The sequence below is a fragment of the Aulonocara sp. 'chitande type north' Nkhata Bay genome, linkage group LG3, assembly GCF_057382095.1.
Source record: "Aulonocara sp. 'chitande type north' Nkhata Bay isolate Kocher_YH1m ecotype deep benthic linkage group LG3, A_spYH_male_GT1.1, whole genome shotgun sequence".
Classification (NCBI taxonomy): Eukaryota; Metazoa; Chordata; class Actinopteri; order Cichliformes; family Cichlidae; genus Aulonocara; species Aulonocara sp. 'chitande type north' Nkhata Bay.
In genome coordinates this window covers 8,910,121-9,054,299 of record NC_141346.1, presented here as the reverse complement: position 1 = coordinate 9,054,299, position 144,179 = coordinate 8,910,121, and the positions used below count along the sequence as shown (strand labels likewise).

Below are 144,179 nucleotides of genomic sequence, written 5' to 3'. Positions count from 1 at the left end.
GAACCACCTGTCCTCAGACATCCTGGTGAACTTCTATCGCTGCACCATCGAGAGCATCCTGACCAACTGTATAACAGTCTGGTACGGGAACTGCTCTGCCTCGGACCGGAAGGCGTTGCAGAGGGTCGTGAAAACTGCCCAGCGCATTGCCGGAGCACCACTTCCTGCCATAAAAGACATCTACAGGAAGCGGTGTCTGAAAAGGGCTGGGAAAATCATCAAAGACCCCAGTCACCCATCACATGGACTCTTCACCCTCCTGCCCTCTGGGAGGTGCTACAGGAGCCTCCGGACTAAGACCACCAGGTACCGGAACAGCTTCTTCCCCACAGCTGTCAGACTCCTGAACTCTGCCTCCTGACATCTGACCCACGTTAAACTCATGGACTGAACATACACACACCCACAATGGACAACTGTACCCTCAAACACGCAATAATAACATGGACTGAACCACCACTCACAACCACTAGCACTTTATATAGCCTCTGTAGGAATTATCCACACCCCCACTTATCTTAACTGCACTACTGTATAGCTCTGTGTAAATAATCATTCTGTACATTCAATAATCTTTAATCCTACAACTGTTTACAACTTGCATAGTTCACATTTCTGTATAGCTGTATATCTCAGATTCTGTAAAGTTATTTATTTCATATTCTGTATAGTTTTTCATATTTATATCCTGTTCATAGCTTGTACTCACTACAGTCTGTACATACTTATAGTTATAGAATATTCACAACATACTTCATACCGTCTACATTATAACATAATAGACCCATTTCTGTAATATACTTACATATCTATATCATTGCTAATATATATTGTAATATATCTATATCACTAAAGCACTTCTGGATGGATGCAAACTGCATTTCGTTGCCCTGTACCTGTGCATGTGCAATGACAATAAAGTTGAATTCTATTCTATACTGCAGTACCAGTGGATCAACGCAAAGTGAACCCGGACAAAACTATTACCATCATCTTGCTTTACATTCCCACTGTGTATAGCCATGAGACCAGTTTTCCTACGCTTCAATCAATTCAATCTTCATGCGAAGAGGGGGAAAAAAAAAACTTCCACAGGACTCTGATGTGAAAAGATATAAACAAAAATTTATTCCACAGCTTGTAAATCTTCTTATAGGAATAATCAGGACTAAGTTATCCTCAAGAACAACAACAACAACAACAAAAAAAACTATGGTAGGAGAACTGTGGCTCTGTCCTCCTCTCTTGCAGCATCTTGCCTCTGCTATACTTTTTTCTCTCCCACTCCCCCCTTTAGCAACGCATGTTATCATTTGCATAAATCCACAATGCTGGGTTTTTAACTATAAACCAAGCCTTTAAGGCACACGTATTCATGGTTTTACTTAACCAATCCAACAATAATAGAGTAAAAATAAATTTAGTTCAATCATATCCATGAATTTACTTATTAAATTACTAAATACACACAATAAGTTTAACAAAAAAATATAAATACTAAAATATATTAACTATATTAACTTTGCTCATAAAAACGGCATATTCCATACAGCAACACATTCAAAACAACAATGAAGACATGTCATGAAATACAAAGAATAGTTGTGTATGAACTGTTTCAAACTTTGTGTCATGGAAAAAGAAATCCAGCTCACATTCGAGCAAGTTGGCTATTAGCTTGTTCCTAACAAGAACAAAGCTGACATTAAAATTCATAAGTCTAACTTTCCTTTAAGCTGTAGCAACCCTGGTTTTATCCTCGAACACAAAGTCTTAAAAACTAGAAAACAAGAATCTAGGCAAAACAGGGAAAAGGCAATGATCAGTTGAAGTCTGTATTCAATGAGGAGATTATTTACATAACATGACCTATAGCGAGTACTGGCTTGAATAAAGTGAATGAAAGCCAAATATGGATTGTGGTTTCAACAATATGTTTAAGGAGGACAGCTGCAGTTTAACAGCTTCAATTCACTGACAGGAAACAACATTAGAAACATCATCATCCTCAACTCATCTGCTGCACTGACACTGACACCTTCAACGGACACACCTTCACTTCATCAGCCCAAATGTATGGAAACATCCTGTGAGTGAAAGTGTGTGTGAAGGTGTGTATGTGTGTGTTAGTATCAGGATCAGAGAACGACAGCTTTCCTCTGTTCCAGTCCAGATTCACTCTGATCCTCTGGAGCTTCTTCGCAATTGGGAGAGCAGTGGATCCAGTTGATGGTGAACATGATGAGTATGTACCTTTATATAACAATATAGTCCATAATTCAGACTGTATGATTCCCTTCCTCTGCACAGACTCTGCCAACACACCCAGTCTCCACCATTTACTGTCTCCAACATCGACATCCCAGCTGTGAGTCCCTGAGTTAAAGCCCTCAGAGCCCAGGACAGAGTAGTAAAAATCAATCCTCTCTGGATTATCAGGAAGCTGCTGTTCATCTCCTTCTACCACACTGGTCAGATCTTCAGACAGGATGAGGCTTGGATGAGCAGTGTTTGGGTCCAGAATGAGAGGAGTGTAGGAGACCATGTCCTTCATGTTGTTCCAGATGTTGAAGGTCAGGTTGCCCAGGTGTTTGGCCTGGTCTATCAGAGCTCCTGAGGGCAGCTGTGGATCATCCAGCAGGGGGCAGCGCTGGACTCTTTCCACTGCAGCCTTGTAGTTGTGCAGGAATGAGACGTCTTCAGCTCTCAGCTCCTCCTCTGTGGCTCTGACTGTGTCTGAAAGAGCTGCTATCTCTCTGCTCAGAGCCTCCATCTTCTCCTCCATCATCCCACTCTTCTGCTCCTCTTCCTCCCTCAGTACAGCCAGCCTGGCCTCCTCTTCCTCTGCTAGAAACTGGTGAAGCTTCTTAAACTGCTCCTTAATCTGCCTCTCTGTGTGTCGGGCCTGGACCTTAATGTGTTCTGCTGTTTGATCAAACTTCACTTGAACTCGTTTGCAAACCTTTAACTTCTTCTTTAAGGGCTCCAGAGTTTCCTGAAGTTCCTTCTTGTGTTGTTGTGCAGCTTCATCAATGGGTCTGAATCTGTGATTGGTGTGATTTTCTGAGTCTCTGCAGACGACACACACTGGCTGCTGATGGTCCAGACAGAAGAGTTTGAGTTTCTCAGAGTGCAGACTGCAGAGAGCCTCTGAAGCTCTCTGATCTCTCTCCTGTAAGAACGACTCACACAGGTTCTTTAAAGCTCGGTTTAAAGGTGGATCATCCTTTGAAGATATGTTCTTACAAACTGGACACTCACGTATCTGTTTTTTGATCCACCATCTATTCAGACAGTCTTTACAGAAGCTGTGGCTACATGACAGAATAACAGGATCTCTGAAGACCTCCTGACAGACCGGACAGCAGAGATCCTCCTCTGATCTGGAAGCCATTGAGTCTGTGAGTGAAGCTGAAAACAGCAGACAGGAAGTACAGTCAGTCCTGGCTCCCCTCCCTCCTCTACCACCTTCACTGAAACTTCTTTTGAGTCGTGTTTTTGCTCAAACTCACATTCAGTGTGTGGAGCGTCAGCAGCTTGAAGCAGCAGTGTTGGAGTTTTCCACGTTTCTCTCCTGTAGCTGGACTCACTCAGAGGAAGCTGCTAGTTTGGTCTGAACTCAGTCTGATCGTCTGTGCGTCTCTCTGCACTGAAAAACGAAAAATAATCTGTTTCCTTGTTTGTCGCTTGTGAATGACGTTAGGGGCGGAGCTTCATTCAACTTCCCAAACCCCGTCGGCGCAGCGGGGGAAGGGGGCGGGCGTATTGGTCTTAAGTCCGGGTCATTTTTTCAGAAGCCCGGGGTCTTTTGGAGTGTAATTTGTTTCACAGTTAGATGCCTGACTCACAAGTGTATAAAACAAAAACTACTCACAGTAGTTGAAGCACATTGCGCACAGTCGTAAATTCCCCCTAATTTTGGTACGATCCGAGCTCAGGCACGACTGAGCACAGCACTTACGTGAGCGAGGGGGGAGAAGCTGCTGCGAGTTTGCTGTAGTGCAGCCGGGCAGACGGAGGAGAGTTTAAGTTTGACCAGGTACCAAAGAAAATCATTCGTACTGTACAAATAATGTAAATATGACGGTGTATCACAAAAGACTGATGTCAAACTGATCACTTGACCCATATTACGTTACTTGCTCTTCGAGTGAACCAACAAATGGCGAAATGAAAAGCTGAACAACAACAATGCTGTTTCTTTAGAGTCTTAGCTTACATGTGTGTTTCTTATTTTCAGTTGTTACCCTCCACGGCTAAATAACTCAGTTGAAACCAGATATTTTCATACACTTTAGGGAAAAACAAGAGCATTTTTTTACTGTTAAACATCAGTTTAGAGTAAACATTTTTTGTTTTAGATAAATAAATATTGAAATATCTTTTGAATTAGTTAAATGTTGGAATAAAGAGAGAGAGAGCTGTCTATTTTAATCACTTTCATATAATTTAGGAGTACATATACACTAAGTTTATTGTTAATTAATAAGAAAACTGCAGACGATTCCATTCTGAGCTGAAGAAGCTTCTGATAGGTTAGTAGAGTCCATGTGAGTAAGTTGGTGGCACAGCTGTGGATGCATATAAGGCAAAACACAGAGCCTGTTTCTTTGAAATGGGAAAATCAAGAGATGTCAACCAAAACACCTGGAAAAGAATTGTGGAGCTCCATAAGTGTGGCTCAATTTTGAATACAATTTGGTGTCATTTGCAATTAAGAAATACAGATAGTTTCTCTCTTTACTCTTAAAGTTAACAAATATGTTTTGACAACTGCAACCACCTTCTCAGTTATGCCCCATTCTTCTGTGATTTGCTTAAGTGCTGAGCTGATATTATCTGCTGTATGCTGCCCATGGAAAGAGTGTGTTTCCAGGACAAATTCTCTCATTTGCCAGTTTTCAATGAGATGGCATGTTACAGTCAAATATGCCACTGGAAGCATTTTGCAAAGATGGTCTTACTTTGCCTTTACATTCATCAAACAAATTTACAAGATGAGTCTCAGTCAGTGATTTTCTTCCTGGGAGTTGATATTTTGAGTCAAGAGCTCTCACAAATCCCTGGAAACCCTGGTCCTCCACTATGGACAGAGGCTGGAGGTCCTTCACAATCATCTCTACAAGGCATCTTGTGGCATCTCTGTTGCTTGTGGGGCTCGCACACAAGAATTTCACTCGCATGTGCTGTGCCAGTGTGCCTGCACATGTGATGTGACAATAAAAAGTGATTTGATTTGATTTGAGTGTTGCTGCTCTTGGGGAATCATCTACAAAGAAAATAAAATACAAAGGGCAAAACAAAAGATGGGGTATACTGCACTGAATGTTTAATATTTTTAGAGTCATGTATGCAGTCTGTTAAAATAGCCTAACAGGGAAAGGAATTGATAGTTTACATATACTTGCTGTTTTACATAGAATGCTGTGTGAATGAAATTGTCAGTATAATACATAATTAAAGGAATAAATAAGTTTGTCAATACCTGCATTTTAAAATATTCAAATAACTCAGTCAAAAAAATTAAACTGAGTGAAAATAATAATAAAGCTAATAGATAATAATAGTATCTATAAAATGTTTCTCTTATCTATGAAATAATCTTCAACTGAATTTTTATGTTTTAAAGACTACAATGCCTGTTTTACTGCAAGTACTCTGTATATTTTAATGCGACCTAGCCTATGTACCCAGCATTTTCCTCCTCTGTACCTGCATAGTGCCTGCCTGCAGCACTAAATGACTCCGTGAGAGACGCCTGTCTCGCCCTAGCAGCACCTGTCCCTGTCCTCTCCTCCTCTTCGGTTCGCCTCGACATGACCTCATCATATTCTGTGTTATGATTAATTCTGAGGTGTTTTACGAGGTTAGTGGTGTTGCCACAACACCTCACTGTCTTGCCACATACATCACAAACCGCGTCTTGGCTGTTTGTGGAGGTAAAATGTGTCCACACGTGACTTCGCTTGCGTTCGGCCATTGTTTTGAGTGCGCACGCCAAGGGGCTGCGAGACATTTATACAGCCGTATTTCGCACATGACTATGAAAGGCGGAAGAGGAAGTAGTTCCTTCAAATGTAGATAATCCGAATGTTATAGTTTCTTTCCACTGTGTTCCTGTTGATGATAAACTAGAAATTTACCCTAAATGACTAAAATATCGATATTTTAATGTGAGAATCGATTCTAGAACATAAATGACGGGTATCGGAGGAATCGATATTTCAGGATCGATCTGCACATCACTAGCCTTTATGGAAGAGTTGCAAGAAGAAAGCCATTGTTAACAGCAAACCATAAGAAGTCCTGTTTGCAGTTTGCCACAAGCCATGTGGGGGACACAGCAAACATGTAGAAGAAGGTGCTCTGGTCAGATGAGACCAAACTTTTTGGTCAAAATGCAAAACGCTATGTGTGGCGGAAAACTAACACTGCACATCACTCTGAACACACCACCCCCACTGTCAAATATGGGAAATGCGTTCCTGCGTGCATCATCGACTGTGGAAACCTTGCAAGTGGATCGTGAAGGTTGGGACAGAGTCTTTCATGTATAAATTTGCAGTTAATAATTATATAATTCTAGGAATCATCTAGTTTGCTTACACTTATTATGTAGGCACTTTGTTACAACAACGGTCATACCCCCGAGGTATCTAAACTTTAGTAAGGAATGTGTGCACTTTTGACACCTCTGGTTAGCATTTAGTGGTCAGTTTCAAACGTATTTGAGTTTTGCTTGTTATTGAACTACTTTTCACTATCTGTAACACCAATGCACATTGTTCCATTTACTGCATATTGCACTTTATTCATGTCATTCCACCTGCAAAAACACTGTAAAGTTCATCACAAAGACGTTTATATATTTATAAATACTATTATTGTCTATTACATTCTGTTCTGCTTTTTATTGCCCAGATTTTAGTTAGCCTTAAATTGTCTGTTATGTCAATAGATAAGTATGTCACAAATAAGTGTCTTGTAAATTATGTTTGTGTAAAGAATTTTCTCCCAAATCTCTTACATAACTAACATATTATTTCTGCTAAAACCTGAACTTAAAAGTATTTATGGTGTTTATCTGTTTTTCTCTCTGTTTTAGATGCAAATATCAATTTGGAGTTGTGCCTCCAAGTCAGAATTGCAGGAATGCACCACGTGTTGGCTGTTTCACTGCCCTCTGTGCCCCACTCTCAGCCCTACTGTCAGGGCAAAGATTGAGGAGCATATAAATGGACACATTAAAAATGCTTTGCCTTTCAAAGGTATGTTGGTATTAAATATACCTCACAGTTTAAGTTGTAAATATGCACTTCTTTTTAGCTTCTTTCTCTTTGTTGACTTAAAAGTTGCTTTTCACATTGTACTGTTCAGTTCAGTTCATTCATCAGCGAGAGAAAAAAGTGTTTTCATTAAAAAAATCTTTCCTGTTCACCACATTTCTTGACAGCTCTTGTGATCCACACTATTTTGCTTTCATTATTGAGCATGGCTTGGATATTTTTGTTAATATGTACAATCTGATTGTTAGATAAACTCACTGCATCCTATAAAACTGCATTTAAATTACATGTTGTTGTTTTTTCTATTTTTTTTTCTCTCTTACAGACAAAATGATATGCCGGTGTACTTTCACTGCCCTGTCTGTAACATGACAGTCATACAGCGTGGGGATATGGCAAGGCAATTATTGTCATGTCAGCATTCAGGACTGCTCCCCACTGAACTCTCCGTGGAGCCCCATCCAGTGTTGCCAACTTAGCGACTTTGTCACTATATTTAGCGAGTTTTCAGACCCCTTAGCGACTTCTTCTCTAAAAAAAGTCGCTAAAAAGACGTGAAAGCGCGTATCGCTTTTACACTCAACAAGCAGCGGGTGCTGTAACGCAGTCAGTTCTTGTTTTACTCTCTTACTCTTATGCTGTTTTGTGGATCACAAGGTTTAAAAGTAGGGGTGGGTTTTTATAATCGATTCATCGATTAAAATCGATTCTGGCTTGGATAACGTAAAATCGATTCATTAAAATCCTGAATCGATTTTTTTAATATAAATTTATTTTGCCCGAAATGCCAGAATCTCTGGTGAAAGATCACAAAATTTCAACAACCACCAAACAGTTAAGACAGTAAATGAGAGCAGGTACAGGGATTCTACACAAAGACTTAGACACACAACGCAACCGGCGGATCAGAATCAGTTAGATGTCGCCTTTCTCACGGTCCGGGCTGAAAGCCGACAGCTCGCTGATTCTGATCTGTGGGCGGGTCCGCGCTTTGTGTTCACGCCCTTTATGCGCCGATTCTAAAGCTGTTAGTTTGATGTCTCTCCAAACAATATTGACCGAACCAGCAGCAAAAGAAGATCCAAACGCTTCACATAAACATCGTCATGAATTCACTCTGACTTTTACTGTTTTGCTTCCACCACGTTGCGCAGCTCTCTCTCTCTCTCTCTCTCTCTCTCTCTCTCTCTCTCTCTCTGTACTTCAAGAACAGTTTCCCGTCTAAAAATCTGTTTTCTTCATTATTCGCTTGCTTATTACGCACAAGTCTACCACAGCGCTGTCGGCCGACGTTTTTTTTTTTCCGTTTTATATACTTCTGAAAAGAAAACCTAATTTCTGCCGTTCAATAGGCTTCTGAACAAATTTAAACTTTTTAAAATTATGCAAAATGCAAAACGGTTAGCCGTGTCTCTAATAAAACCGCTGTAACTTCAGAGGTAATGTTCATATGTTGATTAACGGTTTTCTTCCGTGTTTGATGTACTGCAGAATATTTTTATAAAATCCCAGGCCAGGAAAATCACCTTCATGTTTTTCTGTTTTATCCTCAGCTACTTTGACACAAAGGCATCTGCTGTGATGCTTACACCTTTGATAAAGTCTTGCGTGTGTCAGCTTCCTTTTTATAGATACAAAAATATGTAAATGTACTGATCTGAATTATAATATTTCTGACTGTCAAAATTTCCCAGATTCAAATCGAATCGAATTAAATCGAATCGTGGATCGAATCGATTCGGGACCTTTTGAATCGGAATTGAATCGATTCTAGAAATCAGTGACGATACCCAGCCCTATTTAAAAGTACTTATGAACACACACATACAAAGTAACTCAACCAGAGTGCCTATTTCGGGTCACTTTTGCCGGTCCAAGCCCGGGTAAAGGAGCAGGGTTGGAATTGTGACATTAAAAAAAACAATAATTGCTAAAAGAAATTTAATTTGTAGTTCTAAATAAACTCTAAATGCATTTAGGACGTTTTTTACTCACTTTATGTCTCTTCCACGATGTTATTTCTCTCTCCAACAACATAGTTTACAGTTACATTAGCATGACCAATTATGCAAATTAGGCGATGACGTCATTTAGCGACTTTTAGGACAACCAATAGCGATTTTCCTTACTGAGGAGTTGGCAACACTGGCCCCATCTCCCTCTCGATGTCTTGTCTCCAGCATCTAAACAATTTTCTGAATCTTGGGTAGAACATTCATGTGCTCTACCCTCTGTGCTAAATGAAACTGTGGCTTGTGGAAAGTCCATGAAAATTAAACGCCCTCACTGTGGTCTTAGTCTTTTTACAAAAAAACTTCAAGGCTCACATGATGAGGAGGCATTCAAACAGGTCAATAGATGTTTGCCTGGCCTGTCATCTGCAGTGTTTTTTGTGTAGAGGGACTTCTTCCTCTGTGTTTTTCAGTTTGTTTTTCACTTTTACTCTTATTTCATAACAAGACACCATAGCCAAAATATTAACGCTCAAAAAAAAATTCAAAGCTGCAGCACACACAGGAACAAACACTGTTAGTAAATGTGTCCTGGAGTTTCTGCAGGTGCAAAAAGTGCTGCTGCTGTAAGTAAGCCTAACAGCTTCCAGATCACTTATATTTCTGGAAAGATGGCAAGAAGGGAATTACTGCTCATCTCTACAATCTCCCAGATCTTGGAATACAAGCCCCTGTCCCATGAAAACCACTTCACAATAGTAGGAGTCCACTAAAACCTACAAATGAAGAGTGATCCTGGAAGAAATAGGGCGCACACTAGTGACCTCAACAATTGCAAGACAGCCTTGTCCCTGATGCTTATATGAAAAAAACTATGAAGATTTATGAAACCATTAGGACTTGATTACTGTTTTATCTGAAAAGCTACTGGTAATATATAACCTTACTGGGATTTAAAGTGTAAAAAACAGAATGTAGATAAAATTTTGTTTTTTATGAAAAGGACTGGTGCTAATTTAAAGTGTCGGTTTAAAGTCTGTAAAAGTAGATAAATGTTTTAATAAATATACATTTTAGAATAGAGAATAGAATAGAATAGAATAATCCTTTAATTGTCCCACAAGGGGAAATTTGGTTGTAACAGCAGCCAAAAAGACAAATATACAAACAAACAGTACACTGGACAGGGAACAGAAACATACACTTTACAGCATTTTGTGAACATAACATTTTTTTGCTTTCCTTGAACAAAAATAATAGTGCACAATAATCAATGTTGATGTTAATCAATTAGATGACTCTACTGATAATAGAAAAAGTGGTCCCTCGTTTATCGCTGGTGTTACGTTCTCAAAATAACCCACGGTAGGTGAAATCTGCGAAGTAGTGAACTTTATTTTTTACAATTATTGTAGCTGTTTTAAAATTGTAAAACCCCCACTACATGCTTTATACACTTTCCTCAGACAGGCACGAACATTTTCACACTTTTTTTCTTTTGTTTAAACACTCTTAAAGTTCAAACCTTCGTAGAAACATAAGTCCATTATAAAATGAAACCGTGCAAAATGTTTCATCGGCATTGTTGTGTTTGTTGGGGAGAAAACGCACAAACATACAGTACTTCAGGGTTACACTGCTAGCAATCGAAGATTTATATAAATTTGACAAACTAAACTCATTATGTACTGTACAGCAGCGGTCTCCAACCTTTTTTGCACCACGGACCAGTTTAATGTCAGAAAATATTTTCACGGACTGGCCTTGAAGGTGTTGCGGATAAATACAACAAAATAAAATGACAAAGACAAAACGGTGGTATTTTGTAAATATAATAATAAACGTGAATTCACTGTGTGATTGTGTAACTTTATGAGCAGCGTCCTCCTGAAATGCACCAACAACATTGAGAGTAACATCCTCCTCTCTGCTTCTTGATACTCTCTGGTCGCTATGGTAACGTGTAAATAGTTCTTTCAAAATAAGACACACGACTACAACGTGGGAAAAGACCCAGGAAAACAGAATTAACGATTAAAAACCCTGAAAATCATACACTTCACACCCGAGCCTCAACTTTCATGGCCCGGTACCAAACGGGCCCGGGTGTTGGGGACCGCTGCCGTGCAGAAGACACGGCACTAGATTGATTGACAATAGTCTACAGCAATCAGAACACACAAAACAATTTGCTATTAAAAAATAAATAAATCAGTGAAACAGCGAGTCTGCGAAAGGTGAACCGCGTTATAGCGAGGGACCTCTGTACAAAAATTTCCAGTAGCAGTGCTGATATATGAAATGGTGAGTTTTGAGGTTGTCTTCAAACAAGTGCATTGTACTAGAAAAGGGTGTTTGAAGGATTAAAAATGTAAAAAGTAATGACTATTTTATATTTCTGAAAAAACTTTATGCAGAAAAAGTAGCAAAGAAACACAAACATAACACATGGACACTTTTGGCAACGAACAAGCTGAAGGGATGGTGATTTTTTTAATAAACCTAGATTGCTAAGAAAACACTTAGAATCAAATTTATTTATCAGCAGCATCAATAGTAACAAAAATACAATTTAGTTTTCGCTGTCAAAGTGGATTTAACTGAAGTCACGTGTTTCCGATTACTGTGGAGGTCACGTGTTCCCAGTTAGTGTGGAGGTCGTAATATGGCGCTCCCCAGTGGCTGTAGCCAGATGCTCTTGCTTTTTGCAGCGATCTTGTATACAAAACTACTTCTATATATCACTATTATGTTTTCTTTTTGTCTGTTAATAACCATGTGGAACTGCACATGATTATGTACAGCGAGCAGATTATTCATGCTATACATCAAGTCTAAAAACAGCATGGTAATAAGTGGAGATAATATGAGCAAACAGTTAAATTAACTGGGAATGGCAGCAAAAACTCGGGAGCTGTGATGTAGTCACGCGTTGCGCTCTTGGGAAGTCTGGACCCCTGTGTGAACTAGTGAGAACGCGGGTACAGACTCGCATACTTAAGTATTTAATTTGCTCATTATACAGGATGACTCAGATAAAACAGGACAGTTGCCAACCCTACATAGAAGTAACAGCAGATCAGAGTGGACTGAGACAACCCTTAAATGTTATACACACGGAGTCTTATTTTACTGTGATGGTATTTTTGTCTTTCCGCTCATGTAATAACAATATTTTCCTCAGAGGATCCACCTGTGCTTCCTCTCCTCTCTCCTCCACCTGTTACAGTGAGGGAACGTCCTCCATGATGGAGGAGCTGCTGGAAAGTGCTGAGAGTTTCCTCCAGAGTGAGACCTCTGTCACAGTTCAGAGGATCTACGGCAGCAGAGACCTTCATGGACACTAAAAGTCTCAAACACACAACAACAACATCACACTGACTCCACTCTGACATCACTGATCAATAATCAAAGAACACACAGATCAAACTGATTGATCAGCCATCAGAGGAGTCGGATCAATGGAGCTGCTTCTGTTCCTGATGTCCCCTGTTTGATGCTGGACCTGAACTCTCCCTGCAGAGGAGACACAAGACAGTCAGACACACACACACACACACACACACACACACACACACACACACACACACACACACACACACACACACACAAACCTTTGACTCTGAGCAGCACTCTTTTGTATCTCTTGATCTCCCCGTAGACTCTACAGCTGTACCTCCCACTGTCTCTCTCTGTGGGCTGTTTCAGGGTCAGACTGAGGTCTCCAGGCTTCAGCAGAGATCTTCTCTTCATCTTTGTTCGGTCTCTGTAAAGCTGGTGCTGTTCTCCAGGCTGATCAGAGCCGTTCTTATACACGTGGACCTTCCTGTCATCATTGTTCCACCACACCACCTTAGCATCTGCAGGCAGCTCTTTTGTGGTTTTGAAAGGTAGCTCTACAGACTCCGCCCCCTCCTCCACCTCCACCTGACAGACTGAGAGGACAACAAATTTCATAAACAGTCTAAAGCACAAAATAAGATTTGTGTTCATGAAGATCTCATCATCTCTTCTTCTTCTGCAGCTCACACCCAGCAGCAGCACTGACCTCTGACTTTCAGCTCCACTTGTTTCATCAGGATTTTTTTCCCCTCCCTGTTGCAGACGGTGCAGGTGTAGATGTCTGCGTCCCAGTCTGTGGGGTATTTCAGGGTCAGACTGAGGTCTCTAGTTTTCAGCAGGTCTTTATTCATCTGTGTTCGGTCTCTGTAATGGTTGTCCTGATCTTCAAGCTGGTCAGTGGACCTTCCTGTTGAATCTGGTCATCCACTTCACTTTAGCATCTTTAGGCAGGTTTATAGTAGTTTTGCACGGCAGCAGGACAGATGCCTCCCCTGAATCCACCTCCACCTGGGGGACTGAGAGGACAACAAACACAACATGAGCTGTAAAGCAAAAGCAGCTCTGAACATGTTTTGTCTGAATGGAGAAAATGGCATCTTTTCAATGAAATCAAGTTCGACTGGTTTAGTCTTAAAGAACTCTGAGTCAAAGACTTATTTGCCATCTTGTTACCTGAGAGCTGTCCTATCAAGCAAGTTTGATTTATTCAGACTAAAAAATATTGAAATAAAATAAAAATGTTTCAAAATAAAAAGCAAAACTGAATTTTAAATGTCAGCAAAATCTAAATGAACATGATTCTCTGCATGCCAGATACATTATGTCATAAAGACGTCTGCTCTCTGACATGAACGAGTTCGTCTTTCAGAAACAGAGCTCAGCTGAGAGAAATAGAGACTAATCAGTACAATTCATTAATAAAGACATCTGTTTCAGCAAATTCATTATTCATTTTCAGGTGATCTGTTGTATTAGTGATTCCATTAATGTAAGAACATCTGCTTCACCTCTTGTTGGAGACAGAGTCAAAGCAAAGAAAGGCAATTTGATGGCAGCACTGTCATCGGACATGAGTATCAGGCCCACTCCAATATAATCTTAGTCATTATTATCCTGCTGCATGGGCTGGGCTGTAGTTACATCGTAAGGTTTTAAAAACCGAGCTTTAAAATGAACAGTGGTAATAAAAACCGAGAGAGGCCGACTGTGATCACTGACTTTTTAAGAGGCTTGTTCAAATTAAATGGAACAAGGTACAAAGTATTAAAACATGTTGAAAGGACAACTGTCATGGGTCTGTAGCTCTGTCCACGGTTTTAGGGAACATATTTAGTTTTAAAGTAAGTTACAGGGCTTTTCCTGCCTTTCTGAGGGACTTGCATATGCAATATGATGATATGCATATCAGCATAATTATGTATTATTATGATATTAAAAAAGACACACTGTATGTTAAAGAAAATACATTAAGAAACAGATTATATTAGTGTTTGTTTTATGTGTATAAAGTTCTAAAATTATTATTCATGATATAACACGGTCTATAAATGCTTCTTAAGAATAGTTCTATAACATTGTCTATCATTACTTTGTTATGGATTAGGTGCAAGATTTGTAACTAGGGATGGGTACCGGTATCATGTCACCGGTTCTGACATAAACGGTAGTAACCAGACCGAAAAGCAGCGCACATTTCGGTGCTTTATTTTGGTGCTTTTTTTTTCCTGAGCTTTGACACACTTTGGATTCCAGCCAATCATTTACCTTTGCGAGCGTAGTAGGCGGGCCCAGGTACGTGCGTTCTTTTAGAGCAGAGCTACAGATTAAAAATGCCCAAGGCGAAGCGGTCAAAGTCTGGCTGTACTTCACAGCAAAAGATGCAAACTCAGCAGCAACAAGTGCTTTAAGCTGATACTGTGATACTGTCAAAGGAGGTAACACCTCAAATCCGATGAAACACCTGGCGACGCATAGCGTTTTGTTAAAAGCCGAGAAATGCACCGTATTTGATAGCTTGCTGCGAGACCTCACATCGAGCACATCTACTGCGGGTGGGTTGCCAGTTATCGGACCCGGAGTTAGCAACATCCCCCAAAAACCCGAAGAGGAGAGTCCTGGCCCCGCCCTGCCAGTGTAGCAGAAATGATGACGGATGATGATGCAGCAGCAGCCGTTCTTCTCTGCGTGAGTAGCTTAATGTTCGTGTGTAATTTACGTTGAGTAGGCTAACCACGTTATTAAATTAATGCATGTAAGGTGAACTAGCAAACATCATCATAGCTACATGCGGCTGTCTTCTTGTTTGATGGCAGATACTAACTTCACCCTGGCCAAAAAAGCTAAAATGATCAAAGAAAAAGTGGGAAACTGCTAAACATGAGAGGTTTTTGGACAAAGTTGGTGTTTTTTTCCCCCCCATTGATTAAGCACTGCTTACAGCCAAGAGTGATACTGTAAATCCCCTATAGCTGCAGAAAAGGCTAACATTGTTATCTTTTTACAAAAAAAACAGCTCAACATGAGAGGTTTTTGTACAAAGTTTGTGTTCTTCATTCTTTAAGCACCGGTTCAAAAGTACCGGTTTGGTACTGGTATTGGATAAAACCTAAACGATACCCATCCCTATTTGTGAAGTGTGGATAATTAAATAATAGATTAATGCAATAGCAAACTGTGCCTTGTTGTCAGATGGACATCAAGTGGAGAGTGATAGATGAGATGAGGAGATGAAAGAGTAAGAGAGGCAAACTGAGTCACAGGGAGAGCCGAGTTTATTTTGTTTCCTTATGCTTCCAAGCACCTTCACCAATCTTTGCATTTAATGTCTACAGTCTCGGATCAGCACAGCCCTGCCCTCCAGCACTATCACAGCAGGAGCAGCAGAAACCCCACAAGAGCAACATTGTACCCATCAGGTAAACATGGAATATGTTTGCTTTGCCTTGTCCCCACCTGATGACAGTGATATAGTATGATGTGATTCCATATTAGATTGTTGATGAATGCGGGTTGTTGTTATTCGGCCTTTTCTCTGTGCCCCTTTTGAACTTTGAGCACCCGCCCATCTAAAAATCTCTGCACAGCCTTGTCCCTGTTTATGTGTATAGGTGTTTGGACATGAGTGTGTGTATCCGGAAGAAAGAATTACAAGAATCATCAGGCTGAGGAGAGTTCCTGCTCTGAAGCCAGCTGATTGCCTTCATCAGTTGCCTCTCTACTTAAGCGAGTGGCTGAGCTTCAGTCGGTGCTGGATCATTGAGTTCACGATGGGTTTGTTAGTGAGAACTTTGTGTGTGTGTTGCTTGGCAGTTTAATTCATGTGTTTTCTCACTAGGTATTGGGAACTGAGAGAAGCCACTGTACAGATTTGGAGTTGGGGTTGTCACAATTCACGCCACAGACGTGAGCACTGTGTGGGATTCGGGGAGAAACAAGGTAAAAACTATGTTTTGTGCTTTCTTTGTGCCTTTCTGTCCTGTTTTTTAGGACTCTATTTTCTGTCTCCTCAGTTTTCATGTCTAGAGTTCAGTTGGTGTGTTTCCTGTTTTACTTTGGTCTTTGTCTCATGTCAGTGTGTCTAGTCTAGTGTGTCAAAACCTTTGACCTGTATAAGCAGCACTGACCTCTGACATGGAGGTGCACATTTTTCCTTGTCAGTATGTTTCCTTTCCTGCTGTAGATGGTACAGGTGTAGGTGAAGTTGTCGTCATCCGTGGGATATGTCAGGGTCAGACTGAGGTCTCCAGGTTTCAGCAGAGATGTGCTCTTCATCTCTGTTCGGTTTCTGTAAAACCGGTGCTGTTTTTCAGGCTGGTCAGAGCCGTTCTGATACACATGGACCTTCCTGTTGTTTCTGTCCCTCCACTCCACTTTAGTGTGTTTTAGGAATTTAAATATAGTTTTGCAGGGCAGCTTGACAGACGCCACCCCTGAATCCACCTCCACTTGGTAATCTGAGAGGACAACAAAGCACAACACGATGACATCAGCACCAGCTGTGATGGTCACATGACCTCCCTGCGCCCTTCTTGCCTTCTAGTCTCAATCAGATTGTGTCTCAGTTTGTTCCTGACTCGTTCTTTGATCTCACGATCTCATGTGTCTGGTCTGAACACAGTCAAGAGGCCACCTGTTAACCACTGGTATTATGGGTAGTGTAGTAGGAAAGACACTTACCTGACATGTAATAGTGACGTAAATAATATAAAAGACCTCCAAAAATCACAAAGACAAACAGGAGAACCATAAGATCTTTGACCCAGGATGGAAATGGTTCTGTGGGGAAACATAAAACAAAATGACTTCTAATCTCTGACCTGTGTCTACAGTATTGACCTTTGACCTTTATCTCCAGCACCTACTTTTGACCTGCAGCACTACTTTCTGTGTCAGGATGTCTTTGTCCCTGTAGATGGTGCAGATGTATCGTCCTGTGTCTCTCTCTGTGGGATGTTTCAGGGTCAGACTGAGGTCTCCAGTTCTCAGCAGGTCTTCATTCATCTTCGTTCGGTCTCTGTAAACTTCGTCCTGAGTCATGACGTCATCATTTCTGTTAGAATACTCATGGACTGTGATGAGTCCGAGGTCAGAGCGAGTCCACTCCACTGTGGTGTCCTCAGGCAGGTCAGGTGTTGTGTTGCAGGGCAGGATGACAGACTCTGACCCTTCCCTCACCTTCACCTCCACCTGCTGGTCTGAGAGGACAAGAAACCAAAGTGTCAACTGTAAAAGTGGCAGCAAAAGGCCTCTAAAAGTTTTGTGTTGGGCCGTGCATAAAGTTTTAATGTATTTAATGTATGTACAGATGTGTGTGTGCTGAACCTCCCGGAGGTAAACATAAACACATCTGCACATGCACAGAACGAATTTCTTCTGCTTTGCTTCTCTTGTTTTGCTGTTTTCACTGAGGTCAAGTCTACAAACGTTCCTGCTGGGCTCATCAAGACCTTCAGAAACCGTTTAAGAAATACTTTGCTTTCATTTAACCTCTGACCTTTCTCTGTAGTACTGAATACGACATGTAATCACAGCAGGTTTTAGAATTTGATGCTGACCTTTGACCTGCAGCTGGATGTCTCTGAGTCTCCGTTCTTTCCCTCCAGCACTGATGGAGCAGGTGTAGTTGCCGCTGTCAGTTTTTGTGGGTTTCCTTAGAGTGAGACTGAAGTCTTTAATGATGAAAGCGTAACGATTCATTGATGTGCGTCTGCTGTAACGCTGGTTTTGTCCTGTAAGATCGTCTCCTTCTTCTCGTCGTTGGTGTACAGATTTGGGATCAAGGTCACTGCGAGTCCACATCACTGTTCGATTGTCCTCAGGTATAGAACCTGAGTACAGACATGATAGTAGGACAGACCTTTCCCCCTCATTCACCTCCACCACCACCACAGCCAGAGCATGCTGGGAAACTGGAAGGACAGAGACACGAACAAACATTAAATGAATGTTGTGGGTTTGACCCAGAGTTAAAAGATGGAATACAACCAACATTATCTTCAATTTCCCCTTGTAGGACTAATAAAGGTATATCATATCATATCCAACCTATTCCACTTATCCTAGTCAGGGTCACGGGGGGGAGGGGTTACACCCTGGACAGATCACCAGCTTGTCCCAGGACTAACCATTCACATGTTCACACCAATTTTGAATTACAAATTAACCTAATACCATAAACTGCATTTCTTTGGACATTGGAGGAAGCCAGAGTACCTATAGGGAACCCAAGTAAACATGAGGAGAACATGCAAACTCCACACAAAAAGACCCCAGAGAAGCAGTGGAGTTGGACTCAGGACCTTTGTGCTCAGAGGCAACAGTGCTAACCACCAGAACACCATGTAGCCCAAGAACGCATAACAGCTTCAGTTACACAGCATTCTTTTCCCAATTCAAAAAAACTATTGATACAATGTCAGTAACACAGAAACTGGAGAATTATACCAAACCTCACAGGCCATAATTTCCATCTTGTGTGACAAGACAGATGACCAGTCACACTCCTTCAGTACAGTCACAGTTTTTCACTCCAACAGTCCACAAATGCTCCAAAACATGTTACAAAGGCAACATGACATATTTACTTATTAATTCACAAGGAGGAATCTTTTTGTTATTAGGAATCTATATTCCATACAGAAATATTTTTATCTTCTATCTTTTAGTGTAGAGCATATCTAAAAACCATAGAGGCTCTCACTGTTTGGAGGTGATGGAGCTTCACTGTTTTCTGGAGAACTTTGCACATTCAACCAACCAAAGGACTTGACATGGACTATGAAGTAGTATAATGGGAATGACTATCGGACCATGTGTTTTCCAGCTGCCTGTGACAAACAGCCAGATGAACTAATCCAGTGTTTGACAGAAACTGTCATGCTTTCCCGTGTCTCCCTGGCGTTCACCTCTGAGATCGCACTGTTGTTGTTGTTTCTCTCTTCTTTCTCTCTCCCTCACTCTTCTCTGCAGGGGTTGAACTTGTTGTGGGTTCCACCCTCAGGCCTGTGCCCTGAAAATAATTACTCACCTGCTGCTCATTATCTTGTCACTCGAGCCTCTGCTCAAGGTGACAGCTCAGTGTTTCCGACTGCTGGATCGTTGAACGACAGTAGTCAGTGTAGCCCCGGCTATTTCCTGTAAATTCTCGTCTCTAGTTGCTTCAGCCTCAGCCCAACACGCACAAAGCTCCACCTTCAGTCCAGGGGCCCGTTCTTCGTACCTCGCTAAGTAAGTTAGCTGGATTTGATTGTTGACGATTTCGCGTGATCTTGGATCGTTCGGTTCCCCGAAGCTCATCCGGGACTTGCTGTCATAGCAACAGAGCCGTAAGCGTAAACCTGCTCGGGAGCAGGTTTACTTTATGTAAACAGGATTAGATCGCGGCCACGCAGGTATGTCCGCTTCATTTATGCGAAAGCAACAGCGATATTCCACCACTGTTTCACCATAAATAAATATTATCAATGTAACTAAAGATAATGCAGCACTTGATCCTTTTATTGATTTCACACAGATACATACAGGTCATTTCCTAAAAAAGGGAAATGTACTATTAACATTCTATTACATGTATGTGATTATTACAGATGTAATTCATATTTCAGAGTAGTAATTGCAAATTACTTCGTGTAATCAAGATGAGAGACCACGGCTATAAAAGCGAAGGTGGATTTGGGAAGTCTGTCGCAGCCATGTCCTGTCCTTTTACGCGAGCCACCCATTGCGGAAGGTGCAAGATTGATAAGGAGAGTCCTCAGAATCCAGCGTATATTGCGGGATAGACAGGATCCTTTAGCTCAGCGCGACAGTGTGCTCATTGAGAGATATCGATATTCCCGTGAGGGTATTATTCACTTAACCAACTTGTTGACGAGGGGGTGCAGGACCACCACCTGTCTTTTTTTTTGCTCTGCCCTTTTCTTGGTTGCTGTTATAAACAAACAAACAGATTATTTCAGGGTCTCTTTCCAAGAGACGAAAAGCAATATAAGTGATAAATATTACCATTCTGTAGAATATTCTTATATTTCACTTTTACTTGTTCCCATGTTCTAGTGGGTCCTGTTGTGGCTCTAATGTGAAAGGGGATATAATATAACATATTATAATATAATATAATGTAATATAATATTGGATAATATAGTGTGATATGAAATTACTTACGAATGTAATTTGTCAGCAACTTTCTGCCAGCCCTCTCTCCTTGCTTTTGCAGCCCTTGCAGTGTTCCCTTGCGTTCTGATTAAACTCTGAAACTCCTGAAATCCCTCACTCAGGAGTTCTTGCTCTGCTGCCGAAAAATACCGAACGCGCTCCTTCGACATTTTCGCCGACCAATCAAAGGGTTGCCGATCAATGTTTCTACTATCGATGCGTAGCCCCTTTTACGACACCCAGTGATCTCACATTACTTCATCCAGCTGTACTAATCGTCAACAGCAGGTGTGTTCGGAGAACCGGATTAGTGAGCTCAAGGATAGCGCGATGATTTGGTCTTGGATGTGTCATTTGATCTTGGATGTAGTAAGCGACGTACGAAGAACGGGCCCCTCACCCTGAAACATCGACCGTAGCTACAATGATGCAGATGTGTTTCCATTCAGATCATGGACATAAAGCAGCTCCAGGATGAACAGTGTGAAAGAACTTTTCCAGGCATGAAGCTCAGCCAATCACAGGAGAGGGCATGATCAGCTGACAGATCTGCAGGGATTTGAAGGTTCTTTGTGCGGCTGACAGAAAGTGGATCAACAGGTGTAAAACTATGAGGAAACACAACAGTCTCCCCTTTTCTTAGGAGTCAGTTTTTGCAGCCTGACATGATGTCTGGCTGCACACATATTTGAAATGTAAAACAAAAACAGCTGAAAACTGAACAATAAAACCATCATGCATGTAGCATGATGTGTTGACCCGACATCGTGCTACATTGTATAGGCACCAAACAGTTTTCTCATGCCCATTTGCAGAGAGTAAGGGTGCCCTCCATTCACAAGGTGCGGCATCAAATAACCATCTTGCAAAATAAAACAAAGGACTTGTCAAGGGGTCCGTTCTTCGTATCTTGCTTACTACATCCAAGATCAAATCATCGCGCTAACTTTGAGATCGCTATTCCGGTTCTCTGAACACACCTGTTGTTGACGATTAGTATAGCTGGATGAAGTAATGTGAGATCACTGGGTAGTGATAGTGGGTAAGATGCACGAAGTGGACATACCTGAGTGGCCGCGATCTAATCTTGTTTACATAAAGTAAGCCTGCTCCCGAGCAGGTTTACACTTACGGATCTGTTGGTATGACAGCAAGTCCCGGATGAGCTTCAGAGAACCGAACGATCCAAGATCACGCGAAATCGTCAACAATCAAATCCAGCTAACCTACTTAGCGAGGTACGAAGAACGGGCCCCTGGACTGTGTGCAGGGAGGCAGGAAAGAACAAAAAAAAAAAAAAAAAAAATTGCAGACTCAAACACTGAGGCAAAATTGAAATGCAAAAAAAGGAGCTTTATTTATGGACACTAGGAGAACTTAACTAAACTTGAGGATGCAAAAATAAACTGAGCAGGCAGAACACACAGACATGTATGACAGAGATTACAACACTGACAAAGAGAAACACGGGGCTTAAATACACTGAGGGATAACGAGGGAAATGAGAGTCATCAGGGAGACACAGCTGGGAGAAATCAGACTTAACGAGCCAGGGGAAGCAAAACTAGAAACACTGACATGAGACACAGACCTTCAAAGTAAAACAGGAAACACACCAACTGAACTCTAGACATGAAAACTTAGAGACTGAGGAGACAGAAAATAGAGGCCTGAAAAGCAGGACAGATAGGCACAAAGAAAGCACAAATGAGCAAAACCTAAGAACTAAAACCATAGTAGCCATAACTGAACCTGGGTAATAATAATAACTATAATGATCGAAACAGCACAACAAAGGATTCAGAACATAAGGCATAATATAAAATACAAAAACATGGCTGGATAAAAGAGGAGCAGCTGTTCTTTATTTTTGTCGGTCCCCATAATAGAGCAAAAAAAAACAAAACAAAAAAAACCACAACAACTCTTCAGCGGAAACTGGCAGGAAACGAAGCATACTAAGGACGGTGCTGGCAGCCACTTAAAAGAAGTGGATCTTTCATCAGTTTTGTGAGGAAAGATGATTCATATAAAACTGGCTGGAACTTGGACTATACATACAAATCTAATTATACCATAGCTAACTTCTGACATAGCTTTAGAAACCTTTTTAAAACTCGAGAACAAATACTAATAAGTAAAAGTTATTAAGGTGTTTTGCAGTCAACTGTTCTCATAATCAATTAACTAAACAGTTTACTCTCATTTGGTTTTAAGCTTTCATAAACGTGTGTAGGTTCTAATTTGACATTTAATTTGTGTCTTCTTTTTTTGTCAAAAGTGGGTCAATGATGTTGTTGTCAGATGATTGGCAAAAAGTTTACAGTGGTTTTCTCTGATAAGACTGAAAATAAGTCAAGAGAAACAACAACTGAAAAATAATGTATACATAAAAGATGTCTTTATGGATGAATTATAGGCAAGGATTTGCCTAAAAGTTTAATACCCCTGGTTGTTTCCTTGGAAATTTGTTTTATCCCTCATCCAAGTGATTTCTTCAGTCTGACAGTGATGAAATGTTTGCAAACTGTTGCGTCCAGCTGAATTCAATCGACTTTTTAAGGAGTGTAATTATATGCTGAAATGCTCACCAAAGCTGAGGGGAAGTGAAGGTCCTTGCAATATAGGTGAAACTGACCCCCAGATCAGCCTGATAACATACAAACTGCTGTTTGCATTTTTATTTCTCCTTATAGTTGGACCTAGTATATACAAACTACAAATCACCTTTGAACAGAAAGTGTTCTCAGTTGAATTCCTGCACAGAGGATGTAACACCCATGATAAGCGTGAGGTGTGTGTCCTTGTCACGAATCAGCCATCCTCAGCTTCCAGGTTAGGAAAAGTGGAAGCATTAGATATTCAAGTACATCTCTCCACAGCTGCTGATGTAATCTACAAAAAACAAAGTTTGTTAAAAACACTTGCAGGTAAATCACCACTGATTTATCAGTGACATCTAATTTCAACAATATCCTGTACAAAATGGAACTATATATGTCAGATGTGGTGTGATGCCCATGGGGTTTTTAACAGGAACCTACAAACCTTTAGAGTACTCATGCTACTTTACCAAACTTTTGATGGCTCAGTGTGCACTTCCTGCTTTAAATACAGTTACTTTTAAGATTCAGGAATCTAAGTGATAAGAGGCCAAAAATGTTTGCTTATGAAACTAAATCAGTGTCACTGCCCTCTGCTAAGACTGGAGATAACACAAAGAATGAGAGAACTGACAGCTGTTATTTTAATCAGCCTGTCCCAGTTCTTTTAACTCTAAGTTTCACAACATCAAAGCATGTCAGCATTTTAATCATGATTTTAAGGCTGCAGGTTGCAGCCATTGTGTGAAAGTAACGGGGTTCTAATTAAGACTTGTTATTGTCACTGATTTCTGTAACTGATCTGATTCCGATACACAAGGGACCAATTCAATTTGATCCCCGATTCGATTTAATTTTGACTCAGACAGTCAGAAATATTAAAATTCTGGTCATTTATTAGTACATACTATATTTTTTTTATATCCATCTAATTTTATATTTTTTATATCTATCAGAGGTGTACGCATCAGAGCAGATGCCTTTGTGTCAAGTAACTGAGGATAAAACCGCAAAACATGAAGGAGATTTTCCTGGCCTGACTTTAGCAGATAACCATAAAAAGATAGAACGAAAACTAAAAACCATGAATCAACACATGAACATTACCTGATACTGCAGAAGTGAAGCACATAAATGTTATAGCGGTTTGATTAGAGACACAGCTAAGAGTTTTGCAATCTTTTCTGTTTACCTGCTCTTTAATCCTGTTGGCGTTTTAGCTGTTTGGCGGTTGTTGAAATAGTTTCAGCTTTAACCTAAGACTCTGGTGTTTCTGGCAAAATACATTTATATTTAAAAGTCAATTCAGAATTTAATCAATCGATATCACTATATTCAAACTAAAATCGATTTGAATAGGGGAAATCAGTTTTTTAAACCCAGCTCTAGTTCTAATACTACTTCTTCTTTCTTACAGTTGTATTGGCAGTTGGCAAACAATTGAAAGGTGCATTACCGCCACCAACTGGTATGGAGTATGGTCTGGAACGACGCTCAAAAAAAAAAAAGTTATAATATTCTGAGCTGCTTCAAACTTTATTAGCTCACTAAAAACAGTAAAAAGCTTGTACTGCTGGGGCGTAATACATTCATAAGCTCATTAGGTCAGATTTCTCCCAGCTGTGTTTCCCTCCTGTCTCCCATTCCATGATTACTCTCACATGTATTTAAGCCCTGTGTTTTCTTTGCTCTGTGTCGTGTCGTACCCTCATATTACACTGTGTGTTTTGTTCCTAGTTTAGTTTTCTCTTTGATTGTGTCAGCAATACAGGTGAGATTTTTGAGTTTACGTTTTGTATCCTGGAGTTTACATTTGGGTCCTCCTCTACTGTCCACACACAGCATTCATCCGTGACAGCAATTTTAAAAATAGATAGCAAATCAAATAGTTAATCCCAAAGCTAATCTGTGAGCTAACAGGAGGGGAAATGGATTTGAAATGAGTGGAATCAGCATTCTAAATGTCAGAAATAAATCTTAGATTTTTCTATTGATTTCTTTCTCTTTTTTAAATTGTGTTTTAAAAACAATTTTGAAAATTAGTTTTTTTTTTTAATTTAGAATTCAAAAATAGTTTTTGAAATGAGGTTTTATTGAAAGTTTAATTCTTCTTTTCTGAAACTCATGAATATTGATTTTAAAAATGTGCTTTTATTTAAAATTAAATCCTTAAATAATAAATGATATACATCTAGGATCCCATCTCATTTGACCTGACTTACATCCCTGCACCCCACTGACTATCCCTCTTTTGTCCTGTCTGTTTAAACTTGTCTTGTGTGTCATGTCCTGTATGGGTTTTGCCCTGTTAAAAATAAATTTAAAAAAAGAAGTCAGATAATACAAACAAACTGGTTAAACTCCAGTAATACTGTATTAGAGACTTAAAAACTTGGAAGTCCTCTAATTTTCTTCTTTGAAATTCAGATAAATTGAGTAAATTCTTGTACTTGTCTCTGCAAATATAATAAATGTGGTATCCAACCTGGCTCCAGTAACACTGTAAGGATTCTTGGGCTCATTCTTGACCAGGTAATTGTTTCTAATCTTAGTACTGCTGGTATATATACTGCATGACTGTACTGTCAGTCACAAGAAAACATACAAGATACAGTGCTCTAAGCTCTCCTACTCACAGTGACATTATAAAAATCAGATATCACTTGACCTGTCTGAACTGCCTGTCTCCATGGTGATGACCCCACCTACTGAGATTTGATGTAAAGACTGCTGATTTTACAACAAGGTATAATACTGTATTGAACCAATCAGACAGGAAATGTCTATTTTAGCATTTAATGTGCCTCAACTTTGCTGATGAGGTGATTTAATACCTTTTTAATTAATGTATCAAATTAAATAACTAATCTGTCTTTATTTCTTTATACATTATATTTGCAAGATGTTTCACTGGTGGATTTTAATTGCTAATCCAGTAAATTAACAATTAAACTCATCCTGTTTAGATGAGTGACTGATTGTTTCAGCTGTGCTGGTGTCTGATACTCTGAGAGTAAAGAAAAATATAAAAACCACATGACAGTTTATATGAAGTCAGTAAGTACAAACAGATTCCCTGTTTTATGATAAGGTTAATACATTTTGTCTATGAAGGTTCTCAGTTAATACATTTTATTTGAAAAGATAAACTGTATTTCTTACTGAAGCTCATCAGATAAAGACTTTACAAAGCACTTGTTAAAGGCAAAAGATTAAATTTCACAACCACAACCATATACATCATTTCCCCCGTTTATGGACAATAGCGCTTGGACATCATGGACACTCAGACAAAACTCATGGACATTTCCTCTTCGGTGTGGACCAGTGTTTTTGATATTGTGGTGTGTGATTTATGGGATGTTTTATTATTTGATTGAACCACTGCAGCAGGAGTGATTGTTTAAGAGAGGGAAGAGAGGTGTGTGACGGAAGTGATGGACAAAGTAAGCGACTCATGTTGTAACTAACGTCAGAGATTTTGGCAGAAAATTAAAGCGAATGGTAGCTCAGAATTGAACAAATTTCTTTAAGCTTCAGTTTTACCAAATACACTTATCAATTGTCTTATAACTAACAACATTTGTGTAAATCATCTCCAACACCCTGGAGAACAACGGGGAGAGTTTAGAGGATCTCCAAGATTACACCGATCAGTGCTTCCAGGATCTCGTAATGAAGAAGGCCCAGTGTGCATCTTCCCCGGCCAAATCTGAGACGCTGTCATCGAAAAGATGTCGCCCGGCAGATTCCCCCAGCACAACATCACCAGCCGGCAAAGATAGCGAGCAATTAAGAGGACAACCAAAGCTGTACAAAACACCCACAAACTTATCTCACTACAACGTAGCACTGAAAATATGACTCACAGCTCGAGCTCGACACAGCTGCTGTAACATAAGACTGACATCCAGCCAACCACAGCTAAAAAGATATTAGAGAAAACTTACAGTTTCCTCAGGTTTCACGAGTTGAGTTGTTTCACGCTGAAAAGTTGTTGTTTTGGCTCTCACTGAAGACACCGACACTGAAGACATAGCTGTTCTTTTGTGCTGGTTTTAAGCGAAACATTCTTTGTATGTGAGGAAAATGCTGTTCATCCTCTTCAGCTCTAGCGTAGACAATTGGCTCTGCCATGTTTTCATGTTTCTTCTTTTCGTGTGTCCGCTACTTTGAAACGCTTGGGCCGCTCTTCCCGCCACAGTTTCAAACTGGTCATGTGACTGCATGGCCACATCTGATTGGTAAAAAAGTTACCGGAAACTCCACTAGCGACATGTTATTTAATGTGTTAGACTAATTTTTTTTTTTTTAAACTAACGAGTCGAATTTTGCAAATGTACACAGCAAATTCAAAAGTGTTAAATGTTTTGGTGTTAATAGTCTTCTTGCAAAAGTAGAGTTAATTTTACTCTAAGTAGAGTCACATTCTTTTAATGTAACTCTGAGGTGTAAAATGATAGTAGTTAAAATCGAGTGTTAAAAATGAGTGTTTCTATGTCAAATCTGGAGGTGTTACAATGGAAACATTAACTCTTGACCTCTTGACTCTGAACTCCTACAGGAGTTATGACACCAATAGAGTAAATTCACAGACTCCGCCCCCAGCACCGTAGGCTACAATCGAAGCTGAAGTGAAGCCGTTTCAGAACATTTCTACATATTTGAGTTGCTTGCCATGCATGGTAAGTCATTTTTTTCAAAGATTGTTTCAGTTATTATTATTAGCTTTTACTTCTGTGGCTCTTTGGAGTTGAGACAAAGCTGTGTGAAAGGCATTAGCCCTGTTGCTCGGTGATAGCATAATATTCTGTTTTAGCTAGCTGAAAGGTATTGTTTGCGGGCAAAATACCACAGCCTTGAAAAAAAGCTTGCATGTGAATTTTCAGTCAAACTTTTGGTCAAATACACCTAAAACAATGTGTAGAATATGAAACGTTGGTATAATGGTGCTACTTGAAGCCTGAAACCGATCGCCCATAAAAAAAAAAAACCGAGCAAACAGCAGTAGCAGACGTCCTGACTGGGTTCTACGTTAGCATAGATCCCTCCAGAGTTTTGTGCACACGGTTTAGGTAAAAATGGAAAAGGTTGAGGTTTTACATTTAGTTCAGTATTACCTGTTGCCTGTGTCCTTGTCTTTTGGGAAAATACTTTACACAAGTAATGGCTCAAAGAGGATTCCTTTTTTTTTTTTACTGTGCTCCAATTGTTTACTGGATTATTTGTGCCATTAATTAGTGTCAGCTAATTTTTATTCAATCTCCACACAGGATATGCTTGTGAAGATGGAATATGGGGGAGAGCAGAAGTGCGCTGAAGTTCCACAAAGGGATGAATGAAGGACATGCATATTGTATTGAAGAAATAAGTGATGAGAATGCTGTTATTTGCATTTACCAGCTCACCTATGTCAGACCTTTTGATAAACAAAATTCTAATGAAAGTGAGAACATGTACACTGTTACATCTTTCAGAAAATGTTTTGAAATTGTGGTGCACAGTTCAGAATAAATGTTTTTCAAAAACCATTGCGTCTTTTTAGTAAATGTTTATTTCCAAAAGAAATTTCTAGAAGGTCAGAACAGTAAAATTCCCGCTTTTTAGAATTAATTAGAAGATAACTCTTACGTAGTTAAACTAAAATACTCTTTGAGAGTTAATATATAAACTCTTAACACCAAGTGTTAAATTATCAACTCCAGACAGATTTGGTGTTTAACACTAAATCAGAGTTAACGTACCAACTCTCCAAAAAGAGTTAAATTAACACTCTCTGGTGTGGACCCATATAGACACTTTAATAGTGTTGAAATCAAATCCGACAGTGTTAATTTGGACATGCTGGATTTGCTGTGTAGCGGAGTAAAAGTACCGTTTCTTCTTCACAAATGTACTCAAGAAAAAGTAAAAAGTATCGTGCAAAAAAGGTACTTTAAAAGTACATTTTTTTCAAAAACATACTCAAGTAAATGTAACGGAGTAAAAGTAACTTGTTACTACCCACCTCTGGTGTGATATCAGAGCAGAATTAACACCATTAATGAAACCGTCAATGGTTTAATTGGAATCTTTCCGGGTTTTTTTTTTCTCTTTCCCCCCTCTTTTTTTATGCTGCTCACCCTTGTCCTTGGTTTCTTTCTTTCTTTTTTCTTTCTTTCACTGCTTCGATCACCTTCTTCCACACTCATCCACAAACAACATCCTTCATTTCAACACATACGCACAGCATGATCACGCACAGTCATGCGCTCAACGGCAGCACATTTACATCAGTCAGACAGCGCACACAGACCTACAGGATACACACGCTTAAGCCAAGCGTACCCATATTAGTAAATATGCACACACATAGTCAGACTCAGGGAGCATCTCGCCACACATTTCTTTTCTGTCCTTCTCTCTATTTACGAACAAGTGATGTATTCTCTCCACCTGTCTAAGCGACACACACAGCATACATCCCTAGTTATACACACACATCTTTGGGCGCACTAAGATTCGTTACATGTGTTAGAGTTTGTATTTTTGATTGTCATTTATGCTTAGAAATATTTAACCATAGATGCTTAGAGGTGTATAATCAATTGTGTAGTGATAAGTTGTGTGATCTTTAACAGGCTACAGAGGCTTGGTGTGTATTCCACACTAGAATGCACACCTACATCCTGGGAGCATGGGAAAGTTCGTACCTTGTTTAATTGTTTTATGATAGGATTAACGTAGTTACGTCTGTTCTAGTCTAAGTGCTTTTTGTGTATAAATGAACTGCTGGACTTCCTCACTGTATTATCTAGGATGAGGGGGGGTCTACCCTCTTCCTGACCAAGGATGTTTGCTTGTGTGCTTTTATGACCCTTTGATCAGCAGTACCACACACACACGCACACACACACACACCCACCACACACGCACACACAGGCAAGGTACTCTTTGTTTGTATGTAGACGTCATATGTTAATGAACCTATGCATATTCATGTAACCTCAATAAAAGGGCAGTGGTACGGGAGAACGGAGAGAGCAACTGGGGTTAAGCGAAGGAACGGCGCTCTGTCCGGTCTCTCCTGTGCACGAGTAACATGAAGAACTTTGCCTACTCGTGTCTTGCTTTGCAGTGTAATTATATTGTCTTAACGTTCCAGCGAATAGGTTCAAGCTACAAACCTATCATTAATTGGTCCTTCGATGCCGGAGCCCTGGAATCGCATTCACCGAGGGGAGGAGGGACACGCTGAAAGACTGACGTCAGCCAGGAAGTTCCTGTGGATTCGCTGTCTGTCTTTTCTCCTCGATGAATGGCGATCGGCGGGATTCGAGGCTGATATTACACGCTAAGCAACGCCAAGTAAGTTTAAAGAGGCCGACTCTATAACCGTGTCGTTGTGCAGTCTCCGCCATTTTGTGAGGCGTTGAGAAGTTCGCTGCTTTGTGGAGCGATAACTGGGTTTGTGTTCCGAAAAAGAGGTTTTGGTTAAATCGCCCAAGGGCCCAAGCGTCCGGTGAGTGTCCGGTTTTGAAATCGCCCTGGGTGTGTGTCCCGAGCGTCCCTTCATTGGGTTTTGTCGCGCGACTGGGTGAGCGTCCCACAACTGGGTCAGGGTCCCGAGCGGTCCGGTGTGAGTCCGGAGTAGGCCTATTTTGTGTTCTTGTCATTGTCGTCGTCGTCATTGTTGTTGTTGTGTGTGAGTGTGTGCGGAGCAGAACACGTGGTCTGTAACACCGACTGTTGTTGTTATCATGGTTTCCTAAGCAACCGGGGGTGTGTGGAGAAGGGCCAGCCCACATCAGCAGCACTTGAGATGTGCTCTGGTGGATGGCTTTCCCCCCACCCCTTGCTGACACAAAATGTTAACTCTTTAGCTTGCCCTGATCAACAACAGCCTGTGTGCCAGACCATAGACGTAATTGAGGTGGATAGTGTTAAAAGTAACCTACATTAAGCTTGTGGTTGCTCAAATTCAGTACAATGACATGTGAGGTGAAGTGATATAGGTAAATATTTAAACTAATGAAGTGCATAGAGGCACTTGACCTGTGTGAAAGACTGTCGTCTTATTATGAGCCATTGATGAGATATACAGCACACCTGTGAAAACAACTAATATGCTGAACCCTGTATGAAACATCTAAAAGTACATGATGGAGAAGCTGAATTGAATATGAAAGTGTAAGACTTTGCCGCTGTGGGCAGAGCATGCGTTGCAGTTTTTTTCTGAGCTGATGAGCAGGCTACACATTATCAGATCGAGAGCTGTCTGAGGACTACTCAAAGAGAGGGAAACAGAGCTAGGATAACTGTGATAACTGGAGTGTGCAGCGTTTCCATGAGCAGTTTTCCTGCATCTTGACTCGTGTGTGTGTGTGTGTGTGTAGCATCAGCATCATGTTTTTGTTTATTTGTTTTGTTGGGTTGAAAATAATTAAATAAACGTGTGATCATGCCTATGGATCACCATGGCACATATCTCCAGCCATATGATTTATTTATGCAGATGACAAAGTGAGTGTGAATGTGTCTGACATCACAGTGTTTTTGTGCACTGTGCAAAAGTAATTGCCTCTGATTGTGAGTGAGAGCGGTGATTCTGCAGGTCGCCAGCTATTGTGGAAAAAAAAAAAAGAGTGAAAAAGAGACAAAAATTACATTGTAGACGAAGAAAAATAATCATAGGAAAAAGGTTTCGTGTTGATCAGCCGAAAAACAACTACAATGTCATTTTATGCTTTTGAGAAAGGATTGTTCACACAAACACACACACACACAGAGAGAGATGTGTGTTGATTAAGCAGTGATGATAATAATGAACATGTCTTAGTTTGTCACTTTCAGGTGAAAAGCAGACCTGAATCAATTTTCCACATGCAGCGGTCGGACGAAAAGTTATAGTTTAACAATTGGAAACGTGCAGGCCAAGTTTCTGGCTGACTTATTTACAGTGCCATGTGTTTCTCAAACTCACAAGCAAGCGCTCACTCCTCCCTGAAGACAAGGAATGCAGCTCCAAAGCAATAACATGGCAGATAAAGAGACAGCAGCAAGCAGCAGCAATGTGGACGAAAAGCACCAGAGAAGAAGAAAGCAAATACATCTTCCTATCTGATTGGATGAATTCCACGGAGGGGCAAGCAAGATGGCGGCGTGAAGAGGAGTTTTTGTTCGAGCTCTTAGCACGAGACACTTATTTGACGTCTTTCTGGCTTTTGGGACTTTTTTGGAGATCAGCGCGCTAAGCTTGCTGGATCTGAGGCCAGGCTCTGCGGCGGCAGCATGTTAAAATGTTCAGAAAAGACTGAAGAAGATGGCTTCCAAGCCGAAGAAGGTCGGCCCCAGCGTGGGCGAGTTGATCGTGAAAGCCGTGGCCGCTTCCAAGGAGCGCAGTGGCGTGTCCACAGCCGCTCTCAAGCAGGCTCTGGCTGCCGGAGACTACGATGTGGACAAGAACAAGGCCCGTGTCAAGACCGCCATCAAGAGCCTGGTGGCGAGGGGCACTCTGGTGCAGACCAAGGGCACCGGGGCCTCCGGATCCTTCAAGATGAACAAGGCTACTGAGACCAAAGCCAAGACGCCCGCCGCGGCCAAAGCCAAGAAACCGGCAGCAGCTGCTAAGAAGCTGCCTCAGCGAGAGTGGTGAGAACACAAATTTTGTTATTAAATGTGGGAAATCAAAATTTGGGTCAGCAAACATGGGAAAAGAAAACTGACTGCTTAAGTGGGAAAATTGAGACGGAGTCTGAAACACTGCGAAAATAGAAACATATACAAAATCACACAGAACATGCATTAACCATACTAACACTCCAAACACAAGAGAGCTCATGAAGATTAGACAACATCTTAAGCGTGAGTCTGTTTATCATCTTGTCCAAGTCACCTCGTGTGATGCAAAGACCAGTGGACTCATAGCACATTAGTTAAGAAATGATCAAATAACAACAGAAGTGTGTAGGAAAGGCAGCTTTTAAGAACATGCTCTGCTGGATATGCAGCTCCACAGACATTGATTAAACCTGCCTAATAACACAAACACCCATGTAATGAAAATTAACTTGTTATCTTTCATCAGTGTTAAAATAGTGTCAATTTAACAGACACTTGTTATCAAATACTGAATTTATCCAATGCAAAAAATTGACTCTCTAGGTTGCAGGACAACAGTTTAACTTTTGTGGGAAAAAAAGATTCTGGTTTGACCAACCAGTGATCAGACAATAAATTTAGTGTTAAAATGGTAAATTGGGAGAAGCTTCCTGCTTGATTGATGCAGCAAGTGATTTACTTTATGAGGGGAATTGTCTTTTGTGATAATATTTTGAACATGCATTTCTGTTGTCCTGTCAACTTAGTGGGTTAATAGCTGATATGCAAATTAGTTGATCAGTTTTAGATTAATGAAAGGTGATTGAATTCTAGCACGAGTGAATGAGATGTGTTGGAGTTTGTTGTGTGTTGAGTGGAGACTCTAAAACACTGAGTTTCCTGTTTGATGTGCGAGTGAATCCTGTATTTAGATACACAACTCTGAATACGTCAGAACAAACGTGCATGACAGCATGTCATACAAACCTATCAACATGGAATGTAAATGGAGCTGGCTCCAGAGAAAAGAGGTTAAAATATTTAACCAACTCAAAAAACTGCCGGCAGATGTTGTCCTTTTACAAGAGACCCACAGACCTCTTAGAGGTTTAAAAGAGCTTAAAACACCTGAGTTCCCTAATGTGTTCTCAGCTTGTTATAATTCTAGACAAAGGGGAGTAGCAATTTTAATACATACATATATTGATTTCACAGTACTCGATACAGTTATAGATCCAGAGGGCAGATTCTTAATCATTAAACTATCTATACTTGATAAAAATCTATGTATTGTAAGTGTATATGGTCCAAATGTTGATGATCCCTCATTCTTTCACGGTTTTTTCAGTGCACTCTCTGAACACTTAGATGGTACACTTGTTCTTGGAGGCGACCTCAACCTTGGACTAAATATACAGAATGCTTTCTAAAACAGATGAATCAATATCACTTCCTACTGCAAAATGGGAAGCGGATTTATCAGTTAACTTAGACCAAAACTTCTGGTCTCAGATTTGCTTAAAAACCTTTCATTTAATTAGAAATCCCAGTCTGCAATTAATTCAATACAAAATACTACATAGAGTGCACTATACAGGTCATCGGATGTTCAAGATAGGCTTTACGTCTACCAACAACTGCTCACACTGTCAAACCAAAGCGCACTGTGCGCACAATAATATTCAATATTTAGTATTTACTGTTATATTCACATAGATAATCGCGATGATGTTGTTTATTATATTGGTCTCTTTTTTTGCTTGTTTTCTCTTTTTTCTTTCTCAACAGGTGATCCAGGTGGTTGATATATGCATTTTTTGTCTGTTTTGTTGGTTTTTGTTTTTTGCCCTTTATCATCGTTCCTCTTCACCGCTGTTTTTCTTTCCCTCTTTCTTTCTCCCTTTTCTTTTCCCCAGTCATGTCTGTCCCGTGTGTAGCAAGTGAAAATAAAATAAAATAAACAATAAAAGCAAAGGTGATTAAAATACACCAATACGGCAAGGCCGGGATGGTCCATTTGGTAAAGTAAATGTATTGGGTATCTTTTTTGGCCTTTAGACAATAATTCTGATGGCAAAAGAACCAAACAGGACAGGCGAAAAAAAAGAAAAGAAAAGGGTGATTGTTTACATCTTTCCTTTTCTTCCCTTGTTTTTCCTTGGTTTTGTTTAAATACATGGTACCTGCAAAAGCATTTTGTGTTGTGTGTATTTATTTATTACTGAGCATCAGCTCCAGCAGCAGTTCTTAAATCTTCAGATTAATAATAGCCCAATATTCTGCTTAATACGTAATGTGTATCAATTCATTAGCGATTCATCAGTGTTACAGGTCACTGACAGATGTGACTGGACACAAGTCACATCTGACTGAGGCCAAATGTCCTCTGATATAACTGCAGTCAAATCAGATCTGGTATTTGTAAGAGCGCCAGCTGTTGGTCAGAAAGTGACATTACAGGTAACAGTCAATATACAGGACATTTAAGGTAGAAAATGCACAAACACACAGATCAAACTGATTGATCAGCCATCAGAGGAGTCAGATCAATGGAGCTGCTTCTGTTCCTGATGTCCCCTGTTTGATCCTGGACCTGAACTCTCCCTGCAGAGGAGACACAAGACAGTCACACACACAGTAAGACACACACACACACACACACACACACACACACACACACACACACACACAAACCTTTGACTCTGAGCAGCACTCTTTTGTATCTCTTGATCTCCCCGTAGACTCTACAGCTGTACCTCCCACTGTCTCTCTCTGTGGGCTGTTTCAGGGTCAGACTGAGGTCTCCAGGCTTCAGCAGAGATCTTCTCTTCATCTTTGTTCGGTCTCTGTAAAGCTGGTGCTGTTCTCCAGGCTGATCAGAGCCGTTCTTATACACGTGGACCTTCCTGTCATCATTGTTCCACCACACCACCTTAGCATCTGCAGGCAGCTCTTTTGTGGTTTTGAAAGGTAGCTCTACAGACTCCGCCCCCTCCTCCACCTCCACCTGACAGACTGAGAGGACAACAAATTTCATAAACAGTCTAAAGCACAAAATAAGATTTGTGTTCATGAAGATCTCATCATCTCTTCTTCTTCTGCAGCTCACACCCAGCAGCAGCACTGACCTCTGACTTTCAGCTCCACTTGTTTCATCAGGATTTTTTCCCCCTCTCTGTTGCAGACGGTGCAGGTGTAGATGTCTGCGTCCCAGTCTGTGGGGTATTTCAGGGTCAGACTGAGGTCTCTAGTTTTCAGCAGGTCTTTATTCATCTGTGTTCGGTCTCTGTAATGGTTGTCCTGATCTTCAAGCTGGCCAGATCCGTTCTCATACACGTGGACCTTCCTGTTGAATCTGGTCATCCACTTCACTTTAGCATCTTTAGGCAGGTTTATAGTAGTTTTGCAGGGCAGCAGGACAGATGCCTCCCCTGAATCCACCTCCACCTGGGGGACTGAGAGGAGTCAAAACACAACATGAGCTGTGCAGCAGAAGCAGCTCTGAACATGTTTTGTCTGAATGGAGAAAATGGCATCTTTTCAATGAAATCAAGTTTGACTGGTTCCAGTCTGAAACATGTTCAACTGAACAGAAACGGTGTCTTATTTGGTTTCTGTCCAATCAGCAGCAGAGCTCTGTCTTAAAGAACTCTGCTGTTTTATTTCAGAGTCAAAGACTTTTTTGCCATCTTGTTACCTGAGAGCTGTCCTATCAAGCAAGTTTGATTTATTCAGACTAAAAAAATATTGAAATAAAATAAAAATGTTTCAAAATAAAAAGCAAAACTGAATTTTAAATGTCAGCAACATCTAAATGAACATGATTCTCTGCATGCCAGATACATTATGTCATAAAGACGTCTGTTCTGTGACATGAACGAGTTCTTCTTTCAGAAACAGCTCAGCTGAGAGAAATACAGACTAGTCAGTACAATTCATTAATAAAGACATCTGTTTCAGCAAATTCATTACTCGTTTTCAGGTGATCTGTTCTATTAGTGATTCCATTAATGTAAGAACATCTGCTTCACCTCTTGTTGGAGACAGAGTCAAAGCAAAGAAAGGCAATTTGATGGCAGCACTGTCATGGGCCTGTCCTGGGACATGAGTATCAGGCCCACTCCAATATAATCTTAGTCATTATTATACTGCTGCATGGGCTGGGCTGTAGTTACATCGTAAGGTTTTAAAAACCGAGCTTTAAAATGAACAGTGGTAATAAAAACCGAGAGAGGCCGACTGTGATCACTGACTTTTTAAGAGGCTTGTTCAAATTACATGAAAAAAGACAACTGTCATGGGTCTGTAGTTCTGTCCACGGTTTTAGGGAACATATTTCGTTTTAAAGTAAGTTACAGGGCTTTTCCTGCCTTTCTGAGGGACTTGCATATGCAATATGATGATATGCATATCAGCATAATTATGGATTATTATGATATTTAAAAAGACACACTGTATGTTAAAGAAAACACATTAAGAAACAGATTATATTAGTGTTTGTTTTATGTGTATAGATTTTTAAAAATTATTATTCATGATATAACACGGTCTATAAATGCTTCGTAAGAATAGTTCTAGAACATTGTCTATCATTACTTTGTTATGGATTAGGTGCAAGATTTGTGAAGTGTGGATAATTAAATAATAGATTAATGCAATAGCAAACTGTGCCTTGTTGTCAGATGGACATCGAGTGGAGAGTGATAGATGAGATGAGGAGATGAAAGAGTAAGAGAGGCAAACTGAGTCACAGGCAGAGCCGAGTTTATTTTGTTTCCTTATGGTTCCAAGCACCTTCACCAATCTTTGCATTTAATGTCTACAGTCTCGGATCAGCACAGCCCTGCCCTCCAGCACTATCACAGCAGGAGCAGCAGAAACCCCACAAGAGCAACATTGTACCCATCAGGTAAACATGGAATATGTTTGCTTTGCCTTGTCCCCACCTGATGACAGTGATATAGTATGATGTGATTCCATATTAGATTGTTGATGAATGCGGGTTGTTGTTATTCGGCCTTTTCTCTGTGCCCCTTTTGAACTTTGAGCACCCGCCCATCTAAAAATCTCTGCACAGCCTTGTCCCTGTTTATGTGTATAGGTGTTTGGACATGAGTGTGTGTATCCGGAAGAAAGAATTACAAGAATCATCAGGCCGAGGAGAGTTCCTGCTCTGAAGCCAGCTGATTGCCTTCATCAGTTGCCTCTCTACTTAAGCGAGTGGCTGAGCTTCAGTCGGTGCTGGATCATTGAGTTCACAATGGGTTTGTTAGTGAGAACTTTGTGTGTGTGTTGCTTGGCAGTTTAATTCATGTGTTTTCTCACTAGGTATTGGGAACTGAGAGAAGCCACTGTACAGATTTGGAGTTGGGGTTGTCACAATTCACGCCACAGACGTGAGCACTGTGTGGGATTCGGGGAGAAACAAAGTAAAAACTATGTTTTGTGCTTTCTTTGTGCCTTTCTGTCCTGCTTTTTAGGACTCTATTTTCTGTCTCCTCAGTTTTCATGTCTAGAGTTCAGTTGGTGTGTTTCCTGTTTTACTTTGGTCTTTGTCTCATGTCAGTGTGTCTAGTCTAGTGTGTCAAAACCTTTGACCTGTATAAGCAGCACTGACCTCTGACATGGAGGTGCACATTTTTCCTTGTCAGTATGTTTCCTTTCCTGCTGTAGATGGTACAGGTGTAGGTGAAGTTGTCGTCATCCATGGGATATGTCAGGGTCAGACTGAGGTCTCCAGGTTTCAGCAGAGATGTGCTCTTCATCTCTGTTCGGTTTCTGTAAAACCGGTGCTGTTTTTCAGGCTGCTCAGAGCCGTTCTGATACACATGGACCTTCCTGTTGTTTCTGTCCCTCCACTCCACTTTAGTGTGTTTTAGGAATTTAAATATAGTTTTGCAGGGCAGCTTGACAGACGCCACCCCTGAATCCACCTCCACTTGGTAATCTGAGAGGACAACAAAGCACAACACGATGACATCAGCACCAGCTGTGATGGTCACATGACCTCCCTGCGCCCTCCTTGCCTTCTAGTCTCAATCAGATTGTGTCTCAGTTTGTTCCTGACTCGTTCTTTGATCTCACGATCTCATGTGTCTGGTCTGAACACAGTCAAGAGGCCACCTGTTAACCACTGGTATTATGGGTAGTGTAGTAGGAAAGACTCTTACCTGACATGTAATAGTGACGTAAATAATATAAAAGACCTCCAAAAATCACAAAGACAAACAGGAGAACCAGAAGATCTTTGACCCAGGATGGAAATGGTTCTGTGGGGAAACATAAAACAAAATGACTTCTAATCTCTGACCTGTGTCTACAGTATTGACCTTTGACCTTTATCTCCAGCACTGACTTTTGACCTGCAGCATGACTTTTTTTCTCAGGATGTCTTTGTCCCTGTAGATGGTGCAGATGTATCGTCCCGTGTCTTTCACTTTGGGGTGTTTCAGGGTCAGACTGAAGTCTCCAGTTCTCAGCAGGTCTTCACTCATCATCGTTCGGTCTCTGTAAACTTCGTCCTGAGTCATAAGGTCATCATTTCTGTTAGAATACTCATGGACTGTGATGAGTCCGAGGTCAGAGCGAGTCCACTCCACTGTGGTGTCCTCAGGCAGGTCAGGTGTTGTGTTGCAGGGCAGGATGACAGACTCTGACCCTTCCCTCACCTTCACCTCCACCTGCTGGTCTGAGAAGACAAGAAACCAAAGTGTCAACCATAGAAGTGGCAGCAAAAGGCCTCTAAAAGTTTTGTGTTGGGCCATGCATAACATTTTAATGTGTTTAATGTATGTACAGATGTGTGTGTGCTGAACCTCCCAGAGGTAAACATAAACACATCTGCACATGCACAGAACGAATTTCTTCTGCTTTGCTTCTCTTGTTTTGCTGTTTTCACTGAGGTCAAGTCTACAAACGTTCCTGCTGGGCTCATCAAGACCTTCAGAAACCGTTTAAGAAATACTTTGCTTTCATTTAACCTCTGACCTTTCTCTGTAGTACTGAATACGACATGTAATCACAGCAGGTGTTAGAATTTGATGCTGACCTTTGACCAGCAGCTGGATGTCTCTGAGTTTTCGTTCTTTCCCTCCAGCACTGATGGAGCAGGTGTAGTTGCCGCTGTCAGTCTTTGTGGGTTTCCTCAGAGTGAGACTGAAGTCTTTAATGATCAAAGCGTAACGATTCATTGATGTGCGTCTGCTGTAACGCTGGTTTTGTCCTGTAAGATCGTCTCCTTCTTCTCGTTGTTGGTGTACAGATTTGGGATCAAGGTCACTGCGAGTCCACATCACTGTTGGATTGTCCTCAGGTATAGAACCTGAGTACAGACATGATAGTAGGACAGACCTTTCCCCCTCATTCACCTCCACCACCACCACAGCCAGAGCATGCTGGGAAACTGGAAGGACAGAAACACAAACACAAATCAAATGAATGTTGTGGGTTTGACCCAGAGTTAAAAGATGCAATACAACCAACATTATCTTCATCCATCCTATTCCACTTATCCTAGTCAGGGTCACGGGGGGGAGGGGTTACACCCTGGACAGATCACCAGCTTGTCCCAGGGCTAACCATTCACATGTTCACACCAATGAATTACAAATTAACCTAATACCATGAACTGCATTTCTTTGGACATTGGAGGAAGCCAGAGTACCTATAGGGAACCGACGTAAACATGAGGAGAACATGCAAACTCCACACAAAAAGACCCCAGAGAAGCAGTGGAGTTGGACTCAGGACCTTTGTGCTCAGAGGCAACAGTGCTAACCACCAGAACACCATGTAGCCCAAGAACGCATAACAGCTTCAGTTATACACAGCATTCTTTTCCCAATTCAAAAAAACTATTGATACAATGTCAGTAACACAGAAACTGGAGAATTATAACAAATCTCACAGGCCATAATTTCCATCTTGTGTGACAAGACAGATGACCAGTCACACTCCTTCAGGACAGTCACAGTTTTTCACTCCAACAGTCCACAAATGCTCCAAAACATGTTACAAAGGCAACATGACATATTTACTTATTAATTCACAAGGAGGAATCTTTTTGTTATTAGGAATCTATATTCCATACAGAAATATTTTTATCTTCTATCTTTTAGTGTAGAGCATATCTAAAAACCATAGAGGCTCTCACTGTTTGGAGGTGATGGAGCTTCACTGTTTTCTGGAGAACTTTGCACATTCAACCAACAAAAGGACTTGACATGGATTATGAAGTAGTATAATGGGAACGACTATCGGACCATGTGTTTTCCAGCTGCCTGTGACAAACAGCCAGATAAACTAATCCAGTGTTTGACAGAAACTGTCATGCTTTCCCGTGTCTCCCTGGCGTTCACCTCTGAGATCGCACTGTTGTTGTTGTTTCTCTCTTCTTTCTCTCTCCCTCACTCTTCTCTGCAGGGGTTGAACTTGTTGTGGGTTCCACCCTCAGGCCTGTGCCCTGAAAATAATTACTCACCTGCTGCTCATTATCTTGTCACTCGAGCCTCTGCTCAAGGTGACAGCTCAGTGTTTCCGACTGCTGGATCGTTGAACGACACTAGTCAGTGTAGCCCCGGCTATTTCCTGTAAATTCTCGTCTCTAGTCTTTTCCTGACTTGTAGTCATGTTTTCTTTTATATAGATCTTCCTGGACCTGTCCGTGTTTTCATCCCTGGAGTGTGATCATAAGCGTGTGTGGTTTTTCCCTCCCTTGTCCCTGAATTACCTGGAGCTCCTTTTCACTTGTACCTTGTATATAGCTCCTGATGATATTGTTTGTTTTTAGTTTCAGCACAGTCCTGCTCTTGCGTCCGCTCGTTCGTTGTGACAGACTGATTCAGTCAAGTCATGAACTTTGACGCAACTCACTGGGCTCTCATGTCTCAAGACCTGCTGCACTTCAACACATTCATTTTAGAGCGAGATAAGAGAAAAGCTGATGATGAGAGCAAAGAGAGGAAGGTGTACTTACCGTGCAGGAGGATCACAAAAACCACAAACATCTTCATGTTCCTGTCAAACTCAGAGACTCTTTAAAAGCCCTTCAGGACATCAGCTCACAGCAGCTTCACTTTCCTCTGCTGATCATCTACTGACACTCTCACACTACTTCACTGTCACAGCTCAGAGTTCAGCTTCACACTTTGTTAAAGCACATCTGTGGAATGAAGTCCGACCGGCCACAGATCACTTTTGAGGGAAGAGGAGGACGTCGGCTTTCCTCCTAGTTTCACGCCTGAGCGCTCCCGTTGGGGGGGACTGCTTCAGCCTCAGCCCAACACGCACAAAGCTCCACCTTCAGTCCTAACACTGAAACATCGACTGTAGCTACAATGATGCAGATGTGTTTCCATTCAGATCATGGACATAAAGCAGCTCCAGGATGAACAGTGTGAAAGAACTTTTCCAGGCATGAAGCTCAGCCAATCACAGGAGAGGGCATGATCAGCTGACAGATCTGCAGGGATTTGAAGGTTCTTTGTGTGGATGATAGAAAGTGGATCAACAGGTGTAAAACTATGAGGAAACACAACAGTCTCCCCTTTTCTTAGGAGTCAGTTTTGGCAGCCTGACATGATGTCTGGCTGCACACATATTTGAAATGTAAAACAAAAACAGCTGAAAACTGAACAGTAAAACCTTTCAATATGTGACAGGCTTTTTTTTATGTTTATTTTAATCAGTGATTTCTACTGGCACCTGTTACGGATTCAAATATTGGGGATGTATACAAGAGGAAAAACCACAATAACAACACTGGTCCGGCCGGGTTGAGTCAAACGATGATTTTAATGATCACACGCGTGGGAGATGGACACCGTACGCAGACAGCATCAGATCTCAAAATGGTGGAGCATTGCTCAAACTCTTTGTGAAATGCACTATACACAGGTACACACACACACAGGTCTTTATCACCAGGTTCCACATTTATTTACAGTTTTCCCAGGTTATGACTGAACACAGTCTGACAGCTGTCGGTCCCAGCTGATTTCCTCCCCTCCGCTCCTCTCCGTCTCACTATAAAAAGGGAAGGAAACCATTATCAGTCCAAATCGCCATCAGCTGTTCACACTGGCATCTCCAGCACCGCCCCGTTGAGCCCACTGCACCACTCCTCCCCTGCAGCCGCGCCTGGGACCACACCTCCGCCACACCTTAAAGGGCTGTAAAGCCAGATACTACCGGGTGATCCGGGCGTTGGCATCCTTCATGCGGTGGAGCCACTGCAGCGGGGCGTGGTCCGAGCAGAGGGTGAATGAGCGCCCCAGGAGGTAATAGCGAAGGGAGTCGACCGCCCAGCGGATAGCCAAGCACTCCTTCTCCACAGTGCTGTACCGTCTTTCACGCTCCGCCAGCTTCCGGCTGATGTAAAGAACGGGACGGTCGTCCCCCCTTACCTGCTGGGACAAAACGGCCCCCAGCCCTCTGTTCGAGGCGTCAGTCTGCAGAACAAAAGGGAGGGAAAAGTTAGGAGTGTGAAGCAGCGGCTCCCCACAGAGAGACTTTTTCACCTGCACAAACGCCGCCTGGCACGGCCCCGTCCACTGAACCAGATCTGGAGCACCCTTTCGGGTGAGATCGGTCAAGGGGCTGGTCAGCTGCGCAAACCCTGGCACGAAACGCTGATAGTAAGCTGCCAGCCCCAGAAACCGTCTCACCTCCTTTTTAGTCCTGGGGCGCAGGCAGGATGCGATAGCCGCCGTCTTTTCCACCTGTGGACGCACCTGCCCGCCCCCCAAGTGGTACCCCAGATACTGTACCTCCCTCCGTCCAACCGCACACTTCTTCGGGTTGGCTGTGAGCCCCGCCCTCCTCAGGGACTCCAGTACCGCGACCACCCGCTGCACATGCTCCGCCCAGGTGTCGCTGTGGATGATCACGTCATCCAGGTAGGCAGCAGCATATGCAGCGTGCGGACGCAGCACCCGGTCCATGAGGCACTGAAAGGTGGCAGGGGCTCCGAACAAGCCGAACGGAAGCGTAACGAATTGGTACAACCCGTACGGAGTGGAGAAGGCCGTTTTCTCCCTGGACTCGGCAGACAAGGGAATCTGCCAGTAGCCCTTGGTCAAATCCAGGGTCGTGAAAAAATGGGCCGTGCCCAACCGATCCAGGAGCTCGTCGACCCGGGGCATGGGATAAGCATCAAAACGTGACACTTCATTCACCTTGCGATAGTCGACACAGAACCGTATAGACCCATCCTTCTTCACCACAAGAACGATGGGGCTACACCAGGCGCTGTGCGACTCTTCTATCACTCCCATTTTCAGCATTTCAGCCAATTCCCTCTGCACGATTTGCAGTTTATGCTCAGGAATCCTGTAGGGCCGTGAACGCACCGTCACGCCAGGCTGCGTTACAAAATGATGCTCAATGAGAGACGTGCGGCCGGGCAGGGGGGAGAACACATCTGCAAAACGCTGTTGTAACGCGACAACGTCCGCTCTCTGGGCCTGTGTGAGATGGTCATCACAAGGGAGGGAGGCGGGGATGATGGAATTTGGCACCTCCGGCCCCAACTCATCTCTCTCCTTAACCAGGCTTACCAGAGAAGCGGTTTCAACCTCTCTCCACTCTTTAAGGAGATTGAGGTGATAAATCTGCGTGGCCCCTCCCCTGTCCGACCGAGCGACCTCATAGTCAACGTCCCAGACTCACCGTGTGACCACAAAGGGTCCTTGCCACTTGGCGAGCAACTTCGAGCTGGAAGAAGGGAGTAATACAAGCACTTTGTCTCCCGGTGAAAATTGCCTGAGTCTAGCCCCTCTGTCATACAGGCGTTGCTGACGCTGCTGAGCCTGGAGCAAATTCTCCCGTGACAACCTCCCCAAAGTGTGGAGTTTCGCTCTCAGGTCCAACACGTACTGAATCTCATTCTTGGCGGGGCTCGGACCGTCCTCCCAGCTTTCTTTAATCAGGTCGAGCACCCCACGCGGCTTCCTGCCGAACAGCAATTCAAAGGGAGAAAATCCCGTGGAGGCCTGGGGCACCTCCCGCACTGCAAATAACAGAGGGTCTAGCCAGCGATCCCAATTGCGTTCATCCTCGTTAATGAACTTACGAATCATGGACTTTAAAGTCTTATTCAGCCGCTCCACCAGCCCATCCGTCTGGGGGTGGTAGACGCAGGTCCGAATAGATTTAATGCCCAGTAATTCGTACAGTTCCCGCAGTGTACGAGACATAAACGACGTGCCCTGGTCAGTCAGTATCTCTTTCGGGATTCCGACTCGGGAGATGACCTGAAACAGTGCCTGCGCCACACTCTTTGCAGAGATGGTGCGCAGCGGGACTGCTTCCGGGTACCGCGTTGCATAATCCACCAGTATTAATACAAAGCGGTAGCCGCGTGCACTCCGATGAAACGGCCCGATGAGGTCCATGCCAATGCGCTCAAACGGGACCTCCATGAGTTGGAGCGGGCGCAAAGGCGCTTTTGGTATGGCCGGCTGATTAACAAGTTGGCAGTCCGGGCAGGATGCGCACCAGCGGCGCACATCCGCTCGGATGCCCGGCCAATAAAATCGGGCCGTTATTCGCTCCAGAGTTTTTTCGTATCCCATATGCCCTGCCATGGGGTTATAATGAGCCGCCTGGAAAATCGTTTCCCGGCGGCCCTGCGGCACCAACAACTGGGTGTGTGTCTCCTCCGTGCGAGTGTCACGACTCACTCGATATAACCTATGCTTTGATAAAATGAAGCGCGGGTAGGTCCGCACGGCTTCAGGGCGCACCACGTGACCATCAATCTCAATCACCTGGTCAAAGGCTGAGCGTAGGGTGTCATCACGAGACTGCTCCAGTGGGAAATCACCCGTGGGGGAAACTTCCAGAGCCGGCGGGGCTTCCCATGAAGGACCCGCCGTCTCCCCCTCCCCGGAGTCAGTGTCGGACGACCCCGCGTCACCGCTGAGCGCCGCGCAGACACTACATGCTACTAACGGTCGTGATCGCATCCCCACATACTGTCCCAACAGATGATGAAACCCCGGCCAATTCGTGCCCAGAATTAGGGGATGCGACAGGTGCGGGCTAACCGCAGCCGTTACTCTATGCGTTTTGCCCTTATACTTTAATAACAGCGGCACTATGGGATACCTGTGAACATCACCATGAACACACTTCACCTCCACCCATTCCGCCTCCAGCAATGCCCCGGGGCGAACCACCAAAGCATGGCGTATACCCCTTCGAGTCCTTACCGGAATGCTGTATGTCCCTCCTGGACCGGGAGAGGGTGCTGGGGCACTGGCAACGCGGAACACCTGCCCCACTTCCATCAGAGGACAGTCCCTCCTCAGGTGTCCCGGTTGCCCGCACTTCCAGCACTCCTGCCCCGGCGTCTGTGCTGTTCTCCGTGGCTCAGGGGCGGCACTGCTCATGTCTGATCCCTGGGAAGGCACAAACGCAGCAAAAGGATTAGTGGGGCTCAGCGCCGGCGCCCGCTCTGCCTGCCCTGGCGCAGGTACCCGGCGCCTCGGTGCTGGCACTGGGGCTTGTTTGCTCGGCCTCCGGCCGCTGTCCCCGGGCTCCCCCGCTCTAGCGGCAAGGTGGTCCTCCGCCAACGTCTCTGCGGGCAGCCCCTCCACGAACTGCTCCAGCACCACCTTGTCCACCAGCAGCGTCTCGCCCTCTGACGATCCCGGCTGCAGCCAGCGCACCGCCGCGTCACGCAGCTTCCGGGCCCAAGCAAATGGCCGATCCGCCGCGGCTAGCCGACAGGCCCGGAACCGCCGGCGATGATCTTCAGCGGTGAGCCCCATCCTGTCCACCACCGCCCAGCTCACGTCCTGGAAGCTGCTCCTCGAGGTCGGCGGCAGACTCAGGGCCGCCGTCTGAGCCTCCACCGACAGCAGAGGAAGCAAACGCGGAGCCCACTCCACCTGCGGCCACTGGCAGGCCTCCGCCGTGGCATGAAAAGTCTCCAGGAAAACCTGGGGGTCGTCCCCGTCCCCCATCCGGGGCATCGCCACCGACAGCGGCGGGGGCTTCGGCGGAGCAGCGGCCCCAACCAGCCGCTCCAGAACCAGCGTCTGCCAGTCCGTCTGCTCCTGCAGCGCAGCCAGGTGAGCCCGCTGGGCCGCCGCCTGGTCCTGGCTCATCTTTGCCATCTCCACCAGCATCTGCGCCAGAAACTGCAAAGGCTGGGCGGGCGGCGCAGCCTGTGGGTCGGACAACCCCACGCCGGCCGGACACTGGGTTTCGGCACCACTTGTGAAATGCACTATACACAGGTACGCACACACACAGGTCTTTATCACCAGGTTATGTAACAGTTATCACCTTCTTCTAATTCAGGAGAATAATGCAAACTAGAACTACATAATGATTCACAGTCTTTAATTAAGGGTCTAACATGGCATATGGTAATATTATAACCCCACACACCATAACACACCTCTGAGTCAGTCAGTCTGCCCCAGGGCAGCTGTGGCTACAACTGTAACTTGCCTCCACCAGTGTGTGAATGTGAGAGTGAATGAATAATGGAATTGTACAGCGCTTTGAGGTTCTCGAAAAGCGCTATATAAATGCAATCCATTATTATTATTATTATTATTATTATTATAAGTCAGCCACAATAATCTATGGAAATTAAGGACTCAATATTTCAATCTAACCCTTGGCTATAGTTTGTTTTGTTCCCAGGCAGTGGTGGTTTTTTGATAGGGGCGACATGGGCCGTTGCCCAGGGCGGCGTTGCTTTGGGGTGTGTGTGTGTGTGTGGGGGGGGGGGGGGGGGGGGGGGGTATTATGAGCAAAAAAGGTGTTGCCCTTCAGGACATCAGCTCACAGCAGCTTCACTCTCCTCTGCTGATCATCTACTGACACTCTCACACTGCTTCACTGTCACAGCTCAGAGTTCAGCTTCACACTTTGTTAAAGCACATCTGTGGAATGAAGTCCGACCGGCCACAGATCACTTTTGAGGGAAGAGGAGGACGTCGGCTTTCCTCCTAGTTTCACGCCTGAGTATTGTTAGAACAATATACTTTTCATGTGTGATATATCCCGGTATTACGTGATATAGCTCTATTTTTCTTTTGCCTGGGTGGCAGCTCTACGCTTCCGTATCCGAGGCTTTTCAATGTGGCCTCACAAAATTATCACGACTACAACAACCATGAAAAGAGTTGGATGGACATTGCTGCTCAATCACAGCTGCCTGGTCAATGTTTTTCATTAGTAATTTAGCAAAGTTGATGGTGGTGTGTGTCTGTGTGAGTGAAAGACAGAGAGAGGGAGAGCAAGGGACAGATTTTGTATGATAAGCTTCATGTTATGGATGCACAGTCTGAGCACTCAGGTCGCATCAGAGCATCAGGCCGTATAGTGTGAGACCCTGCATCGTGACCTATGAACTTCTAACCCCTGAGATTCAATGGGAAGCGGATTTATCAGTTAACTTAGACCAAAACTTCTGGTCTCAGATTTGCTTAAAAACCTTTCATTTAATTAGAAATCCCAGTCTGCAATTAATTCAATACAGGTTATCGGATGTTCAAGATGGGTTATACGTCTACCAACAACTGCCCACACTGTCAAACCAAAGCGCACTGAGCGCTGTCGATCCTACGTGCTGCACAATAATATTCAATATTTAGTATTTACTGTTATATTCACATAGATAATCGCGATGATGTTGTTTATTATATTGGTCTCTTTTTTTGCTTGTTTTCTCTTTTTTCTTTCTCAACAGGTGATCCAGGTGGTTGATATATGCATTTTTTGTCTGTTTTGTTGGTTTTTGTTTTTTGCCCTTTATCATCGTTCCTCTTCACCGCTGTTTTTCTTTCCCTCTTTCTTTCTCCCTTTTCTTTTCCCCAGTCATGTCTGTCCCGTGTGTAGCAAGTGAAAATAAAATAAAATAAACAATAAAAGCAAAGGTGAATCAATACACCAATACGGCAAGGCCGGGATGGTCCATTTGGTAAAGTAAATGCATTGGGCATCTTTTTTGGCCTTTAGACAATAATTCTGATGGCAAAAGAACCAAACAGGACAGGCGAAAAAAAAGAAAAGAAAAGGGTGATTGTTTACATTTTTCCTTTTCTTCCCTTGTTTTTCCTTGATTTTGTTTAAATACATGGTACCTGCAAAAGCATTTTGTGTTGTGTGTATTTATTTATTACTGAGCATCAGCTCCAGCAGCAGTTCTTAAATCTTCAGATTAATAATAGCCCAATATTCTGCTTAATACGTAATGTGTATCAATTCATTAGCGATTCATCAGTGTTACAGGTCACTGACAGATGTGACTGGACACAAGTCACATCTGACTGAGGCCAAATGTCCTCTGATATAACTGCAGTCAAATCAGATCTGGTATTTGTAAGAGCGCCAGCTGTTGGTCAGAAAGTGACATTACAGGTAACAGTCAATATACAGGACATTTAAGGTAGAAAATGCACAAACACACAGATCAAACTGATTGATCAGCCATCAGAGGAGTCAGATCAATGGAGCTGCTTCTGTTCCTGATGTCCCCTGTTTGATCCTGGACCTGAACTCTCCCTGCAGAGGAGACACAAGACAGTCACACACACAGTAAGACACACACACACACACACACACACACACACACACACACACACACACACACAAACCTTTGACTCTGAGCAGCACTCTTTTGTATCTCTTGATCTCCCCGTAGACTCTACAGCTGTACCTCCCACTGTCTCTCTCTGTGGGCTGTTTCAGGGTCAGACTGAGGTCTCCAGGCTTCAGCAGAGATCTTCTCTTCATCTTTGTTCGGTCTCTGTAAAGCTGGTGCTGTTCTCCAGGCTGATCAGAGCCGTTCTTATACACGTGGACCTTCCTGTCATCATTGTTCCACCACACCACCTTAGCATCTGCAGGCAGCTCTTTTGTGGTTTTGAAAGGTAGCTCTACAGACTCCGCCCCCTCCTCCACCTCCACCTGACAGACTGAGAGGACAACAAATTTCATAAACAGTCTAAAGCACAAAATAAGATTTGAGTTCATGAAGATCTCATCATCTCTTCTTCTTCTGCAGCTCACACCCAGCAGCAGCACTGACCTCTGACTTTCAGCTCCACTTGTTTCATCAGGATTTTTCCCCCCTCTCTGTTGCAGACGGTGCAGGTGTAGATGTCTGCGTCCCAGTCTGTGGGGTATTTCAGGGTCAGACTGAGGTCTCTAGTTTTCAGCAGGTCTTTATTCATCTGTGTTCGGTCTCTGTAATGGTTGTCCTGATCTTCAAGCTGGCCAGATCCGTTCTCATACACGTGGACCTTCCTGTTGAATCTGGTCATCCACTTCACTTTAGCATCTTTAGGCAGGTTTATAGTAGTTTTGCAGGGCAGCAGGACAGATGCCTCCCCTGAATCCACCTCCACCTGGGGGACTGAGAGGAGTCAAAACACAACATGAGCTGTGCAGCAAAAGCAGCTCTGAACATGTTTTGTCTGAATGGAGAAAATGGCATCTTTGCAATGAAAATGTTAAAGAAAACACATTAAGAAACAGATTATATTAGTGTTTGTTTTATGTGTATAGATTTTTAAAAATTATTATTCATGATATAACACGGTCTATAAATGCTTCGTAAGAATAGTTCTAGAACATTGTCTATCATTACTTTGTTATGGATTAGGTGCAAGATTTGTGAAGTGTGGATAATTAAATAATAGATTAATGCAATAGCAAACTGTGCCTTGTTGTCAGATGGACATCGAGTGGAGAGTGATAGATGAGATGAGGAGATGAAAGAGTAAGAGAGGCAAACTGAGTCACAGGCAGAGCCGAGTTTATTTTGTTTCCTTATGGTTCCAAGCACCTTCACCAATCTTTGCATTTAATGTCTACAGTCTCGGATCAGCACAGCCCTGCCCTCCAGCACTATCACAGCAGGAGCAGCAGAAACCCCACAAGAGCAACATTGTACCCATCAGGTAAACATGGAATATGTTTGCTTTGCCTTGTCCCCACCTGATGACAGTGATATAGTATGATGTGATTCCATATTAGATTGTTGATGAATGCGGGTTGTTGTTATTCGGCCTTTTCTCTGTGCCCCTTTTGAACTTTGAGCACCCGCCCATCTAAAAATCTCTGCACAGCCTTGTCCCTGTTTATGTGTATAGGTGTTTGGACATGAGTGTGTGTATCCGGAAGAAAGAATTACAAGAATCATCAGGCTGAGGAGAGTTCCTGCTCTGAAGCCAGCTGATTGCCTTCATCAGTTGCCTCTCTACTTAAGCGAGTGGCTGAGCTTCAGTCGGTGCTGGATCATTGAGTTCACAATGGGTTTGTTAGTGAGAACTTTGTGTGTGTGTTGCTTGGCAGTTTAATTCATGTGTTTTCTCACTAGGTATTGGGAACTGAGAGAAGCCACTGTACAGATTTGGAGTTGGGGTTGTCACAATTCACGCCACAGACGTGAGCACTGTGTGGGATTCGGGGAGAAACAAGGTAAAAACTATGTTTTGTGCTTTCTTTGTGCCTTTCTGTCCTGTTTTTTAGGACTCTATTTTCTGTCTCCTCAGTTTTCATGTCTAGAGTTCAGTTGGTGTGTTTCCTGTTTTACTTTGGTCTTTGTCTCATGTCAGTGTGTCTAGTCTAGTGTGTCAAAACCTTTGACCTGTATAAGCAGCACTGACCTCTGACATGGAGGTGCACATTTTTCCTTGTCAGTATGTTTCCTTTCCTGCTGTAGATGGTACAGGTGTAGGTGAAGTTGTCGTCATCCATGGGATATGTCAGGGTCAGACTGAGGTCTCCAGGTTTCAGCAGAGATGTGCTCTTCATCTCTGTTCGGTTTCTGTAAAACCGGTGCTGTTTTTCAGGCTGCTCAGAGCCGTTCTGATACACATGGACCTTCCTGTTGTTTCTGTCCCTCCACTCCACTTTAGTGTGTTTTAGGAATTTAAATATAGTTTTGCAGGGCAGCTTTACAGACGCCACCCCTGAATCCACCTCCACTTGGTAATCTGAGAGGACAACAAAGCACAACACGATGACATCAGCACCAGCTGTGATGGTCACATGACCTCCCTGCGCCCTCCTTGCCTTCTAGTCTCAATCAGATTGTGTCTCAGTTTGTTCCTGACTCGTTCTTTGATCTCACGATCTCATGTGTCTGGTCTGAACACAGTCAAGAGGCCACCTGTTAACCACTGGTATTATGGGTAGTGTAGTAGGAAAGACACTTACCTGACATGTAATAGTGACGTAAATAATATAAAAGACCTCCAAAAATCACAAAGACAAACAGGAGAACCAGAAGATCTTTGACCCAGGATGGAAATGGTTCTGTGGGGAAACATAAAACAAAATGACTTCTAATCTCTGACCTGTGTCTACAGTATTGACCTTTGACCTTTATCTCCAGCACCTACTTTTGACCTGCAGCACTACTTTCTGTGTCAGGATGTCTTTGTCCCTGTAGATGGTGCAGATGTATCGTCCTGTGTCTCTCTCTGTGGGATGTTTCAGGGTCAGACTGAGGTCTCCAGTTCTCAGCAGGTCTTCACTCATCATCGTTCGGTCTCTGTAAACTTCGTCCTGAGTTATAAGGTCATCATTTCTGTTAGAATACTCATGGACTGTGATGAGTCCGAGGTCAGAGCGAGTCCACTCTACTGTGGTGTCCTTAGGCAGGTCGGGTTTTGTGTTGCAGGGCAGGATGACAGCGTCTGACCCTTCCTCCACCTTCACCTCCACCTGCTGGTCTGAGAGGACAAGAAACCAAAACATAAACTGTAGAAGCGGAAGCAAAATACCGCTAAAGGTTTTGTGTTGGGCCATGCATAAACTTTTAATGCATGTATGATATATGTACAGACGTGAGTGTGCTGAACCTCTCTGAGCTAAACACAAACACATCTGCACACAAGCAGTAGAACCTACATGAAACAGAGCTCATGTCTTTCAGAAGTTATAGAACTAAGAACACATTTTATCTGCTTTGTTTCTCATGTTTTGCTGTTTCCACAAACGTTTGTACTTGTTTTGCGTTCGTTTAATCTTTAACCTTTCCCTGCAGTACTGACTTATGACCTGTAATTACAGCAGGTGTTGAGTTTGTTACTCACCTTTGACCTGCAGCTGGATGTCTCTGAGTTTTCGTTCTTTTCCTCCAGCACTGATGGAGCAGGTGTAGTTGCCGCTGTCAGTCTTTGTGGGTTTCCTCAGAGTGAGGCTGAAGTCTTTAATGATCAAAGCGTAACGATTCATTGATGTGCGTCTGCTGTAACGCTGGTTTTGTCCTGTAAGATCGTCTCCTTCTTCTCGTCGTTGGTGTACAGATTTGGGATCAAGGTCACTGCGAGTCCACATCACTGTTGAATTTTTCTCAAGTATAGAATCTGAGTACAGACAGGAGAGCAGGACAGACCTTTCCCCCTCATTCACATCCACCACCACCACAGCCAGAGCATGCTGGGAAACTGGAAGGACAGAAACACAAACACAAATCAAATTCCTGTTGTAGGTTTGACTCAGAGTTAAAAAATAACCAAGTTTAACTTCATGCATTCTCTGATCCTTGTCCAGAGCCTATTCTAGCTACTACAGGGCACACAGCCCTGATCAACACCCTAGACAAACGCTACACAGTGCCGTCCCGCAACTATTTTTCTATTGTTGCACTACCTGCTCTATACACGCAGCGTCGAGCAACGGTGGAGACGGAATTTCAAGCAGTACAACATTTTGCGGCAACGACAAAATGTGAGACATTTGTTGTTTTTATGTTTATTTATTGTTTTTATGTTCAGTCTCAACTGTTATGAAGTTGATGTGCAGTTAATAAGTGCAAAAAAAATCGTGATTCTCATTTTATGCAAAATCGTGCAGCCCTACTTGCCTGGCTGGGCAGCTCTCTGGATGCTCAGCACCCCCAAAGCTCTGATCCTAGAATCGCCCCTGCTTCTGAAACTCAGTACAGATGAGTGAGAGCGAGAGCTGTGTGTCTGTGCCATAAAGGTTGTGCTGATAAGAATGATACCAAACAAGGTAAGAGTTTTTAAGTTTTTCAAGTTTTAAAAGATGAAATGTAGAGGTAAAATCAAAAGTAGTCAAAAACGGCCAATTATGCCCTATACGCCATAGGATTAAACGTTATTTTAAAGTAACACAATAGTTACTTTTCCTAATATTTATTTATTACTTATTTTTATAATATTGTAACTCAGTTACTAGCTCAGTTACTTTTTTGAAGAACTAACTTCACTAATTGTTTTTTTTAAATAACTTGCCCAAAACTGCTTATCAGAGCCTTTTTGTTTCTAATACACAAAAACACTTTATGCTGCATATGTTTAAACTTTTCGACACAGACGTATGTCGGTTAGAAATGGCTGATACAGTTGGTAAAGCTAATGTGTAAAGGGTTACAGAGGTATTAAGTATAGCTGAAATATGTAGTTGAACCTCCCAACACTCGCAGTACAACTACAAACATCTTTCTTACAAACTAATCCCTACATAGAAAGGGCCTGAAGCTCAGCCAATCACAGGACAGGGCGTGATCAGCTGACAAAACTATTTGAAGGTTCTAGGTGAGGCTGACAGAAAGTTGACCAACAGGTGTAAAACTATGAGGACACACAATGGTCTCCCCTTTTCTAAGAAGTCATCTTTGGCAGTCTGCCACGATGTCTGACTGCACACATTATATCTGAAACGTAAAACAAACACAGATAGCTGAACAAACTGAAGACTAAACATACTCTACAGCCAGTCATGTCAATGATCGCATTGAGGGGGTTCAGGCCTTTGCAGAATAGCAGTGGGGACAGAGCATCTTCTCGGTAGATCCCTCACTTGATGGTAACTTGTGCTATGGGCTTGAAGTTGGCCTCTAGTGTTGTGCGCCACATCCCCATTGAGTTCCTGATGGAGGCTCTTAGGATCCTGTTGATTTTGTGTTGATTTCCAGGATCCATGTGTGGGGCATTGCGCCATAGACCTTCTTATAGTCAATCCAGGCGGCACACGACTCAATTTATGAGTGTCACACAGAAAGGAATTGGTAAGAATACCAGAGGCGCAAAACACCAGCTACTGGAAGACAGAGTAGTCAGCCAAGACTGCAAGACCAGGCTGACCAACCTGTGCACCTGTTCGTCTTAGCCGCTATGATGCCTGACTGGAGTTTCCATGTGCTACTGAGGTGGTTGGTAGTTGGATGGAACCAACTACCATATATATATATACACACATATATACACACACACACACACACACACACACACATATATATATATATATATATATATATATATATATATATATATATACATATATATATATATATATATATACACACATATATATATATATACACACATATATATATATATACACACATATATATATATATACACACATATATATATATATACACACATATATATATATATATATATACACACATATATATATATATACACACATATATATATATATACACACATATATATATATATATATATACACACATATATATATATATATATATATATATATATATGTGTGTATATATATATATATATATATATACACACATATATATATATATATATATATGTGTGTATATATATATATATATATATGTGTGTATATATATATATATATGTGTGTATATATATATATATATGTGTGTATATATATATATATATGTGTGTATATATATATATATATGTGTGTATATATATATATATATATATATATATATATATATACACACATATATATATATATACACACATATATATATATATACACACATATATATATATATATATATACACACATATATATATATATATATATACACACATATATATATATATATATATACACACATATATATATATATACACACATATATATATATATATACACACATATATATATATATATACACACATATATATATATATATACACACATATATATATATATATACACACATATATATATATATATATATATATATATATATATATATACATGAGACGGGTAGGAAAATTTAGTATTATTATTATTTTGTTTATTTATTTATTTATTTATATATATTTGTTTTTTTAGCTCCAAGTAGTATTTTGGGATATCTCAGTCCGTGTGAGTGGTCAATCCCAAGAGGTTCTCACATCAATAAGCTCTGCTTACAACACTAAATTCATACTAATCTTGTTGGAAGTCATAAAAAGAAGCCCCTCCCCAGGGTCCAGGCAGGGGGCTGTTTTTTTTTCATGGCAGTCATGCTCTGGACTGGTCTCCTCCGATAAGGGCTCGGAACAACTCAGGGCTCAGTGGTTCAAGAAAAATACTAAAGATAAAAATCGAGAGTAGTCACCAGGTTAGGCTACCTAAACCAAACCAAAATCGATTTACTTTACCACCTCTAGCTACCCATAAGACTTCTGTAGGCCTTTTTCTTCTTTCGCTCCCTTCGTTTTCACTCTCTACATTTTCAAGAATCCCATCAGAACCTTTCCTTCTCTTTTGTAATCATGGAGTCTGAATTAAAGGATTACATCACCACATACAGATATGCTGGTACGCATGTGTGATTGTGCATGTCTATATCTGCGTATACATACCTGCCTCTCAGGTCCACTCAGACCTCATATAAATCTCTTCATCACATGGTAAACACACGGATGTCCACAGAGAATTTACATCTCAAATTTTAGAAGTATAACAGGATCCACACTTGAACCATCAGGTCTCCAGCTGCCCATGTGCACAGAGACTGTAATAAAGTGTTAATTCTACGTCTGTTCCAGATGATTCTTATCAGTGCCTTATTGATTCTAATACAGTGGTCCCTCGCTATAATATGGTTCACCTTTTGTGGCCTCGCTGTTTTGCTGATTGTTTTTGTGCAATTTTGCATTTTTTTTTTAAATTTTTTTTTTTTACAGCGCATTGTGTCTGCGTCGTGAATGGCTGTAGACCATTGTCAATCAATCTCGTTCTGTGTCTCCTGTACAGTACAGAATGCATCCAGCGAAACGTTTTATACCGCCAAAGGCACCTAAGGGCGCCTTAGGTTTCATTCTATAATACTCTACTCAGTTTTCTACAAAGGTTTGAACTTTGAAAGCATTTAAACAAGAGATAAAAGTGCTAAAATGTTCATGCCTCTTTGATAAAAGTCCATAATGGATATAGTGAGGGGTTTTACAGGCTTAAAACATCTATAATAATTGTAAAAAATAAAGTTGTCTACTTTACGGATTTCACTTATCGCAGGTTATTTTTGGAACTTAACTTCCTCGATAAATGAGGGACCGTACACGCATACAGTTTATCTGCCATATGTTCAAACATTTGTACACAGACATAGGCAGATTAGAAATGACTCACAAAGCTGGTTAATGCTAATGTGTGAAGAGTTAAAAAAAGGCATTGAAGTAAAAACAGCTTGATCAGTGCTATCAAAGAGAATAGATTCTGTTGAACTGCACAGTACAACACTGTAACCAAACATGTGAAAGAACTACAATTAATGAACAAAGAGCTAAACAGAAACATGATGCAAAATGGAAATTGTAGCTGAAATATATAGTTAATGAAACTTCCACAAGTTGTAGTGAAAATACAAACTTAAGCTAAACAAACCAATAGTTTGCACCCTTCCAGGAATCTGATTCATTCATAGGACAGTGCAAAAAAACCCCCAAAAAACAAAAACAAACGCACACACACAGAGCAAGTGATTGTAACAAGTTCAGATTTAGCGGCTTTGGATTGTTAGTTTGATCTGAATCAGAATCCAGTGTTTGATGGAAATCTCCTCCTGCTGCACTTCAACACATTAAAGAGAGAGAGATGAAAGAAAAGCTGATGATGAGAGCAGAGAGAGGAAGGTGTACTTACCGTGCAGGAGGATCACAAACACCACAAACATCTTCAAGTTCCTGTCAAACTCAGAGACTCTTTAAAAGCCCTTCAGGACATCAGCTCACAGCAGCTTCACTTTCCTCTGCTGATCATCTACTGACACTCTCACACTGCTTCACTGTCACAGCTCAGAGTTCAGCTTCACACTTTGTTAAAGCACATCTGTGGAATGAAGTCCGGCCGGCCACAGATCACTTCTGAGGGAAGAGGAGGACGTCATAGTTTTCGCACCCAAGTGCTCTGGTTGGAGGTGACTGCTGTAGCCTCAGCCTAACACACACAAAGCCCCACCTTCAACTTTTCCTGCCCCTCTCACTCTTTTTGTTTGCATCTTCTATTCATTATTTGTAGTAAAAAACAACATGAACAAAGAACTTCTTCCACTACAGCATTCATTACAGCACTCCACAAACCCTCACACTGTCTCAATCCCTCTTTACAATTTCACTGAAAGAAGGCACGAAGCTCATACAGACACAGGACAAGACGTGATCCGCTGACAAAGCTACAGGGATTAGGAAGTTGTGGGTGTGGCTGACAGTGGATCAATAGGTGTAAAACTATGAGTAGTAGTCAGTTTTGGCAGTCTGCCATTATGTCTGGCTGTACACACTAAATCTGAAAAGTAAACAAACACGGATGGAAACTTAAGAGTAAAATATGTGAAAGGCTGAAATACCCTGACAGCTTTTTCTTTATGTTTATTGTAATCAGTGATTTCTCTGCACACTTTAAGAAACCTCTGAGTCATAAGAAGTAATTACCTTAACTACATTCTCTATTCATTGGTAAACACAATAATCCATGGGAATGAATTTAACCATCATTTATCAAATCAGATAAAAATTAATCTATATTCTAATCTAGCCCCAGGCTAGTATAACTTGTTGTGCTCCAAGGATTTTTTGAAACATGGCTGGATGAAAGATGAGCGGAAAAGCAGTTGTTATTGGATTTGCCAGTCCCCCATGATAGAATTTTTTAAAAAAAACAAAAAAAACTCTTTGCTTCAAGTAGCAGTAGCAACCTATGAGCCCACTCTGTGGGGTCCTGATTATCCCGAGTTTGTGTTCCAGAGATACCTGTATCAAAATCCAAACCCAAAAAGTAGAATCCTTCACTGCTCACATCAACTCGGTGGATAGAAACATAACGTTTACCAAGGAAGATACAACAAATAATAGTTTGCCATTTCTGGACTGTGCTGTGCACATTAAGGCTGGATGGAAGTGTGCACAAATACAGTGGCTTGCAAAAGTATTCAGCCCTGAACTTTTCCACATTTTGTCACATTACAGCCACAAATATGAATCATTTTTATTGGAATTCCAGGTGAAAGACCAACACAAAGTGGTGCACACGTGAGAAGTGGAACGAAAATCAGACATGATTCCAAACATTTTTTACAAATAAATAACTGAAAAGTGGGGTGTGTGTAATTATTCAGCCCCTGAGTCAATACTTTGTAGAACCACCTTTTGCTGCAATTACCGCTGCCAGTCTTTTAGGGTCTGTCTCTACCAGCTTTGCACATCTAGAGACTGAAATTCTTGCCAGTTCTTTGCAAAACAGCTCCAGCTCAGTCAGATTAGATGGACAGCGTTTGTGAACAGCAGTTTTCAGATCTTGCCACAGATTCTCGATTGGATTTAGATCTGGACTTTGACTGGGCCAGTCTAACACATGGATATGTTTTGTTTTAAACCGTTCCATTGTTGCCCTGGCTTTATGTTTAGGGTCGTTGTCCTGCTGGAAGGTGAACCTCCGCCCCAGTCTCAAGTCTTTTGCAGACTCCAAGAGGTTTTCTTCCAAGATTGCCCTGTATTTGGCTCCATCCATCTTCCCATCAACTCTGACCAGCTTCCTGTCCCTGCTGAAGAGAAGCACCCCCAGAGCATGATGCTGCCACCACCATATCTGACAGTGGGGGTGGTGTGTTCAGAGTGAGGTGCAGTGTTAGTTTTCCGCCACACATAGCATTTTGCATTTTGGCCAAAAAGTTCCATTTTGGTCTCATCTGACCAGAGCACCTTCTTCCACATGTTTGCTGTGTCCCCCACATGTTTGCTGTGTCCCCCACATGTTTGCTGTGTCCCCTACATGTTTGCTGTGTCCCCCACATGTTTGCTGTGTCCCCCACATGGCTTGTGGCAAACTGCAAACTGGACTTCTTATGGTTTTCTGTTAACAAGGGCTTTCTTCTTGCCACTCTTCCATAAAGGCCAACTTTGTGCAGTGCACGACTAATAGTTGTCCTATGGACAGATTCCCCCACCTGAGCTGTAGATCTCTGCAGCTCGTCTAGAGTCACCATGGGCCTCTTGGCTGCATTTCTGATCAGCGCTCTCCTGGTTCGGCCTGTGAGTTTAGGTGGACGGCCTTGTCTTGGTAGGTTTACAGTTGTGCCATACTCCTTCCATTTCTGAATGATGGCTTGAACAGTGCTCTGTGGGATGTTCAAGGCTTGGGAAATCTTTGTGTAGCTTACGCCTGCTTTAAATTTCTCAATAACTTTATCCCTGACCTGTCTGGTGTGTTCTTCGGACTTCATGGTGTTGTTGCTCCCAGTATTCTCTTAGACAACCTCTGAGGCCGTCACAGAGCAGCTGTATTTGTACTGACATTAGATTACACACAGGTGCACTCTATTTAGTCATTAGCACTCATCAGGCAATGTCTATGGGCAACTGACTGCACTCAGACCAAAGGGGGCTGAATAATTACGCACACCCCACTTTGCAGTTATTTGTAAAAAATGTTTGGAATCATGTATGATTTTCGTTCCACTTCTCATGTGTGCACCACTTTGTGTTGGTCTTTCACGTGGAATTCCAATAAAAATGATTCATGTTTGTGGCTGTAATGTGACAAAATGTGGAAAAGTTCAAGGGGGCCGAATACTTTTGCAAGCCACTGTAATTACCTACCTATCACTACCTATTGAATCCCTCTGGAACACAAATGTGGAGTGCAGAGAGGAGTGCTCTACCTCTACATTGGAGAAAAGCATCAACGCATGGCACAAAGTAAATTTTGAACATGTCTGCAGAAACCTGAAGAGGACCACCAACAGTCTCCAACCAACCTGACAAATGTTTGAGAATGTTTGGAAAGAAGAATCAAATAAAATGTCCCAACCCAGGTGTGAAAAGCTTGCTGCATCACACCCAAAAGATTAAAGGTCAGGTGTTTTAATAATTATGTAAACGTTATAATTCAGTTTTTCTCTCAAAAAACTAAAACGACTCTTTCTTCAGCAGTAGGGTGGCCCTGAGAGGCCAAATGGACTGCAACTTAGGAAAACACCACCAAATAGAAAAACTGTGCAAAAACACACAAAACACAATGAATATAGGAAAAAAGAAAATTTCAAGGGGAGTGTTTCTGGGGAGACAATAATGTGATAGACCAGCGGGAAGTGGCAGGAAATAAAACATGCTAAGGACGCGGCTAGCAGCCACTAAAGGGCAGTGGATGATTCATCGGTTTTGTGATAAGAAAAGACGTGAGGTAAGTGTTTTTTCATCATATGATTCATATAATACTGAAGATATATGGAGTATACATACACATCTAATTATACCATAGCTAACGTTTGACATAGCTTTACATGTGTATCATTTTTAAACTTGAGAACAAATACTAATAAATAAAAGTTATTAAGGTTTGTTGCAGTCAATCACTATTTTTTTAAGTCTTCCTAAACATGTTGTAGATTTTAATTCGGCATTTAATTTGTGTCTTCATTTTTGTGTCACTTTTTGGTCTTAATCTCCTAAGAATACCACGTGGCTCAATGATGTTGTTGTCTGATGAATGGCAGAAAGTTTACAGTGGTTTACTCTGAGAGGTGCTGCTAAGACTGAAAATAGGAGATAATAAGAAAAACAAGATGAACAATAACTGAAAAACAATGTATACATAAAAAAAAAATCTCTTGATGGATAAATTATAGGCAAGGATATGCCCAAAAGCTTAGCTCCACTGGATGTTTCCTTGGAAAATTGTTTCATCCAAGTGACTTCTTCAGTCTCACAGATGAGTGATGAAATGTTTGAAAACCGTTAAATTCAATCGACTTTTTAAGGAGAGTAGTTTAATGCTTAAATGCTCACCAAAGCTGAGGGAAAGCGAAAGTTCTTTCAATAGAAGTGAAACTGACCCCTTTCATCAGTGTTTGTTCTCATAACCAATTACAGATCTGCCAACATCCAAACTCGTTATGTGTTCGTATTTTTATTTCTCCTATTAGTTTGACCGTGTACAAATCACCTTTGAACAGGATGTGTTTTTAAAAAGGTGTGCTCATGAAGACAGTGGGTTCATCTTACAGCACAAGACAAAGTTGCCACATTTGATTAAACCTAATTGAAAAATGAAGGAGAAGAACAGTCAGAGTGTAATATCATCAAACACGATTCATGGTCTCAGATAAAACTTTACAGTATTCATGCTACTTTACCAAACTTTTGATGGCTAGGTGTGCAGTTCATGCTTTAAATGCATTCATTGTTTAGATTGAGAAATCTAAGTGATTGCTGCCCTCTGCTAAGACTGGAGATAATATAAGCAGTGTTGGGTAAGTTACTTTAAATTAGTAACTTAGTTACATTACTAGTTACTTCTGGCAAAAGTAACTCAGTTACTTCAAGTTACTCGTTACTTTCAGAGTAACTAGTTACTAGGGAAAGTAACTTTGGTTTTACTCAGAATTCTCTTGATAATGTGTTGCTTTCGTACCTGGATACCCAGCAAGTTTTCCAGTCTTCTTGCTTACTTGCCACAAGTGCACTGTGCCACCTGCCAATAGAAAGGAAAAAATAATGTGCACATTTCCTCAAGAGAAATCCCACGCCTGATTCTATCCTAGCCTGCTTTTTACATCCAACACAAAAACTGCAGTCGTGGTGCTTTCGATTGTACTCAGAACTCGGAAATTCTGCCTTCTGAATAGGAAGATGTAGGTAACACCAGACTGCAGATGAGCTGCATACAGGGCTGGACTGGGACAAAAAAATCATCCCGGGCATTTTGACTAGAGACCGGCCCACCATTATAGGAAAAATCATAAAGCCTTTGAATGAAAACAAACACTGTTGTGACAGTGATGTACACTGTTCTGATGGTATATATGCATCAATCTATCAATTGTTTGTTGCAAGACTCAGATAATTATTCTTTTAAAAGTGAGACATTTTAAATGAGAATAAGAAAGTATTTCACCCAAGATGCACCTGTCCAACTGAACCGTCTGAGAAAAGCCATTTTGTTGTGCTAGCTGGGTTTATGTTAACGAAAGCCAGCAGTAATTTGGGATTTTTATGCCACGTAGACCCCTGGCAACACTTTGCTAGACCCGCCCCTGCACAGTTACCAGCTGTCAGCTACTTAGAAAAGGATCCTGGTGTTATTTGTCTCTCAGAAACAGTTCATAACTTCCCTTCAACTCATTCATGTCACCTAAAAGGTAAACCTGTTTCTCCATCACCTGTTCAGCTCTGATGATTCAGTAAGGACATCTCCTGGTTTCATCTTCATGTTTCCCTCTCACCACATAACCAAACCGATATCATGACCAGCAGGTTTACAGCTGTGGCTCCAGCAAACATCAGCTGATACTAGAAATTAATATTAAATAAATTCTAACAACAGCTGATCAAGCTTAAACGTGCTGCTGTTGTGTAACGCGACATCCGCTGGTTTCCTCTTTCTGGCGCAAAGTGGGCGATAAACAAACAAGAGAGCCGATCAGCTGATCATTGATCAGTTTTCATGATTGAAGTAGAAACAGGAGAGGGAGGGTGAGAGAAGAAGAGGCAGCTGTACAGCGTAAACACAGAATAAATCCAGCTTTGTGTCTTTTCCATTCTATCTGAATTACGGGACAAACTGTTCCTTTTCACCTCAATACGAAACGCGTAATATTTTCTCTGAATGAGACGATTCCGTTTTTTACGGGACGGTTGGCAACTCTAATAATTACCTGTATGAACAAAATAAAGTTCACTATCAGTAACATAGCACCACCCAGCTGTATAGAAACTCCGTCATGCTAGCTAGCACGCAGTACGAAAAAGTCAGCACAACGAAAATAAACTCCAACTAAACTTGATTTATATGTGACTCAGATAGACTGCAGGTTATAACTTCTTACCTGAAGTTCAGTTCACCTGACACTCGGACCAGCGGCCGCTTCGGGTCTCTTTTCCTCTTGCCTCCCTTTTCCTTCATCCACCTGCTGGCCTCCACCACTCGCTAATGTTATTGAATCTGTGGAAGCTCCGCGACAGCCACCACACGAAGTAACGAATAACGAGCCTATCTAAATCCCAGTAACGAGTAACGCGTTCCTGGTTTTGGCATAATAACTAGTTACCGTGCTCGTTACCACAATAATAACGTAGTTACTGTAACGCGTTACTTAATAACGCGTTAGTCCCAACACTGAATATAAGGAATGAGAGAACTGAGACAGCTGTTATTTTAATCAGCCTGTCTCAGTTCTTTTAACTCACAAAGTAATGTGGTAACATCTGGACTGATGTGTTTACTGTCAGCATTTTAATAGCTAGTTCAAAGGCTGTAGGTTGCAGTTTGCTCTGACACTGTATAAATGTCATAGGCCTCAGTGCTGGTTCTAATTAGGGCTGATATCGTCACTGATTTCTATAACTGATTCCATTCTGATTCACAAAGTACCAATTCAATTCAATCCACAACTCGACTCAGTCAGAAATAGTATAATTCTGCTCATTTATCTGTACATATCCATATTTTTATATCTGCATATAAAAACAAAGCTGACACTTGTGAGACTTCATCAGAGGTGTAAACATTGTCTTTATCTCAAAGTAGCTGAGGATAAAACAGAAAAACATGAAGGAAATTGTCCTGGACTGACTTTTTACAGCCGATAACCTTAAAAATATACTGCAGAACTAAAACAGAAGAAAACTATGAACATTACCTGATGCTGTTGATGTGAAGCAAGTTATACAGGTTTGATTAGAGACACAGCTAAGAGTTTTGCGATATTTTTCTGTTTACCTGCTCTTTAATCCTGTTGTTGTTTTTGCTGTTCGGTGGTTGTTGAAATTGTTTCATCAGCTTTAACCTAAGATTCTGGTGTTTCTGGCAAAATAGGTTTATATTTAAAACTCGATTCAGGATTTAAACAATCGATATCACTCTATTCAAACTGAAATCAATTTTTCAAACCCAGCCTTAGTTCTAATAGTCTGAGGTGTTTTAAGCTTTATTTGCGAAGAGCACATTAGCTTACTAAAAAGGGTAGATAGCTTGTACTGCTGGGGCGTAATACATTCATCAGTCTTCCATCAGTTGTGGTGGACAGCTTCAGCTTCAGTCTTCACATATCCGTGCTGGTCAGAGTGTAAATCTTGAGGCTGAACGGCCTCTGTACAAGATCACACTCTTCTGGGCACAGCTATGAGCACAAACAGCAGTGGCAGCCAGCCTGTGTCTGTCCAACCAATCAGAGCTCCTCACATCAAAAGCAGCATGTGGTTAATTTGGATTGCTTTGGGGTTGTCATGGTCCTACGTCTGACCCAGTGTTTTGTGTTCGCTTATTGGTCATTCGTGGTTTTGGTTTTCTGAATGTTATATGTGTTCTTGCTTCCAGTTTGGGTTACTGTATTTTCCTTGTGTACCATGTGTAACATTCCTTCACTCGGTTTCTCAGCCTCAAGTACTTGTCCTTGTGAATTGTTTCAGGTTTTATTTTGATAGTCCCTGTCCTGTGTGCAGTGTGTCTGGTTTTGCTTCCCTTGTCTCATTAGCTGTGTTTCCCTCCTATCTCCCAATCCCTGAATACTCTTGTGTGTATTTAAACCCTGTGTTTTCTTTGCTCTGTGTCGTGTCACACTGTCATGTTGTTTCTAGTGTTCCACAGTTTAGTTTTCTCTTTGATTGTGTCAGGAATAAAGCTGAGGTTTTTGAGTTTATATTGTGTATCCTAGAGTACATTTGGGCCTTTCTCTCCTGTCCACACACAGCGTTCATCCGTGACAGGGATTTAAAAAATAGATAGCAAATCAAATAGTTAATCCCAAAGCTAATTCATTATCTAATATTATAGCTAACCTGTGAGCTAACAGGAGGTAAAATGGGTTTCAAATGAGTGGAATCACCATTCTACATGTCAGTAATAAATCTTAATTTTTGTATCTATTGATTTCTTTCTGTTTTTTTTTTTAAAACAATTTTGAAAATCAATTTTTGAATGCAGAATACAAAAATGGTTTTATGAAATGAGGTTTTTATTGAAAGTTTAATTCTGCTTTTCTGAAATTCATAAATATTGATTTAGATGTTTTATTTTTGTTTAAAATTAAATCGTTAACTAATAAATGACATACATCTAGGATCCCATCTCATTTGACCTGACTTACATCCCAGCACCCCACTCCCTATCTGTCTTTTGCCCCATCTGTTTCAGCTTGTTCTTGTTGTGTGTCATGTCCTGTATAGGTTTTGCCCTGTTAAAATAAAATGGAAAAAACAGAAGTCAGATAATACACGCAAACTAGTTAAATTACTGTATTAAAGACTTAAAGAGTTGGATGACCTCTAATCTTCTTCTTCGAAATCAGATAAATTGAGTAAATTCTTGTACTTGTCCCTGCAAATATAATAGATGTGGTATCCAACCTGGCTCCAGTAACACTGTGAGGATTCTTGGGCTCATTCTTGACCAGGATATGTCCTTCAGCATGGACAGTACAGAAATCTGTGGGAGTGTTTACCTTCATTCTAACATGTGAGCACAGATACATGTTTGTTACCATAAACATGCATGTTTGCTATGAAAGCTGCTCAGACACAAATGTTCCTCAGCTCATATGTAACGACTGAAGAGAGGAAACTATGTGGTAGTTTAACAGCTCCACGCTCCCCCTGCTGGAGACATCTGGTAATTGTTTCTAATCTTAGTACTGCTGGTATATATACTGCGTGACTGTACTGTCAGTCACAGGAAAACATACAAGATACTGTGCTCTAAGCTCTCCTACTCACAGTGACATTGAAAACATCAGATATCACTTTAACCCTCTCAGGCTCAAATTAAACTTTTTGTTGCTGATGCACAACCAAGTCCTGCAGCGGTACTTCTGAGTAAAATAACCTCATAAAATATGTATGTGGGGTAATCAGGTTGTTAGTTTTTAACTGTTGCAAATCGGCAACACCTGCCTTGAGAGGGTTGAACTTGACAAGAAAGATGGCCCGTCTGTCTCCACGGTGATAACCCCACCTACTGAGGTTGGATGTAAAGAGCGATGATGATTTTTATTTTAGCTCTATGTGCCTGAACTTTCCTTACTTTTTAAATGACTGTATCACATTTAAACTAAACGTGAAAAACTTATATTACTTACAGCAGATCTAACCAACAGGTACAGGTCAGGATTTTAAATATTGATGAAAAATATGTAATTATAGTCTAACTTTTGGAACAACCTGCCGAATTATAAGAAAAGCATGTCAGTAGATGAGAAATTTGACTTTATTTATTTCTTTATACGTTATATTTACAAACTGTTTAGCTCGTGGATTATAATTGTTATTCCAGTAAATTTGAGTTTAGATGTGTGAGACTGATTGTTTTAGCTGTGGTGGGCTCTGATACTCTGAGAGTTTAAAGAAAAATGTAAAAACTGAGCTCAGCCTACATGAAATGTCTGTATAAAGTCATTAAGTACATTCCCTGTTTTTTGATCAGGTTAATAACGTTTGTTTGAATAATCTGTATTTCTTACTGAAGCTGGCCAGATAAAAACTTTCACTCAGTGGGCCCACGTCCTCATTTTAGGTTTGATATTATTTTAATACATGAAGGTGAATGGCTTAAACATGAAGTGAGCTGTGGATTGGGGAAGGCCTCGCCCCTGAAGATTCCCAATTACTAATTGTAAGGGAGAAAGTTAAAGAAGTGAAAAAAGGAAGGGTGGACGGGCATGAAGATGAGAATGAACCGCTTGTAGAACTGGGGGATTATATATAGAAAGGAACTGGAAGATGCTTGATTGGAGGAATGGCCCTGTTCCTGAAATTCAAATACTTTATCTCCAATTAGAAAGCACTTGGAGAGCTTCAGTCTCTCTGACCTGAAGCTGTAGGAACTCTGGTCTCATCCTCAAACATCAGGAGCAGCTGCTCCATCAGAAACACCACAGAAGAAGAACCACAGTAGATCAAAGAGGGCATTTTTATTCTGTTCACTGAACAGATTAATATAAATATAAGAGAACTACACCTGCCTCATTATAATAAAATTATTTACATTTGTCATGCCGGGGCAGATCACACGACTCTGTACAATATACAAAGATAAACATAAACAATCACACTGAGGTACACATGAAAACAGATCGATTGGACTGAGACGAAGCAATCATATCTTTGTTTCCTCTCATTTAACAGAATAATGTCTTCCTCAGAGGATCCACCTGTGCTTCCTCTCCTCTCTCCTCCACCTGTTACAGTGAGGGAACGTCCTCCATGATGGAGGAGCTGCTGGAAAGTGCTGAGAGTTTCCTCCAGAGTGAGACCTCTGTCACAGTTCAGAGGATCTACGGCAGCAGAGACCTTCATGGACACTAAAAGTCTCAAACACACAACAACATCACACTGACTCCACTCTGACATCACTGATCAATAATCAAAGAACACACAGATCAAACTGATTGATCAGCCATCAGAGGAGTCGGATCAATGGAGCTGCTTCTGTTCCTGATGTCCCCTGTTTGATCCTGGACCTGAACTCTCCCTGCAGAGGAGACACAAGACAGTCAGAGACACACACACACACACACACACACACACACACACACACATACACACACACACACACACACACACACACACACACACGTTTGTATGTATTTACATCCTTGTGGGGACATGTCACTGACATAATGCTTTCCCAAGCTGCTTACCCTAAACATCAAAAATGAAGTCCTAACCCTAAACCTAACCACTGTTTCTAATTTTAATCTTGGTTATTTTATGTTGTAATCTGATATATTATGCTCTGTAAATTTGTTCTGATTTGTTCATCTGTTGTGTGGTTTTAAAGTGTTGGTAGGTGTCGTAAACGTGGTCGTATTGAGCTGCCGTGTTGATGAAAGGTTAGGCAAGTAATCAGGAGCAACAGTTTTCTAACCGTTGCTGTTTATAGTTGTTTTTGGTATAATATCAGGAAAATAAGAACTGGGGTCCAACTGGAGATATTTGTTTTGCAGTTTTCAGTTTCAGTGGCATACAAACTATGTTAGAAAAGCACGAGTCAGAAACTTTATGTCCTGCAGAAGCGGAAACGAAGGACTGAAGATTGCCGCTACACTGACACTTAAACCACAATTTGAGACTCAAAAATGCCTTCGAACTCATCGAAATGGGCATTTTGTCCCCACAAGTGACCGTTAGACCCCACAAGTATTGTAGCATGCCAGGTTTGTGTCCTCACAAAGATGTCAAAACATGTACACACACAGAGACACAAGCAAACCTTTGACTTTGAGGAGCACTGTTTTGTTTCTCTTGACCTCCCCGTCGACTTCACATTTATACTCTCCACTGTCTGTCTCTGTGGGCTGTTTCAGGGTCAGACTGAGGTCTCCAGTTTTCAGCAGGTCTTTATTCATCTCCGTTCGGTCTCTGTAATCCTGGTGCTGTTTGTGAGGCTGGTCAGAGCCGTTCTCATACACATGGACCATTTTATCACCACTGACCTTCCACTGCACCTTGGTATCTCCAGGCAGGTTTGCTGTTGTTTTAAATGGCAGCTGGACAGACGCCTCCCTCTTGTCCACCTCCACCTGACAGTCTGAGAGGACAACAAACAAAAGATGAGCTGTACAGACAGCAGCAGTGGGTTTCTGAGTAGAACTGAAGGAGGAGCTTTTGTACCTCCTCACAGTACTCTGTAGTTTCACTGTGTTTACACTGTGTGTGTGCAGGCCTGGATCTCTAACAAAGCTTGGACTTCACTGTTGGTCCATTTCTCTGTAATTTGTTCCAGTTTAGAGCAAGCTGTTCGTCACAGTTAATGATGACGTGGATTTCACTATATACATCAGTGTTTGCCTCGCACCCCACCACATGGAAACCACACAAACCTTTGACTCTGAGCAGCACTCTTTTGTATCTCTGCATCTCCCCATAGACTCTACAGCTGTATCCTCCTTTGTCTCCATCTGTGGGGTATTTCAGGGTCAGACTGAGGTTTCCAGTTCTCAGCAGGTCTTCATTCATCTCCGTTCGGTCTCTGTAAAGCTGGTGCTGTTCTCCAGGCTGGTCAGAGCCGTTCTTATACACGTGGACCTTCCTGTCATTGCTGTCTCTCCACACCACTTCAGCATCTTCAGGCAAGTTTTCTGAGGTTTTGAACGGCAGCTCGACAGACTCCACCTCCTCCTCTAACTCCTCACAGCAGACTGAGAGGACAACAAACACAACATGAGTTGTAGCAGCAGCAGGTTTTCAGAGTTGTGGAGAAAGCTGAAGGACAGAAGCAGATCAAAATCTAAAACCTGGAGGTTTTTTTTCTTTTTTAAAGATTCTTCTGCAGATGGCTTTGGTTTGGTTTTGTGTGTCTAAACTAGACTTTATTAGTAGCTTCTTATTTTCTTTATAATTAGAATTGTCAAGTCTTGTGGCTTTTACAATAAGGGGCCGGGCTTTAGGAGCCATTTATGTTTGTGTGCCTCTGTTTTTACACTATGATATGTCTTTTTAGTACAGTATTTAAGGTAGGCCCATTTAATTACCATCAGGTGTTGTTGGTCAGTAGGACCTAAAGGTCTGTGACCACTACATTGTTGTGATCTATGATAAATGATGTTGAATACTAAGAGGAACTGTTAAACTATGAATACAACCATTGGCGAGCAATTACTGTGTAAAATGGATAAGATATGTACAGCTGGAGTTATTACACTTTCTCAAGTTTCAATGGCGTCTGCAGCTCACACACAAAACAGCACTGACCTTTGACTTTCAGCTCCACTTGCTTCTTCATCAGGATGTTTCCCTCCCTGCTGTAGGCGGTGCAGGTGTAGGTGTCTGTGTCCCAGTCTGTGGGGTATTTCAGGGTCAGACTGAAGTCTCCAGTTCTCAGCGGGTCTTCAGTCATCTGTGTTCGGTCTCTGTAACGGTGGTCCTGATCTTGAAGCTGGTCAGATCTGATCTCATACACGTGGACCTTCCTGTTGAATCTGGTCTTCCACTCCACTTTAGCAACTTCAGGCAGGTTCATGGTAGTTTTGCAGGGCAGCAGAAAAGACTCCTCCCTTGAATCCACCTCCTCCTGGGGGACTGAGAGGACAACAAACACAACATGAGTTGTACAGACTGAAGCAACTCTGAGCATGTTTTGACTGGTTCAAATTAAATATTTGCAATGACAGGTTCCAGTCTGAAACATGTCCAACTGCCCCACTGAACATAAACAGTTCCTTTGTTTTATTTCTGTTCAATCAGCAGCAGAGAGACAGTCAATCCAAACCAAATCAGGTTTGTCTATGACAAAATTTATTTTTTCATGAACTCTGCAGCTCTACTTAAAGAAATACAAAATAATCTATACAATCCACCAGTGAGCTGATAAACGCTCATTCAGTTTTATGATGATTTATTTCATCCAGTCTGCTGCTGATCAATAAGCTCTGCCTTTCTAAACCACTGAGAACCTAAACTGGCCAAGAGGCTGAAGTATGGAGAGGAAATAGTGTCAAATATAAAATATGTTTATTGTATGAAACTATGTTCAGACCTCTGACACGGAGCTCCACTCCTTTCTTCTTCAGCAAGTTTCCCTTCCTGCTGATGGTGCAGGTGTAGGTGGAGTTGTCGTCATCTGTGGGAAGTTTCAGGGTCAGACTGAAGTTTCCAAATTTCAGCAGGTTTCTCTTCATCTCTGTTCGTCCTCTGTAAAACCGGTGCTGTTCTCCACGCTGGTCACGTCCATTCTCATACACATGGACCTTCCTGTCGTCTCTGTCCTTCCACTCCACTCTAGTGTCTTGGAGGAATCTGACTATAGCTTTGCAGGGCAGCTGGACAGACTCCACCCCTGAATCCACCTTCACCTTGTAACCTGAGAGGACGACAAAGCACAACATGATGACATCAGCAGCAGCTGTGATGGTCACATGACCTCCCTGTCCCCTCCTTGTCTTCTAGTCTCAGTCAGATTGTGTCTCAGTTTGTTCCTGATGTGTTCCTGACTCGTTCTTTGGTAACTCGTCTGCAGCGTCCTGTAAAGTGCTGCAGACATGTTGGATGAAGAAGAACAGACAGACTGAGCCTCCACAGTCGGCCATGTCTCACACACATCAGCACAGAAACCATGAAGCTCTCATGTGTCTGAACATCTGAAGCTCTCCACCACATGACTGAGCACAACTCAAGGAGGAACATTTACTGAAGCTGCTGCAACATTTACTGTCAGCACATGTTTCCATGTCAGCTGCTGTTTACCACCACAGAAGAAGAACAGCTTGTCCACATGCAGCCTCTGTGTCAGATCAATGCAGTGAAGCACACACACTGTTTAGTAAAGTCATGTTGTGGAGCTGTTTCACTGATCAATGACTGAGTCTGAAGGAGGTTTTCTGACTTCTGGAACAAACCTGGAAGTTTCTCTTCAGCTCTCTGTATCAGCTGTTTGTAACTCTCAACTCTTTCAGCTTCTGGAACAAGTTTGTGTGAGCCACAGTCAAGGAGCCACCAGAGGACACCTGCTGACCATCGGCATTATGGGTAGTGTAGTAGGAGACACTCACCTGACATGAAATAGTGCCGGAAATAATATGTGAGACCTCCAGAAACCACAAGAAGAACCAGGAGAACCAGGACAGCTGTGGCCCAGGATGGAAATGGTTCTGTGGAGAAACATTAAAAAATGTGACTTCTGATCTCTGACCTCTTTCCACAATATTGACCTCTGACCTGTACTTAGATCTCCAGCACTGACCTTTGACCTGCAGCACTACTTTCTGTGTCAGGATGTCTTTGTCCCTGTAGACGGTGCAGATGTATCCTCCACTGTCTCTCTCTGTGGGGTGTTTCAGGGTCAGACTGAGGTCTCCAGTTCTCAGCAGGTCTTCATTCGTCATCGTTCGGTCTCTGTAAACTTCATCCTGAGTCATGACTTCATCATTCCTGTTTGCATACACGTGGACCATCATGAGTCCGAGGTCAGAGCGAGTCCACTCCACTCTGGTGGCCTCAGGCAGGTCAGGTGTTGTTTTGCAGGGCAGGATGACAGACTCTGACCCTTCCCTCACCTTCACGTCCACCTGCTGGTCTGAGAGGACAAGAAACCGCAGTATCAACTATAGGACTATACTATAGTAATACTGATGGTAACTGAAGCACAATCCTGACCTCTGACGCTGTCCACCAAACATTAATAATATTCTCTGGTAAAGCAGGGCGATATGGCCAAAAATATTTATCATGATATACATTTGAAAATTTGCAATAACTGACGATATAATTGACACTAGACAAAATACTTTACAATTCCACAACTTTATTAGTGCAACAAAAGAAAACCATCAATGTATTTTCACTTAAATAAGCAGCTGTTTTTTTATGTGCATTAAAGTTATATAAAAATTTAACAGTGCAAATTCCTCGCTGACAGTTTAACCAAAAGGCATTTCCAGTGGAAACTGGCCGACATATCCTCAGCATAACCATGTATAATATCCACAAAACTTAAAAACAGGTTATACACACACAATACGGTAATATTATGATGAAGCACAGTACGTATCACTCCGCGAGGCTCCGCCTACGATAGCCGTAATGCTCCGACAATCCATCAAGCGGTGCGGGTTCGTAGCTTAGCAAAGTCGTACTAAAACATTTGACAGATTTTTGAGCGCCGTGTACCACAGAAAATCATTTTGAGGTCAGTAAACACAACCAGAATTCATACATAAGGCACACGGGATTATAAGGGGCACTGTCGACTTTCAGAAAAATCAAAGGATTGATTTTAAATGTGCCGTATTTTCCAAAAAACACGGTAATAACGACGGCCCGCTAGCATGCTCTACCAAAAATAGTGCTTTGTTGTGTATCTGATGGATGAAAGCTAAACCAGTTCCACACCACTGAAGCTGCAGCATTTTTACAAACCAGTTCTGGTTCATCCGTTTCATTCAATGATCCGCTTTCGCCCTCCTCATTCTCTGCCATGCTTTTTCCGCCATGTGCGTATGAAAACAAAGGCACTGCGCATGCGCGTTTTACCCATATTCTATCGCGATATTTCATTTTCTTATCATTGCCCAACATCATACGGTTATTACCGTGAAGGGTATGATACGGCCCAGCCCTACTCTCTGGGTCTTTTCGTTTCATGTTGAGTGATGTGTAAAAAGTCAGCTAGCAGTTATAAATATATGTACAGACATGTGTGTGGTGACCTCCCTGACATGAACTCGCCTCTGACCAGAAGCTGAACAAAAACGATGGAAATAGTTTTTTTAGTTTGACCTCTGAACTTTGTATACAGTACTGACTTATGACCAGTAATTACAGCAGTTGTTGAAGTTTTTGCTGACCTTTGACCTTCAGCTGGATGTCTCTGAGTCTCCGTTCTTGTCTTCCATTGCTGATGGAGCAGGTGTAGTTGCCGCTGTCAGTCTTTGTGGGTTTCCTCAGAGTGAGGCTGAAGTCCTTTGTGATTAGGGCGTAACGATTCATTGATGTACGTTCTCTGTAACGCTGGTTTTGTCCTCTAAGATCATCTCCTCCTGCTCTTCGTAAGTGTACAGATTTGGGATCGAGGTCACTGCAAGTCCACGTCACTGTGGGATTGTCCTCAGGTGTAGAACCTGAGTACAGACAGGGCAGCAGGACAGACCTTTCTCCCTCATTCACCTCCACCACCACAGCCAGAGCATGCTGGGAAACTGGAACACAAATCAAGTGAATGTTGTTGGTTTGTTGTGGGCTGCTCCAGTCTGGGGAGGCAAGATACTAACCCCAAGTTACTCTGTGATGTGTGATCTGTCGGAGTGCAAATGTTTGATAGAAAACACTCATACTTGTATGAATAAGTGACTGAGGCACTTAAAGGTTTAAAAAGTGGTATATAAGAACCAGTCCGTTTTCCATGATAACATTCAGACAGAGGCAACTACACCTCGTTTCACGTTGGATAACACTGGAGTGCTTCATCTACAGAACTCTGACTCCTGGGAGTTCAGTCAAAGTGTCACTTTTATTCATGGCACAATGATTCTGACACCAGCAGAGAGCTCTGTTGTCAGATGGAGGCAGTGGTCAGTCTGTGGGCCACTCCTGTCTGTGCTGTTGTTGTACCATCTACCAGCCAACATACAAAGAGCTGAAGTGAAACTGAGTGACAGGAACAGTGTCACTGAAGCCACTATTTGCAGGTTTTTTAGATTTCTCCTGGTGAACGCTGCTGCTTCCCTATTCTGGCACACATGTCAACCAGCCTGCTTGCAGTCAATGAACCATCCACATCCATTTTCAGTGGGCAGGCAGTATAATGGGAAAATAAATGATCCGTTATAAATGTTTTACACTGAGTGAAGTGAGATTGAAGGGTCAGAGCTGTCTGAATTCTCTAAATACCAACAAAAGAGTCCTCAGTGCTTTTGTGCTGTCCCACACTACACAGCAAAGCAAAAGTGATTCTCTGCTCAGACGACATTTAAAGTGGATCAGCAGGTACATTTTTGAAATGCTTGTTATTCTTGTTGTGCTGAAGCACAGTCAGATTTCTCTACTGTTGACTCTGTTTGATGAACTCTAGTGTAATAACTTAAAGCTGTGGAGGCTACATGTGTGGCGCAGTAATGTGGGTTCTGCCTCAAAGAACAAAAGAAAAGACAAAAAGACAACACAGCAGTGGTCAAAATGTTAACACTGAAGATTCACAGAAATCAAAGTCAAGAAACCAGTGAGTGGTGTCTGGTGGAGATTTTATTGATATATCTATATTAACTAGGAGCATGTTTGTATTTTCGTTTTTGATTATTTTGACCTGAGGCAAAATCCAGCTGTGAGGGTGGTGCAGCTGAAAGTGAAACTATGAATAAAATGAACAGAATTGTTTGTTCAGATGTGATTTTTGGCTACACACACTAACCGTGACGTCACCTAAACCTCACGTGCAGATAAGAGAAAGAAAAACCAAAAGTTGGATTCACAGATGTTTTTTTCTTTGGTTTGGGGGTTTAACAGCTTAAATAAATAACTTATTTAATTTACCCCCCACCCGCGTGGGACTGAAACTTTTTTATCTATGTTCATACTTTAAAACTGGATTCAGCGTATGTTAAATTATTCAAATATTTCATATTAAACGTATTATTATTATAATAATAATTATTGCTGTTGCTTTCTTCTATTACTTAATGGCAGCAATGAATTTAGATTATTTGATGTTTGCAGGTAAACTTCAATAAAGGAGAATCATTTTAGTTTAATCTGTAAAAATGTTGCTGTAACTTTGTTTTGAACAATAAGGGACATTAATCAAATCAAATCAAATCACTTTTATTGTCACATCACATGTGCAGGCACACTGGCACAGCACATGCGAGTGAAATTCTTGTGTGCGAGCCCCACAAGCAACAGAGATGTGCAAACACAACAACACAAACGAGCAAAATACAAGAATGGCCAACCTGAAACTAATAAATATATGTACAATATATAATAGTGTATGCATTTCTGGATGTGTATACTAAATATTTTCCTACGTGTGTGTGTGTGTGTGTGTGTGTGTGTGTGTATGCACATTTTTACAAATTAAATAGTTAAAAAATAATAATAATAATAATAAAATAAAATAAAATAAATAATAATAATAATAATAATAATAATAATAATAATAATAATAATAATAATAATAATAATAAAAAAATATATAAATAAAATATACAGAGTTGAATATGTGCAAAACAGTGGCATTACTGTACAGTATGGAGTGCATAATGTTGAAGTTCCAGTAGTGAAGCTGAGGTGTCTATGAAGTGTTCAGCAGTCTGATGGCCTGGTGGAAGAAGCTGTCTCTCAGTCTGCTGGTACGGGACCGGATGCTGCAGAACCTCCTTCCTGATGGAAGCAGTCTGAATAGTTTATGGCTGGGGTGACTGGAGTCCTTGATGATCCTCCCCGCTTTCCTCAGGCACCGCTTCCTGTAGATGTCTTGGAGGGAGGGAAGCTCACCTCCAATTATCCGTTCAGAGCACCGCACTACTCGCTGGAGAGCTTTGCAGTTGTAGGCGGTGCTGTTGCCATACCAGGTGGTGATGCATCCAGTGAGGATGCTCTCAATGGCACAGTGATAGAAGGTCCTGAGGATGCGGGGGCTCATGCCGAATCTTTTCAGTCTCCTGAGAAAGAAGAGGCGCTGCTGCGCCTTCTTCACTGTTTTGTTTGTGTGTACTGACCACGTAAGATCCTCAGCCAGATGTACTCCAAGGAACCGGAAGCTGCTCACTCTCTCCACAGCAGCGCCGTTGATGGTGATGGGGGTGTGTACTTCTCTGCACCTCCGGAAGTCCACTATCAACTCCTTTGTCTTTGCGACGTTGAGGGTGAGATGGTTGTCTTGACACCAGTGGGTCAGGGCGCTGACCTCCTCCCTGTAAGCCGTCTCATCACCGTTGGTGATAAGACCCACCACTGTAGTGTCGTCCGCAAACTTCACAATGATGTTGGAGTTGTTAGTGGCTGTACAGTCATAGGTGTAGAGTGAGTACAGGAGAGGGCTCAGTACACACCCCTGTGGAGCACCAGTGTTCAGTGTGATGGGGGATGAGGTGATGCTGCCCAGTCTGACCACTTGGCGTCTGTCAGACAGGAAGCTAAGGATCCAGCTGCAGAGGGAGCTGCTCAGTCCTAGATCCTGCAGTTTCCTGTCCAGCTTCGAGGGAACGATGGTATTGAATGCTGAGCTGTAATCTACAACAGCATCCTCACATACGTGTCTCTCTTCTCCAGGTGTGACAGGGCAGTGTGTAGTGTCAGGGCTATGGCATCATCAGTGGACCTGTTGTGGCGGTATGCAAACTGTAGAGGGTCTAGTGAGTCGGGTAGTGCAGAGCGGATTAAGTCCCTGACCAGCTTCTCGAAGCATTTGCTCACGATGGGGTTCAGGGCTACAGGTCGCCAGTCGTTCAATGAGGAGATGGTGGAGGATTTGGGTACAGGGACGATGGTGGCCATTTTGAAGCAGGCTGGGACTACAGACAGAGAGAGGGAAAGGTTGAAGATGTGTGTGAACACTCCAGCCAGCTGAGCCGCGCATGACCTGAGGACGCGGCCGGGAATCCCGTCCGGACCAGTAGCTTTGCGTGCGTTCACCTTCCTGAAGCACTTCCGCACATCCTCCTCAGACACAGTGTGCGCACTGACGTCATCCACGGTGCGCACACTGTCCGGTCTCATGGTGTTCGCTGTGTCGAATCTAGCGTAGAATACGTTTAGATCCTCACACAGACAGGCCGTGGTCTGCGGTGTGCTGGTTTTCCCTCTAAAGTCTGTGATCGTGTTTAGTCCCTGCCACATACTCCGAGGGTTGTCAAACTGTTGCTCCACCCTGTCCCTGTACTCACGTTTGGCTGCTTTGATCGTCTTCCGGAGTTGGTAATGTGCGTGTTTGTAGTCCGATGTGTTCGCGGAGGCAAAGGCGGTGTTCCGTGCCGCCAGTGCCGCGCGAACATCTCCGTTAATCCAGGGTTTTTGATTTGGGAAGGATTTGACTGTTCTGGATGGGACGACATCTTCCACGCATTTCCTGATAAATCCACAGACTGAGTCTGTGTATTCATCAATGTCTCTGGCGGCCACGTGAAACATTTCCCAGTCCGCGTGATCAAAACAGTCCCGCAGCGCAGACTCCGATTGGTCCGTCCAACAGTGCACCGCCCTCCGGGTTGGAGCTTCCTGTTTCAGCTTCTGCCTGTAGGCGGGCAGGAGCAGGATGGAGCAGTGATCTGATTGGCCGAATGGGGCGCGGGGGAGGGCTTTGTACGCATCCCGGAAAGAGGTGTAACAGTGGTCGAGTAGCCGGTTTCCACGTGTGTTAAAAGGAATGTGTTGATGGAGTTTTGGTGAGACTTTCTTCAGGTTTCCCTTATTAAAGTCTCCGGCTGTGATAAACGCCGCCTCTGGGTGTGCGGTTTCCTCGCTGCTGATCGCGCTGTACAGTTCCCTGAGTGCACGGTCAGTGTCGGCTTGTGGGGGAATGTAAACAGCCGTAATAATCACTGCTGTAAATTCCCTCGGTAGCCAGAATGGCCGGCACTTAATCATCAGGTACTCCAGGTCCGGTGAGCAGAAGGATTTGACCGGGTGCACGTTCGCATAATCACACCAGCTGTTGTTGATCATGAAACACACACCACCGCCTCTGCTTTTCCCAGTAAGATCCTGTGACCTGTCCGCGCGGTGCACAGAGAACCCCGGCAGTTGTATTGCGAAGTCCGGTACTTTGTCCGATAGCCAGGTTTCTGTGAGGCAGATCACACAGCAGTCCCGCATCTCTCGCTGGAATGAGATCCGTGCCCGAAGCTCGCACAGCTTGTTCTCCAGAGACTGCACATTAGCCAGTAATAAACTGGGTAACGGTGGTCTGTAAGTGCGCCGTCTCAGTCGAACCAGAACGCCAGATCTTCTCCCTCTGCGTCGGCGTTTGCGGCCTCCAGGGCCAGAGAACAATAACAATAACAATAACTAATAACTGTTTGACTGGTTGAAGTCATTTTTCTGAAAAATGCATGTGTGTGCGAATATCTCAAAAACATTGGTCTACAAATAATAACAATAACCTCATGAATGTCTGTTTATGTGATCCTGTATTCAGATGCAGTGTCAGAGTTAACAGATTTCAGTATCACAGCTCACAGAGGGACGCCCGACTGTGACTGCAGCTGGTACCGCGCTCTCTGACCCAGCAGAGTTAAATCCTTCAACAGCAAACAAGTAACAAAAGTGATGAAAAATAATAAGGAAGCTGATTTTATGTAAAATAAATCAATACGAGGAGGAATTATGCTGTTATTAAGACTCTATATTCCATATAAAAAATAAATCATCTTTAATTTGTCAGTGTGGACTCTATATAAAAACCATAGAGGCTCTCGCTGTTTGCAGGTTGATGGAGATTCACTGTTTTCCAGAGAACTTTGATCTCTAGTTCTGACACTGGTATGAAGTGGATCACTTCATTTCATTGAACTCAGAGTTGAACCTGACAGAACCTCATTAACCCTCTAATCCTGCCTCTCAGGTCCACTCAGACCTGACATAAATCTCTTCATTACATGGTGAACACACAGATTTCCACAGACAAGTTACATTTAGCATTTTATTGAACTGTAACAGGATCAACTGTTGAACCATCAGCTCTCCAGCTGCCCGTGTGCACAAAGACTAGAATAAAGGTTTAGTTTTAAGTCTGAACCAGTTGAATCTTATCAGTGTCTAACTGCTTCTAATGGGCACAGTTTATTTTGCGTATGTATAAATGTTTCTACACTGACGTAGGCAGACTACAAATGACTCATGAAGCTAATTAAAGCTAATGTGTGAAGAGTTAAAGAGAAATTGAAGTAATCGCTCCGGTTGAAACTGCACAGTACAACACTGTAACCAAACGTGTGAATGAACTAAACTTAATGAACAAAGAGAAAAACAGAAACATGGTAAACTATGAAAGATTTTGATAAAGTACGTAGTTATTGAAACTTCCAGCAGTCGTATTGTTTGATCTGAATCAGAATCCAGTGTTTGATGGAAATCTGCTCCTGCTGCACTTCAACACATTAAAGAGAGAGAGACAGAAAGAAAGAAAAGCTGATGATGAGAGCAGAGAGAGGAAGGTGTACTTACCGTGCAGGAGGATCACAAACACCACAAACATCTTCATGTTCCTGTCAAACTCAGAGACTCTTTAAAAGCCCTTCAGGACATCAGCTCACAGCAGCTTCACTTTCCTCTGCTGATCATCTACTGACACTCTCACACTGCTTCACTGTCACAGCTCAGAGTTCAGCTTCACACTTTGTTAAAGCACATCTGTGGAATGAAGTCCGGCCGGCCACAGATCAGACGTTTGTGAGAACGGAGGCAGTGATTTGCTGGCTCACCTGTGGGGGCGTGGCTAACAGAAAAGTGGATGAACAGGATGGAAAGTATGAGGAAACTGCACTCCTCCTCTTATCAGATAAGTTTGTTGGTGTTCTTTTACTAAAATGAAAGAGACATAGTTTCATCACACTTTACTTTTAGCCTAATTAGTGGAAGCTAATATTCAGAAGATTGTATTTATGAATATCTGAAACACTGCGTGTGTGAAAAGAGAGGGAGAAAACTGTGAGCTCAGATATTTGCTGATCTTTAAACTTTAAAATCACCACATTCCCACAGACCAATCAGATACAGGATATGAGGAATTATTCACCAGGTGGCCTTTATGACAGGATTCAGCAGCTCTGAGCCTGATACTGAGGTGGAGAAACTCCAACATACCTGATAACCTGTGGAGTGGGAAAAGGAGTACCACGGTACATTTCACCCTGTCCACATACTACATACATACCGTGGCCCAGTGCTGGATACACAGCCACAGGCAGGTTTCTATGTTTTGTCCTGGTTTGGAGACAGCATGCTGGCGTCTGAGCAGAGGAGCCCTGAGGCAAACTCCTCAACACCAAGTTAGCTGCCCATCAATGAGGTCATGTTGCTGTTTCAGGGCTTCATCTGGATTCCTGCTGATTTAAAGTCTCTGTGGGTTCATGTGAATAAAGATCTGACATGATAACCTGGTGTTATGTGGACTGAACCAACAATCCAGCAGAGGTCAGGTAAGCAGGGCACTGTGGCTGCCGTCACTCCTGAAGTGGACTCAAAGTTCTAATCCAATTTATCTTGTTAAATCAGTGTAGAGGAGGAAGAAGTTTTTGTCTGTGTGCAAACAAATTCACATTTTAATGTGTGAGACAGTTTGTTTCTGCAGGCTGTGAGGCATTTAGTGAACCAAAGGACAGAAACAAAGCGTAGACATACATGCCAAAGTTTCTGTCAAACTTTTTAAATTGGTCCTAATTTTAATTCTCTGTGACGTTATGAAGTTTAAAAAAGTCTTAAATCGAACTTTCCTGAAGCCCACATTCAGCCCCAAACACATCAGAAACACCACAGAAGAAGAAGAACACTGATCAAATGAAACCTTACAAAGTTTTTATTTCACAGTTTATAAAATTACAAAAATGTAAAAATATCAGATTTGGCCTCATCTGTAGTCCCTGTGCAGACCAACCAATAAATGAAGAGAAACAGTAAACGTGGTCAGTCTGTGGGCCACTCCTGTCTGTGCTGTTGTTGTACCATCTACCAGCCAACATACAAAGAGCTGAAGTGAAACTGAGTGATCTGCAGGTTTTTTAGATTTCTCCTGCTTCCCTATTCTGGCACACATGGCAACCAGCCTGCTTGCAGTCAATGAACCATCCACGTCCATTTTTCAGTGGGTGGATACAGGCAGTATAATGGGAAAATAAATGATCCGTTATAAATGTTTTAGACCGAGTGAAGTGAGATTGAAGGGTCAGAGCTGTCTGAATTCTCTAAATACCAACAAAAGAGTCCTCAGTGCTTTTGTGCTGTCCCACACTACACAGCAAAGCAAAAGTGATTCTCTGCTCAGACGACATTTAAAGTGCATCAGCAGCATTTTTGAAATGCTTTTTATTCTTGTTGTGCTGAAGCACAGTCAGATTTCTCTACTGTTGACTCTGATTGTAAAGAAGTATAACAGGACCATCAGGTCTCCAGTTGCCCATGTCCACAGAGATTGTAGTAAAGGTTGAGTTCAGGAGATTTTCTCTCTGCACATTAAGTTTCTTCAAACAGTTCTTTCTGTAAATGTCACTGAGTAAAAAGTACTTCAACATTTAGTTGCAGTGTTGAAGTCTTTGTCACGGTGTGAGTCGTATAGACCCAAAACAGATACAACACGGGCACCAGATGTGTGTGTCAGGTATTTATTAGTGAAAAAGTGAAAAACGTGAATACTCACTGGTGTGGAGTTCAGTTGCTATATACAGGTGGAGTGAAACAGTGACTAAGTGTAGGCAGTGATAACAATGATCACATGGGAATTAACTACACAAGTATACTTGGGACTGGGGTAATATGTACAAGGGTAAGGCAGGAATACACAGTGAACTGGATTTACTATGGCGCACACTTGGCAAAGAAGTAGGCTAAAGATTACTGCTTTGATGTTACTCTGGTGAAGACTGTGATTGTGAGCAAAGTTTTTACTTCACAGTTTATCATTATAAAAATACAAAATGTAAAAAATATCAGTCTTGACCTCTGTGTGCAGATCCAACTAATAAACAAAGAGAAATAATCAACAGCTCACACTGAGTGAAGCTGGTCACAGGTCAGTTTGAGACAAACAACTTTAATACGTTGACACCATGATTGTGACTGAAGTGAAGGCACGTTTACATTAATGTGATGCTGCAGATATTTTTTAAAACGGGTATTTTTCCAAGTTAGTTTAAAAAAAAAATCTCTCATGGTAAATGGCCTGTATTTATGTAGCGCTTTACTAGTCCCTAAGGACCCCAAAGCACTTTACATATCCAGTCATCCACCCATTCACGCACACATCCACACACTGGTGATGGCAGCTACATTGTAGCCACAGCCACCCTGGGGCGCACTGACAGAGGCGAGGCTGCCGGACACTGGCGCCACCGGGCCCTCTGACCACCACCAGTAGGCAACGGGTGAAGTGTCTTGCTCAAGGACACAACGACCGAGACTGTCCAAGCCGGGGCTCGAATCGGCAACCTTCCGATTACAAGGCGAACTCCCAACTCTTGAGCCACGATCATAATCAATAATAAATAAATAAATAATCTCAAGTGCTGTAAATAAAATGAAAGTGCTGAGTATTTCCTCCAGAGTGAGACCTCTGTCACAGTTCAGAGGATCTACGGCAGCAGAGACCTTCATGGACACTAAAAGTCTCAAACACACAACAACATCACACTGACTCCACTCTGACATCACTGATCAATAATCAAAGAACACACAGATCAAACTGATTGATCAGCCATCAGAGGAGTCGGATCAATGGAGCTGCTTCTGTTCCTGATGTCCCCTGTTTGATCCTGGACCTGAACTCTCCCTGCAGAGGAGACACAAGACAGTCAGACAGGAACTATGAAAATAACAAACAAACAAACAAACAAACAAACAAACAAACAAACAAACCTTTGACTATGAGGAATACTGTTTTGTATCTCTTGATCTCCTCTGTTTTGACTACACATCTGTATTCTCCACTGTCTCTCTCTGTGGGGTGTTTCAGGGTCAGACTGAGGTCTCCAGTTCTCAGCAGGTCTTCATTCATCTTCGTTCGGTCTCTGTAAAACTGGTGCTGTTCTTCAGGCTGGTCAGAGCCGTTCTCATACACGTGGACCATTCTTTCACCACTGATCTTCCACTGCACTTTGGCATCTTCAGGCAGGTTTTCTGTTGTTTTGAAGGACAGCTGGACAGATCCCGCCCCCTCCTTCACCTCCACCTGACAGACTGAGAGGACAACAAACACAGGACAGACAGACAGCAGGTTCAGAGCTATAGAGAAATCTGTAGGACAATAATGTTTATTTTTATCTTTAAGGCTCACATAGCCCCATTATTGTATTTTATTGCAATGACCTCACAAATTGTATCACACATTTGTTTCATTCTTTACTGCACAGAGATATGTTTTGTAGAATAGTTTTGGATTTAGACTGTTAGACTTAGACACTAACAGATATGAACAGGGAGAAGGAATTTGAGGTGGATGGTCTGCCTGGATGGTGATGGCACCAGAAAGCATAAAGATTTAAGGTGGACTCTCCTAGAGAAAAACAGGGCTATAAATTCTGCTGTTAGGGAATGCTCTCTTTCCCCCTTCTCTCTCTCTACAAGCCTGACTGGATGACAAGCGATGGTTGCCATGGTGACGCGAGAAGAGACGTCTCCATACAGGGAGATGCTGGAAAGGTGCAGAAGATGAAACATGAGGCTGACATGGCGTCTAAAGGCTTCGTCCAACGTTTTGACCAATCGGGTTAAAACTGTTTTTGCCACATGCAATAAAAGTGTTTACAGCCTGGGTGCCTACATCAAAGACCAAAAGAGGAACATGATAAGGCACATGTCGCATGGAAAGGAGGAGGAAGAAAACGTTGGGGTCCAAGGAAAGCTGATATGTAAATTAAGAGAGATCTTCTGGTGATAATAGCAACAGTGTGTCAAACGATGATTAAAAGGAAGAGGCAGCATCATCCAACACAAAGTCAGAGTCTCAAGGTGACTGAAGCCAGACCAGCATCTGTAGAGGCCACATCTATGGCTCCACATTTATATTCAGCTCTGTCAGCGAACTGAAGTTACACAATTTAGCACTCTATCATCAGGAGCGTTATCTTTAGTGGACATGCTGCCAGTGGTAGAATGGAGAAAAACCCATCACTCACCAGTTGTCAGAGACTACAGTGAGGTGCAAAGAATCCCAGAAAAAGAGAAAAAGTACAAGTGGCTACAGCAACATGAGATTTCAGAACAAAACAGAAGAGATAGAAGAAGCCAGAAGAAGAACCACAGTGGATCTGTGGGAATGAGAGTGAATGGGAGATTTTCTGGGACAGTAAAAGAAGGAGAAAACTGATGATTTAGAGATAGAAAACTCAGACAGAGAGTACTGTTACTATTGATTTCAGGAGTCAGACGAAGATGAAGAGAAGAGATTCACCCTATCACAAGAATAATTCACAAGATCTTAGACACAGATGGAACAAACTTGGAGCTTTCCTCCAAAGGTACAGATGTCACCAAGAATTGCATCGTCTGGCCAGCCTGTGTACGTGCCATCTGTCCATCATGATATGGACTAGTTACCAAACTCCACCTCTGACAATTCAATTCAATTTATAGAGCTCCAAATCACAACAACAATCGCCTTAAAGTGGGTTTTTTTTAGTGTACAGTAGAGAGAGAGAAACCCAACAATCATATGACCCCCTATGAGCAGCACTTTGGTGACAGTGGGAAGGAAAAACTCCCTTTTAACAGGAAGAAACCTCCGGCAGAACCAGGCTCAGGGAGGGGTGGGGCCATCTGCTGCAACCAGTTGGGGTGAGAGAAGGAAGACAGTGTGGGACAGCAATTACTTCAGTCAAGTTAGAAATGGACTTTGGCAGCACTTTAGAGCCACCTATCCAGGAACTGAAGATTGGGAGCACTGAGAGGGCTAAACTCCAGTCAATTCAAGAACATCTAAAGAGAGTGGCTAAGATTTGGGAGGCACACTAAGGAGGCCAGATATTTCAGATGAAATAAAAATGCAGGCACCATTGTGAACTAGGACTATCACAGGGGTGCAGGAAAGACTGGATGGAGTTGTAGGTCTGGGCTCCATGGCAGACAACATATGGATGCATCACCTCCTAGTGCCTGGGCTGATTTTTGTTGTTGTTGTTGTTATTGTTGAAATCTTACAGGTGGCATATGTATGTGTATGTGTGAATGTTCAAAGTGTGTCTCTGTAGGAATTCATCACATCCTGTATAGGTGGTGTTCTAGAGCCATCTTGAAATGCCCATGTATGAAATCAATAAAATATGTCAACCAGGCCTGAAGCATGTGCAAAATTTCATGTATTTTTGAAGCATGTTAAGGACCGCAAAAAGGCATAAAATAATAAATGGAGCAGATACAAGAGGGCCTTCACAGTGTTCTTGGCTCCCAATTATAATGGCTGCAGATGCTGGTGGTAATAGTCTAATTAAATCTCAGCTAACAAAGCCTGGACTTCAGTGTTGGTCCAGTACTCTGTATTTTGTTCAAGAATAATAGAATAAACCACTGTTCACAGCTTATAAGTATCTGGATTTCATTTAATATACTTTTGCAGTGATCATGTGTGTTGGTATTTTTAAGTTCTACTTCATCAGATATTCTTCTGTATGGAAACAAGTCCCTGCGAAGTACTGACAACAGCTGTTTGTCACAGTTAGGCTCATATTGTAAGAAATCAATGCCAAAAATGGACCTTAGATTTTGCATACATGCTTACACGAGGCTGCACTGACCTCTGACCTTCAGCTCCACCTTTCTCTTCAGCAGAATCTTTCCCTCCCTGCTGAGGAGGATGCAGGTGTAGGTGTTTGTGTCCCAGTCTGTAGGGTATTTCAAGGTCAGACTGAGGTCTCCAGTGTTCAGCAGGTCTTCATTAATCTCTGTTCGGTCTCTGTAAACCTTGTCCTGTTCTTCAAACTGATCAGAGCCGTTCTGATATATGTGGATCTTTCTGTATGAACCATCTTTCCACTCCACTTTAACGTCTTTGGGCAGGTGAGCTTTGATTTCAACGGGCAGTTGAACAGACTCAATGCCTGAATCCACCTCCACTTTGGGGACTGAGAATAGAACAAAGAAGAAAATGAGCTGAACAGCCAGCAGCAGCAACACTGAGCAGCATTGACTGGATGGGACTCAGACAGTTTCTCTGTAACTGCAGGGCTTCCTGCGCTGCTGTTAGTCAGATACGGATCAACAGGTTGTGGATAGAAAGCAGATTCCTTCAGCAGAGGATCCATATCACACGTGAAGCATGTCGTCGGGAAACAATCAGTGAAAATGGGACACTTTGAGCCGATTTGAGCCTCAATCTCTGAACATAGATGGTGCAGAGTTATGAATGGCTCTGTTTTTTGTTGGGGTTTTTATCGTTTATTTTATGGCTTGCTGTACTAGCTTTTTTCAATAAATTAATAAATAAATGGTCTTTAGACTCTAAGCTTTAGGAATGAAGCAGTAATAAATTGTCGAGCCTCCACTTAGCAAGAATAAACTTTCAATTACTTTAAATCTTACAAATTGCTTATTTTAACTCCTTTCTCTTTTAATTGTTTTAAGTAACTGAAAACACCTGAAATGAACTATAAATGCACACCATATTAATTACTTTGAGCCAAATTGATCTCTATCTATCTATCCACACACACACACACGCACACGCACACACACACGCACACACACACACGCGCACACACACGCACACACACACGTAAATAAATATAAAAACAAGCCAACTTATTCCTGATCCAAATGTCTTCATGTCAAGTTTAAAATGTTTTCTATCACACATGTGTATATCAAACATATTTTAGGAATTCTAGTTAAAAAAAAACAACAACAACAACACATACATACAAAGAATCAAAGGAAAAAACAACAACCTGTGATTTTGACTTTGAGCAGTACTTTTTTGTATCTATTGATCTTCCCGTAGACTTTACATCTGTATTCTCCACTGTCTCTCTCTGTGGGCTGTTTCAGGGTCAGACTGAGGTCTCCAGTTCTCAGCAGGTCTTCATTCATCTTCGTTCGGTCTCTGTAAAACTGGTCCTGCTCTTCAGGCTGGTCAGAGCCGTTCTTAAACACATGGACCATCCTATCACCACTGACCTTCCACTGCACTTTGGCATCTTCGGGCAGGTTTTCTGTTGTTCTGAAGGGCAGCTTGACAGACTCCACCCCCTCCTCCTCCTCCACCTGACAGACTGAGACAACAACAAAGACAACATGAGCTGTTCAGACAGCAGCTGGCTTTTCAGTGTTGTAGAGAAAACTGAGGGACAGAAGCATATGAGAGTAGAAGGTAACATGACAGATATCTAGAAAGTGAAAACAAGTTCAAAATGTTAGAGATGATCAGAGACTGATGGTGCTATTTTTGTCCATTTCCTACTTTACAGCAATTTCTCCTGTCAGTGTGGAGCTTTTGTCTGGGTCTTTTTGTCATAGATATAAAATGAAACATTTGTATTTCTAAAAAAGATTCAAGGTCAAACAGCATCACTGAAAATTGAATTCAGTCAAATCAAATGAATTCCTTCAAAGTTGATGATCTGATAACATCAGATGGACTGTTTCCTCAAAGCAAACTGAATCATTGGCTGGGCTGCTTCCCACTTCCAGACAGTCCCCGAGGCCACTGCCCACTGAGAAGTTTATTAACAGTTATTTTTCTGTTTGGATCCACACCACAGACAGACGTACCATCACTAATGTGATATAAGAATCAAGCACCACCTTTAATATGCTTAAATGATTTGAGAAATTAAGTGGGTAATGGCGAGAAGGTTAGCACTGTTGCCTGAGTTTGACTCCACCGCCTGGCTGGGGTCTGTCTGTGAAGATTTTGCATTTTTTTTTCTGTCTGCGTGGGTTCTGTCTGTACTGTCTGTACTCTGGCTTCCTCCCACAGGTCAAAGATATTATTGTTTGGTTAGCTTCTAAATTGCCCATAAATGTGAATGTGAATGGTTGTCTGTCTCTCTGTGTTAACAACAGATTGTGATCTGCAACACATTGGCGATCTATCCTTGGTGTATCCACCTCCTGCCCCATGGTAGCTGGGGTAAGCTACAGGCACCCACCTACCTCTGCTCTGAACTAATTAGGCAAAAGAAAATGGATGCAGAAATCAATGTCAAAAATGGCGTTCAGATTTCAAGCACACGCTGACCTTGGACTTTCAGCTCCACTTGTTTCTTCATCAGGATGTTTCCCTCCTTGTAGACGGTGCAGGTGTACGTCTTTGTGTCCCAGTCTGTGGGGTATTTCAGGGTCAGACTGAGGTCTCCAGTTTTCAGCAGGTCTTTATTCACCTCTGTTCGGCCTCTGTAAACCTTGTCCTGTTCTTCAAGCTGGTCAGAACCGTTCTTATACACGTGGACCTTCCTGTTCTCTCTGTCTATCCACTCTGCTTTTACATCTTCAGGCAGATTTTCTGTGGTTGTGAAGGGCAGTTGGACAGACTCGCTGTCTGAAACCCCGTTCACCTTGATACCTGACAGCACAACAAAGCAGAAAATGAGCTTTCTTCTTATATAATGTGACACAAGGTTCTTTTTACAAAACTGTAACCTCACAAACAAGTGGAGTCTGTTTCTCTCTTAAGCCCAGAAAATGGCAGATGAGTTTGGGATCCTTGTAACATATTTCTAGCTCACCCTGGGGTATGTGGCTGTTGGGGCGTGCTTTAACTGCACAGCTGTAGAGTGGTGTGGAAACAGTGCCTGTAAAACTGAAGGACCTGTCTTCCATAGCTCATTAACCTTTTTCCTCTTATACAGGAAACTGCACAGCAGACATCCGCATGAGCTTGTGAGCAGTCGGCACTCCACAGCCAGGCACGTTAAATATACAATTAGAAGTATTTATAGTGTGTGCAAACCACAACTTGACTCTTATCCTTACTGAAAAGCATCGACAGTGGCAAGACCCGCTACCACAACTACGTACAAATGAAAACTAACTTTGCTTTGATCCCTGAGCTTGATCTACAGCACTGACCTCTGACTTTCAGCTTCACTTGTTTCTTTTTCAGGATGTTTCCCTCCCTGCTGTAGATGGTGCAGGTGTAGATGTCAGTGTCCCAGTCTGTGGGGTACTTCAGGGTCAGACTGAGGTCTCCAGTTCTCAGCAGTTCTTTATTCATCTGTGTTCGATCTTTATAATCTTGGTCTTGTTCTTCCAGCTGGTCAAAGCCATTCTGATAAACATGGACCTTCTCATAGTCACTGTCCATCCACTCCACTCTAGCATCTTCAGGCAGGTTAGTCCTGGTTTTGCAGGGTAACAGGACAGTCTCCACCCCTGAAACCACCTCTACTGTGTAAACTGAGAGGACACCAAAAATATGAGCTATACAGAAAAAAGCAGCAACACTGAGCATGATTTACATTTAGTAGTTGAAGTGAAATATTTCAAGTCAAAACACATTTTACTAATCAGTCAGATTATGCCACTGAACAGAGACAATATTGCCTTTGTTGTTTTTCCAATCAGCGTCACAGCTGTCTGTTTCTTAAAGACCTCAACATCACTGTCACATGTCCAGAGACAAGCTTTGTTGTTGTTCTTTGAAAGAGAATCAAGTAGCTCACTGCAGGAAACAACTAGTTACCTGGGGGCATCTTGGGAAGCAAATTCAGGATATCCAGGCTTTAATTGTGTTACCTGACCCCAGTCAGAGATCATGTTTATTAACAAAGTGATCATCAACTTTCTTTGTTAGCTAGGCTTTCTGCTCCAGATACAGATCAATTGGCTATGCATGTTTATTATTAGTAATAATAGTATTTAAATAAAACATTTCATACTCCAGCAAAAATGTAAGTGCAGATGATTCTCTGCCAGACAGATATTTTGCATTATATTCTTACAGGTGGTGTGAAATAGTTCTTGTATCCGTACGTAAATAAATATCTCAGAGAGACGTTGTTCTACATATATAGATATATCTATCTATCTATATGTGTGTGTGTGTGTGTGTGTGTGTGTGTGTGTGTGTGTGTGTGTGTGTGTATACATATATGTGTGTCATTTACTAATCCATGAGATAATGTTAATCATCCTTTTTCAAATTTGCTGAAAAACTTTTACAAACTGTCCCATATGGAAAAGAAATAGTAAGAACTTATATGTGATTACTCATAAAAGTGGCCACTTTCATGAGTAAATCATATAAGGCTTACATGATTTACTCATGAAAGTGGCCACTTTCTCATTACTTTAATACATTGTTTTAGTAAGTATCCAAAACATACAAGTTTCATTATAAGATCCCTTGAAAAATTATATATCTGTTTTCACTCTTATATGCGTTTCATACAAGTTTCACACAAGACAGATACAAACTTTATAAGATTTATATATATATCTTTTCCATATGGGTTGTCTCATTTTCTACATGTTCTAAGAAATGCTCCATTAGCTTTATGCTGGTAAATTTCAACCAACTTGCTGCTAATCAATAAACTCTGCCTTTCTAAATCACTGAGGAACTGTATTGAGTTGAAGGTTAAAATATTTGAGGAAAATTAGTCTTAAAAATCTCATAAATGTATATCATATGAAATACAAATAAAAATGAACTACGTTCTGCCCTATGACAACAGCACTGACCTCTGACACTGAGTTTCACAGTTTTTGTTAACAAGATGTCTCCCTTCATACTGTAGACGCAGCAGGTGTAGGTGTTTGTGTCTTCATCTGTGGGATATTCAAGAGTCAGACTGAGGTCTCCAGTTTTCAGCAAGTTTGTCTTCATCTTCGTTCGTTCTCTGTAAAACTCGTCCTGTTCTCCAGGCTGATCAGAGCCATTCTGATATATGTGGATCTTCCTGTTGTCTCTGTTTGTCCACTCCACTCTAGTGTCTTTAAGGAATCTGACTATAGCTTTGCAGGGCAGCCGGACAGACTCCTCCCCTGAATCCACCTCCACCATGTAAACTGAGAAAACAACAAAGCACAACATAATGACGTCAGCAGCAGCTGTGGTGGTCACATGACCTCCCTGTCCCTCCTTGTCTTCTAGTCTCAGTCAGATTGTGTCTCAGTTTGTTCCTGATGTGTTCCTGACTCGTTCTTTGGTAACTAGTCTGCAGCGTCCTGTAAAGTGCTGCAGACATGTTGGATGAAGAAGAACAGACAGACTGAGCCTCCACAGTCGGCCATGTCTCACACACATCAGCACAGAAACCATGAAGATCTCATGTGTCTGAACATCTGAAGCTCTCCACCACATGACTGAGCACAACTCAAGGAGGAACATTTACTGAAGCTGCTGCAACATTTACTGTCAGCACATGTTTCCATGTCAGCCTGCTGTTTACCACCACAGAAGAAGAACAGCTTGTCCACATGCAGCCTCTGTGTCAGATCAATGCAGTGAAGCACACACACTGTTTAGTAAAGTCATGTTGTGGAGCTGTTTCACTGATCAATGACTGAGTCTGAAGGAGGTTTTCTGACTTCTGGAACAAACCTGGAAGTTTCTCTTCAGCTCTCTGTATCAGCTGTTTGTAACTCTCAACTCTTTCAGCTTCTGGAACAAGTTTGTGTGAGCCGCAGTCAAGGAGCCACCAGAGGACACCTGCTGACCATCGGCATTATGGGTAGTGTAGTAGGAGACACTCACCTGACATGAAATAGTGCCGGAAATGAAATAATAGAACCGCGGAAATAACAAGAAGAATCAGGAGAACCAGGAGAGCTTTGGCCCAGGATGGAAACTGTTCTGTGATGAAAGGAAAACGAAAAGTTTTCTGTACTGTGTCCACAACATTGACCTCTGACCTGTAAGTACAGCACTGACCTTTGACCTGCAGCACTACTTTCCATCTGAGGATGTCTTTGTCCCTGTAGATGGTGCAGATGTATCGTCCTGTGTCTCTCTCTGTGGGCTGTTTCAGGGTCAGACTGAGGTCTCCAGTTCTCAGCAGGTCTTCATTCATCTTCGTTCGGTCTCTGTAAACTTCGTCCTGAGTCATAAGTTGGCCACTTTGATTTGAATACTCATGGACCACCATGAGTCCGAGGTCAGAGCGAGTCCACTCCACTCTGATGGCCTCGGGTATGTTAGGTTTTGTTTTGCAGGGCAGGATGACAGACTGTGAGCCTACCTCCACCTTCATGTCCACCTGCTGGTCTGAGAGGATAAGAAAACAACCGTAGAATCAGCTGCACTGACACTGATTGTAAATGGAGCTTGGTTCAGTATCCACATTCCTGATCTTTGATTCTGTTCTGTAAACATTAATAATGTACCAAAACAGTCTTTGGCTCTTTTTGTTTTCTATTGTAACTGGAATTTATGTAATATTGCTACACTCACAAATGGGTGAGGGATCACAATGAATATTATGGGCATTAAATCACCTGCTTATCAACACATCACTTGTTCTGACACATCTAAGGAAAGGAAATTCTGAATGTTTCAAATTGGCTGATGTGTAAAAGGTCATATTTTGAGTGACTGAGCTCAGCTTTTTGGTGTGGCTTCCACAGCAGTCCTAGTTTCTTACTGCGCTGGTTTCATCAAGACATTTAGAACAATTTAGTTATCTTCAGCTTTACGTGACCTTTGTCTGCAGCACTGACTTCTGACCAATAAGTACAGCAGGTTTTAGGGTTTGACCTTTGATATGCAGTTGGATGCTTCTCAGTCTCCGTTCACTTTCTCCTGCACTGATGGAGCAGGTGTAGTTGCCCGAGTCAGTCTTTGTTGGCCTTCTCAGAGTAAGGGTGAAATCTTTTGTGATGAGAGCATAGGGATTCATTGATGTGCGCCCTTTGTACTGCTGGATCTGCCCATTAAGATCATCTCCTCCTTTTCCTCGTAGGTGGACAGGTTTGGGAACAAGATCATTGAGAGTCCAGATAACTGTGGAGTCCTCAGGTATGAAACTTGAGTACAGGCAGGGCAGGAGGACAGATTTTTCCCCCTCATAAACTTCTACCACAACAGCCAATGTGGTATACTGGGAAACTGAGCACAAACAGAAAGAACCCAAATTTACTAAAAAACAAGAAACACTAAATGTAATCAGAAACATAAATTCAAGGAACGAACTTGTTACAGGAAAAATGATTCTATGTTTCTTTACCTTCTTTTAAATGTACAAAGATGCCTTTTGTCTGCCCTCTGCCTATGGTTAGATTAGTTTAGAATTATCTTTTTAGACTTTCCCAGCAAACACATCTTGTTTCTGGGACATATTGTTTTAGATTGTTTTATCTTCCCTAGCTCTCTGCTGACGAGACTAGCACCATATATGGAGTTGTTTTATTTTATCTGTTTATTATTTGTTATCCTGTTCTCACTGTCTCTGTGCTCTGTGCCTATAAAAATTACCAAGCCACTGTGCATGGTGTGAGTTGTTCTTAGCAGCTCACCCGTGTACACGTTTGATAAAGAAAGTAACTTTGTCTCATTGTGTCTTTATTTCTCCTGGGTTTTTTACAGAGTTTTCCCCCAACATTTCTTGGTCCTTCGGAGCCGGAGCGCCTCCATCGTGTCCCATCTCCGTGACCAGTCCACGTTGTTCGTCTGTCGACAGCCCACACACTAGGTGTGTGGTCAAAGACCAAGGGCGTTAAATTCGAGTCTTGGCCAACGTTCTTAGAAAGCGACCCACGGTGGTGGGGCCCGATCGAGGTGGACCAGACCCGGCGACACTGACCAGGTAGATACAGACACACTGACACAATCTTGCGTAAAAACGTATTTTAAATTCAGGGAATTTAAAATAGCGAAAGTAGCTTGTCGCGACTGGAAGCTCCCCACTTCTGTGGGTTTAAAGTAGCTCGTCGGCTGGTAGCTTGGAGCTCGTCGACTGGAAGCTCCCCACTCTTGTGGGTTAGGTTTGGAGCTCTGGGTAGCTCCCCCAGCTGGGTCTAGACAGGGTCTAGGGAATAAGTAGCTCGTCTACAGAAAGACTGGCAGCTCCCCTTATGATAAGGGTTCCGATCGCGCGAATAGGTGTGAATGTGAATGTGTGTGTGTGTATTGTTTTAATTAACGGAGCAAGCTGAATTTTCACGGTCCAATAAGAGACTGAGCTGCTCCTACTGTGTTTTTCTTTTACTGCTATTCACTGACGTGCTGGTGAGTTGAGAGAACGGTCGAGTTCCGTCTCGTAAAGTTCACACCGCTTTTGGAAATAGTCTGAAAGTAGAAGGGCGTGTGAGCAACCACTCTCGTCTCTAATACCAGCGAAGGTGATAGCAGCTGTATCGTGTATATATTACTTAAACAAAAATAAGTAAATACATAAATAAGATGGGTAATCAAGCAAGTGAAATTAAAACTCACTCCTGCTGACGAGCAGTGGTGAGAAAAGAAAAGTCCAGACGCCGGACAAAAACAGTGTCTGTAAACTGAGAGATTTAAGAAAACAAAATATAAACAGTCAGAAGAACAGAACTCAACTGCCAGTTTAGTAAAACCAGAAGACGAGACACTGTGCAGTTCCCACAACCCTTTTAGAAAGCCATCACTCATTCCTGCAGCCGCATCTGCAGCACCACCCATATCAGGAAGAATTTAATAATCCCTTATTAAGTGAAAACTAGAGATCAAAGTAGTTTGAAGTAGTTTAAAAGGGTTGAAAACAGACCACACTGAGTAGATATAAATATAAAAAGTACGAAATAAAGATGAACAAAGGGAAAGTTACAGTAGAAATTATCTTTAGAGTATTTGAAATTAATAATAGCAAGGATAACAACCTGTAAAGTGATATTAACAATGAAACACAGTTGGCATGATGACCATGCCCAGCATGTATAAAATGAATATAAAGCAAATAATTCACACGAAAATATTTTAATAAAATAAATAAGGTATATTAAGGCTGTGTCATTGTTCAGCCAAGGACAGTGTGTGAAAAGGTAACTGTCTCCACCCTGGGAAAAGGATGATTCTGCAGGTCATCTGAAGCCCTTGATGGATACAAAATAAAATATAAATAATATATTATAATAGAACTGCCTGGTCCGCCATGCAACAGAGAGAACAAATGTGACCGCAGATTGGATGAATTCTAAATTATCTGTTTGCTGAATAAGATGATCCTAACTATCAAATTGGCTCAGTAGTAGTATAGTGGTACACACTGATAAAATATTATAATATGCTATTGCTGTCATATAAGACAAAGGGTATAATATGAACAATGACATAATATTAATATGAAGAGGCACCTTAATCGGTTATGATGTGAGGTGGATAATTGTTAAGCAGTAGTCTGCATCAAGCTTAAGGTTTGCTGAAACTCAGTGTAATGACATGTGAGATGAAGACAATACAGAGAATAACTAAACTAATGAAGTGCATAGAGGCACTTGACCAGCTTGAAACTTATCATCCTAGAATGACACATTGCTGAGATATAGAGCACACCTATAATAACAACCAATAAGCAAAACCCTGTAGACAACAGCTAAAACTACAGGATTGAGAAGCTGAATTAAATATGTAGACACTGCTAAGCTGATGAACATGTTCCACATTTTCTTTTCTTTTTATTTATTTGTTTCTTTTAGAGCAGAAGCTGCTATTCTGCCCAAAGAAAGACTCTAGGTCTGACCAACCGTTAAGAATTGTATGAAAACACACAGTCCCAAGGCCAGAGCCAGCTATGCCACACAGCCAAGTTGCACTCCACATGTTGCCTTTAACAGGGTTAGAAGTTGTCCTTGGAGACCCACCACCCTGCAAGCATATAGTCAATGGTCACTCAAGCCTCTGGAACTCTGCTGCCTTTAGGCTGTGGCATATAATAGGCCCTGGACTGCACAGAGAGACAAAACAACACAGCAGTGTTTGTAGTGTGGGCTATATGTAGACCAGTGTATCAGTGCAATCAAGTACACCTGCCTCTAATTAGTCCAACCCCATTCCAGCCATTGGCTCACCAAAAATGTGACAACCACAAAACCACTCCCAACCCAGTGCAACTTCACACAATAATATGGAGCTGAATTAACACAGGCACATTAGTCTACCATGTTACAAGCTGCATGCTATTTTAAGCCAACATATGCAGACTTCTGCCTTGTTCGGGTGGCAGCATTTTTCTTTTTCTTTTGTGTCCTGACACGTTTATGTTTTTTGTTTTTGTTTGATTATTTTGTTGGTTTTGGAAACCATTTTAAACGAACTTGTGACAATACTTGAGAGTCACAATGACACATAGTGATTAGGCATATGATTGAAAAATGCCTAGGCTGACGTGTTGACAACAGACTAAAACACTAATTCGCAGGTGGCTATCAGGAACAGAGAGGCGAGCAAAGTCACAAACACCAAGACTGCAGACAGCCACGCAGAAACAGCAGATAACATAGAGACAACGCCTGCTAGAACCGTGGAGAGGAAGGTCATTTCACACGAGATTGTAGGAGTAAGCCACAGAGAAATAATGCAAAACAGTTTTGAGGCAGCCACTTAAACTGACAGTTTTCGAAGGACAAATTAGTTGTAAAGTCAGCTTCAGGCCACACAACTGTACAACAATTAACTGCCCCTTTCAAAATGGCTAAAACACGGTGCAGTTCTGACAAACGACTTAATGATGTGTTATGGCAAGCTAGTGTTGCCAAAATTCCTCCACAAAATGGCGGCATTAGTGACTCATGGCTGTACGCATTTGTCAACGGGGGGACTGACCAGTATTGTCAACCCTCATTTCTACACTGTAAATTCTACACTGTAAATTCTACACTGTAAATTTTGAAACCTCAGCAAAACAATTTGTCAGAACGTGCATGACGTGTCAAAAATATAATGCTCAGGGAAACCTGAGACCACACAATCCATATGGACTTTATTGAGCTAAATGAATGCCAAGGGTAAAAATACACCCTAGTGGTTATAGATGTATTCTCAAAGTGGCCAGAAATCTACCCAGTGAAAAAGGCAGATACAATTTCAGTAGCAAAATGTATGTCTAAGTTGTAGGAAAATAAAGAGATGATTGTAAATGACGAAGAATGTAATGATGCCTATCAAGTGTCTTGCAGATCACAGCCCGGTGACTGGGTTCTGATCAAAGTGCTCCAAAGGAAAAACTGGAGCTTGCAAAATAGCGGAATGACCATCTTGCATCCATCAGAGCCAGTAAGTGAAGCCATCTAAACACAGCTGACGGCAGGCTTGCCCACTTGTTGTGATCTCGCCCGGTGGAGGGGTCAGCTTTCCTGGCCGGGGGGTCTACTCGCGACAGGAGGGTGTGTCCCGTCGTCATGAGGTGGTGGCTCTTAATAACTGCAGCGGCCCTGACCATGGCCGGGCTCCTCATCTTTGCTTCCGTGAGGGACAACAAGTCACGTTATATGGAGAAAAGGCAGACACTGTATGACAAAGGAAAGTACACCAAGTTTCCCCATGGCTATGCCACTAATTTCTGGTGGCAGTTTATGAACACTACAGCTTACTTGAATAATAAAACTGACTGCTATGCAAATACATATACACTTTCTGCCCACCGAGGAACGAGAGGAAGTGTATGGACTGTTCACTCAACGAAACCTGTGCCAGTAACGCGACACTGATGAGCCTCAACTGTCGCTCCAACTACAGCTACCGAATGATACTACAAACAAAGACTCATTACCAGACAGGATGTGCACGGACGGCACCAAGCAGTAAAGGAACCAGAGTTTCGCATCTGAGGAGGAGTGAAATTCTTACAGAGCTTGATCCCCGGCATTGGAGTTGCCGAGGTGCGGGATCACGTGGAAATCAACCGATATGCTCTGCTACGACACATCAACTTAACTAAGGCCCTGGGAACGGCCTTAGCAGGAGAACAGAAGGCCATCAGAACGATGGTGTTGAAGAACACACTGACACTAGACCTGCTAACAGCATCACAAGGAGGAGTTTGCAAGCTGATCGGGGAGACATATTGCACTTTTATCCCTGATGGATACGAAACTGGAGGAGACATTTATGAAGCTTTGCAGAATTTGACCGCTCTGCAAAAATATGTCACTGACCACACACCTGGAGCAGCTACAGCACAAAGCTGGCTGGACTGGCTGTTCAGCGGTTCATGGCTGGCTGCTGTAGCAAAGTCATTTTTCCTTCTAGGTCTCATCATGATAGCACTGCTCATATTAGTGTTGTGTGTGTTGCCATGCCTAAGAGTAATGATTTCACAGATGATAACAACTACAATGACTGCTTATGTTGCCGTGCCTGAAGAAGAACAACATCCCGTTGCAATTCTGTTAGAGGAGAACTTGTAATAACTGCTAATGAATGACGTGGTGATTAAAAATGACTTCTGCCTTTTTCAAGTGATCATGCACTGATTAAAACATTAGTAGGTTATGCAGGTTTTCATCCTTTATTTTTTGAAGTTTTCAGTTTTAAACATAAAGTTTTTCATTTTAAATATAAAGTTTTCATCCTTTTATTTTTTGAAGTTCTCATCCTTTTATTTTTTAAGTTTTCATTTAAATATGAAGTTTTCATCATTTTACATATAAAGTTTTCAATTTAAGGTTTGCATCATTTTAAATATAAGGTTTTCATCCTTGTATTTTTTGAAGTTTTCATTTTACATATTAGGTTTTCATCATTTTTAAATACAAAGTTTTCATTTTAGTTTTCATCCTTTTATTTTTTGTAGTTTTAGTTTTATTATTTTTTCTTGTCTATTCCACTTGTTATTTCATTTACTATGATTTTCATTTACTATGTTTTTCTTTTTATTATTTTCTTTTGTTTTATTCTTTAGACCAAATGACTTCCATTTCTGCTATGCTGACATTTTGAAAATTAAAAAATTGCTAAAGATACTTAATAAATAACCTTCACAGACAATTGTTGTATACATTTAAAATAAGTTAAAACAGGAGGGAATGTTACAGGAAAAATGATTCTATGTTTCTTTACCTTCTTTTAAATGTACAAAGATGCCTTTTGTCTGCCCTCTGCCTATGGTTAGATTAGTTTAGAATTATCTTTTTAGACTTTCCCAGCAAACACATCTTGTTTCTGGGACATATTGTTTTAGATTGTTTTATCTTCCCTAGCTCTCTGCTGACGAGACTAGCACCATATATGGAGTTGTTTTATTTTATCTGTTTATTATTTGTTATCCTGTTCTCACTGTCTCTGTGCTCTGTGCCTATAAAAATTACCAAGCCACTGTGCATGGTGTGAGTTGTTCTTAGCAGCTCACCCGTGTACACGTTTGATAAAGAAAGTAACTTTGTCTCATTGTGTCTTTATTTCTCCTGGGTTTTTTACAGAGTTTTCCCCCAACAGAACTCTTTGTTATTTACATTTTAAAATGAGTGAACAGGCTGCACCCTGAATAACCTCAGTGCACCGTGAATCAGAATATCATCAGTTCTGTGCAGCAGTGAAGAGAAACACTATTCCTCCAAAACATTCTCTCAGATACTGAGCAGGGCAAGATAACACAAGCTAAACTTACAAAAATGGACTGATTGGATTGGCAAAAACATGCATTATACATGTTTCTCTCTGGAAGCTGAAGAGGCTGAGACAGCTGAAGGATGAAGGATAACTAAGTTTTTTTTAAATTGATTAAAACTCTTTTGTTAGAAAATTAATTGTTAAAGAGTGAAAATTATAAAAACTTGAGCTTCAGTCTTGAGCTACAGGAGATGGGTGGGTCTATGGGGCCGTGTCAGCGAAGGCTCGTGTCTCTCTATTTCAGTACCACGCCAAGTCATGGAGAAGGAGGAAAAAAAACGGACGTAGCGCACAGCCAAGGGTTGCGAAAGTGAGAGAAAGATTTTTGAATAAGGATATTAGCAGTGTTTTATTTTTTCAGTGTCAAAAACATACGTCACCATTATCCATAGAGTCCAAGCCTCACTTTCTGTCTTCTTTCTTGAATGTTTTTTTGTTGCAAGACAATGTTTCATATTTCTTTTGGAAAGGTTGAGCATTATAATCCTTTTATAATTATAGTATCTATCCATTTCTTTCTCCAGCCTTTTTAGGGAACACCAAGGCGTTCCCAGGCCAGCTGAGAGATATAATCTCTCCACCATGTCCTAGGTCTACCCTGGGGCCTCCTCCCAGTTGGACATGTCTGGAATAGCTTAACCAGGAGATCTCCAGAAGGCATCATAGTTCACCTCAACTGTCTCCTTTTGAAATGGAGGAGCAGCAGCCCCCTTCTGAGCCCCTGTTGGAAGGCTAAACCCCTCACCCTATCTCTAAGGGAGAGGCCGGCCAGCTACCCTTTGGAGAAAGCTCATCATGTGGACAGTAAATGCCAGTGATTTAGCCAACAAGTGACAGTAAAAATGGCCAAGAGAACACAGGCCAAACAGCTAAGACAATGAAGCACAACACACCAGACCATGCAGCCATTACAGGCACAGGTGCAGACGATACAACAAGCTAGTCTAAGTATACCAAGCTCTAAGTATAGAGAGAGCAGCGGCAGCCAAACCATACCAGCGTCCACGTCCCCACTGTGCAGAGTGGGGTTTAAAATCTCAAAAACCTTTGTCTACAAACAATTGTACAAAATGCATATCCAACTAAAACATTATGAATTTCTGTCGATTTAGAGCTGTGTCAGAGTTAACAGATATCAGTATCACAGCTCACAGACAAATTTTTTACTACAACAGCAGCTGGCGTCGCAGTCTCTGACTTTTTTCAGCAGCAACCTCAGCAGAGTTAAATCCTCTGACAGCAACAAGGAACAAAAGAGATGAAAATTACAGTGATCCTATTTTAATAAAGTAAATCAATAAAAGGAGGAATCCCGTGGTTCTTAAGAATCTATATATGACATAGAAATGTAGTTTTTCCACTATGGACTGTGAAAGAACTATAGAGGCTCTCGCTGTTTGTAGACTGATGGAGCTTCAATGTTTCCTAATGAACTTTTTCAGAGAACTGCTTTTTCCAGAACACTTTGACTTTTTGACAGAAACTCACTAAACTAAAATCCTGCCTCTGGCACCAGCCTTTCAGGTCCACTCAGACCTGACATAAATGTCTTCATCACACGGTGAAGAAGTATAACACCAACGGCTGTCGGACCATTGGGTTTTCCTGCTGCTGTCCAAAGACACATTTTGTGTTCAGGCAGAGTATTAAAGTCTGGATCAGATGCTTCTTATGAGAAGCTAATTGTTTCCAATATACACACTTTATGTTAACTTTTCTACAAGGATGTAGGCAGATTAAAAATACCTGACAAAGGAGAGGTTATTAAAGGTATTGAAGTAAAAACAGATGATGCAGTCCTATTAAAGAGAATAAGGAAAACCCAAAAAGTTGATTCGGTTCATCTATACGTAGCGTTTTCAGTGGCAGAAGTGAATCATCACTCGTCCAACTGACTTCTTCAGTTTTTGGATGGTATCCAGGAATCTATGATTCATTCATAGATCAGTGCAAAAAACACAGGAAGCAAACACACACACACACACAGCTGATTGTAACATGAGCTTATCTGAAAGGCACCAAGAAGAATCCAGAGATTTGAAAGTTGCTGCTTTGGATTGTTAGTTTGATCTGAATCAGAATCCAGTGTTTGATGGAAATCTCCTCCTGCTGCACTTCAACACATTAAAGAGAGAGAGATGAAAGAAAAGCTGATGATGAGAGCAGAGAGAGGAAGGTGTACTTACCGTGCAGGAGGATCACAAACACCACAAACATCTTCAAGTTCCTGTCAAACTCAGAGACTCTTTAAAAGCCCTTCAGGACATCAGCTCACAGCAGCTTCACTTTCCTCTGCTGATCATCTACTGACACTCTCACACTGCTTCACTGTCACAGCTCAGAGTTCAGCTTCACACTTTGTTAAAGCACATCTGTGGAATGAAGTCCGACCGGCCACAGATCAGACGTTTGTGAGAACGGAGGCAGTGATTTGCTGGTTCACCTGTGGGGGCGTGGCTAACAGAAAAGTGGATGAACAGGATGGAAAGTGTGAGAGAATGAACTCCTCCTACTACTCTTATCAGATAAGTTTGTTGGTAAAATGAAAGAGACATAGTTTCATCAGACTTTACTTTTTGCCTAATTAGTGGAAGCTAATATTCAGAAGAATGTATTTATAAATATCTGAAACACTGCGTGTGTGAAAAGAGAGGGAGAAAACTGTGAGCTCAGATATTTGCTGATCTTTAAAGTTTAAAATCACCACATTCTCACAGACCAATCAGATACAGGATATGAGGAATTATTCACCAGGTGGCCTTAATGACAGGAGAGGAGTTTGGGCTCCAGCTGCTGAAGCATGTGCAGTTTCACATGATTATTAACAGACAAAAAGAAAACATATTACTGATACAGAAATAGTTTTCTAAACAAGATCGCTGCAAAAAGTGCAGCCTTACCTAATGTCCACCCTACTGTTACTCATTTTATATTATGATTTAGGCTTAGAGTACTACCGTATCAAAAGATGGCAGCTGAGCTGGTTCATGCATCTTACAAGGATGCCTCCAAACTGAGGTTTTTCTAGGCATGTCCTAATGGAGGAGGACCAGGGCAGAACTAGGACTCGCAGCTTCAGTTAAGAGTGAGAAGAAAATAAAAATGCGTTCACGTTTGCAGTTTTGTCTTGTTCTACAATATTTGAAAGTTTAAAAAACAAACACTACATTTTTGGAAATATTAATGGGTTTTTTCTTATTTGTTTGTTTGTTTTGTACTACTTGAACACTAAAGTGGTGCTCACATGAGATGACAGTGCCAGCATTTGCCCACAGCTCATTTAGGTTTTGAGACCCCTGCCCTGAAGTATCTGCAGTCATGATCAGAGTCCTCTAAATACTAATTTTTTTCTTTTATTACCTAATTTACTAGAGGAGGTACTGGTGCATCCTTTATGAAAGAGGAGATAATGTCGTACCACAGTAACTCAGATAAAAAGAGAGCAATTTTTTGATTGATGTTTTGTTTCCTGTTTTGTTTCTGTTACAATATTATACATTAAAGCATAATATTGTAACAGAAACAAAACATTAATCAAAAAATTGTTGAAACACAAATTACAACATTGTATAAAAATTACAATCATCAACTCAAATATTTGGTTCTAATTGAACAGAAATTTCTATGAACTTGTAAGAACTGTGTAGGACATGAATCAGTCTGTGTCAGATCCTGAATTTGAAATTTCCACTGAAGTCACGGGTAAGAGGCAAGTGGAACCAAGATCTGGGACATTTGCTTTTTGAAGTTTGCAAAGACTGTTAAATTGTGCCAGTGGTAGTTCACTCTTTGCAACATAGTAGCTGTTCTAAACAGATTTTTCGGGTTTATTTTTAGTATGTTATTTGCAATTGGTGTTTGTTCTGGGGAAAATACTACAGACTGAGCAATGATGCATTCCTCATGCGCCTCATTCCTTCTAATGGGGTCTTTCTTAAAAGTACTGGTCCCAGTAACAAAGGCGCTTGTCAACTCAGCAATCAAGGGAAAACCAACAACACACCCAGCAGAACAAGAATTTCACTCGCATGTACTGTACCAGTGTACTCCACATGTGATGTGACAATAAAAGTGATTTGATTTGAACATCATGTTATTTAGCTCGTCATATTGCAGCCACAGAAATTCTTTTGTCCATGAAACCATAAAGCTGCACTTTCTTTTTGCCTTATAGTCTGATTTGTCATAACTTTTCCGTTTTGTGGTAAGCTTTTCTTTGGCTGTCACTTCTTCACCCTGACCTCTCTTATTTGGCTCAGCAGAACTAAAATATAAATCCTGCTGCTTTTACACACGCACTCACATAACGCTCAGCGATTCTCTGCGCGATCAACCTCTCACATGTTTAAGCTGCGGAGATTTCACTTGTCATGTTTGAATAATAAGCTAATGAGTGATAAGATGATGTCCACATGGATTTTCACATCCATGTGGACAACCCTCAGGACAAAGGGACTAAAGACCTGAGTAACACTCTGGGCAACTTTGGGCTGACGCAGCATGTAACAGAGGCCACACATAATAGAGGACACACTCTTGACCTACTGATCTTCAAGGGCCTGAGCATTTCAAAGGTTACTGTGTCTGATGTGGGCCTGTCTGATCATTACTGTGTTTTCTTTGAAAGTAAAATCTCAGCCCACATAAATATATCAACAACAGTGATCACAAAACGGTGTATAACTGAACACAGTAGTGAGATCTTTAACCAGGTCTTCCCATTAACACCTGACCTGTCCAGAGGGTCAGTCAATGAGCTCGTCAATAGCTTCAATGCTAACATGTTAAATGTAATGGACACTATTGCTCCCATTAAGGTGAAGGTTATCTCTGGAAGGAAAAAGTCTCCATGGAGAAACTCCACACTGGTGAAAAATGAAAAAAGAGAGTGTAGGAAAGCTGAGCGCAGATGGAGAAAAACAAACCTCCAAGTTCACTATGACATCTATAAAGAGAAACTTCACAATTATAATTTACAACTGAGGAATGCAAGGAGGTCCTACTGCAATGACTTTGTCAAATTCTTCACAGAAAAAATCCAAAAAATTAGACAAGCAATTGGTACATCAACAGCAGATCCAGGATATGTACTGTGTCCACCAAAAAACTGTTTAAACACCATGAAACAGTTTCACCCGATTAACAGCAAAGACCTGGAGGACATCTTAGGTCAACTGAACTCCTCCTCCTGCTGTTTAGATGTCCTGCCAACAAGTTTTTTCAAAAAGGTCTCAAAGACTTTAGAGTCAGACCTGTTACAGATCGTCAACTTTTCTTTAATGTCAGGTGTGTTTCCGGAACCACTAAAAACTGTAAAAGCTGTAATCAAACCTATACTGGAAAAGGACAGTATAGGCACAACACAGAAGAGCTACCTCGTCAGCCCAGGACTCTGCAGTCTGTTTACACCTACAGGCCAGTGGACACTCTTTCAATGATGAGGATGTAACATCCTGGACAGGGAGGAACGCTGGTTTGAGCGTGGAGTCAAGGAGGCCAATTACGTGAAAAGGGAAAGACCATCTCTGAATCAAGGAGGGGGCCTAAGGGTACATCTTTCGCCATCTTACAATGCTGTGATTGCAGCCATTCCCCAACTCTGAATGGTACTCATGGCCATTGATCAGTGGGTTTTGGTCAGTGGTTGTTGGTCATGAGATTTTGCATAATTAAGATTAAGGAACTGACCTCCCAGCCCATTGTTCCTCAGTGGGCTGGTTTCAGTCATTATGCAAATGTACTGGTTGGGGAAACCTGCAGTCAGCTGAGACTGAAGAAGTCACCTGGATGACGAAACGTTTCTCCCACAAAACGCTACGTCCAGATGAACAGAATCAACTTTTGGAGATTTACTTTCCTGGATGATTAAGAATGCATCAAGATGCCTTTAAAGAGATTTTAAAGTTTATCCCGATTTCATTATTTATGTCTGTTCTTATATAGCAGCCTTTATTATGAGCATTACTTTTGTTCTGTGTCATTTGGAACAGTGTCAAAGTAGTATTTACTGTAAATCACTGGTATGTAACACCGAAATAACTCATGTGGTCAAGTATCTTCTGTCACTGTCTGTTTATGTTTGACTTCAGGAGGCAGACCATAAACAACCCCATGAAATTGTTAATCAAACTCTCTTTTCTGCTCTTTTCACCAGTAATCAATTCAGTAATTATTAATTTGTATTCTATATTATATTATCTGACTTTTTGACAGAGCCCAGACACAAATCTGCAAGTGTGTCCACGACTCTCCAACATACTTTTAAGTGAAGTTTAGTCTGCACTGGGTTTTTGTTGTCGTTTTGTTTTAGACTGTTACTGTTTCTGACTTCCTGCCCAGCTAAACTATGCATGTTGACGGTGCTTCTTTGAAAAAGATTTTTACTTAAACAACTTAGTTTTATTTTCTGGGAAGTTAGTGAAACGCTGCGGTGAAATCAAACTTTTCAGAGGGAATCAGTTCCGGTTACCGCATCAGTGGTAGTTTGCGAGATTAAACAGGAAATAAACAATCCTCACAGTTCTGAACAAAAAAAAAGAAAAGCTTTCGATTTTAACATTCCAGTCAGTCACACTTTGGTAACAATAGCAGATATAGATGGCCACTTCATTGCATGTTCCTGTCACCTGTCTGAGAATGATGTTGTGATATAAAGGATTATCGGACCTGTCAATAAAGCCTTTTATCTCAGATCTGCAGCCATGACCTGTGTCACCGAGCTAGCTTAGCACGGCTAGTTAGCCTCTCCCAGGCTCAAACTTTCAACACAAAGTCGGTCCAGACTTTCTCACACCACCCCTCGCTCTCTTACAAATAAAGCCATCATTACATCGGTAATTTCACACACTGCGTGTATATACCTGTGCGATAAAACTTCGGTCTGAGTGCAAGATAAACATTGTTTACATAAAGTATATAAGAGTTTCTTACCGCTCGTGAGGAGCAGGAGCAACAGCAGCATCTTCAATCTCCTGCAAGAAACAGCAACCAGTTAAATCCAAATACTTCTCATTGTTGCGCTTAATATTTGGGGATTTATATCTCATTTGGAGCCGTCGATAAAAGACAGTGGAGGGAGTAACACCAGCTATACTGTTTACTTTCGGTTTCACGTGAACAACAGTGTCCTGTCTTCCAGGTTAACTGGTTATTACTTTCATGATGTGCGGATCGATCCTGAAATATCGATTCTTCCGATACCAATCATTGATGTTCTAGAATCGATTCTCACATTAAAATATCGATATTTTTAGTAATTTAGGGTTAATTTGTAGTTTATCATTAACAGCAACACAGTGGAAAGAAACTATAACACTCGGATTGTCTACATTCAAAGGAACTACTTCCTCTTCCGCCTTTCATAGTCATGTGCGAAATACGGCCGTATAAATGTCTCGCAGCCCCTTGGCGCGCGCGCTCACAACAATGGCTGAGCGTAATTGTGCGGACATATTTTACCTCCACAAACAGCTGAGACGTGGTTTGGATACATGTGGCAAAAAAGTGCCCCAAGAGTGAGGTGTTGTGGCCATACTTTCCCAACCTTGAGACCTCAGAATTAGGGAGACAATCAAAAGGGCTGTTTTGGGGGGATAAATATATTTTACAGGGTTTATTTATCGGGTAAAATACGTTAAATGTCACTGTTATTATTGGCCGGCCTATTATTGGCCGGCGGGGGTGTCCAAATTCAGAGGCTGCTTCCACCTGAGGACCCGCCCTTCAGGGTCTAAAGAAAGCCGGGTAGTACGTCACGAGCTCCCTCGGTGGAGTGAAACTCTGCTGTCTGCTCCTTGCTATCTAAAATATAACCGGGCGCTGATTTAAACTCTCGACCGTCTCACACTTCTGTTTAATTAGTTTTCTGTTTGACGTTTATTCAGCTGTGTGAAAACCCCGGAGGAATCCACCCGAGGGATTAATAAAGTTAAATTTAATTTAATCTTTAATCTAATAACTTTAATCTCAGCCAAACCGATTTACTCACGAACAAACGAAACACTGAAAAAGCCAAACAAGAACATTTATAAGTTATCAAAGTGACTCATATATCATGTTTAACCCGAGTAGTGAAAGACCGCGGGGGTTTGAAGACGATGTGTCGGCTCAGATATTTGAAGTTTACACAGCTACATTCTCACATGAAAATATGTTAAAAGTTCTTTTTTTTTTTGCGACCCAGAAAGAGAAATAAGAGTAATATTAAAACTAAGTAGCTGCAGCCATTGTTGGAAACTGGAATTGGCTCAGCCACGCTATGAACTCTGCAATATGGTTTTTCAATTTTGTTGTCCAGGTGGAAATTCGGGAGAATGGTGGCTCCGGGATTCTCCCGGAAAAATCGGGAGGGTTGGCATGTTTGGTTGTGGCAACATGTCAAACACCTCAAAGTAAATCATATCACAGAATATGAGGCGCGTATGTTGAGACGAATCGCGTCTCTCTAGTTTTTTTTATTTCTATATGATGAACTCTGCATTATTAAGTGATAAGAACAAGTAATCTGATGTCCTGTAATCATTATGATGCTATAATTTGAGATACAATAAATAAAATACGATTTTTTGTATAAAGTACTTGGTATCGGATAGGAAAGGAAATCAGTGGTATCGCACATCACTAACTTTCATTGGCATATGTATTATCTGAGGGAGCTGCACTGCTCAAACACCTCTTATCTCCAAACTAAACTCTCAGCGCCCTGAACTTGTTTATTGATTAAACTTACGATAAAACATTACAAATACACTTACTCAGCAGTGGCGTGTTGTAATGCAGTGTATCGCCGCATGGTGGCGTCTCTTGTGTCATGACTGGTAGGTCACCCTCGTTTTTATTCTTCTTCGTTGTGTACGTGTCACACAGTGGAAATTTGTGTTTTTATGCTTTGTCAATCTGTGTATTGGTACATAGTGTTGATTTTATTTGCATGATTTTATTGTGATATTTATATTGCATGTTTGTTTATATTTATACGGCATGGTTTTATCCTCATATTTATATTATGTGTGTTAATGTTGTACCATGTTCCTTTAATTCACTGGACTAAACAGACAATTGTAGGCACCTGTGAGGTGGGGGCGTTCCCCAAGGTGGCCTATCAGCCGCCAGGTTGACCTGTTAAAGGGGATAGCGAGCGCAGAGACAAAGAGAGGAGTGACGCACGAAAGGTGGGCAGGAGAAAAAGGAACGCGTGCAAGCCCGCACGGGTGTGGAAGGAACTGCTGCCTGACTGTGGGGTGCCGCGAGTCGTTCGGCGATCCAGTCCCAACGCAGGAACAGCAACAGTGGGTGGCGATGGCCGCAATGCACAACAGGGCAGGGATGCCCTTCTGCCTGCATCTGACGGTGAGACGAGGGAGGCCGTGTTCAAGTGTGGAGTGGGGCGGGACTGTGCGGCCACGCGCTGTCAGGAGGAGACAGGTCTGCGAAAGGAGCCTCCTCCCTGGTCTGCTGCTGGCGAGTTTTACCATACCGGAAGAGAAGTTCCTCTCCTGTCTCTTTCAGATAAGGACCCTTCGCCCATGTGTGGCTGGACTGTGGGATTATGGGACTATGGGAGGGTAATCTTAGCATATGGAAAACATGTTTTAGCCTTGTTTTAATAGTGTATAGTTATTTCTGCCAGCAGGGTTTTTAGCGGGTTGCAAACACTATTCTTATTGTATACGGGGAATTTTAACTTGTATTTGTGACTCTGGCTGTGTTTTCTTATGAAAATAAAGGGTGTTTGAAGCCAGCTTAGTTTCTGTGCCCTGAGCGCTGACCCGCTCACTCCTTTCTGCTTGTATGTATAAAGAGGTGGTGGTGAAGATTTAGGTCCACCAGTCATAGCGGCTACATGCGCGGACTAGTGTGCTCTCGTGTGTGGTAGAGCTGGCGCTTTTATTTTTGATATTTGAAATAAATGAGTACTTGTGGAAAGTTAGAAGTTGTTGCTCATTCGCTATCCACCTGCACACATCTGCAGCTGGCATCGTCTCCACCGCATGTTACAAAGTGACTTTCACCAGGTAACGTGGACATTTTTCCTGAATCAGCAGTTGGCGTGTTCAGGTAAAATGAGGGTTCAGAGCTTATCGCTGGTGTCATGAGGAAAATGTCGGCTCATTATTTACCTCATTACCATCAAATGATTCGGATGCACCAAACTGTATGAAAAACATTGGATTACAGGAAAACTCGATGCATGCTCAATAACCCAGGTAAAGAAATCCCACAAATGATTTCTGATCATCTGGACGCAGTAATTTCAGTTTCACATTCTGCAATTCTTCCTGATGTTCATGAACCACAAAAATGCTTTAAAATTTTAGCCATCAAAAAATCAAGAATAAATTCTCTCTGAGAATGTGTATTTCTTCCTTATCCTCATCAGATAAAGAATTTAGATGCTCTTAAACCTGCAGACCCTCCCCCAGGAAGAGTGAGACTCTTTCCCAGAGATCTGAGTCCAGTTTGTGGTTTTGAACCCATTGATGTCTAATCTCAAACGTTAACTTCTCTAGATCATATTATCGCTGCAGCTTCAGTAACCATGGTGATATACTCCAACAAGATGTGTACGACCTTAATAAAATAGAGAAGTTGAAGTTTTCTCAATAAGCCTCAAATCCTGGTTCAGGGGTGTTGTTTAGACCACAAACACCACAGAAGAAGAACATTAAACGTTAGCAAGATACATTTATTGGGATTTAAGAAGAATAGTGCATGTTTGTAAGCATCCTTATAAAAATATATGTCAAACATGTTGAGTGCTTATTCACATAGTCCTGCCTGTAGCGATTTGTGAAATGTCCATAGACGAACTCAAAACAACACAAAGTGGGCATGAAACACTACACTACATGTATTAAGGCTGATTTACATCATGGAGCCTTGCTCTAAAAAACTTAGATTTATCGCTCTCTGTAAAGCATAGCGTGGATTTAATAAATAAGTGTTTAAAAGATGTTTAGTCTCAGTACAGAATGTGATGTGATGTGCTCTATAAACCCTAACATTACAGCCAACAGGATGCAGATGACACCCAGCTCTATCTGTCCATGAAGCCAGATAACACACACCAATTAGCTAAACTGCAGGAATGTCTTAAAGACATAAAGACCTGGATGGCCGCTAACTTTCTGCTTCTTAATTCAGATAAAACTGAGGTTATTGTACTCGGCCCTGAAAATCTTAGAAATATGGTATCTAAGCAGATTCTTACTCTGGATGGCATTACCTTGGCCTCCAGTAACGCTGTGAGGAACCTTGGAGTCATTTTTGACCAGGACATGTCCTTCAACGCTCATATTAAACAAATATGTAAGACTGCTTTCTTCCATTTGTGCAACATCTCTAAAATTAGAAATATCCTGTCTCAGAGTGACGCTGAAAAACTAGTTCATGCATTTATTACTTCCACGCTGGACGACTGTAATTCATTATTGTCCTGCTCCTCACATACAAGGTCTTAAATAATCAGGCCCCATCTTATCTTAATGACCTTGTAGTACCATATCACCCTATTAGAGCACTTCGCTCTCGCTCTGCAGGCCTACTTGTTGTTCCTAGAGTATTTAAAAGTAGAATGGGAGGGAGAGCACCTGTGCTTCCTCTCCTCTCTCCTCCACCTGTTACAGTGAGGGAACGTCCTCCATGATGGAGGAGCTGCTGGAAAGTGCTGAGAGTTTCCTCCAGAGTGAGACCTCTGTCACAGTTCAGAGGATCTACGGCAGCAGAGACCTTCATGGACACTAAAAGTCTCAAACACACAACAACAACATCACACTGACTCCACTCTGACATCACTGATCAATAATCAAAGAACACACAGATCAAACTGATTGATCAGCCATCAGAGGAGTCGGATCAATGGAGCTGCTTCTGTTCCTGATGTCCCCAGTCAGAGACACACACACACACACACACACACACACACACACACACACACACAAACCTTTGACTTTGAGCAGCACAGTTTTGTATCTGTAGATCTGTGTGCTGTCCACTTCACATCTGTATTCTCCACTGTCTCTCTCTGTGGGGTGTTTCAGGGTCAGACTGAGGTCTCCAGTTCTCAGCAGGTCTTCATTCATCTGTATTTGGTCCACATAAACTTGGTCCTGTTTGTCAGGCTGGTCAGAGCCGTTTTGATACACATAAACGGTCCTAAATGGTTCATAGTGTCTCCACTCCACTTTAGCATCTTCAGGCAGGTTTTCTGTATTTATAAAGGGCAGCTGGACAGACTCCACCCCCTCCTCCACCTCCACCTGACAGACTGAGAGGACAACAAACACAACATGACAGACAGCAGCAGGTTTCAGAGTTGCAAGAGTGCTCAAGGACGTCCTACCATTTATTAATCATATTTGAATCATATCTATCTAATAGTCACTCATTTGTTCATGCAAAGTTTCACAGGGTTCAGTCCCAGGACCAGTTCTATTAACACATGCTTCCCTTAGACAGTTTCATCAGAAGACATAGCATACATTTTCACGGCTATGCAGATGACACCCAGCTCTATGAAGCCAGATAACACACACCAATTAGAAAAACTGCAGGAATGTCTAAAAGACATAAAGACCTGGATGGCTGCTAACTTTCTGCTTAGGTTACTGTACTTCTTGGAAATATGTTACTCACCAGCTTACTCTGTAAGACTAGTACCATTTAATTTAATTGGTATTGAAGTTGTTTGAAATTATTTTTGATCAAATCAAAATGAATTGCTGACCAGGTTTGAGAGCCGATTATGTAATATGCAGTTTGTTTGTAACAGATCTTAGAGGCAAACGCTAAGGACAGGGGAACCTCCAGAATTTTTCCATAGGGGTGAATATTTATGGGGGCCACAAAAATATTTTTCAAGATTTCTGAAAAACTTCAGGACTGAAGTTTTAAGTGCACATCATTGTTTTATATGTGAAACTTTCTGCCATGAGGGGATTATTATGGAAACCCAGCTCCAGAGACTGTAATCCCAGCTTCCACCCACCATCTAGACACACCTCACCTGTCATCTCTGGCTCCACATCCTTACAACTGTGCCCCATCTCCACTTTAGTCTCTGGTAAAGAGGGTGGGCTGGCTTAACCTGTGGCCAGCCACCCTCTCACCAGACCAATAGCCAGGCTGCCCTCTGTCTCCTTCCGCACCCTTGCACCAATTCACCAGCTTCTTTCATAGACAGCCCAAGGCTACAGGTGGGCCCTGCCTGTGCTAACATCAGCAGGTGCTCAGGGTGAGGAACAGAAACAGGATATGAGCCCTGTGTAGCCCCAGCAGGAGCAATCAGAGATCCCTGAGAAACCTGTGTAACCTGAGAATCAGGTGCATCTAGGTCCAAGCTAGTAACAGATTTTGTCTGCTGATGCTGGGTCCCTGGTGTCAGCTTTTGCCCTGGTCAACACAAAAACTTTTTTTGGTCTTGCCCTGCCCAAGTCTCTGCTTGCAAGCCCTGCTTGTCAGAGGAGACAGCATGACCAAATGAGGGTACCGATCTGTCTAAACCCAATCCTGAGGGTCCTCGGTCGCCTGAGCCTGGGTGTCCTGGACCATCTCGAGGTGAAAAGAAGAAATGGCAATTCATACACAAAATATTTTGCCCCCTGTTTTTGTGGTTAAATCTGCTGATAAGTATTCAAAATTAATGAAAGCATATGTATTTTATTCAGTTGGAGGTCTTCCAGTACCAAATCCTGGTGTTTGATGGAAAGCAGTTCACTTACAGTATAAACAGACCATAACCATGATAATAACCAACCAGCTGTGCTTTCCAAGGATGGATGCATGATGTGCAATGTAAATGCTTTTAGCTCTCTAAGAGTGTAAGTTATTATCAGGTGTTTGGAAAAGAAATAAAAAGCAAAAAACAACAACCCCACCAAAACAAAACAAAGCAAAATCTAAATCAATTCAGTGGCCAAACCACAAATAATATGAGAAAGTAACATGATGCATTAAAGCAGTATATTTTTGTGCAGTTGATATTTTATACCTTTTAATGAGTGAAAATAATGTAAACCAGAAAAGCTAATTCATTCAGTACAGTGTGAAATTCTTTTTTTAATAATAACTGTATTAAATCCCTGTATTTTCTCATAAATGTGGTAAGCAGTTGTTTTTTAAATAATCAGTTGCTGACCTTTGACCTTTAGCTGCACATTTCTCTGTCCCGTTTCTTCTTTCCCATCACTGATGGAGCAGGTGTAGACGCCGCTGTCAATCAGGTCTGGTTTTCTCAGAGTGAGGCTGAAGTCTGAAGTCTCCAGAGCATCAGGCCTCATTGATGTGCGCCCGCTGTAGCGGAGGTTCTGCTTTTTGAGATCATCACCTTCTTCTCGTCGCAGGTGGACAAACGTGGGACTGAGATCACTGCGAGTCCACATCACTGTGGGATTTTTCTCAGGAATAATACCAGAGTACTGACAGGGCAGCAGAACAGACTTTGCCTCCTCATACACCTCCACCACCACAGCCAGGGCATGCTGGGAAACTGTAAGGACACACAAGCAGAAAGACAAATTAACAGCATGCTTTGAGTTTGTGTCAGCATCCACGTGCTGGAATGCAGGTTACCTTATCTGCAACTTCTACACTCAGTCTATCCATGTAATCTAAATTTAATCAGATTGAAATCAAAGAAATTATTTTAAAGAGAAAGTGCTGCATTCTCTGAGGGACCTTTGAAAGGGACCAGAATTTTCTTGCAGTGTTGGTGTAATGATGGCAGCATATGACCAACCACAAAAATGAACAGGACTTTCTACAGCAGGGTTCATGAAAACTAATCTACGAAGCCAATGTTGGAAAATCTGAAGGTCTGCAGCTTAAGTTACCACAGAAACAAGTGGAGCTCCTTCACATAACGCACAACGGAGGGTTAAACTCTGCCCAAGATCCTAATCCTGCTTCTCCTGATCAACAAAATGTTAAGCAGAGAATAAAAATTTAGTGTGAAAAGATTCGGTTTCTCTCTCTCCTGGTTTGTTCAACAGTTTTTGATGTAAATGTCTGAGTGAAGCGACGTTCAACGTTCACTCTGAGCTCTGAAGTCTGAGATGCCACTCAGATGACCACTGTGCAAGGAGAAAAAATAAAAAAATAAATATCCTGTTGAATCAGAAATGTATAATTAAACAGCTGAAAAGGTCAAAAGTAATGATCAAACAGTTCAGCTGTAACAGCTGCTGCACAGAAACCCTTAAAGCTGATGTGCAATTCATGCACAAAACATTATTAGTGAAATGTACAGGTGGTCCTGGCACAAATACAAACACAAGCAAACCAAACAACTGCCACTTAAATTGTATTACAAATAAACACAGTTTGCAGAAGTCTACGAGGACAAAGCTTCTTTTCTAAACGTGGCAGTACAGGTCACATGACTTCTGGAACAATGTCCTTTGGAGGAAGCGCACCAGCAAATCTACATGTCTGAATCTCTGAAGGAGAAAAGAATCAAGATTTTGCAATGGGTCAGTCAAAGTCCAGACCATAACCCAACTGAAATGCTGTGGTGGAACTAAGAGAGAGCTTTGCATAAACAAATGTCCAAAAACCTCAATGAACTGAAGCAATGTTGTACAGCAGAGTGGGCCAACAGTTCTTTTTACAGGGATGATTAGAAATAACTATATCACAGGTGTTTGACAAAGTTTAAATATACAGATCAGGCTGAATGAAACAGCTACCAACAAGAGTGTGCGAGAGTCCAAGTGCTGTGTATTCTGATCTGTGTACTTTGACTGGAAAACCAGTTGTAACATGAGCTCATCTGAAAGGCACCAAGAAGAATCCAGAGATTTGAAAGTTGCTGCTTTGGATCGTTAGTTTGATCTGAATCAGAATCCAGTGTTTGATGGAAATCTCCTCCTGCTGCACTTAAACACATTAAAGAGAGAGAGATGAAAGAAAAGCTGATGATGAGAGCAGAGAGAGGAAGGTGTACTTACCGTGCAGGAGGATCACAAACACCACAAACATCTTCATGTTCCTGTCAAACTCAGAGACTCTTTAAAAGCCCTTCAGGACATCAGCTCACAGCAGCTTCACTTTCCTCTGCTGATCATCTACTGACACTCTCACACTGCTCACACTGACACTGTGAACCACACAAAGTTTCACACTTCAGTGAGGGAGGACGTCTGTTGCTCAGATCATTCCAACAGAAACTTTAACCTCGATCAGATCAGGGCAGACTGTGAGGAAAGTGAGGAAAAGCAGGAGAAACAAGCTCATTAAATAAGAGACATCAGACAAAGGTCATTTACACTGAAGTCAGATCCAACTTTATGAAGAAGCCAGCAATAAAATCTGAATCGTGTGGAGGAAAAATCTAATTTGAATGAATTTTGGTGTTTGAGCTAAAATATTTTCCCTTCACTGAGTTTACAGTTAGAGTCCATACAATAAATACTCATAATAATAATACTGTATATGAGTGTTTTACAGGACTAACACTGTGAGTTCAGCTGCTGCCACCAACTTTTATGACATGTCACATTCTCCTGTAAAACACACTCTTATCTCTTTATCAATAAAATGAACCGAACTTTGACCTTTAGGATGTTTATCCTTTGCACTACTAAACCTAAGGTCTGCAGCCAGACTGGATGAATAATAACAGAAGCAGAGGACGAGGATGAATACAGGACTTACCTCATTTGTGCATTTAACCTGAAACTTTGTGTCCACATTAGACACTGAGGGCGGCTCTGAGGCCCATTCATTAAGGATCCATCAATTTTCAACAAACTGAAAGTGGTTCAGACTACATCTGAAAAGAAGTTATGAAGATTATTAATTCAATTCTATTTTTCTTATACAAAGGAAAAAAACACAGCCAGAAAGAATAAACACATCAGTAAACTTCAAATAAAGACATTAAAAAAGGAATGAAGGACTTGTGATGTTCCTGTTGGTCTCGCTAAATGGTCAAAATAATGAAGGCTGTTCTTTCTGAGCCCAAAGAATCCTAGAAAAACAGGAAGTGATGAGTTCTAAATGAAAGTCAAACAGTCTGAATGTGTGATGGCGATGTTGAGATTAGCTCTATTTAAAAAAACAAACTGTATCCGTAAAATGAGAGAACAAAAAAAGACTGCACAGGTCTGCACTAGTGGAGAGGTTAAACTGCACACAGAAAGATGTTCACACGTCGCAACAGAAGCTGCATTTCCTCTTAATACGAGTGTTTAAAAAAGAAAACCACTCAATAAAAGGAAAGTCGCTCTGCGTTGTGGTTCTAATAGTTTTCTTCCCCCTAAAACTCTTTAACCTTGATGACATGTTACATCTACTTTGAGGTTTAGAAACAAATCTTTGGTGCTCAGATAATCAGCTTTTAGCCTCAAATTAAGACAAAGCAAAAAGTTTTGTGTAGGACTTTAGCTCTGACCAGTAAGCTTGTACTTTAAAAAACAAACAAACTAGTCTTTTTTTTTTAAATTTGGCAGAGTTTAAAAGAGTAAATTTTGCTTGTCCCTCTACAAATCACTTTCTATATTTTGAAAGTACAGTGGTATTCATATCATATGCTATCTGCTTAGCAGGTTAATTAATTAAATTGACAGAAAAGGGGTTCTGTAAACTGTGCATATGCTACAAGCTGATTAGCTGACAAGTGGAACAGCTGTGTGTTTGTTTCAAGGTGACCAGCAGCTGACTCCACCCAAAGGAAGTGACCTCACACCTGTTTTATTCATTGAAACAGGATGATGAAAAGCTGTGAGCGAGCGTTTTGAGATGTAAACACTCACTCAAGAAGAAAAAACTGGATCAGACTAAAAGTTAGCCAGTTGTTTTTATTTTCACTTATTTACAGGATGGCTCATTTCAATAAAATCAATATGAAACAGTAGAAGATGGAAACTTGCCAGATTTGAGCTAAACTGCTCATTTCCATGTGTCGTCCATGGGCAGGTCACATGACTCTATCCAACATACAAAGACACACAAGAAAAGCCAGAGAAACAAAGACAAATCCAAACAATCCATCATACTGAGTCAAAGTGATCACAGGTCTGCTTGTTGGAAATTACATTAAACGTTACACAAAGAACATAAAAGAAGTAAACTTCATAAAAACTTCACAAATGATGCTTTAAATGAAAAATAAATCCGTGTAAATAATTCAACAGGTCACATGTTAGAACCACCTTAACTAAACTCTGTAGCCGCTCACTGTGGTTTGTCCCAGCAGCTCTTAGGAAACAAACTGCTAACTTCAGTGTCAGCACACACTGTTAGTAAACTATGCAACACTGAATTCAGCTTTCAGTTGTGTTAAGTTGTGAAGTTGTGATGAAAGTCTTCTTACTGACACAGGTAGGATGGTCAGGCGTCCTCTGTTCCTTCACCGTTCATGAACTGTCACTTATAAAATGCTGCCAAACATCAACTACACTCAATAACTAAACGTGTGCAGGTTAAAGTGATGGACGCCCAGATCTGCACTCCAAATACAAACAGACTAAAGGTGTTTCCTCCAGAAACAAAGACAATATTTACAAAGGTCTCACAGGTAAATTGTGAGCGATCACAGCAGCATCTCATCCTGACTAACAGCTTTTAGATGCAGGGAGAGCGTCGTGGTTCAGAGGTGGTTCAGCAGATGATGAAGGCCTTTCTGTTGCATTGTGTAGTGCTGTGGAGGCCATGATGGTCGACTGGGTCTGCTTCTACTGAACTCACAAACACTTCTGAGGTATTTACACCTGAAGCCTCATTGAATGTGAGTCAGAAACAAACGGCTCAGCTGTGATTAATGGATGTTTCCCTGCATTTCTATTTTCACACAGTTTATTTCTTACAGCAGGAAAACTGAACAGAATGTATGTAAGAGGTCAGAGTGAGGATGACGTCACTTAATACAGGAAATACATGTTTGTCTGTTTTGATGATGAAGGACTTCTTCAGCTCTGTAAACAGCTACACTTGAGAGGACAGAGGTGATTTCATGGATCAATAACAATGTGTTTATCAGCTTTCATCATCGCAGTGCAGACATGACGTCAGATCTATCAGAGTGAAGGCCGTCTCTCTGATGACGTCACAGAGCAGAGTCCTTCTGTCCAACAAAGGATCTCAGATCAGCTGCTGCCATCTTGTGGCCACAGTTGGTTACTGTCTCTGAAAGTTGTCTCATGTTTCCTGTTGTCCTGCTAACAAAGGCTGGAGCTCATCATGCTGAGAGGGCAGCAGCATTTTGTGGCTCTTCACACATGTTCATTATATTCTGATGATCCTGGATGGAGACAAACTACAGATAAGTGTGTTCAGCCCAACTAGTTTATCTCATTACAGCAGTTTGATGTTTCCCTTTGAATCCCCCTGAAGATCCTGACAGTGAAGCACGTACATAATACTCCAGCCTTTCAACTCTGAGCTTATTTAGTTCTATTAATACACTGAAATCTCATTTGTGTCATGAAGAAAGTCTTTAATCAAACAGAATTCAAAGATCAGAAACATTTCATATATGGAGTTAAACATGAATCATTGTTTCAACAACATATTTATTGTTGTCATAAACAGACAAGAAGACAACAACAAACTGCTCCTCCCATTCAACACATGTCAGTCCATATCCCAGCAAACTAAATCATCTCCATTTACACATCAAATAGAAACATGAATCACTTGTAATGATTAGAAACTTGATAGAATTTCAAATCTAGTTTGGGGAGTCATTCAGTGAGAAACAGTGAAATGATTTTCCATGTGAAAAGGTGGACAGCAGAAACAGAAAGAAAGAGTGAAACTAAAAGAGAAACAAAGAGCTTTGGAACAACGAGGCAGCAGGAGGACAGCTGCAGTTTAACAGCTTCAACTCACTGACAGGAAACAACATTAGAAACATCATCATCCTCAACTCATCTGCTGCACTGACACTGACACCTTCAACGGACACACCTTCACTTTATCATAAGTGCTAATGTATGGAAACATCCTGTGAGTGAAAGTGTGTGTGAAGGTGTGTATGTGTGTGTTAGTATCAGGATCAGAGAACGACAGCTTTCCTCTGTTCCAGTCCAGATTCACTCTGATCCTCTGGAACTTCTTCTGGACTGAGAGATCGGATTCTGCTGATGGTGAGTGTGCTGAGTATTTACCTAAAAAGAACCATATTTTCCATAATCCAGACTCCATGACTCCCTTCCTCTGCTCAGACTCTGCTAACACACCCAGTTCCCACCCTGTACTGTCTCCTACATCAACATCCCAGCTGTGAGTCCCTGAGTTAAAGCCCTCAGAGCCCAGGACAGAGCAGAACAAATGAATCCTCTCTGGATTATCAGGAAGCTGCTGTTCATCTCCTCGTCTCACACTGGTCAGATCTTCAGACAGGATGAGTTCTGGATGAGCAGTGTTTGGGTCCAGAGTGAGAGGAGTGTAGGAGACCATGTCCTTCATGTTGTTCCAGATGTTGAAGGTCAGGTTGCCCAGGTGTTTGGCCTGGTCTATCAGAGCTCCTGAGGGCAGCTGTGGATCATCCAGCAGGGGGCAGCGCTGGACTCTTTCCACTGCAGCCTTGTAGTTGTGCAGGAATGAGACGTCTTCAGCTCTCAGCTCCTCCTCTGTGGCTCTGACTGTGTCTGAAAGAGCTGCTATCTCTCTGCTCAGAGCCTCCATCTTCTCCTTCATCATCCCACTCTTCTGCTCCTCTTCCTCCCTCAGTGCAGCCAGCCTGGCCTCCTCTTCCTCTGCTAGAAACTGGTGAAGCTTCTTAAACTGCTCCTTAATCTGCCTCTCTGTGTGTCGGGCCTGGACCTTAATGTGTTCTGCTGTTTGATCAAACTTCACTTGAACTCGTTTGCAAACCTTTAACTTCTTCTTTAAGGGCTCCAGAGTTTCCTGAAGTTCCTTCTTGTGTTGTTGTGCAGCTTCATCGATGGGTCTGAATCTGTGATTGGTGTGTTTTTCTGAGTCTCTGCAGACGACACACACTGGCTGCTGATGGTCCAGACAGAAGAGTTTGAGTTTCTCAGAGTGCAGACTGCAGAGATCCTCTGAAGCTCTCTGATCTCTCTCCTGTAAGAACGACTCACACAGGTTCTTTAAAGCCAGATTTAAAGGTGGTTCATCCCTTGAAGATCTTCTTTTACAAACTGGACACTCGTGTGTTGGTCTCTCTCTCCACCATCTCTTCAGACAGTCTTTACAGAAGCTGTGGCTACATGACAGAAGAACAGGATCTCTGAAGACCTCCTGACAGACCGGACAGCAGAGATCCTCCTCTGATCTGGAAGCCATTGAGTCTGTGAGTGAAGCTGAAAACAGCAGACAGGAAGTACAGTCAGTCCTGGCTCCCCTCCCTCCTCTACCACCTTCACTGAAACTTGCTTTGAGTCGTGTTTTTGCTCAAACTCACATTCAGTGTGTGGAGCGTCAGCAGCTTGAAGCAGCAGTGTTGGAGTTTTCCACTTTTCTCTCCTGTAGCTGGACTCACTCAGAGGAAGCTGCTAGTTTGGTCTGAGCTCAGTCTGATCGTCTGTGCGTCTCTCTTTACTGAAGAAGAAAAACATCTTGTTTCCTGGTTTTGTTGCATGTAAGTGATGTGAGGGGAGGAGAACAATGTTGCTTTACCTGTAGCCTAGGTGTGCTTCATTCCAGAGTTAGACTTTCATCCTGCCAGCAGCTCAAAAGCTATAAAACAGGTTTTCCTCTATTCCAGCTGCACATGTCACAACATTACTCTTAATTTTAATTACTTTTGTAGAATCTATTTAGACTTTGAAGCAAAACTATCAGATTTCTCACATAACTAAAAGATTTAATTTATTTATCAGTAATCATCAGTGCACCTGACTCACCAATTCTGGGTAAAACACACTGCTAACCTCAGTAAGGGCCAGTCAAACACCCTTTACCTCAGGTCACAAATAAGTACAGTATTAAAGTTCTGTGAGTGATGAGACATTCTGTATGATTTTAGGATGGATTTCTTCATTTTAGCCCTGATTTTGATTTTGCTGTATTTCCAAATCTTAGACATAATGGAGGATTTCGGAACATAAAACTTACCAGAAAGTGATTATCATCAACAGTTTGGTTGATGATGTCATAGCTAAATTTAACCCAAAAAAGATGTGACACCAGTAAAAACTGCCAAAAAACTATGCTTGAGACTTGTGTCTGTTAGGGACTTTTCTAACACAAATATCTGCTTTAACTTAAATGAGGACCACGAATGTCCTTTGGAAACTGGTAAATACAATGAACTCTCTGACTAAACATCTGCTTGTTTTAAGGTACGCTTCATGATTTCAAGATTTATTTCTTTTCTCTTGGACAACAACAAACTGCTCTTCCCTACTGTTGACTCTGTTTGATGAACTCTAGTGTAATAACTTAAAGCTGTGGAGGAAACATGTGGCGCAGTAATGTGGGTTCTGCCTCAAAGAACAAAAGAAAAGACAAAAAGACAACACAGCAGTGGTCAAAATGTTAACACTGAAGCTTCACAGAAACCAGACTCAAGAAACCAGTGAGTGGTGTCTGGTGGAGATTTTATTGATTGTGTTTTATATTTTGTCCATATTAACTAGAAGCATGTTTGTATTTTCATTTTGGATTATTTGGACGTGAGGCAAAATCCAGCTGTGAGGGTTGTGCAGCTGAAAGTGAAACCATGAATAAAATGAGCAGAATTGTCTTTGTTCAGATGTGACTTTTGGCTACACACACTAACCGTGACATCACCTAAACCTCCAGTACTGAGGCCATTTACGTGAAAAGGGAAAGACCATCTCTGAATCAAGGAGGGGGCCTAAGGGTACATCTGTCACCATCTTACAATGCTGTGATTGCAGCCATTCCCCAACTCTCTGTGAAAGGTACTCATGGCCATTGATCAGTGGTTGTTGATTAATGGTCATGATAATTTGCATAATTAAGATTAAGGAACTGACCTCCCAGCCCATTGTTCCTTCAGCAGGCTGGTTTCAGTCATTATGCAAACATACTCTTTATAAGATTTGGGGAAACCTGCAGTCAGCTGAGACTGAAGAAGTCACTTGGATGAGTAATGAAACGTTTCTCCCACAAAACGCTACGTCCTGATGAACAGAATCGACTTCTGGAGATGTTATTAAGAATCTACATTTTGTATAAAAATATTCTTATCTTTATTTTTTCAGTGTGGAATCTATATAAAAACCATAGAGGCTCTCACTGTTTGCAGGTTGATGGACATTCACTGTTTTTTTGTTTGTTTTTTTACTTGATCCTGGTAAGAAGTGGATCACTTCATATCATTGGGAACTCAGTTAAACCGGATAGGACTTCACTAAACTTCTAATCCTGCCTCTCAGGGCCACTCAGACCTGACATAAATCTCTTCATTACATGGTGAACACACAGATTTCCACAGACAAGTTACATTTAGCATTTTATGGAACTGTAACAGGATCAACTGTTGAACCATCAGCTCTCCAGCTGCCCGTGTGCACAAAGACTAGAATAAAGGTTTAGTTTTAAGTCTGAACCAGTTGAATCTTATCAGTGTCTAACTGCTTCTAATGGGCACAGTTTATTTTGCATATGTATAAATGTTTCTACACTGACGTAGGCAGACTACAAATGACTCATGAAGCTAATTAAAGCTAATGTGTGAAGAGTTAAAGAGAAATTGAAGTAATCGCTCCGGTTGAAACTGCACAGTACAACACTGTAACCAAACATGTGAACGAACTAAACTTAATGAACAAAGAGAAAAACAGAAACATGGTAAACTATGAAAGATTTTGATAAAGTACGTAGTTATTGAAACTTCCAGCAGTCGTATTGTTTGATCTGAATCAGAATCCAGTGTTTGATGGAAATCTCCTCCTGCTGCACTTCAACACATTAAAGAGAGAGAGATGAAAGAAAAGCTGATGATGAGAGCAGAGAGAGGAAGGTGTACTTACCGTGCAGGAGGATCACAAACACCACAAACATCTTCAAGTTCCTGTCAAACTCAGAGACTCTTTAAAAGCCCTTCAGGACATCAGCTCACAGCAGCTTCACTTTCCTCTGCTGATCATCTACTGACACTCTCACACTGCTTCACTGTCACAGCTCAGAGTTCAGCTTCACACTTTGTTAAAGCACATCTGTGGAATGAAGTCCGGCCGGCCACAGATCAGACGTTTGTGAGAACGGAGGCAGTGATTTGCTGGCTCACCTGTGGGGGCGTGGCTAACAGAAAAGTGGATGAACAGGATGGAAAGTATGAGGAAACTGCACTCCTCCTCTTATCAGATAAGTTTGTTGGTGTTCTTTTACTAAAATGAAAGAGACATAGTTTCATCACACTTTACTTTTAGCCTAATTAGTGGAAGCTAATATTCAGAAGAATGTATTTATGAATATCTGAAACACTGCATGTGTGAAAAGAGAGGGAGAAAACTGTGAGCTCAGGTATTTGCTGATCTTTAAAGTTCAAAATGAGGAATTATTCACCAGGTGGCCTTTATGACAGGAGAGGAGTTTGGATTCAGCAGCTCTGAGCCTGATACTGAGGTGGACAACTCCAACATACCACGGTACATTTCACCCTGCCCACATACTACATACATACCGTGGCCCAGCGCTGGATACACAGCCACAGACAGGTTTCTATGTTTTGTCCTGGTTTGGAGACAGCATGCTGTCGTCTGAGCTGAGGAGCCCTGAGGCAAACTCCTCAACACCAAGTTAGCTGCCCATCATTGAGGTCATGTTGCTGTTTCAGGGCTTCATCTGGATTCCTGCTGATTTAAAGTCTCTGTGGGTTCATGTGAAATAAAGATCTGACATGATAACCTGGTGTTATGTGGACTGAACCAACAATCCAGCAGAGGTCAGGTAAGCAGGGCACTGTGGCTGCCGTCACTCCTGAAGTGGACTCTAAACAGCTCCGTGTGGACTGTGATAAACCAGTATTCAGAGCTTCTAACGACACAAACAGAAGTCTGCATTATGGATCTGCTGCTTTCACAGGACAACAGCAGAGAGCTGCACAGCAGGATTATTCTGAGGCCTCGAGGATCACAGAGGAAAACAGGACATGATTTGTGTAAGTATGGGGGGAAAAGCTCAGTGTGGTCATCACCAGGCACCACTGATAATATTCTTATTATGCAAAGAAACTGACTTCAGTAAAAGTAAATATAACTCTCAATTATTAAACGTAAGATGTTAGTTTTAACTGATGAGGTTTCAGTGAATGTAGTGGGATTTATTTATTTTTATATGCAGCACAAACTGTTCAATCCAATTTATCTTGTTAAATCGGTGTAGAGGAGGAAGATGTTTTTGTCTGTGTGCAAACAAATTCACATTTTAATGTTGTTTCTGCAGGCTCTGAGGCATTTAGTGAACCAAAGGACAGAAACAAAGCGTAGACATACATGCCAAAGTTTCTGTCAAACTTTTTAAATTGGTCCTAATTTTAATTCTCTGTGACGTTATGAAGTTTAAAAAGTCTTAAATCGAACTTTCCTGAAGCCCACATTCAGCCCCAAACACATCAGAAGCATCAGAAACACCACAGAAGAAGAAGAACACTGATCAAATGAAACCTTACAAAGTTTTTATTTCACAGTTTATAAAATTACAAAAATGTAAAAATATCAGATTTGGCCTCATCTGTAGTCCCTGTGCAGATCCAACCAATAAATGAAGAGAAACAGTAAACGGCTCACACTGAGTGGAGCTGGTCACAGGTCAGTTTGAGACAAACACCTTTAATACTTTAGAACTATGAAAAGGTTTTATGACTAAAGTGAAGGCACACTTACATTAATGTGATGCTGCAGATATTCTTTAAAACAGGTATTTTTCCAAGTTAGTTTAAAAACAATCTCTCTATCAGCATAAAAATGTAAAACATAATCAATAATAAATAAATAATCTCAACTGCTGTAAATAGCATGAAGAACCTGTGATGTTTCCTACAGAGTCAGTGGAACATAATGAGGCAGGTTGTGCATGGAAAGAAGGAGGAAGAAAACGTTGGGGTCCAAGGAAAGCTGATAATAAGAGAGATCTTCTGGTGATAATAACAACAGTGTGTCAAACGATGATTAAAAGGAAGAGGCAGCATCATCCAACACAAAGTCAGAGTCTCAAGGTGACTGAAGCCAGACCAGCATCTGTAGAGGCCACATCTATGGCTCCACATTTATATTCAGCTCTGTCAGCGAACTGAAGTTACACAATTTTAGCACTCTATCATCAGGAGCGTTATCTTTAGTGGACATGCTGCCAGTGGTAGAATGGAGAAAAACCCATCACTCACCAGTTGTCAGAGACTACAGTGAGGTGCAAAGAATCCCAGAAAAAGAGAAAAAGTACAAGTGGCTACAGCAACATGAGATTTCAGAACAAAACAGAAGAGATAGAAGAAGCCAGAAGAAGAACCACAGTGGATCTGTGGGAATGAGAGTGAATGGGAGATTTTCTGGGACAGGAAAAGAAGGAGAAAACTGATGATTTAGAGATAGAAAGCTCAGAAAGAGAGTACTGTTACTATTGATTTCAGGAGTCAGACGAAGATGAAGAGAAGAGATTCACCCTATCACAAGAATAATTCACAAGATTTTAGACACAGATGGAACAAACTTGGAGCTTTCCTCCAAAGGTACTGATGTCACTAAGAATTGCATCGTCTGGCCAGCCTGTGTACGTGCCATCTGTCCATCATGATATGGACTAGTTGCTAAACTCCACCTCTGACAGGAGCTTCAGATTCAGCTGTGAGGGTGAGGCAGCTTCAGGCTGAAAGAAAGTGAAACTATGAATGAAATGTTCAGCATCGTCTTTGTTCAGATGTGATTTTTGGCTACAGACACTAAGTGAGACGTCACCTAAACCTTAAGTGCTGATAAGAGAAAGAAAAACCAAAAGCTGGATTCACAGATGTTTTATTCTTAGTTTTTTTGTTTCACAGGTTAAACAAACAACTTTTTAAATGTAAAAATTCATTTGGAACGATATTTGTTCAGTAATATTAATAACTGTTAGTTTGATTGGTTGAAGTCATTGTTCAGAAGAAGCATGTATGTGTGAATATCTCAAAAACATTGGTCTACAAAGAATTGTGCAATATTCATATTCCACAGTTGAAAACAAAACATCATGTCTGTTTATGTGACCGTGTATTCACAGCCAGTGTCAGACTTAACAGATATCAGCATCACAGCTCACAGATGAATTCTTGACTACAACAGCAGCTGGTGTCGCGGTCTCGGACGTTTTTGCAGCAGCAACACCAGCAGAGTTAAATCCTCTGACAGCAACAAGAAACAAAAGAGATAAAAATGACAGTGAAACTATCTTATATAAAGTAAATCAATAAAAGGAGGAATCAAACAGAAATATTTGTATATGTAGTTTTTCACTATGGACTGTGTGTATAAAACTACAGAGGCTCTCACTGATTGCAGATTGATGGAGCTTCACTGTTTTCCAGAGAACGGTTGTTTCCACAACACCTTGAAAAAACCTCACTGAACTTCAAATCCTGCCTCTTGTACCAGCCTCTCAGGTCCACTCAGACCTGAAGTAAATGTCTTTATCACACCGTGAGCACACGGCTCCACAGGGAAAAGGACACCAAAACACACCAACTGCACATTGACCCAAGCACTTCACATAGATTATAAAGAAGTATAACAGGAACGCCTGTCGGACCATCAGGTCTCCAGTTGCCCGTGTCCACAGAGATTGTAGTAAAGGTTGAGTTCAGGAGATTTTCTCTCTGCACATTAAGTTTCTTCAAACAGTTCTTTCTGTAAATGTCAGAGTAAAAAGTACTTCAGCATTTAGATGCAGTGTTGAAGTCTTTGTCACGGTGTGAGCCGTATAGACCTCACTGGTGTGGAGTTCAGTTGCTATATACAGGTGGAGTGAAACAGTGACTAAGTGTAGGCAGTGATAACAATGATCACATGGGAATTAACTACACAAGTATACTTGGGACTGGGGTAATATGTACAAGGGTAAGGCAGAAATACACAGTGAACTGGATTTACTATGGCGGACACTTGGCAAAGAAGTAGGCTAAAGATTACTGCTTTGATGTTACTCTGGTGAAGACTGTGATTGTGGGCAAAGTTTTTACTTCACAGTTTATCATTATAAAAATACAAAATGTAAAAAATATCAGTCTTGACCTCTGTGTGCAGATCCAACTAATAAACAAAGAGAAACAATCAACAGCTCACACTGAGTGAAGCTGGTCACAGGTCAGTTTGAGACAAACAACTTTAATATGTTGACACCATGATTGTGACTGAAGTGAAGGCACGCTTACATTAATGTGATGCTGCAGATATTTTTTTTAAACGGGTATTTTTCCAAGTTAGTTTAAAAAAAATCTCTCTATCGGCATAAAAATGCAAAACATAATCAATAATAAATAAATAAATAAATAAATAATCTCAAGTGCTGTAAATAAAATGAAAGTGCTGAGAGTTTCCTCCAGAGTGAGACCTCTGTCACAGTTCAGAGGATCTACGGCAGCAGAGACCTTCATGGACACTAAAAGTCTCAAACACACAACAACAACATCACACTGACTCCACTCTGACATCACTGATCAATAATCAAAGAACACACAGATCAAACTGATTGATCAGCCATCAGAGGAGTCGGATCAATGGAGCTGCTTCTGTTCCTGATGTCCCCTGTTTGATCCTGGACCTGAACTCTCCCTGCAGAGGAGACACAAGACAGTCAGAGACACACACACACACACACACACACACACACACACACACACACACACACACACACACACACACACACACACACACACAAACCTTTGACTTTGAGCAGCACAGTTTTGTATCTGTAGATCTGTGTGCTGTCCACTTCACATCTGTATTCTCCACTGTCTCTCTCTGTGGGGTGTTTCAGGGTCAGACTGAGGTCTCCAGTTTTCAGCAGGTCTTCATTCATCTGTATTTGGTCCACATAAACTTGGTCCTGTTTGTCAGGCTGGTCAGAGCCGTTTTGATACACATAAACGGTCCTGAATGGTTCATAGTGTCTCCACTCTACTTTAGCATCTTCAGGCAGGTTTTCTGTGGTTTTGAATGGCAGCTGGACAGACTCCGCCCCCTGCTCCACCTCTACCTGACAGACTGAGAGGAAAACAAACACAACATGAGCTGACAGAGACAGCAGCAGCAGGATTTCACAGTTGTAGAGAAAGCTGGAGTACAGAAGCACAGTAGAACATAACAGAGGACAGAAATCTAAAAGATAAAGCAGCTTTAGAGCTGATTGAGTGATTGGGTGGGGGCGAGGGTCATCTGCCGTGACCAGTTTGGGTGAGTGGAGGAAGACAGGACATAAGTCATGTTTGACTTTTTTGATTTGTATGTACGACACTGACCTTTGACTTTCAGCTCCACTTGTTTCTTCATCAGGATCTTTCTATACCAGTTGTAGACAGTACAGGTGTAGATGCCACTGTCCCAGTCTGTGGGGTATTTTAGTGTTAAAGTAAGATCTCCAGCTTTGATGAGACCTTCATTCATCTCTGTTCGGTGTCTGTAAAAACGATGCTGTAATTCATTAAGGTCAGAGGTGTTGTGATACACCTGGACCTTCCTGTTGTCCTTATCTGTCCACTCCACTTTAGCTCCGTCAGGCAGATCAGGTTCGATACTAAAGGGAAGCTCGACAGAATCCTCTCCTGAATGCACCTCTTTCTGGTGAACTGAGGGGACATCAAAGAACAACATGAGCTGGTTAGACAGCAACAGCACTGAACACAGTTTTTTCCTGGATGAAGTGAAATATTATGGATATCCCAAAAAGTTGATTCTGTTCATCTGGATGTAGAATTTTCAGTGGGAGAAATGTTTTGTAACTAATCCAAGTGTCAGCTGACTGCAGGTTTCCCCAATCTTATAAACAGTACATTTGCATAATGACTGAAACCAGATCACTGAAGGAACAATGGGCTGGAGGTCAGTTTATGATCCCTGATATGCATAATCATGACGATTGGCAAAGACTATGAGTACCATTCACAGAGATTTGGGGAATGGCTGCAATCACAGCATTGTAAGATGGCGAAAGATGTACCCTTAGGCCCCTCCTCGATTCAGAGATGGTCTTTCCCTTTTCACATAAATAGCCTCCTTGACTCTGCGCTCAAACCAGCGTTCCTCCCTGTCCAGGATGTGTACATTCTCATCATAGAAAGAATTCAATTAAATTTTAACAACAACTGTCACCTCAAGGTGCTTTATATTGTAAGGTAGACCCTACAATAATACATACAGAGAAAAACCCAACAATCATATGACCCCCTATGAGCAAGCACATTGGCAACAGCGGGAAGGAAAAACTCCCTTTTAACAGGAAGAAACCTCTGGCAGAACCAGGCTCAGGGAGGGGCGGAAACAGGATAAAGACATGCTGTGGAAGAAAGAAAGACATTAATAACCAGAGTAACGCGTTACTTGTAACGCATTACTGTAATCGGATTACTTTTTTCAAGTAACGAGTAAAGTAAGGGATTACTAATGCAAAAACGGTAATTAGATTACTGTTACTTTCCCGTAGGAACGCTGCGTTACTGTGTTACTAAAACCGTGATTTTTTGTGAGAATGTTTCACGACAGTGACGTAAGCAAGTGCGCCGTTAGTGACAACAGCTGTGTGCAGATCAACAATGGATCATATATCGATTGTGGGAGAGAGTATGAGCGTGCAGCATTTAAAGTGTGGAAGTACTGACCTTACTTTGAGTTTGCTTCCATAAAAAGTGACAAAAACATTAGCGTCCATCGTGCGTGGGAAGAAAACTTCTTTTTACAGCGAAAAAAAACCCCTAAGTTTTCAAGCAAGCACCGAGTGCGCAACGACGTAATGGGAAACTCACAGAGAAACTCGCGGATTCTTCAACTGACCGCGGCACACCTGCACCAGGGTAACCCTCCGCCTACCCTGCTCCTGCTTTACAGGTGAAAATAGAGCAAAAGGACCGCTGAGTCTTTGACTTTATTTATTTTCTGCTGTGTTTTACTTGCATCTATTTGAAAGAGTGAGTGTAAACACAAAAAATATTTTATTTTATGTGCTGGAATGTGCAGAAAATAGGTTTAAATGTTAAACTAATTTATTCAAGTCAGAGAATGTTTCATATAATTAAATTTTTGCTTGATGCATAAAGTTAAAAGATTAAAACTAATAAAACAAATTTTAAAAAGAGACTTTTCCATTTGATTACATTTTGTATGATGGATTATGTAGAAAAAGTAGAATTGGGCTGAAAGATCTATCACTTTATCACCTCTTCAGGTTGTAAATCGTGTTTTTAAAAAGTAACTATGTAACTAAGTAATTGATTACTTTTGAAAATAAGTAATCAGTAAAGTAACGGGATTACTTTTTTGGGGAAGTAATCAGTAATTAGTTACTGATTACTTTTTTCAAGTAACTTGACCAACACTGTTAATAACAGGTATGTTTAAATGCAGAGAGTTCTATTAACACATAGTGAGTGAAGAAGAAACACTCAGTGCATCATGGGAATCCCCCGGCAGCCTACGTCTATTGCAGCATAACTAAGGGAGGATTCAGGGTCACCTGGTCCAGCCCTAACTATATGCTTTAGCAAAAAGGAAAGTTTGAAGCCTAATCTTAAAAGTAGAGATAGTGTCTGTCTCCTGAATCCAAACTGGAAGCTGGTTCCACAGAAGAGGGGCCTGAAAACTGAAATTTCTGGACATACCAAAATTCACGGATCACTTGAACTGTGGTACAGGGAAGCAGAAGAACAGCACATCAAGAAGGCCCTGAGTAAATGTGGTTATTCCAGCTGGACATTTGTCAAAGATGGGAAGACACCTAAAGAAAGCTCCAGGCGAGAAGGACAACCGCTGCCCAAGCGAAAACCTGTCGTGATCCCGTGTCAGGAGTATCGGAGCAGTTGAGACACATTTTTTCTAAACACTGCATCTCTGTGGCTTTTAAACTCCAAAACAGACTGTGCCCAAAATTGATTCACCCCAAGGATCAGGTCCTCCGACACAGAGTAACATAGTGTACGCTGTTAAGTGCCAGGAGGATTGCCAGGATTTTGAGTTTTAAAAATTCTGACACAGTTAAAACGTCACTTGAAATTACAATGAAGTAAATCGAGCTTATTTTCAATTTTAAAAGTGGTCATACCAAATATTAAATTCAATTCAGTTTCATTTATATTTATTGCACCAAACTACAAGAACAGTCGCTTCAAGACCTCTTTAAGTAGTTGCCTCTTTATGTATTGTTAGGTAATACAGCCTACTTCAGCCCAAAACCTTAACAGAGCCTCCACCGAGTGTTCAGTGGGGCCATTTCAGACTTACAGGCAAACAGTAGATGGATTAACTGAAAGTCCACATGGATCTCTCAGGTGTTTTGCCAGATTCCTGCTGGATTTTCTGTTCTTCAGGATTTTACTTCCGGATAGTGTTCATTTTGTAGACCTGCCATGTACAGTACCTTAACTTCCACATGTCCTGTTTCCTCAACTGTTTAAAGGTCATACTGCACAAAATGCCTAGTGTTTGGTTTATAAGTTATTACGAATGATAAGGTATGGCTAGACATCAGGTGATGATGTCAACAATGATTGGATTTTCAGAGAAAAACAGGATGAGAGAGAGAGGAGTGATGCAAATGAACACATGAGGAAAATTTGGGGCTAGTTCTTGCAATGAGCAGAAGAAATCATGTGACTGGATTGTAGGAGTTCACAATGATAAAATATACCAAGTACAGCAGGAGGAACAACCACAGACAGAACACTTTGCATTTTTTACTTTTTCTCTACTCATTTTTACCGTGTTGGATTATAAATTCAAGAGGATTTGCATCTGCATTGTTTCCTACTGGAATATAACTTTAAAGAACTTAGCACAGAATAAAGATCATAACAAAATCAACATTAGCTCAGAGTAGGTTAAATAGATAAGTGTGATTAAGTGACTTGGTTTTGGAATTATTGTTGTTTGATTCTGCTTTTGATTTGCTCCTGCTAAACTTCTTTAATGAAATCCTTCATTCAAAGAGTCTAAAACATGGACATTCCCTTTTTAACCCTTTGTGAAACAGTAAAGGTAAAAACTTGAGTATCAACCCACATTAATATAAATTACGGAAGAGATTAGAGCTACTGGGGGAAAAAGCAGGCATGTCTTTTTTCCCCCCCTTTTCCGGAATTCTGGAAAAGGGAACAAAAATGCGCCAATTTGTTTTTTTTCCCACTGTCCCTAATCCTCTTCCGTAGTAAATAGCTGTTGCAGATTATTTTAGCCTTTTAAAACTAACAAACTACTCTCCAGGCCTCTAAACTAAACCCAGTCATAATTCCAAAAGCACTGAACAAGAGGGGAGCTGCTGCAATGGGTGTGGGTGGTAAATTCTAGGCCTCCAGGGCTAATATGACATTCTGTTTTTTTGTTTGTTTGTTTTTGTTTATTTTTAAATCAAAGTACGTGATCAACACCCTTCAAGGTAAATGTAGCTTCTAGATGTAGGTCCAACAAATGTACTTTTACCAAACTTCTGTTATTAAGTGTGCACTGACCTTTGACCTTGAGCATCACTTGTTTCTTCATTAGGACAGTTCCCTTTCTGTTATAGACGGTGCAGGTGTAGGTTGTTATGTCATTGTCTGTGGGGTACTTCAGGGTCAGGCTGACGTCCCCAGTTTTCAGCAGGTCTTCATTCATCTTAGTTCGGTCTCTATAAATCAGGTCCTGCTCATCAGGCTGGTCAGAGCCGTTCTGATAAACGTGAACCTTGTCATTATCACTGTCTTTCCACTCCACTTTTGCATCTTCAGGCAGGGGAACTTTGGCTTTGCAGGGCAGCTCAACAATATGCGCCCCTGAATCCACTTTGACAACCTCGGGGACTGAGAGGACAGCAAAGCACAACATGATGACATCAGAAGCAGTAACAACATGGCATAACACGGCTAGATGGCTAATATGGTAACCCTGATTTTTAACTCACTGAATCTTCTTGAAAGACTTTAAACTGATCAAACCAAACAATGCACCAGTTTCACTAATAAATATATTCAGCTGTAAGGATAGCAATGTTTAAGATCCAAACCTTTATCTCCTGATTAGTCTGAACGTTCCTGATTTGGCTCTGTTACATACTATGGGGCTAGGTGGGTGTATCTGTGTGGTGCTCCCACTCTCTCTCTCTTGCATTTTTTCCCCCATCTGGCACTCCTTTCCTCGACTCTGGACCTGGCTCTCTCTCACCAATTAGTCTTCAAACATTTTAAAGGCTAGCTGAGATCTACTTTCAAGGGTTGTTGGAGACCCAGCCCAAAGAATGGAGCACCTCGGTGATGTGTTTTTACAGTTTCTCATATTGGGAGCAGTTTGGAGTTTGCTGCTGGTAGTCAGTAGTGCAGGGTTGTGTGTTGCCCTCTCCTTGTGTGGAGACCTTTTAAATTAAAGTTTGTTATTTAACCATTTTGCCCTGTCAGGCCTTTTTCTTCTCCCTTCAGGCCAAATATGTGAAAAAAATGTGATGAGATGAAATTACAAATAGGTGTAGTTAGGAGAGCTGAAATCTATGAAAATTAACCCATCACTGTCATAGCCATTTAGATCCACATATGCTTAAATATCTTGTATTTCCATCAGAAATGATTCAGCATCCCATGATTGCAAATTAATTATCAGCATGTAAAGAAAGTCTCTTTAGTAATTTGGACTCCAAGATATATAACAGAGTTCCTCCCAGTAATAACTGAAACTGATGTCAGTTCAATAACTGACTTAACTTAGTATTAATTTTCATTGATCATCAATAGAGTCCAGATGCCCTGGAGAGGGACCACCAAATCAGGTTCCCTATGAGCAACCAGTTGGTGACATTGGCAAGGAGAAACTTCCTTTTAACAGGACGTTCTTCCAACAGAACCAGTCTCACAGAGGTGCAGTTATGACAGGTTGGCAGTGAGTGCAGGAAGACAGCACTGAAGACCCACTGTGTGAAAGTAAAAGAGTTTTGTGATTATTAATAATTAATGCAAGTGGTGTTGGAAAACATGGAGAGTGAAGAGAGAAAAAGATATGCTCAGTGCATGATGGGAAGTTCCCCAGCAGTCGCCATGAATTATGGATAGTTCACAACTGGGTATCATATGAAATGCAAAATAAAAACAAAGTAGTGCTCTGACCTTTGATCTGTATCAACATCACTGACCTCTGACTATCAGCTCGACATCTTTCCTCACTGGGCTTCTTCGTAACCTGTTGTAGACGGTGCAGGTGTAGGTGTTTGTGTCTCTGTCTGTGGGGTATTTCAGGATCAGACTGAAGTCTCCAGGTTCCAGTAAGTTTCTCTTCATCTTTGTTCGGTCTCTATAAACCTCGTCCTGTTCTCCAGGCTGATCAGAGCCGTTCTCATAGACGTGGACCTTCCTGTTGTTTCTGTTCTGCCACTCCACTTTATCATTGTTAGTTGGGGGAAGAATGATTTTGCAGGGCAGCTGGACAGACTCCACCCCTGAATCTACCACCACCTGGTAAACTGAGAGGACAAAGCACAACATAATGACATCAGCAGCAGCTGTGATGGTCACATGACCTCCCTGTCCCTCCTTGTCTTCCAGTCTCAGTCAGATTGTGTCTCAGTTTGTTCCTGATGTGTTCCTGACTCGTTCTTTGGTAACTCGTCTGCAGCGTCCTGTAAAGTGCTGCAGACATGTTGGATGAAGAAGAACAGACAGACTGAGCCTCCACAGTCGGCCATGTCTCACACACATCAGCACAGAAACCATGAAGATCTCATGTGTCTGAACATCTGAAGCTCTCCACCACATGACTGAGCACAACTCAAGGAGGAACATTTACTGAAGCTGCTGCAACATTTACTGTCAGGACATGTTTCCATGTCAGCTGCTGTTTACCACCACAGAAGAAGAACAGCTTGTCCACATGCAGCCTCTGTGTCAGATCAATGCAGTGAAGCACACACACTGTTTAGTAAAGTCATGTTGTGGAGCTGTTTCACTGATCAATGACTGAGTCTGAAGGAGGTTTTCTGACTTCTGGAACAAACCTGGAAGTTTCTCTTCAGCTCTCTGTATCAGCTGTTTGTAACTCTCAACTCTTTCAGCTTCTGGAACAAGTTTGTGTGAGCCACAGTCAAGGAGCCACCAGAGGACACCTGCTGACCATCGGCATTATGGGTAGTGTAGTAGGAGACACTCACCTGACATGAAATAGTGCCGCAAATGAAATAGAAGACCTCCAGAAACAAGAAGAACCAGAAGAATCATCAGAGCTATGGCCCAGGATGGAAATGGTTCTGTGGAGAGGAAAAGAAAATCACCTCTACTTTCTCATTTGCATCTATACTCTGACCTTTTGTATCACTGACCTTTGACCTGCAGCTCTACTTTCTGTCTCAGGATGTCTTTGTCCCTGTAGACGGTGCAGATGTATCCTCCACTGTCTCTCTCTGTGGGGTGTTTCAGGGTCAGACTGACGTCCCCAGTTTTCAGCAGGTCTTTGTTCATCTTTGTGCGACCACAGTAAAGGTCGTCCTGTTTCTTAAGGTTCTCACTTCTGTTTGGATACACATGGACCGTCATGAGTTCTACATCCAAATGAGTCCATTCCACTCTCGTGTCATCAGGCAGGTCAGGTGTTGTTTTGCAGGGCAGGATGACTGAGTGTGACCCTTCCTCCACTTTTATCTCCACCTCTTGGTCTGAGAGGGCAATACAGCAAAATAGTAGCTGTAGAAGCATTTATATAAATATTTTAATCATTGACCTGTGACAAAGGGCGTATTCCAGTTGTCCATTTCTAACTGAAAGAAGCAACCCAAAAGTATCTGCATGGTGGAACATCCTTAATGAAAGCAGAGTGGAAAATCCCACCGGTAATTCAGTGTGACGGACTATCCAATCAACAGTGAAAATAATCAGCAAAATAAACAATGACCTTTTTTCTGCTTGGCCGTTACCTAATGATTTGCATTCATTAACAATCTTGTGCTTGTGCTTAAAGTGCTTTGGCACTCTTTGGCAATATTGTAGATAATATTAAACTTAATCATCACATCAGCCTTCTCTGATGACCTGTTTGCTGCTGCCTGCCGCTGAAAGGCATTGGGGACAGGGGACACTTGGACAGTGCATTTATCACCGTATATAATATGTTTTCTGGATACACTGTGCTTTTTCAGCATTCAGAGGTCGATGGCTCTGACCAAATTGGTTGCACTCTAGAGCCCAGTATGTGTGTGTATATATATATACATACACAAACACACACACATATATAAAACATTCCCTGTCCTATCTGGCATTGTAGCAATCAAAATTATTGTCTGAATGTCAAGAAAAATGCCCAACAGATTTACTTTCCGCAGTAGACCTTTTTGCTATACTGGTCCACTTAATTGTCATAGTTTATTCAATCTTTATTTTTTTAAGTTATTACAATTAGACTGGACATGACTCTGGGACACAAACAAAAACAAAAATGACAGTAGAGAAACTACAGCAACAACCATGTCAGTGTCTAATGGTAGGGGTCAGGAGCCATAGCCCTGCCCCCCAGCCCATGAAGCAGGCATGGAGGAGATCGAGGCTCCAGACATGTAGAGGTCCCCCAGAGGACAAGAGCCCAAGGAGGACCACCAGAGGCGCAGCTATGCCACCATACTGGAAGCAGCTGAGGAGAGCTCCAGATGGGGGGTCACCCAGCAGTCATGGTGCAGAAGCCCATAGTCTCTGCCAGCAGCCAGCTGTGCCAGACCGGACCGAGCCTCCGGCCCATAGGCCAAGGTCCAAGGGCTCCCCGGAAGAGGCCTGACCGAGCCAAGTGCACCAACCAGGCCCCGCCAAGCCAGTGAGCTAGTACATACCTGAGAGCCCAGCATGTATGCTGAGACCACCAATGCACAAACAGTTGATGACATCAGCCAATGGCAGGGAGTGTGATGGCGGGAGATAGGCCCCCAAACCAGGGGGGCCTTTGATATACTCAGAGAAGTTGAGTCTAAGAACCATCCAGACATATAAACATAGACAAAGAGGCACACACAGACACAAACATCTATTCCCACCCTCATACACACACATACAAATTCTTAGCATTCACCCAAAGTGGGGACAAACAGAAATTAACACTGTACACACAATCACACTCCCCAAACATACTCTATGCCCCAGGTCCTGGTACCAGGAGGGGCAATCCATCCCTAGACCCAGGAGATCTTGACTCGCCACCATTTGACCTTAGAACTGAAGAAGCTTCTCAGATGAGAGGTGAAATGTCTTCAAGAAACTTAAAGAAGTCCAGACGCTTTTCTTTCCAAGCTCCTTAGACATTGTTCTGCTTATGCATTTTGTCTCACAGTGTTGTTGGATGTTCTTAGTGTGTTGTTGTTTCCCTGTCGCGTACAGCACTTTACTGTAACATGCTAATTTGCCGAACTAAGGTTTGGTCATAGGAGCGTGCAGGTGGTTTCTCATGTGGTCCGCTATTCTTCTCCCTTTCTTAAAGGTGTGCATGCAGAAGCCCAGTCATATGAAGTTGCTCTGCTGAATTTGTTTTTATGTGAACAGCTGAGAAAGCAAGAGTTGACTCCTCTCATCCTACACATAACACAACACAGAGAACACGGCAATCTGAGTGTCAGGCCAGACCGGCCACAAACACTTGATACCCTTTTTTAAGAAAATAAAAATAAATATAAATGAACTAAATCAGATTGTATCATTTACCCAGTATAGGGTTTTTTACTAATCAGTTGCAGTTACTTTCTGACCTTTGACCTTCAGCTCTATGTTTCTCTGTCCCAGTTCTTCTCTTCCATCACTGACGGAGCAGGTGTAGATGCCGCTGTCGCTCAGTTCTAGTCTTCTGATGGTGAGGCTGAAGTCTGCAGTTTCCAGAGCATCAGACGTCATTGATGTGCGCCCCCTGTAACGCTGGTTTTGCATTTTGAGATCATCTCCTTCTTCTAGTCGCAGATGAACACATTTGGGATCAAGATCGTTACGAGTCCACATCACTGTGGGATTCTTCTCAGGAAGAATACCCGAGTACTGGCAGGGCACCAAGACGGACATTGCCTCCTTATACACTTCCACCACCTCAGCCAGGGCATGCTGGGAACCTGTGAGGACACACAAACAGAAACCACGGTTAACTGCATGCTTTGGGTTTGTGTCTGTGTCCAAATGGTAAATTTCAGGGACCAGAGAGAGAACTATTTACAGTTAATCTGTCTATGAAATCTAAATTTACTCAGTAAGACTGAAAAAATCTTTAATAAGCTTGTTTAACAGAGTGAAATGGGTACCTGTGCTTGGTAAAGTTACTGTAAAGGTAATGTAATCAGTGAATAAATAATGACTGAACATATTTATTGTAAGATCTAGTAAATGTAAATGGTCAGTTAGACTTTTGTGTAATTTGTTTGTATAAACTTAGATGATTTTGTTATTTGACCTCAAACAACTTAAAAGTAAGTTTGGTGAGGCAAAAGACAGTGGTAATTAATTTAATCTGTACATTTGAATGCACACCTATGTTTTACTTTTTTTTACAGTTCTGCCAGACACTTTAAAGTCAGAAATATACCACGCCTTCAATCATGAGCAGCTAACATGAAACATTCAAAGGCTTCAGTCAGTTGTTAGTAATAAAAGGTCCATCCTGTACAAGGACTGATTGTCACATGTTTACCGACACTTTTGTGATATTTATAATCCCTATATGCCAGTCTCATTTCCTTTATGTTGCCAAAACAAAACAAAGACAGCAGAATTTTAAGCAGGGATTTAATGAAAAAAAATACATTTTATGAAAATCTGACCTTGAAGAAGAGGTGTGAAGTTCAAAGTAATGTGATATTTAGAATTCCAATATATAATTTCCCATATGCATACAACCAAACGCTGCAACTGTAAAGAGCTCTATACAACATTATTATCACTGTTGCCTTCAGATCAATATATTGACCTTTAAAAGAGAATTCAAAGGTAAACTTTGACATGTTATTGTAGAAATCATAGATTTTAAGTCATACTATTTTTTTTGTCAATTTTAGAGCAATGAATGATTAAGTTGACCTTAAAGAACCAATTTTAGAGCCAATTTTAATGGATTGTTAACGTGTGCTCACTCCACACCACTACATAGTTTTCATAATTCATTTAAAACTTCCCATGTTATTGTGTTTTCAGATGTCCTGTTGTGATATCTACACCAAGAAATGACATTTTCAAAGGAAATTTGATCTGTGAATCAGTCTCTTAGGTCAGCTGACCACCTGCTCTTGGAAGTACCGAGATCCAGGAGGAAGCTCAGAGGGGACAGTGCCATTTCTATCGTCGCTCCTAAATTATGGAATAACTTGCCCTTGCACGTTAAAGCGGCCCCTTCACTGTCCACTTTTAAAACACGTCTTAAAACCCAACTTTATTCTTTGGCTTTTGACCTCAGTGAGACTTAATAGCTGGTTTAATAACAAGTGACACTAATTAATTAATTTACTTTCATTTGGCTATTATTTACACATTATGTAATTTTATTATTTACTTCCAATGTAAAACACTTTGCGTAAGCTGTGGTTGTTTTAAAGTGCTTTCTAAAATAAAGATATATTAAAAAATATATCTGCATTATATATATGTGAATATATGAATAAATGTATTTTATAATAAATAGATCTCTTTCTGGCCAGACAATGGCAGAAAGAGAGTACCAATTTGTTTATTTGGTAGTTTGTTAATTAAAATGCTTCAGTACGTTAAGAGTGAAAAATAATGCATTTACATTTGCAGTTTTGTCTTGTTATGCAGTATTTTACATTTTTTAAAAACTAAACGAAACTAAATTTTCAGAAATATTTCTGGGTGTTTGCTTGTTTGCTTGCACTTGAACATTAAAGTGCCCCTCACATAAGATGACAGTCCTCTAAATACTAAAACGTTTCTTTTATTACTTAATTCAGTATAGCAGACATGGTGCATCCTTTATGAAAGGAGACGAGATAATGTTGTACCACAATTCACACACCATCATTCATGAGAACAAACCTGACTGAGACACAAATCATTGCAATGACCATCATAAACAGTGTGTTTCCCAGTTCCTGCCAAAACCTGATAGGTTTGAACAGTTGTTAAACCTGCAGCTGAACCCTAAACGTCACACTGCTGCTTTTAAAGGGATTTTAAAGTTTATCCCGATTTCATTATTTATGTCTATTGTTACAACTGATCGTAATCATATGTAAATTTGAGTGTCCAGGTGCTCCTCCGGGATTGGTGCATCCAGGGTGGATGGCTCACACCGATTGGCTGAGGACTGGGAGGCAGCGGATAAGAAGAGAGCGCCAGGGACTGCCAATTCATTCATCCCCGGCCCAACCCAACCGGCAGACCGTTCACTGTGTCACTATATTATGTTAATGTAAGAGCATGTAGGGGTGGACCGCCTTTTTGTTTGATCAGTTTTCTCCTGTTTTTGTTAGGCAGGGAGGAAAGTGATTGTCGTTTGGTTTAGCTCTTTTGAGTAGGTAAGTTGTGTTTATTCCTGAGATAGGTTACCCTTTGTTTGTTGTTTTGGCCTTGGGTTCACCCTGAAGTTATGGTATGCTCCCTTCCTTTGTTTAACTGCACTTATTGTAAATAAATCACTGTCACAAAGTATTAAGTGTGTGACGTGCTGCTTGTGGTTGGACGGGGATGGATCACCCTTTATGTTGCAGACGTGGTCTGGCCGCGCCTAGACGGGCCATAACACTATTCTTATGTAGCAGTCTTTATGATAAGCATTACTTTTACTTTCATTTGGAATAGAAAGTAACATTTACTGTAAAACACTGGTATGTAACACGGGAATTAAAAAAAGATAAGAAATAAACAGACTTATTCCTGGTGAAATCAAAACCAGCTTTTAGAGGGGAAAAGTTCCGGTGACCGGATCGGAGTATGCGAGATTAACCAGGAAATAAACAATCCGCCATCCGCACAGTTTTTAGAACGAAAACAACTTTCAAGTTTAACTGGTGATATCCCAGTGAGTCACACTTTGTGAACAGTAACAGATATAGGTGACCACTCCAGTGCCTGTTCCTTCTCCTGAGAATGATGGTGGTTTTGTTATGTAGAGGGTTATCTGATCAAAGCCTTTTATCTCAGACCTGCAGCCATGACCTGCGTCACCGGGCTAGCTTCCCCCAGGCTCAAACTTCCAACACAAAGCACTGAGTCTGTCGGTCCAGACTTTCTCACACCATCCCTTACTCTTTTGTAAATAAAGCCACACATCATTAAATCGGTAATCTCACGCACTGCGCGTATCTACCTTTGCGATAATGAGCAAACTTCGGTCTGAGTGCAAGATAAACATTGTTTACAGAGTTTCTTACCGCTAATAAGGAGCAGGAGAAACAGCAGCATCTTCAACCTCCTGCAAGAAACCGCAACCTGCACAAATCCAAACACTTCTCACTGTTGCTCTTAATATTTGCGATTTGTGTCTCATACAAATATTGGGAACCGTCGATAAAAGACAATGGAGGGCGTAACACTCGTTATTAACATATCAACTGTTTACTTTCGGTTTCACGGAAACTCCCGGTGTCCTGTCCCCCAGATCAACTGGTTATTACGTTAACAGGTGTTGTGCCAAAATGTGATTGTCTGCCAGAAACTGATTGCCGTCCGCGGGAGCGCGCACAGCTGCTTAAAGCTGCAGCGCCCGGATTACTTAACGTGGGGGGGAAAAACCCAAACACATTTATGCCTTCGTTATTAGGCAAAGGTATGCATTTATGGAGCTTTAACGTTTCTTGAAACCGAATTATGGCGCTTATCAGAAGGTTGCTTTCAGTGTGTAGCGCAGTCACGAATGACTACACGCATCACGATGGAATAATTAATGCCTACAGGTTTAGTATGTCTACTCTCGTTGTTCATATTTGTTATAAGACTGTCGAATAGTAGTTAAAACAATAAAGACCTATTGTGCCAGTATCACCATGACTCTTTCTTGTTTGTGCAGAATAACGACTGAGAACATGGCATTTTAGCGCTACCAAAAAGTGATTGTGGTCTATAACTTGTCACTGAAACAATATTTCGGCTTCAAACTTGTTGGATATCATCCAAAAGGGTTACATGTGACACATTATATCTCAAACAGCCTCCAAGAGCTGCTGAATAACTTGTACAGGAACAATAAAACTGACAATATGCCATTTTCAAGCTGCCAAAAAGTGATTGTGGCCTATAACTTGTCACTGAAACAATATTTCTGCTTCAAACTTGGTGGATGTCATTCAGAAGGGTCCTATGTGACACATTATATCTCAAATACTCTCCAAGAACTGCTGAAAAACTTTTAAAAGAACATTAATATAATAATATGTCATTTTCAACCTGCCAAAAAGCGATTGTGGCCTATATCTTGTTAATGAAATACTATTTCTGCTTCAAA

At 41.7% G+C, this 144,179-nt stretch overlaps 5 protein-coding genes and 1 pseudogene across 17 annotated transcripts; 1 reads left to right on the top strand and 5 right to left on the bottom strand.

Moving 5' to 3' along the window:
• Positions 1-947: 947 nt before the first annotated feature.
• LOC147333820 (zinc-binding protein A33-like) lies at positions 948-3,672 on the bottom strand. The gene has a single exon (XM_086270587.1). The coding sequence runs from the start codon at positions 3,392-3,394 to the stop codon at positions 2,009-2,011; it is 1,386 nt and encodes a 461-aa protein (XP_086126713.1). The 5' UTR covers positions 3,395-3,672; the 3' UTR covers positions 948-2,008.
• Positions 3,673-12,662: 8,990 nt separating this feature from the next.
• Positions 12,663-18,520, bottom strand: LOC147333819 (uncharacterized; annotated as a pseudogene).
• Positions 18,521-32,638: 14,118 nt separating this feature from the next.
• On the top strand, positions 32,639-32,971 carry LOC147333818 (histone H1-like). Its single transcript, XM_086285844.1, has one exon. The coding sequence runs from the start codon at positions 32,639-32,641 to the stop codon at positions 32,969-32,971; it is 333 nt and encodes a 110-aa protein (XP_086141970.1).
• A 2,220-nt stretch (positions 32,972-35,191) lies between these two features.
• Positions 35,192-80,961, bottom strand: LOC147333817 (uncharacterized). Of its 11 annotated transcripts, XM_086270349.1 has the most exons (12): positions 80,721-80,961; positions 74,408-74,758; positions 72,805-73,137; positions 72,614-72,712; positions 71,602-71,925; positions 70,818-71,144; positions 69,947-70,264; positions 69,439-69,654; positions 51,549-51,665; positions 49,967-50,293; positions 49,533-49,853; positions 49,112-49,440 (listed from the first exon to the last, which is right to left on the bottom strand). In XM_086270349.1, the coding sequence occupies exons 1-12, from the start codon at positions 80,755-80,757 to the stop codon at positions 49,349-49,351; spliced, it is 2,862 nt and encodes a 953-aa protein (XP_086126475.1). In that variant the 5' UTR covers positions 80,758-80,961; the 3' UTR covers positions 49,112-49,348. The 11 variants fall into 11 exon arrangements, with proteins under 11 accessions (XP_086126401.1, XP_086126391.1, XP_086126411.1 ...); XM_086270275.1 differs by lacking the exons at positions 49,112-49,440; positions 49,533-49,853; positions 49,967-50,293; ... (7 more) ...; positions 74,408-74,758; positions 80,721-80,961 and adding exons at positions 35,192-35,520; positions 35,611-35,931; positions 36,045-36,371; ... (3 more) ...; positions 39,965-40,318; positions 41,891-41,927; XM_086270265.1 differs by lacking the exons at positions 49,112-49,440; positions 49,533-49,853; positions 49,967-50,293; ... (7 more) ...; positions 74,408-74,758; positions 80,721-80,961 and adding exons at positions 35,192-35,520; positions 35,611-35,931; positions 36,045-36,371; ... (3 more) ...; positions 39,965-40,318; positions 41,891-41,927.
• Positions 80,962-82,126: 1,165 nt separating this feature from the next.
• Positions 82,127-143,278, bottom strand: LOC147333815 (uncharacterized). 2 transcript variants are annotated; one of them, XM_086270116.1, is made up of 18 exons: positions 143,110-143,278; positions 139,495-139,845; positions 137,092-137,424; positions 136,924-137,019; positions 135,913-136,239; positions 134,267-134,596; positions 130,073-130,399; positions 129,502-129,818; positions 114,848-114,872; positions 112,655-112,978; positions 93,073-93,405; positions 91,881-92,207; positions 90,267-90,593; positions 89,437-89,760; positions 88,145-88,468; positions 86,996-87,322; positions 84,123-84,443; positions 82,127-84,036 (listed from the first exon to the last, which is right to left on the bottom strand). In XM_086270116.1, the coding sequence occupies exons 1-18, from the start codon at positions 143,138-143,140 to the stop codon at positions 83,945-83,947; spliced, it is 4,836 nt and encodes a 1,611-aa protein (XP_086126242.1). In that variant the 5' UTR covers positions 143,141-143,278; the 3' UTR covers positions 82,127-83,944. The 2 variants fall into 2 exon arrangements, with proteins under 2 accessions (XP_086126242.1, XP_086126250.1); XM_086270124.1 differs by lacking the exons at positions 82,127-84,036; positions 84,123-84,443; positions 86,996-87,322; ... (4 more) ...; positions 93,073-93,405; positions 114,848-114,872 and having other exon boundaries at positions 112,533-112,978; positions 129,495-129,818.
• On the bottom strand, positions 120,360-121,959 carry LOC147333816 (nuclear factor 7, brain-like). Of its 2 annotated transcripts, XM_086270538.1 has the most exons (3): positions 121,723-121,959; positions 121,270-121,536; positions 120,360-121,236 (listed from the first exon to the last, which is right to left on the bottom strand). In XM_086270538.1, exons 1-3 carry the CDS (start codon positions 121,957-121,959, stop codon positions 120,574-120,576), a joined length of 1,167 nt encoding a protein of 388 aa, XP_086126664.1. In that variant the 3' UTR covers positions 120,360-120,573. The 2 variants fall into 2 exon arrangements, with proteins under 2 accessions (XP_086126664.1, XP_086126655.1); XM_086270529.1 differs by having other exon boundaries at positions 120,360-121,959.
• Positions 143,279-144,179: the final 901 nt, after the last annotated feature.

Bases quoted from the DNA above. Each gene is read 5' to 3' on its own strand.
- LOC147333820 (XM_086270587.1), bottom strand. From the start codon at position 3,394: ATGGCTTCCAGATCAGAGGAGGATCTCTGCTGTCCGGTCTGTCAGGAG.
- LOC147333818 (XM_086285844.1), top strand. From the start codon at position 32,639: ATGGCTTCCAAGCCGAAGAAGGTCGGCCCCAGCGTGGGCGAGTTGATC.
- LOC147333817 (XM_086270349.1), bottom strand. From the start codon at position 80,757: ATGAAGATGTTTGTGGTGTTTGTGATCCTCCTGCACG. The intron at 71,926-72,613 runs GTGAGTGTCTCC...TCGTCCTCTCAG, and splicing joins CCGGCACTATTTCATGTCAG to GTTACAAGGTGAAGGTGGAT. The intron at 49,854-49,966 runs GTCAGTGCTGCT...TTGTCCTCTCAG, and splicing joins AGTGGAGCTGAAAGTCAGAG to TCTGTCAGGTGGAGGTGGAG.
- LOC147333816 (XM_086270529.1), bottom strand. From the start codon at position 121,959: ATGGCTTCCAGATCAGAGGAGGATCTCTGCTGTCCGGTCTGTCAGGAG.
- LOC147333815 (XM_086270116.1), bottom strand. From the start codon at position 143,140: ATGCTGCTGTTTCTCCTGCTCCTTATTAGCG. The intron at 134,597-135,912 runs GTCAGTGATGTT...CTGTCCTCTCAG, and splicing joins TGTCGAGCTGATAGTCAGAG to TCCCCGAGGTTGTCAAAGTG. The intron at 89,761-90,266 runs GTCAGTGCTGTA...TTGTGCTGTCAG, and splicing joins AGTGAAGCTGAAAGTCAGAG to GTATCAAGGTGAACGGGGTT.